This window comes from Falco peregrinus, chromosome 4 (genome assembly GCF_023634155.1).
Source record: "Falco peregrinus isolate bFalPer1 chromosome 4, bFalPer1.pri, whole genome shotgun sequence".
Taxonomy (NCBI): Eukaryota; Metazoa; Chordata; class Aves; order Falconiformes; family Falconidae; genus Falco; species Falco peregrinus.
The window spans coordinates 22,202,847-22,347,025 of record NC_073724.1 but is presented as its reverse complement, the minus strand read 5'-3'; the positions used below and the strand labels follow the sequence as shown (position 1 = coordinate 22,347,025).

Here is a 144,179-nt window from a genome sequence, read left to right as displayed (position 1 = left end):
AAGCTTTTGGACTTCACAACATCCTGTAGCAGTGAGTTCCATCAGTTAATTATCTGTCAAAAGGAAAATTACTTCCTTTGTTTGTGTTATATCTACAGCTTGATTAGTTAACTTTGTATTATAGTACTAATTCCTTCTCTGGGTACCAGAACAGCAAGTACCTCTCCTGTAATCAATCAGGAGAAAGACATCACAACTATTTTGCTTGCTTACACAACTTCTGACTCACAAATAGTTTTGCCACATTTGTTGACACTGGATATCAAACAGCAGATTCAAACCCATTTTCATTTTATTCATACCACATGATATATCATGTTGACCTGAATCATTTGATTCTAAGTAACCACTTAGCGCATAAAAACACAGAGATGATCAGCCCAGTTATAAGTTGGGAGCAGTTGCTTTTCTCTTTTTTTTTTTTTCCTTTTTTTTCTTTTTTTTTTTTACTTCCTGTGAAATATCTAGCATTAACTACTGAGAGAAAGAACATAGCAAAGTAGATGGCTTTTTTTCTGTTTCTCTGAACTGGTTCATATATTTCTGGGTGTTTTTTGTTGGGGTTTTTTTTTTTTGAAATTCAATACATTAAAAGTATGACTTGTCATGGACAAAACATATAATTGCCAGCATGAAGGATGCTATAGCTTTAATTAGCCATCACCTGCAGCCTCTTTCACTTACATGTTAGTATCAAAACAAAAGCAGTAAGAAAAGCAGTCTAAAAATGCAGCAACATGAAAAGATTAGTGGCTTTCAGACACTCTTCATTAATTTTTTAGTATTTCCCTACCATTACACAATTTTTATATTATGCCATGTAGTTCAGAGAACTTTCCCAGTCCCAACCCTTTCTGGTGTTGTTCCTTTCAGCACACCACCACTGTCACCACACCACCCACACAAAACTCCTCTCTCATCTTTTCTACTTCTGTAATTGCAGACAAAGCACTATTGTACTTTGTTACCAAAATAAAGAAGCTGTCTATACTTTAGAATTGCATCAAACTCTTGGCTGATCAAACAATATAACTGTACATTAACATTAGCTGATATTTCTCTGTAACTATTGTGCAGCACAGGTGAATCAAGGGCTAACATATTACAGATTACTTTGATAATTAACTCTCTGGAGAAACTTATTTTCATCTGGGGATAGTAACAATGGTTCTCAAAAAGGAATAAAAAAGTAAATTTTTCCTTTACAAATTCCCTGATGATGCAGGACAAACTTGCAATTAGTCCATGCAAAAAATAAACATGATTTTAAGGAAGGAGGTGTATCTCTTTGAGTTACATTGATTTCAAGGATTGCCAAAAAGGCAAATAAAATCTTCCAGGGTCTTTGACATTATTAAGAAAAGTAGCGTATTGATTTGTTTAGCCTGTAGCAGGGTTTGATGGGACAGAAACATTGCAGGATTTAATATGACAAGGCTATAGTTCCTGATTATGCAGGCTGGATTATGGGGAAAACCATGCAAATGTAAGGCCCTTGTTGTGAAACTCCAGGCAGTTCAGTTGGTGGGAGTTCTCCTGACAAAACAAGAGGTTATGTTCAGAGTTGTGAAACGTGGGTGGGGCTATAAATGGAATATTCAGCCAGATGATACACTTGGTAGTCAGTGGTTTAAATTATTCCAAGGAATTGAGTCTACACCAACTGAAAGAGGAAAATAATAGTTCCGTCTTGGCCTCCTACAAAAGGGGTATGCTGCCTGGGAAGTACGCTAGACGAGGGATTGAAAAGACTTCATGGGTTCATAGGGTTCATCTTTGCTTTCAGTTATCTTTACAGACTGTTGCTCAGCATTCTATAGCTCAGCAGGCTTTATTGCAGCTACAAGGGGGCAGGACTCTTGACACTGTACTCAACAGCCAGTGGAATGCCATTTCCCCATTCCCATGTGACAAGTTCCTCAAAATGAAAAACCACTGTAGCCTGTAGCAAAAACCTCTCCACAGCCAGCAGCTGAACACTCCCCAGAAAAATATATTATGATGACTTTCATCAGACCCCAGATGTTCTTCTGGATCCTTTTCTTGCTCTTTCTGGCCATCTGACATGCTTGGCCTTTTAAACCACTCAAACATCACACATCAAAACTGATACTGCTTCAGCATGTGCTGTCAGCAGTTTTGGAGCTAGCAACACACTCCTTCACTTATGGCTCAGTCATAGGGGCAGGGGGCCCACATGCATGGCCTGAATCCTCACTGATCACATGACTGGATTTAGCTTATTTCTGCCAAGATGAAGTTCTTAAATTGCCTGTAAGTCGGATCTTGGTCCTATAGGATGAAAAGGGAGACAACAGCTCTCGCCCTTCACCTAGTAGGTATCTCCTGCAGAGTCAGGTCATTCTGCTGCTTCACCACCATCCTCTTCCCACCCATAGTTGCTCTTTCCTTCCCATCCAAACCTCTGTCCTGCTCACCTGTCATTATTTTTTCTCTCTGTGAGAGCTGAGCTCGACTGTGCTTCAAACCTGATGACTTTCTTGCATGAAGAGCTGAAGTCTGGTGAGCTGAGAGAGGGTAGGAGTAGCTGAGAGTTGTGCTCTTTAGTGAATGTGGGGAGTGGGACAGGTCTCAGGTTATGCAATAAGGACTTTCTGTACAGCACACGATTCCTCCAATGCCTACCTGAGTAGAGGTTCCCAGGAGAAGGATTTCAGTTATCTGTGCATGTGAGTGTTGTTTGCAACTTTATAATTTTGTTACAAATCTTGCATGCGATTTATTTATCTAAAAAAAAAAAAAGATGGACTTGGACTCATTGAAATTATTATTCACAGATTTAGGACTACTACAGCAGAAGTGAAGGGGAATTTTGAGAAGCTGAAGCATTTCACTTGTATTTTTGTTACTTCAGTTCTTTTTAAAAACTATTTAAAAGAATTCAAGGCAAAATAAAATTTGGGCTAACTGAAAACATTTATTTTTGTTTTGGTTTGCTCTTTGAACCAAGGCTGTTCACTTGGCTTTGTATTGTCCATTTGACTTATAGTTGTAAAAGGTGATAGGCTTTTCAAAAACATGTTTCTTTGCACCATGTCAACACTGTATCACCAGTCTTCTCATTAGCTTTTTGATAGAACTAGCTGAATGATATTAATCAAATGTTGCATGAGAAAAATTGTTTTTAAAACCCCAAACTCTCTGATTTTTTTTCCTTCAGTTTCACACAGCTAGAAATCGAAATGGGAAACTGCAAAATATTGGTATAGTTTCTAATTAAATATTTTGTTTTGCTTTTGGACAAACTGCATGAGGATATTTTGTTTAAAAAGCAGAAAAAAGTGATTAAGTTTTGTCTATATATGCCAAAAGCCCTGCTAAATGTGCTAAATGTGATGCTTTTGGAGAATGTCACTTCTATTCACTGTAAAGATTCACTTTCAAAGCAATCCTTCTGGCAACAGAGAAGAAAATGCTATCATTGGTAGAGGAGCACTGTATCATATTACAAATGTTCACTCTTATTAAGCTTTTTACTGTTGAGAGCTAAAAACGCTCACAAATTGTCAGGAAAGATACAGAAACACATTTGATATACCTAGCAGAACTAACAAGCTAAGGCTACTTCATAACCAGCCATAAAAGCGTGTGGAAAGCCAATTCAATCTCCCTGCTTTGGGTGAGCTTCTGAGAGCATTCCATTTAAATTACCAGTATGCCTTTACTTTCATACATCTTGGTCCAATCAAATTCCTAGCGATTCTCCTGGGAGTCAAAAGACAAAGCTGGAATGCCTAATGAAAGCTCTGAGCTGGAAATGGCTATAAGATAACATAAAATAACTTCAAAATCAAAAGAAAGGGAAAAGGGAGAAGTGAAAAGGAAGAAGGAAAAAGGGGGGAAAAAAGTAGAAAGGGAAAAAGGGAAAGTAAAACAGGAAAAAGGGAAAGGGGAAAAGGAAAAGGGGAAAGGGAAGCCATTATGAAACAGAAGACAAACCGAAGATATAACATGTCTTTCTCCATCCTTTTTCAGAATCAACCCCATATGGACAGATTGGTGCTTAGCAAAGTCTACATCTACGTTTCTAAGGGCTTACCAAAGTAAGGTGTAATGGTTTGTTTCCAAAAGCAGAGAGGGAAATATGGTGGCCTGCAACCAAAGAGAGCACAGAAAGAGTAGAAGGCAGTGATGGTGGCTGCACAGGGTAAGTGAAAAAGACTTGAAAAAGCTTCGGCATTGCAAAAACTTGAGATGGGACACTAGCTCTAGAGGAAGGGGGCACCCTCAGAAAGAGGGACTTTGCTCAGGTAGGGATAGGAAGGAAATGTCACTGGCAGCAATTTGGAGAAAGTGGCTACATGTGAGCAGGGACATACGGCATAAGTAAGGGGTCTCTGGGTGGAAAGGTAAAGAGGATGGGAAGCAATTCTGGGATTGCAGGGCTTGCTGTGGAACAGAAGCAGCCATATTAATTCTCACAGAGATACACGTTTGGAGATGCACATAACCTCTCACCACCCTTGGTAGCAAGGATATTCTTTTGTGCTCAAAATGAACTGAACCCAGTGCTCTCACACACAGTGCCCCAGGCATCATCACCTCTTGGCCCACACATCACAGTAGGGCAGTCCCTACAAACATGCGTAATGAAAGGAAAGTAGTGGGAGAGTTGAAGACCACAGGGGGATACACAAAAAGCATAAAGGAACAAACACCAAATAGAGAATTAAAGGAAGTTGGATTTGTTTTCTTTTTTTTAAAAGACTAAGAAATGTGAATGGTTAAAGGAAACGTAGAAGAGAGAGAGGGGAGAAGGACATGTTTGGGAGGATGTATATACTTCAGTCATCAAAAGGAGGGAGTGGAGATACTGGCTGAAGACCACTTTTTCTCCTCACTTTTTCTTATCCAATTAGTCAGCCTATAGCCCTCACAGGTATTCCTTTTTATAGGAGCAAAGTAACTCCTCATACTCTTCACTTATACTCTAAGACACAGCTAACCTCACCATTGATGACACGGGATCTTGCGAATCTCTTCCTCCGCAGCACATGTGCCTCTTCTCTGCAATGTAAAGTTAGAGAAAGTAGAGATGGAAGAAAGAACAAGTGGAAAAATAGGGAAAATAATGCTGTCAGGCACAGGATTTAGGAGAAGAATTATTTTACATTCTGAACAAATTCTAGTTAATTGACTACCTGATAAAGAGAACCAATTCCTATCCATTACTCTTCCCATTTGGTGGGGAGGGGAAGCGGGGCTCAATTTATATCACTGTACTTTTATTTGAGTTAGAAAATAATGGTGTGATGTAACTTTCCAATTCCTTATAGAAGAAAAAAAATGCAAACACTTGAAACAGCATGGGGAAAGAATAATGTGACAGTATTTGTGTAAGACTTCAGCTTAAAGTTCAGTTATTTGCCATGCAAATTCTCTTAGACCAGAATCTCCCCTCAGGCACTCTGATTTGCATTTCTACACACATCCTTTAAAACACAAGATAATCTTTCAGATATGGGGTCCAAAACTTAAAGACAACTTGAATGGGTGAATGAGCAGGTATTTTTCCAGATGTATTTTAGTTTACTACATGTTGGGCTGTAGCCTAATTTGCTTGGGGAGGAAATGGGAAAGATATTTCGCTCAGTTGAGCTTCTTGAGATGTAACAGCTGAAAGCTGAAGTCCTTTCCACCTCAGCTAGCAAATGCACACCTCCTTTAAAAGTACAGTAATGTGAATTTAGCCCCACTAGATAACACCTGACAAATAGATTTTCTTTCTGAAACACAATGGTAAGAAAAATACATAGCAGAAGAAAAGCATTAATATAGATAATTCAAAAAAGATCTTTTTTTTAGGATGCAAATGATTATATTAGACCTTGGGTTGGTTTTGGTTTTCCCCTGCCTTCTGCCTTGCTATTAACAGAGGTTTAAAAATTAAAGCAGAACTCAGGTGTAAGAAGTTGGGAAACAAAACTAAAATTACTTTGCTTAAACACTATTGCCTTAAGCAGAGAGCAAAGGAACAAAAAAATTCCCTACTCATCCCATCTGGAGCTCAAGGCAGGCTCAGGCTAGAAGGAGCACCATCTTCAGGCACAGGCAGACAGACTAACTGGCAGAGATGCAGAAGAGCCGTGCCTCCTTGGCTGGCTTTTCTTGTGCTGGGATGTGGGAAGCGATGCTGGCCACTGTGTTGCTATGAGGAACCAAGGTTGTGACTCCTGCTGGGAGCACTGGCCCTGGAGGAGCACTCTTTGCTGGCACTGCTTCTCACTTTGCTGTGGCCAGAGTCCACCAGTCTGGTGTAGTTTCCATCCAGCTTGGCTCTTGCTCTCAGCCATCCTCACCTGATTGACATCTGGGATGACACAGTTCTCACAGCAGAGAATTACCCCTCAGCTTTGGTATTTCCCTTTGCCAGCAAGTGGGAGAAGGGGCAGAGACACACAGCATAGGAGAAACCCTGACCTGTTTGCTATGCAGAAATGCTTGCTAGACACAGAGGAAAAGCTGTAGCACTTCACAATGACTTTTTTCTCTTCTCTAGAAAACAGAGGGAGGAAAATTACTGTATGTTTCCACCTTTGTTTTGGTGGATTTTTACCTGGAACAACCATCCTAGATCTGTACATGCCGTACCTGACACATGCAGTTTTGAAACATGCTCCTTTGGTAACAGTGTAATTGGTGTTGATGTAGGCTTTGGTACAGAGTATGAAGAAAATACTGTCACCTAAATCTACTCCAGCCACTCACAGCACCATAACTGATGTTCATGGCATGACACGGTTGCCACAGATAATTGTTAAAGCACATTTAATATGGGGTAGCATTGGTCATCTTAAACTTCAATTTCTCAATAGTCTTTTTAGCTGTGATTCTATGTAAGACAAATACAAAAAATGTGGTGGAAAGTATAGAATTTGCTATAGAGTTGGACAGAAATACAATGAAGAGGTGAAATAAAGCTTTTACCTTTTAGACAGTCATCTTAGGTGTTTCTCACAATTATTGAGAAATAATTGGGATTAAATGTAGTTTAAAAAGGGTTACATAAAAACACTGACAGAACTGAGATGAAATTGATAATGCTTTTAAATACATTGAGCATTTTTTCTCTTTTTCTCAGCTTTTTATGAGCCAATGACCCTATCCTTTTTTACAGTTGTTGATATTTACAATGATTTTAATTTGGTCTGATTTCCAACTGCTATCACATCACATAGAAGCCGAAGAAGTATGGGTTTTTTTCACCAAAATATCAATGAGGTTTGGCCAGTTTCTTTACAATAAAGAATTTACAGCTGTAATTCATATACTTCACATTTCTAGACTGAGAACTGTAACTTCTTCTGTGGAACAACATTTGGACTGTTGGACTACATTTTATCTCCAAATGATATCTAAAAGCAGTGCAAATTTTAACACCTTGCCTTGTCATACTTTATGATAAGCATTTTATGCTATTATTTCTGACATGGCCTTTGGCTTTGCCTCTGGTTTTCTGAAAAACAAGTGGATTTTTAGGGATTTGTTTTGTCTTCTACAGTCCTGAACTTCCTAAGAGTGAGACTCACCTGAAACCACCCTGGCAGTTATAGTCACAAAGATGTTTCAGTTAGCCTAGTCTTTTGAAGTGTTTTTCAGCTTTTGCGGAGGTTTTCTTTCACCAGCCATCTCATCTGCATAATTGACTAAAGACTTAGCTGAGAAACTCCAAGGACTGCTGCAAGACCAGCAAGGTTTCCGTTAGTGGGCATGGATTATGATATAGATCTTGAATGCTTGTGGTTATTGGTGGTTCCTGTGGAATGAGGTTTGTATTTCACAGCTGTTTATTTAAGGATTGCCAAAGAAGAATGTAGAGCAGAGTTAAGATGGTTTTTTTTTGAGTAGATGGAACCTAAGTTAGTAAAGACAAACGAAGGAAAAATCTTCAGAGAAGTGTGGTTAGGTTATAAGCTCTAGCACTCAAAAGCTAAAGAATGGCTTTTGAGAGTGTATCCTGTGCAAATCTTGGACTACACTGTAGTTGTTACTTCCCTGGCCATATATGCTTTTTTCTCCCTCCAGTAAATGTTTGTATTTTCAGTGGACAGACTGAACTGTTGTATTTATTGTGCTCCTGCTCCTTTCTCTCCCCTGCCTTCCAAGCAGATGAGCCAGGATCCGCTTACCTGCCAAAATCAGGTGCAGCCAATATGTGCTATCTGATGCCACTGCTGATCTGTTCTCTTTCCACATCTTGTTTATTATTCATTGTCCAAAATGCAGTCCACACCCTGTATAATGCATGTGACTCAAAGCCTTCCCTAGATACAAAATTATTATTTTCCTCCTGGGCTTTCCTGTTGGCTCACCAACTCCTGTTGTAGTCACCAACTAATGCACAAACACCAATTAAGCTATTTTCACAACACACCAGTGAGACAGCATGGTATTATTATACCCAATTTAGATGTGGAGAACTAAGGTATGAGAAACTGTGGTGCCACGTGTAAGCTATCAGCATCTTTAACTATACAAGCTTGGACCATTCTTGGGACGGCGCTGACCTATTAACTAAATGAGTTAGAGTTACTGTGGAAAAATAGTATGCAATCATGTAATTAAAAACTAAGTCATACCACAAATGCCCGATAGGGTCAAAAGAATGTTACTCAATCAGCTGTAATTCTGGCATTTCTTAATCTTTCAAGCTAAATTTCGGGTCCTTAATTATGTTATTTCAATACAGCTAATATTTGCAAATTGTAGGATTAACCCCCACAAAATCAGAAAAAAGGAAATTTCATTAGCTCTTATTATCCCGGTTTTCAAGTGAGTCATCAGAAGGGTGTGAGCCTACAGCCTCACAGTATAGTCCTACAATACCCAGGCTATCACAGGCTGTGCCTTCGGTAGAGGTCCAGACCCACCTGCTGCTAGATAAAAGGCAAACTGAGAGAAAAACAACTACACAGTTTCTTTTCTGAATCAGTGACCATCCACAGTAGATAGGTGCTATGAAACCACAAACTAAAGTAGTAGCAGTTTTGGTTGTTGTTGTTGGGAGTGTGTGGGTTGTTTGGTTGTTGTTGTTGTTGGGGGGGGGGTGGGGTGGTTTGTTTTTGCTTGTTTGTGGTTTTGTATTGTTTTTGGGGTTTTTTTGTGGATGAGCATTAGTTCCAGAGATACTGTTTTATCAGCAGGTTCCATGGGATTTCTTATGACATCAGAGACTCAGATATGGTCAGTTTTAATCTCAGCTTTGAAGAGAAAGGTATTGATTTTCTCAGTCTCCCAGATATGACCCTTGATGTTTCACTTGCACCTTGGGCTCTGTTGATCATACACATTTTGAACTGCTTCTAATAAGTTCTTAATAAAACATTGCAAGTGTTTTCTCTGTAATTAATTGAACTGAAAAGCAGAATTCTCAGGTAATGCATATGAGAAGGAGAGTTAAGGTGGTTAGATTTGGATTTAATCTTCTGGCAATTTCACTGAGAAACAATTCATAAAGCCTTTTAATTTGAAGTCTTGGCTGGGTTTTTCTGCTGGAGTGCCTCACCAGGCTTTTAAAAGATTAAATGTCCTATTCAAAAGTTGCAGGATGTCTTAGAGGAATAGTCTCTTGTGGAAAGGTATAAAGCAGGAAATACCGAAACCCAAAATGAAGGTTTAGAGCTCCTATACATGTGGGGTCAACACACAGAAATTTAGTTATTGTAAAACATTTCCTACTTTGCTTATGTTTATAGTTAAGTTTTGTGAAAACAGTACTATATTGCCTGCAAACTCCTAAAAGAAAATACCTTTCACATTGTCAGATCTACTAGGCAATCAAAATGTAGAGTAGTGTACTCCAGAACCTGGCCTAAAAACAGGAGAACTGCAAGATCTCACTGTACAAGAAATAAAAGCATCAGAGGCAGGAGACTGAAGAAATAGAGTGAAAAGTACACTAGAAATTAAATATAAATGTAGTTATGTGCATATAATGTCCCATCACGCTCATGATTCCCCTAGCCTGTTTGCCACTCCGATGACCATTTTCCTTGACCTTTTCCCTCCCCCTACATATTTTTGTCCACCCAGTTCCAAGTGCTGACTTCTGTTAGCGGGACAGGCAGCCACACGCCTACATTTCTTCACCTCACTTGATTCCAGTCGTAGTTTTAGTCCCTGAACATCTTACCATTTCAGTTTCACCTAGCAAGTTCCCATTTTTCCTCTTACTGATATAGCTTTTCCTTCCCTACTGCCTCCATCCAGCTTTCAAGGTTTTTGCCTGGGTTTGATCATTTTCTTGAGTAATCAGCCCCAGTCTTCAACTCAATGCCTACTCCTTTCCCAACCCTTCTATTCTCGGGGATATCTTTCATATCCTTAACACTGATTGTTACCATCAGCTCCATCGTGCCCAACCTCTTCACCCACATCTTTCCTCATTCCACTTCAACAACTCAACCATTGACTAAAGAGGGTCTGGTTCCCATCCCAGCTTCATTCAGGTTACACTGTTTCTTCCTACACAGAACCTGCATCTACTTTAGAACTCAGGGGAAACAGATAAAACCCCTTCCCTCATTTCATGAATCCAGGTCAGGACAGCTGCTGAAGAAAAGCTATAGCTGCAGGAAGGTGGGTCCGAGCCCACACATTCACCACATATGGAACATCCAATGAAGTCCACAGGAAAACAGAAGAGATCTTTACTCCACAAACCACTTTTCTTTCTTAGGTTTTGAACATGGCCAAAAGGCTGCAAATTTTAACCTGGGTTTCAGAAGACATGATCATGGCAACACCATATACCCAGTTCTCATACTGAGTTCATTCTTCAAGCACAAGGAAGAAAGGTCAACAGCATTTATAGCTATGTCCATACATACATATATATATATATGTACAGCTACAATAACAATTTATTATACATAAGGCTTTTCAAGCACTATTATTATTTATAGACAGACTGGGGGACATATTTTGTTCCTTAGTTTTTGTCTCATTAATAGCCAAACTTTTGTGGCTTCAATTTAAAAAATAATGTCATTCAATCAAGCCAGCTTCAGAAATATGCACCCAAATGATTCATATTTAGCAAATTTAGAAGAAAATGAAAACACAGAAAAACAGAAGAGCGAGGCATGCCCAACAATTGCTAGGCTTGCCTTTAATAAAAGAGTTTAATAACATTAAAGAATCCTCTTGTAGAAACAAAGATTGTTTGCTTAAGTGAGTAATTTATAGGATTAATCTATTAGAGGGAAAACTAGAATGTTTGAGAAAAGAAGTCATTTGCATGTGTTGAATTATGGAAGGCTTTGCTCCACTTTGGGACAAATGGCACATTTCTCAAGGACTCAGTACCTGTTGTACACTTGGCAAAGCACACACCCACTGTTGTCTTCCTAGGGCTCAGCATTATATTCCCTGAAGAAAAGTCTGCCAGGAATACTTTTGAATAAACTTCTACAGGCAAAGAAATATTTGCTCTTGAGTAAGAAAAATAAGTGCTTGTCAGCAGTCTATTGATGCAAAATGAATTCAAAAAGTTAGGGTTACATGATCTGCAGTACTATTGTAGCATGTATTCTACTAGTAGTGCTTAACACAATCAGAATTAGTTGCTGTATTTTTATTTTTATTTTTTTTTATTACCAGACAATACGGGTCTAACAAAGCAACGATATAGGGCTAGCCTAAAATTGATTGCAATGAATATCTACCTGCATATAAAAACTATATGCACTGAATATATTCTATATTCTGTGCACTGAAATATATTTCATTTGTCTATAGATTCATAGTAGTCTTTTATAAAAAAACAGCATAAATTACAGTGGAAATAATAACCATATAAGAAAAAAAGAAGTTTTTGCTATGTCCGAGTTTATTCCTCACACAAAGTGCTTTATTCATTGTCACTGCTCTTGTTATCTTTAACAACTTCTATGATTTAATTGTGGTTTTAGTTTATCATTTGGACAGGTAACATGAGTCTAGTCTTCTGATATGAAGGAAATAATTTGCATTTTTATTTTGTCAAGAGACAATAAAAGCAGTGAGTTCTATCTAAATTAGAAGCTTTGGTTTATCTTTCAGTTTGAAACCTATAATCCACTCATTCCTCTTGGCAGCCAGGCACAAAGACGAATCAGGAGACTTTAATGATAAATAGATAAGTCATACACACAGCTTGTGCACATCAGCTTTGTGACTCAGTGAATCAGCCTAGCCTGTGGTTTGTGCCATGCTAGGATACATCCTGTTGATCCATTGGCTATGTTATGCAAGGCTGGCCCTGAAAAAGGAACTGGATGGTCTCTAAACACACAGGGGTATAGGAAAAATTAACATTTATTACTACTGTTTATGTATTATTTTTCTCCATGTAGAAAAGGATGTTTCCCTAGCTCTCTTTCACCTTCATGTTTTCTCTTACTCATATGGCTGAGAAAATCCAGGAAAATCTGCCAGCAGCTGGAGCTGTAGGTTTGTGCAGTAGCTTACACATTCAAAGCCCTGGAAATACATGTTGTCATTCATTTTATTCTAAAATTACTTTTGCAGAACTACCGTCTTACATGTTTTAAAAATAAATTGAGTAAAAGAGAAGTAACACAAAATCTTAAAGGGATTACTTTGAAACGGTTAGCTCGGAAGGATTTTCCACTTGAATTCACTTTGCAGACAGTGACTGTAAGTCTCATCCATGGCAATATTTGTCCTATGTGCATACAGTCCTCAGGGGTTTATCAAGACTGCTCCTTCTCTAGTGCTGATGCTGATGTGTGCACACCCTGGAGATAAAAGGGAAACACATCTGATGGCACACCAAAGGCGACATCTGATTATTTCAAATTCCTCCTCCCAAAGAATGACCACCTCTTTGCAATTCTGAGAAACCACCTCTTGCATAAGCACTATATGGGTTTGGTCTTTCCATGGTGCTGTGCATACCTTTAAAATGCTCAGTGCTCTTAAGTCCTGCTGAAGTCAGTGGGAACTGAACTGCACTTTGCTTCTAAGAGCGATCAAAGCCTGGCCAAAAGGAGCCCAGATTGATGGTCAGAGTCCTTATTAAGACTCAGGCATGAATAATATCTATGAAAACTAGAGGTGCAGCCAAAACACAGCTTCAGATACACAGTGTGTTTTTCTTCATCTACACTCTGTGATTGTTCTCAGTTATTCAAGACTGTCCTCACTTAGGTTCTAGCTTAGCAAAACAATTGTGGCAAGTGCTTTAGTTTAGGTGTGTGAAAATTCACACTCAAATCACACTGAAATACATAATATTACTGTCCTTTATTAGTAGTAGTTATTCTCTCCTCTATCCTTCCTTAGCTAAATTTTCCTTTCCCTCCCTGAGACCCACAGGACAAGCTTTGAAAACCCTTGGGAGCTTTCCCAGCCTGAGAATTCTCAGGAATATTTATCTGTATTTCTAGCTTTGTCCCTCCTGTAAACATTCTTACAAATAAAATCCTACTCACCTGATTCTTGTGGGGAAAAAGGGGTTAGTAAAGTGGCAAGATAGTTTCCCACTTTTTTGTTATTTTTTTTAATCTTATTTTTTCAAATAAATTCTTTTTGTACAACTATTCTACTCTATTTTTAGCAGAATATCCTACTGACTTTTTTTAACATATACTGCTTAATTTCAACTACAGGCTTCGCAATGCCATTAGGTTATTTAATACTATTTTTATTTAAATGTGTCAGTGTAAATCAATAACAAACTGGATATTTGACTCATTATTGCACTTAATTGTTACCCTAAGTCTTTCAGTTACCATATTTATAGATTTATATATTATTTTTTTTTAACGGGGAAACAAATCTTTGCTTTGTCTCTAGTAGGATTCTGCAGCTTGTCAATTAATTTACAAGTTACAAAGTTTGACTTCAAGCCCTTGGGGTACTCTGATCCCACACTGAACAGAGCAGAGCTTTCCAAAATAAGCTTGCTAACGTCAGAACCTCTTGTTGCTAAGAGAAGTGAGCGTAGCCTGGTAAAAGCGTGTTGTTCCAACAAATCCATTTGAACTGGCAGCCAACCTGTCAAAGACAATGGGAGTAGTTTTAAGCAATACATACCAGATTGTTACATCAGACTGTTTTACTAGAGCAAGAAAAAAAAATGCAAGGATATTGAGGAAAATAGCAGGGGGGAACTATATCCTCTGCTTACAGACTGCAGGATGTAAATGTGTTCTATCAGTCAGAAAACCAATGGAGGTGAGAGTGACCTACCCCAGGCTAATACTGTACAGAACATGCAAGTTCTCAAAAGAATTTCCAATTAAGATTCCTTTTATTACTACACTAACCAAAGGCTCCACTACTGCATGGTTCATTACTTTCAAGAATTTAACATTAATTTAGATCAGAGGTAAGTATTCCCATCCTGACTTAGGAGGAACGCTATGCAATATTGACCCTCCTCTCGGAACAGCATGTAAGTTCATAAAGCAATCCATGCCTCACAATATGTGCAATTCACAATCAGCTACTGACCACCTGGGTGGATCTCTGCACCATGGTCCTTTATTTTGCTCCAATTTCTAGTCCATTAAAAATGAAACACCCTACGGTCTTACATTCTGACCTTCTTAAAGACACATGCAAACATACACACACTCCTGAGAAGCTGAGAACAGAGAAAAATACAAGACGATCCTCAGCTTTCACAGATTATAAAATGGCACATGATACGGGTTGCATGAATGGGAATAAAAAATTTGTCACTTTTTGGAAGGCTCACAAGATCTACAAATAATTGGTAGCTGTCACATGTTTAACTAATGATAGTGGAATACAACTTGTCAATCCCCACTGGGTCATGGGAAAAAGCAGAATTGTGGCTCCACAGAATGAAAACTTCCAGTGAGTTTCAGCATGAGATTATCTACCTTAATAGTGAAACCACTACATATGTATGGTTGACTCCTTTATCACTTGTTTTATAGACATCACTTACATGTCAGTGGGACTGGCTTGATTTTTCTTCGCAAAATTACTGTATCTTAAAAATACTGAAAGTTCAAAAGCACAAGAACTGGTTCTGATGGTTTGTGTGTCCTACCTTTGCATCTTTTTTTTTCCTAACTATTGCATTTTAATTCCCTTTAAATCACTGCAGGATGAAATGTCATGTTTAATGACCAATTTTCATAGCCTTTGTGATTACACATTCATTTATACCAAAATAATTCAGTTTTAAATCCCTAAAGTAAGAAAACATCGGACACTGACTTCAGGGAAATTCTCTGAGTTCAGGGAAGCTCTGCCTTGCTTATATATGTGATTTTGGTAATTGCTAGGAGAAAAAGTCTTTTAAATAACATAAATAAAAAATAAGCATTATTGTTGTAATCTGTCAGACAGTAATGGAAGGAAAAATCACTTTTGCGTGACCCTGAACTAATTTCCCTGGGATTCCGCAGAAAGACTTGGAATTTCATGTCAGCCTTCCCACCAATTGCAATAGACATTCGAGTAGAACTTTCTGCTCTCTGGGCCACATTTGTGCTCCTGCTTTCTATATGGTTCTGTTGATTTTAACATCAGGCACCAAACTCTGCCTTGATTTTCTCAGAGTTATCATTAAGCTAATTAATTAGCATTAACTCTGAGAGGTCCTGGGGTGAAAAACTCCATGTTAGCATAACGTACGGCTAATGTTACTATTCTGTACAATTGGAAAATAATTGTCCCTTAAATGTGAGCTTACCTCAGCCATGATCTCTTGAGATTACTTGCAGTATATATATGAATCAGACTCTTAACTATATATACTTTTCATAGACAAAATTTTCACAGAGTTTTATTTCAAATTCTTATATGCAAGACTTTGAAGGTGAAATGTACACTTAACTCAATCACAAGGCAAAGATTTAATGTCTCTCTAATTAGAAACATGACCAGTTATGTTAATTTACCTGAAGAAGGAAAGGCTGTGCAATGGAGTGAGCATTAATCTGGGCCTCAGGAGACTGCCATTCAGTTCCTTGCTTTTCCAGGTACCTCCTCTCTGACTTTGTATGAATCACATATACCTAGATTCTGAAAGGTAATTCATTATCTACCATTAAAATCTCATTCAATCTCAGTCAGCTGCCTAAATCACAGAACTAAAAATAACCCTAAAAAATAACAAGGGATTTATGATATCTCAGAATATTCCCTACTCCACTTAAAAAGACCATCTATATCTATTGCATTACTTACAGATGTTTGCTTCATATTGCCACCTGTTTGACCAGCTTTTATACGTAGTTCATTAAGGAAATTCCTTGATTTGTCTCTAAAGTCTATTCCAGTACTTACTTATCCTTAAACAGATTTTTATGTATCAGAACTGAAATCATTCCATGCCTCATTTCTTCACTTAGAAAATGGGGTGACTTTTGTTATTTAAACTGAACTGTTGCAAGAATAAAAACACTTTCATCTAAGAAAGTTACACTAATCAAGTTTAATTGCTGAAATCAACATGCTCCACATTGGAACAGCATACTTGAATAACTAATCAAAACTAAGAACTGCAATTTGGCAAATTTACAAACAGTCCACAAAAAATAACTATCTGAAACATTCAAACATGGCCAGAATACACAGGTTTTTGACTAAATCAAATTCTGTTGACAGCAACAAATACATTTTTGCAAAATATGATGGATTATATTCCCCCATAGAAATTTTAAGAAAAGAAAAAAGGCTAAATAATTGGTTTCTTTCATTATGTTATCTTCACCAATTCCTGTTATAGAAGTTGAATGTGAAAATACTCCATGCAAAGAATATGCCCAAAAAGAAATACACTCTGCCTACTCATCAAAGCACAGTGATAGCATACTTTTCAAAACTGATGTCTATAAAAATACAGGATGCTGATGCACATGAAATTTCAAAAGAAGACATAATGCATGTTTCCACATTTTTTTAACTTTATAGTTCAGAATTCATATCTTCAATAAATAGTTTTCTTTTCTGATTCAGAATATGATTTAAAATTTAATTTTTATTTCTATGAAAGTAAATAAATAGCTATCAAAATTGGAATTGAGGATTTTCAATCAAAATTAAGTATTTGATTGGTCAATCACATTTTTCTGTTTGATTACTAGATCATGAAAAAGTTTGGAACTTTTATTATTGTCTTGGTGAAAACATTTATTTTACACTTGAATACTCAAGTATGGGAGCAAATTTCTTCCTATTTATCTTTCCTAATAACAGGTAAAGTTAATGCTTTTCTTTCCCAGGAAATACCAGGTTGGATTTGATTGGCAGCTGGCATTAAAATGACAGTTTAAGCTTAAACAGCCCACTGCACAAATTTTGGAAAAGTAATCTCTTTATGTTTGTCAGCATTCCCTTTCCCACAACAGATTTTAAAACCTAACACTCTTTCCCACATGTGAGTTAATGAGAAAGGGCTTTCTCTGTTTGTTGTCAGAATTTTATAATAGAGTAGGGATTGCTGGTTTCTAAGATCTATAATTGCACACATAGTCTGGACTCACTTTGCTCAGCTGTGGCTAACTAAGGTAAAACAGAGAAGAATCAGGACCCTTTTATCATTGTAAGTTACAAGACATTGAGTCTGCATTATACCTTCAATCCCAATCACCTCTATTAAGCACCATCTGTGCTCCTTATTTATGTTCACCTGCTTTCTAATTAGCACCTTGCAAAGCTGTACACCTGCAGCAACTCTGTTCTCACCTCATTGCACATTACCCATTAAGTCTCCACAGCACATCCTACACCAAAATAATTTTGTCACTACAACATTAAACCTCCTCTCCTTTCAGGGAATACAGGCCAAAATCCACTGCTTAGAATTACGTTATTCTTGGGGAAGAATCTCTATTCCTTTCCTTTTGCATCTTTACACATCTTCACGTAAAGTGAAAATCTCACATGTCTGATGTCAGTATTGCAATTAGTTCTTTTAAGACCAGGGTAAGGGGTAGAAAACAAAACAAAAACCAACCAAACAAACAACAACAAAAAACCAAAACAAAACAAGGAAAAAAATGCAGAAACACACTTTTCTCTTTGAATATCATCAACAAGTATGCGAAACCACAGCCAAATGTTTTTAAATGCTCTCGCTGTTGAAACATACACTTTTGCATTAGCTGCATTTCTTGTGAAGTTACACCTACCCTGTTCTGTTGGTCTGGTTGCTCTTGATAAGAGGGTATTTTATGTTTCTATGTTGCATCACATTTTGTGTAAATCACATGCACACACAAACACACACCGACAAGCCCAGCTGCTCATGAATAACTTAATTGTGAAGTAATTCAGCAAACCCTGAATACCATGTGGACAAAAAAAATCACTTCAGGGGACCCTGATGCTTGGTCAGATTTTGAACTGTAGTAAGCAACATTGTTTTCTCATGCATTCTCATGCAGTAGAACTGTGTTCCTCTGAGCCTTTGTTGTATGATCAGTAAACCCTGTCATAGCCTGTATTTTCCTTCGATTGCAGACAGGTGTGCACATGCGTGTTTCTGAGTGTATGTATGCAAGGAGTGCATAGAGTGATAATCTGCCCTAACACTGTTTAAATCACCATTGTACAATTGTGATTATTAGTAATAAATTGCATGTATGTTGGAACCTTTTTTTTAATGTTAAAGTGGCTTTATTTTTCCTGTCCACATATTAGGTATAACTCTTATTTAAGTAAAAAAAAAATTAATATTCTGTGATTTTCTTAGTCTCCTAGTGCCTGTAAGTCTTTTCCTATGTGATCACTTATGCCTCTTCGAAGCAGGTGGTATAGGATACTAAATGCTACCCAAGCAGAACTATCATGAATCACTCTTATTTTGTGGTCAAGTTGCAGAGTTGTAAATAACTTCACCAAAGCCAGTAAGCACCGCTTACACAGTCATATGATCTCTAAAAATCAGAGTATTGCAGCCTTCACAATACATAAAATTACAAAACACAATAATGCGAAATTATACCTGGGAAGAAACTGTGATCCGCATTACTAAAATTGGTATATTCACAAAAAAAGGAGTAGTAAATTGTATGTGGAATGACATTTTCGACCTAAGCCATGTCCTCTGCTTAGGAGGGTCTATCTGTGTCTTCAGTGTGGCAGATCACTGGCCTGTTAGCCAAGGACTGGTCTGAAAGCTCTGTCCTGTTTACTGGTATTTTTTAAAAAAAAAGACCATGCAACAAATCCTCATTGAAGAAAACAGTCATAATTCATTGATTTTAATAGCAAAACAGAATTAGGGCTAAGAATATATGCAACCAATTTAAAAGCAAAGACATTTCAAGGAAATCACAGGCAGTATTTCAGATTAGAACTTTCAGCATAAAAAATTATAAAGCATTTTAAGAGATTGAAATTTGCAGTACAATTTAACTACCATATGCTTATATGCAAAACCCACAGACATTTGCAATGTACAGATGATGCTGCACATTTGCAACCCAACAGTAACCAAACACTAGCTTCAGTGTGCCTCTTTTAATGACATTCCAATGGATTAGCATTAAAGTATTTCTGCCAATGAAGTACAATTAATGTAAAGCTCAAGCTGCTCATACAACACAAATATGCCTAAGAATTAAATGCAAAATATTTTTTAAGTATTGAATGAAAATAAATGTAGACTGAAAAATCTCATTAATTTGGAATCTACTGGTTGGAAAATCATTTCTCTGCCACACCTTCAGAAGGGGAAAACCCCATCCCGTTTCCTGTCCTAATCACTGTTCCAACTTGCACAGCATATTGAGTTACAATGATTGCGCTACTTAGCAGATACATTCCTGCCCCAAAAAAACCCCAGCCAAGTGTTGAGATTATATCTTTATTTAAATTGTAAGATAAAAATAGTGCCACATGCATATTTTGGGGTAGTACTTCTCCCTACGCCATGGTATTAAGAGCTAGATAGCAATCTCTATAACAATGATTCAGTGAAACAAGCCATAACTCTAAAATTCTGTTGAGAAAACACACATCATATGGTTACGCAATCACAGAATGGTTGAGGTTGGAAGGCACATCTTGTGGTATCTGGTCCAACCCCTCTGCTCAGGCAGGGCCACCTAGAGTCAGTTGCCCAGGACTGCGTCCAGACATCTTCTAAATTATCTCCAAGGACGGTGACTCTACAACCCCTGTGGGCAACCTGTGCCAGTGCTCAGTCACCATCACAGTAAAAAACTGTTTCCTGATGTTCAGAGAGAACATCTTGTGTTCCAGTTTGTGCCCATTGCCTCTTGTCCTGTCACTGGGCACCACTGAAAAGACCCTGGTTCTGCCTTCTTTATAACCTCCCTTCAGATATTTATACACATTGACGAGATCCCCAGAAGTCCCAGTTCAGCTTCATGTATCACATAGATTAGGTCAAACCTGTTTCAGTGTGGCCCAATGAATAAATGGCTGCACTAGGCAGCAGATGGCTATTGTAATACCTAAAACATGGACATCTGTCCTTAGCAAGGTGAGTCCTGATACCACTAAACATGCAGGACTTTTTGATTATTATTATTTTTTTAACATTACACATCATCCTGAGCACCCCTCTACTTGCTTTTTGAGTTAGTCAGCAGAAAAGCTGACTGCTAGTTTAGACGTGGGCCTGGTCTTGTGTTTCCCTCCAGAGAAGGGCCCAAGTAGCCTGAATATGTCTGTACCCATATAGTTAGGCTTCAAACATAGTTCGGTCACAATACATAGAAAAAGCTAAATATCTCTGATGGGATACTTCAGCATTTATGCACACTAACAAGGAAACTGCCTGAAGCTGCCTGATAGGACACATTAAGCCTATCCCCTGGGGGAATTCCAACCAGAGTCATCTCTTGGCCTTTGCTACTAAACTAGCAGGGGTCATGCTTTGTAAACAGATGGCAGATGTCATTTAGCCATGTATGTCACCATACAGATTTTCTAATACCCTAGTGGTTAACGTGTTCAGATGAGGTGTGAGATTCCTCTCTTTCATCAGTTGTATCTCCTTCTAGGAAAGTTTCCAGATACCAGAATACAGGATTGACTAAAAGGGAATACATTTCACCTCTGTGTTTTAGGTGGACCACTACATAGCCAAGAGATAAGGGTAGTAACTTTTCTTCACAAATATTTCTTCAAGATCACTCTATTATTATTTATAATAAAATTCTATTACATTTTAAGTGCACTAATCGTGAATAATTAACTAAATCTACTAGTCAATCTACCTCTATTCTTTGTTTTTTCTTTACCAGATGCATTCTGAAATGCCTCCATGAAGTCAGAGAAAAACTGCTTATCATGTCAAATAATGAGTTCTATAGATGATATAGTTTATAAAAAACATCTCATACACAAATAAAGTCTTAAATGAATGTGCTTGTTTTGCAGTACCAATGCAATTAAGTCCTGTCATTTTGTACACAGCCTTGGGAATCACAGCATAAGTTATCATTAATCAGAGGAAAGAATACAATAAATATAAATCCATATAAAGAAACATGATCTCTTCTGACCACTATCAAAATAAGGCACAGTGGAAACACAAGGCATTTATAAGAGTTATATGTTCACATATCCAGAGAATTTAGCATTTTAACTGGACTTTGACTGATTAAACATAATGTCCCAGTGATAAGCCAAGAACTGTACTCTGAAACATGGCATTGACAGAAAATATTTTAATAACACAACTGGGAGACTAACTCTTCATAAACTATTTCTCCAAAGAACTCTGCTGTTTACACGCCACATTCCCAAAATACATTTTTTCCTCAAATGTTTATTACCCTCTATCACTCCAGTTGGTGGGGGGTAGGGAGGGTGGGGATTAGATCTTGCTGATTCTTGGAGCTGACTATGAAAACTTCAGTGGAAGCAATCACTGTGCAATATGTGTTACTTCTTTTAGCCACGCAGAATGGTTTATGCATCATGAACGGAAGAGTTCATAGCCCCTTTTTGCTTGAATTCTTACACCTTCAGGTATAAAAAAAGTCTCCTTGAACAACAGTGCAAACAATTTTACCATTTATGGCAACCACAGCTGACTACATAAATATTCACACACACAATTAATGGAAGTTTTCTGTCAAATGCCCAGCAAATAGTTCTGCAGTATGGTAACATTTGCATCTATTAAGCAAAACCATAACTTAAAATTTCTTTCAAGTTTACTCTGGTATGTCTGAAAATTTGAGGCAGAAAATATGTCCAGCATCTGTGTTTTGTATCAAAAAATTGATAATTCTGATTTTTGAATGACCTTTTTGATACAACAAAGTACATTCTACAGAAGCTATGAATTACAAACATTTTTGCAGACACTTTTGCTTGTTACTTCAGCATCAGTATGGTTCCAGTTGGTCTTGAAATGTACTGTTATGTCCAGACTTCCTTTAAAAAGAAATATATTTTTGGCTGTACCAACTTTGAACACAATGTTTTACAGCTTCCCCATGAAGTCTTGTATGGATGTGCTTCATGCTTTAATTCTGCAGAGTCACAAACAGAGATGGGAAAATAAGCATGTAAAAATCCATGGATTATAGATACATTCCTATAAACATTGCGGTGGACAATGGCAAAGCTGACCCTGTTATTAGCAAAAAAATGGGCATGGTTCTCCTATGTCTCATCAATACAAAACGGTGCTCTTGCATGCCCTCTGCATGAATGTAGTTTTAAACCAGTTAACTTGGCCAAGGTAAAAAGGTATTTTACTTTCATGAACCTGGAGTTACACAGTAAAAAATAATCCACAAAAGTTTATATGTGACACTCCAATGTGTAAATAATTTATCTGTTAATCCCCTCAAAGACTGCTGATGGACAAGTGTGTTAACAAATATAAGAATTTCTATTGGTTTATAGTTTATCAGGCTGTCCCATTAATTTTTCAAGCTCTTCCAGTAACAAATGTTTAAATTATATAGATAAGACGAAAGGGTCAAACAAAAAAAAATATTGTTTCTATCTTCCTTATACTATTTCTTCATCTATAGAACTGTTGTAGCTAGCTTCTTATTCAAGTAGAACACGTTTTATCTCTCCTTGTTTAAATTCATGGTATTAATAGTTGTTTGATCAGTTATATATATAATTGCATAGTATCCACAGCTACCAGAAGTTTGGGGCTTTTTTGTTTAAGGAAATGAAATATATCATCACTACTACTCTAACGCTGTAGATTCATTTTCCCTATGCACCAGCCTATTGAGGAGGTATAAGCTGCATTGTGTCTACAGAAGTGCAAAGTATTTGCATATTTCAAATCTGTGAAGCTTCATGGATGAGCAAAAGAAAATAACCACTGCTGCATGTATTTGTGTCAGATGGCAGTATGGATAAATATTTCTGCTGCTGAAATCTTCATTTTTATGTGTCCAATTATTAAACTATTCACAAGGCAAAGTACTTGAATTAATATCTGGTTAGCCAAAATAAAGGTACTATAATTGCAACAGTTATTTCCTCTTAGAGGTTTTTTTGTGGGCTTTTAGAGTTCCTGAAATACAGCTCCTGCAATAAACAGGCCATATCAAATATTTTAAAGCATTTCTTAACAAAACGAATTTACATATTATCGCAAGAACAGCTAAACAGATTTAGAAGGTGTTATTTTCAGGAGCAGGTTAGTTGAAAAGTATTTTGAAATATGAAGGGCACTGTTTTGCTTCCATTAAAAACAAAAAACCACACAGGGTTCCACTGGAGCAGCACAGAGGCTGAAATAAGCTTTTTTACTCCAAAGCAAACAAATAAACAGAAAACCCAAACAATCATTTGCATGTCTCAGTTCAGAAATGCCTCACAGCTGCATATGTTTCTATGAGAGCTTCTTAGAACATGTGGAAGAGAATAATTAATCGATGTTTCATTTAGGTGTTTGTCTTAGACTTTATTATTTATAAATAAACCAGTATCTTTATTCCCTTGTGTACTGTGCCTTACAGCAAAACCTGAAAATATGTATTAGAAATTAAGTATATATGTTTCTATTAATATTAAAATATTTTGTAGCTGTTATTAAGTCAATTAAGATTTAGTAGATAACTGTCTCACACAGAAAATTTTGTGGGTTGGTTTAAGAATCCCATACTAAAGAATGTAAATTATGTAGAAAATGAACATAAGGAACAGAGTGCTAGCAGAATAGAATGAAAAATTTTTAAGAACATGAATAAAAATCCAAGAGCAAATTTTTTTGGTGTTTAAAGGAAACAACAGGATCACTGTGCAGAGATAATTTTTCATTAAAATGTTAGGCATGTTTATACCTACTGTACATGGCTTAGAGGTGCTCTTTTGTGTAAAGTAGATAAAATCCTATTGATTGAGGATTTTTGAAAAAAAGTGTCATGCATATAAGGCATAGATTATGGGTCCATAATAATATGCATTGCCATGAAAGTGCTGTAACAGCTGTGGGGAGTTGTTCTATCTGTTGTGCCAATGAAATGAAGAACAAAACCTATTTCAAAGCATGAAGACTGGAAAATAGAGCAGGCTCTGGCATGCACTATGCATCATATTGTATACTTGGATTGGTGAAATGGATTTGTACTGTTACTTCATACAGATTTCACTGAATGAAGATTTCTGAAGTAGTTAAAAGAAGAAGTCAAGTTAGAGGTAGATTCACAAGAAAGAATATTCAATATCCATTTCCTATGAAAATAAGTATTGAAAAGTGCATATGCCCGTTCCCAGCAGCAGGAAAGGTGCTGCACTTTTATTATCTCTTTTCCTCTGAAAAATTTCTTCAGACTAAGATGGAAAGTTATAGTCCTGCTTTGCCACTGACAACTTCATTTAACACCACAGTCACAGAGTATTGTCTCTTGGTCCCTTGGCAAGGGTCAAGTTTGTAAGTTGTCTCCATATCTATGCAATTAAAACTCGAACTTGTATGGCTAGCTGTTGCCAAAAGGCTACCACAAGGTTAGGGACAGACAGTCAAATTACCTGATCCATCACTTGATCCATACTCACATTACTTGTGAGTAGGTGATTCCTTTCTGAACAGCTCCAAACCCAATATTTTTTAATTTCTTTTTTTCTTTTTCTTCTTTTCTTGCTTTGTTTTTAACTGGACAGGACAGAACATCTCAATTCAGTCATAAGAATTGCAGAACTGAAAATTGTCTCATAACAGATTTTGCTGTATTTCATAATAAAGAGTACCAGTATGAAATTTTTATTTTAAATACTTTCAGAGAAAGATAAGGCAAGAATGCAGGAATAATGGCACCAAATGATCATTATCACTCTACCACTGTAACTGAACTGTCCTATTGGAATGTAACTGTCCTCTAAGGAATCCAACAATACATATAATTTCAGCTTAAATTTCAAGCAACATGGACATTCATCCCTAATATTAGACAGAAGCCATGGGTTTTTTTTATGCAACACCCAAAATAATGCAACATCATTTATGCAAGATTGGCCAATACCCATCCATGGAGGTTCAGATTGGTGATGAAGGACAGTAGCTACTTTCTGTTACCAATCAGACAGAATCAATTGTCCCAGTCTTAAATTTCATCTTTCATTTTATTAAAGAAGCTGGGATTTTAAGCTGCAATGCTGTTTTTCAGTGCCTTCAATTCAAAAGATTTAAGCCAAGTTTTTATTCAGTAGCTAGAAACTTTGATATATAATTACCTTTTCCCCACCCAGTCACTGCAAGTGGTAAATTGTGGAAATGCATCATTTTTCTAGCACTACTTATATAATAAAATTGAGAAAATTAATTAGTAGAATCAGTTTCCTTCCTCGACCATTTAACTAGTTACAGCAAGCACCAGGGAAAGGGGGTTATCCCAGCTCTGGCTGGGTGATGAGCCCTGCGCCACACGCTGCCACCCCGGCCTAACAGCCATCCCCAGGCCTCTGAACGTGCCAGGTGCGCACAGGGAACTAAATGTCCACCCACAGCCTGGCATGTCCTAAGGACATCCCACTGCCAGAATTGCTCCTGGCAAGTAATGGGGCTGGCAGGCAGGGAAGGCCCTGGCTGGAGGGCAAGGTGGAAGCCCACTGGGAGGCTGCTGGGGTGAGGGACACCAGCATGAGAGGTGGCCACTGTGACAGGCCATGCTACGAGGGAGGCACCATGGTGGGAGCAGCCAAGGTGGCCGGTGGGGGAGACCGGAGCCCACTGGGGGGGACAGGGTAGCCCCTCAGGGAGGCCACCAGAGGCTCGAGGAGCTCAGGAACAGCATCAGAGAGAGCAGCCCTGCAGGGAGGCAGCAAAGGTGGGTCCTGCATGGGGGAGGCGGAGGAGTGGGATGCAAAGGCCAAAGGAACGCCAGAGAAAGGGAGTGAGGGATATGACTCTGCATTAAACTTTGTAATAAAACAGAATTAAGATTTTTATTTCCCCTGTTAAGAAATACTGCTTTGTGTGTTATTTCATTAGAGAGTATTATATTGCACACACAGGCAGAAAATTGAAGTAACAGCCTACCTTCATCATAGCCTTTTCTACTTTTGTGCTTTATTTTCATCTCTTATTCCTTGTCAACAAATTTTTATTTCACAGTTGTTTTGCATCAACACGGAGTGCTGCATCCAATTTATTCTGTGCCAAAAGCGTTTTAAAGAAGTAGTATAAATCAATCATCATAAGAGGTGACAATAATAAAGCACTACTCTTCTACCCAAGGACTTCATATTATTATGTGAACATCAGTTCTTCCCCTTGAATATCTTTCTCTGTGATGGCCAAGTCAGCAGGCTAATACTTTGTCATCCAAAAAGCCAGTCATGCCTCTGCCATAACACCGGCACCTTTCATGGAAACAAAACTAGAACAAAGGGATAAATTACTAGCCTGGTGTAAGGCTGTATACAAAAGCTATTGAAGAGCTTGGGATTATTCCTGTTACATCCACAAGTTTTGGGTCAAACCACATATAAGGATGGTCCTTAAGGATCTTAAGGAAAACCTCTGCTACACAGTTAAGTCCCTAACTATAACTTCTTTGAAACAGTCTTTTGAACCGTATGGACAAAACATCCTTGTCTGTGTTTTTCCATGACTGAACATAGGCAGCACCCCCTTTAAAGCTGTAGGAATGGTTGGGAAGAATGGTCAGCAAAACCAGCATAGGATTATTTGTTAGCACAAACTTCTAGCTGGGCAGCAGTGAGGAGCAAATTGTGTGTGTGTGTGTGTGTGTGTGTGGGGGGGGGGGGGGGGCGTGGGGAGGGGCAAGGGTGAGAGAGAAAAGAAAGTGACCGCAAATGGTTCATACAAATTCTCAAATACTGCATTCATTACAAATCTCCAGACACCTGGCAGTCCTGGGTTAACAATTGGACTTGATGATCTCAAGGTCTTGTCCAAACTAAATGATTCTATGATTCTGTGATCATTGAAAAGAGGAAATATGAAAAGTCTGATCATTAGATTTCTGATTTTTCCAAGACTGACATCTAAGAAATACATATACATACATATATAGAAGCATAAATGTATGTAGGATGAAAGGGAACGAGGTCCCAAATCAGTGAACTTCCAAGGCAGGTGAGGTTGCTCTGGCTTTGTTCAGCCCAGGTTAGAACAGCTGCATGGGTGGAGACTCCAGAGCCTCTCTTGGCAGCTGGTCCACCTCACATTCTTACCCCTCTGAATCCAGTCATTTAATTATTATTTATCTGTTATTGAAGTATAACACCTTCATGGCAAAGAAACCCACTCACACTTGTTGGTATTCACTTTTTCCTTTTTTGTTTATTTATAAAGAGAGTACCTAACTCCCTGTGACACAAACTGAACAAACTGATAGATACTGTAAAGGAAAATCTTTATTTCTGGAGTTAGCAGTGGAAGAATTTGTCTACACAAGGCTATATTGATATTTTCCCAGCGTTATTGTTATATGAGTGAAAGCTCATAATCATCTCTTTTTATTAGCACTAGATAATATCATATTCATTGCAAGTTTGGTCTCTAATTTTACAAGGGCACCTTGAAATCCATGTACCTCTGGGGCAAAGAAGTCACTATTATTTTAATAGCTGTAATCTGCACCAATAGCTCAGATATATATAGGCAAAAAAAGTCTGGGATAATCTGACTCTCATTCACATTCACAGTTTAAATGGAGGCTATCTTTCATCAAACTGCCCATCTGTCTATTTGTGTGCATATAAAAAGAAAGCAGAAATAATTCAGAAGAAAAAATAAACAGTTATCTGAAAGGTAGTTTGGGGGATAAGATATGGTCTTGATTCAAGAGATAGAGGAAAATGGTTTTTGCATGGTCTTTTTGGAGCAGCAGAGGGGAAAATTATCTACAGACTATCAGTATGTAGGTGTCTGAAGATAATGATGAAAGGGAATTTATTTGTAAAACAACATGTTTGCAAAACATACCTATGCGATTTCATCAAAGATGGTTTAATTATAAACCCTTATGACATACATTAATACAAAAATATCCATTACAGTGATATTATCCCTTTCTTAATTCAGCAGGGTGGCAACAGTTTTTGCCTAAAACATTCTGAATAGCTTCCACTACAAAGTTAATCATGTTGATCCTGTAATTCTGATTTATCTGGATTTGTATTATATTGTAGTATAAATGTTTTCAAAATATTTCGGAAAGCATTTCAAAAGACAAACTTAATCCAATTCTGCCTGCCAGACCATCCACATGCTGAACCCTGAAAAATCACATTACTGCATGAGTCAAGTTTCTCTCACCCTTTCACCTAATTTTGTTCTCTGATTTTTATGCCAAAGATATATATTTAGAAATATTTAGTCAGTGCAATGTTGGATGGAAAATAAGTTTTCTATTCCTGTAAAATCAGTGATTTAGGTGTTTTATTTTATACACACATGGAGTAATTAAATTATTCACATAAACACACATTAGTTTTGATGCTATTTTTAGTGCAAGATCTAGTTAAAGACTTGGGTGACTTAAACACAGTCTGAATGTCCTATCACTGATTATTTTTTTCTCCTTGTGACTGAAGAAGGCATTCATAAGTGTCAAGACCAAATGGCTCTTTTTGCTTTTTCTCTCAAGCAGCTGCAGAATTACACAAGAAGAGAAAGAAAATTGAGAGTGTTATATTGAGAAATGGGCATGTTCATGCATGAAGTTCAAACAAAATGTGCTGGCAACATAGAACAAAGTTCACTGGGTAATTCCAAATACATTCTTTGGGTAATTTTTCAGAGGGCAGTGATCACAGAGTTAGCATAATAAAGGCTCTTTCAATAAGTAAAATTCTAAAGGATCCAAAAATGCCCTTCTTCTGACACAGTTCTCTTGAAGCATAGATGTAATGCCAAGACTGACTTTCTGTGTGCCTGCTATGTACTGTATGCCTGCTACTCTGCTCCATATGTTCTCCTGGCCTGCTTTTTTCTTTGTGTGTGTCTCCTGTGTAATTTTGCTTGTCTCCATGCTGTGCCTTGGAGAAAAGAGGGTCATCCATTCTGACAAGCTGCATCCCAAATGCTGTTAGAGCTCCTTTGAATAAAAAGGACACTCCTCATACCACACTTCTAAAGTACAAGTCATATGCAGGCAACCTTGAGCTGGTGGAGCATTGTCATTATAGTTCCAGGTCTACAGGTGTGGCCTGGGAAGTGAATGTATCTGGCACTGCCAGGATCAAGATATGTAATTTAGGTTAACCCACATGAAGACCACAGGTAAAGCTATACTAATGCAGAACTCCAAAAGGAGAAGGAAGCTTGGAGATGTTCTCAAATGTAAGCCAGTACCATAAAAATTATAAACGTAACTGATGCCATCAGGATGCAGTCCCCCTGGAAGTGCTGATGTTACAAAGGAATTCTAGAATTAGGCTGGTGTGAGGGGTATTAGAATATTAATAATATTATTAATAATACATGCTGATAGAGTTTGTTCTGGTACTAAACTGGAAGGAATAATGCATGGCAACCTGAACATAATTAAACAGTCACCCTCCTATCTTAACATGATGACCACGAATTGATCTAGTCTATCTTTGATGTGGGTTAGCCTATAACATACATTTATTTTCTAGATGGTAATCTACACAGCACCACGAATTCAACTTTTCTTCTGTTTTGTGAATACATAAGTATATTTTGCATAATATTTTACTTATTTTAAATACACAGTTTCTTAGCTCTTCCTGCCTTAAGCCATTCAATGATAGATCTAAAAAAGAGTATCTGGTGGTATAGCAGATCCACTGTAAATCTACAAAGAAAGCCTGAAGCCAAAACACATACACAAGAGATGGAGACTAGCTCTACAAAACGCTTCTCAGTAATTCTCCACTGAATAGCCATGAAAAAGCATTAGGCATAAAGATGGGTGAACACAGCTGTGGATTCCTCTGTGATCCTGTATCAAGAGCTGTTCTGTGGATAATCCATTTAAAAATGCTCTTTGGCCTGAGCGAGCATGTGCCAAGTTTCTGCATCAATCATGACATTCTGCCTTGCCCAGATAGAAGCCAGTCAACAACTAATACGATTACATGGACACGATACTTTTCAACAGGAAAATGGCTTAGAAACTTGCAATTGGATTGAACCGATAATCCTTTGAATGAAAGGTGGCTTTTCATGTACTGATGCTGAATGACTATTTATAGCAATGGAAACAAGAGACAAAAGTTCAAAACAAATTTGGGGTTTTCTTTTCTTTTTTAAGGCTTTAGTGCCTTAAAGTGTTTGTCACTTAGTTTGGAGGTCATACCCCAAACATTTCTCTGAGAAGAAAGAAAGATCCAGTTGGATACAGTGAACATATCCTGATTAGCAAAACACTTACTGTAAATGGGTTGTGTTTGCAATCTACATTGCAGGACATCACAGCTCTATTATAAGGCAGCAACAGCTAAAGATGTCCATGAGCATCATTTAATTCCTTTTGAATGTGTAATTATAGTATAGTGAAGTGTGCACTATTTGCAGCTGAAAATTATTAACTATATATAAAAATATAAAGTATTATATCCTAGCAGCACTGTTCTGTCATTTTAGCAGAACTACATTTTATTTCAGTTTAGCAAAACTAATTTTATCTAAATAGCCAAAATGTATTACTTTAGACTACAGGATGAACAAGACAAAATGAAAATCACGCTAGTGAAGCTAATTGTTCTGTTTTGTTTACGTGAACAGCAACACATGAAATATCAACTTGTTGCAATGATTTTCCTGTCACCTGTATGTTTTTCCTGAATTTACTATGGAAAGACAGGAAGCAGAGCACAAAACCTAGAAGTTTAGCCTTCTGAACACATAGGCCTGTTCCTGCAGCAGGTTTTAACTGCCGCAAGCACCCAGCCCAGTGTAAAAACACTGCTCTAGCCAGAGCAATCAGAAGGCACTGCAAATCCAGAATAAGATGCAGTATGATTACCTGAGCAAAAGCACAAAGAGCCTACATTTGCCTGCTTCCTTTTGTCTATCACAAACAGCATTTTTAATGGAAAATCTTGGAACTTTTCCTGGGCTATCTTACTGTAATTTAGTTGTTAGCAATTACTTGATAATTTTAATTAATCAATATTTAATGTTTTAAATCTCTCTGCAATTGTAAGCACTTGCATTTTCCCCCCATTTCTAGCCAGGAGAAGCTATCTTCAGGAGTTAGCTGGCTGCCTATAGTCCGAAGGGCTTTAGTGAAAGCAGGAGTCCTTATATGACCTTAGGCTGACCCTTGCTTGACTGTCAGTAAATCTAGGCTATGGTAGCACATTGTGGCTTCTCTGCAACATGATATACAGAGCACACCCCTCATACTAGGTTCCATTCCTGTCTAAGGCTGCATTTGCCTGCCAGTGTTTCATCACTGGAGAAAACTTGAGTTGTTTTTCTATGGTGACTTTCCATTCATTGGACATGTCCGCATTTTTTGCTCTACTACTGGCATTAATAGTTCTTCCTACAATGGGTTTCAGGGTGGGTATATTATATTTTATGTAGGTTTTTTCATAGTACTTATTAGGTTCTCCTTTTCTTAATGTAAGCCTTTAAAAAAAAGATTACAAGTGAGTTTATTGTTGGCAAAAGAGGCTGGATTTCTTGCATTAAAAACTGATGTGCTCATCATTCTTTATTTAGAATAATTTATTAGTCCAAACCCCACGAGTACCTTAGAAAACCCCAAAACCGTACCTCCTGTGAGCACACCACACCCACATCCACAAATGTTGATCAGATGAACACTCCCTACAAACTAATTAGTATATAAAAGCCATTTGCTTTTGTGCCAAAGTAATCTATGGCCAAAGATTCAGCCAAAAGCATGCCAACTCTAAGTGTTTTTGTTGCTTTGCATCTGAAGTTAAATTACTTTTCAAACCTCAGACTACATTCAAAAAAGACGGATAAAAATGTATTACCTCTTGTATGGTGGGGAAGTTAGCCGCTCTGTCTGAGCCTCTTCCCAGAAAGTTGCTGGATCTTGCCTCAAAATACAATGTGACCAATGTGGGCACAAAGTGAACTGGGTGGGTAATGTCTAAGGGTGGGATTCATCAGATTTAAACCTCAGCAAAAGTTTCAAAGGACTGGTTCACATCCAAAGACTTGACCATCAGTTTTGAACTGTGCCAAAACAAATCAGTGACCTAAAAAGACTTTGCATTGTCTACCATCTTCCTCCTTGTTCTATTTTTTCCCTAAATAAAAGAAAATTGCTGTGATACACTCCATCAGGAAACAGAAGGAAAATAAAGGAGTTCTTTAAACCACTTCCCAGTGAACAAAGAGATGATCCAAATGAGAAAGGGTAAAGCAGACAACTGGTTTACAGTCTACAGCCGACAAAGGAAGAAAGAAAGTAAGTCAAGTCCATCTATCCTTCTGGCTTTTATAACTCACTCATTAAAAAACAAAACAAAAAACCAAGCAAAGCCCAAAAACCTATTCTAATCAAATGAGGTTAAAAGACTACTGAGGCAGCCTGTTTCCTATTTCATCTTAATTATTTTTATTTTGTTAATTAATTTTGAGAATATTAACATTCACTTTAATGTTGAGGTTACTACTTCTTTGTAATCAGATTAAGTGATTCCAAGTCTTTCATGTGTTTTCTAGCTTTCCTTTCAACAGCTTTCATAACTGCCTGCTTCTATTTATACTTCTCCTACCGCAAAGTCAATGTCACTGAGATACTTCTGCTCTTGCTCATAAGAAATGTTAAATCTGCTATTTTTGGAAAAGGGCTCAGCATTATTTGTGCTGACTAATTAACTTCATTTCTTTCATCTTGTTTTCTGTTTTCCATCTCTTTTATTTTGCATTAACCCCTTACTGCTAACATTCTCCAGGCAGCAGTCTACTGGAGCCAGGCTACCATCACACTGACAGCTCCTTAACAATAGGCAGAGATGCTGGAGTATTTCTGTGTGACAGGCTGCAAAAAACATCCCCACTTTCCTGATATGGTCACACTCAGAGATAAGCTGTGATGGGTCACACATTTTCCTTCCACACTGCTTGTTCCTGCCCAATTGAGCAATGGCAGCAGGGAGACATTTTTCTCCTAGCACTCAACAAAATGTAATAACAGGGTTCCTACTGTTAGAGAGGCAAGCCTTGCTTTTGTTGGCATTGATAAGAGTTCTAATGTAAACATTGGCCTTGAAAGACAAAATACTTGTAGTTAAGAGAATATAAAAATGTCTAATAATAATGTATCTTCATTCTAAATTCTGACACGTGCTTCTGAGATCACCAGTCTTTCCTGTTAAAGGCATAAACCTAAGACCATAGCTTAAGTTATAGCAATCCTATAAAAGACATAAAGGTCAGAATACAAGGTGGTTTTCCCCCTCATAAAGCTTGTTTAAAGCTAATACTGAAAGCAGCCAGAGCCTTTTCACAGAGTAACAGATGTAAAAATACAGGTCAGGATCCTGGCTCTGCCTGTCTGCCTTTGCCAGAAGATCCAGCCCACCAAAGACATGGAACCAACTCTGTGCTCCTTCAAAGGTCCGGCAAGGGTGACACTGACATGCCGTATCCATCAAAACACAGTGCCTCCTCTTCTTTGGTATTAGCGATCAGACTTGATTTTACTTTGCTACAGGGCTGCAGGTGCACAAAACACTTCAGGAACTCCTAGTCCAAAATACCTTCCAGCTTGGTACACGCTGTCCCTACTCACAAGCAACAGATCTCAATACAAGTTTTAGCACAATTTATATCTAATTATTGAATAACCCACCTGTTAAATTTTCCTACAAACCAGATAATTTTAGGAGTACTCAGAGGTGATAATCAGCTTCAGTATATTGGCCTGTTCTCTCCTGGTTGCAGAAAATGACTGGAGTGAAAAAGTTACTTGGTATTTGGCCACTACTATAGTTCTGATCCACCAGAGCAAAACTATACCATAGTGAAATGCAAAATCAGGAGAAAAAAAAAGCAGCTGTAAAATGTCAAGCTTGTTCATCTAACACTAGTGATTTAAATCCACACTCAGACAGGTAACAAACCTTATCAACAGTTCCTGAGGTCACAGGACCTCCACTGTGCCAAGCACCTGATCTTGCAGATTTAGTTTCTGGTTGCCAGAGCACTGTCTAAATGTAAAGAAGTTTTTAAAAAGATTATATATTTTATTTTAAAAGTCTTCAGTGGCCTGACAATAATTAGCCACAAGGTCCACCATGTCATTAGGATCAGAGACACTGGTCATAATGGCATTAATTTTTCTATTGCACACATAAAGCCAAGGGTAATGACTGCCAGATATATCCCATCCACTTTGTCTGGGTCTTACTGCCAGGGAAAATGTATAAAATGATTACAGACCTGGGTGCACTGCTGTACTATGATGTCAGATGCTTTTTTAAACTGCTGTCTTCCAGATTCATAATTTATATTTACAAATCTGTATTCCCAGTGCTTTAAAACATAAAATGAGTGTGTAATCAATGCAGCAATGTCTCTCTGAGTTTACGGTCTGGAACAATGGCTTGAAATAACATAAATTGCCTCATATTTCCTGGTAGGATGTTATTGCTGAAGTCTGGTGACAATTCCCTTAACATCAACTATTTCACTACTGATTCTACTAGACCACTACTAGGTAACCACCCACGCTGCATGTACCTACAGCTTTTGACAAATGTTTGATGTGTGAGGCTGAAGACATTCACATCTATTCACTGCATATTTAAAGTAATTCCCTACCTGGCCAGCAAAAGTCACGGAATGAAGAAATACATCTTTTCTGAATTAAACTGGTCCCTCAATACTGAAAACCAAACATTGTCTTATGTCATTTTAGGTGCCTAAGGACCCAATTATCCTTTCTATAACTGCCAACTTTCAGGGGTATTTTTAGCTTCTCAAATGTCTTGTGTTGCTGAATTTCATTAAATAGCATTTAATATAAATGTAACACTAGAGGAATGGATACCTATTCAACAGGGCTGTGCAAGAAAGTGGAAAACAAGACAGTACACTGAGTGACCCAGCTACTTAATTTCACAGTGCCTACCTCCAATCCAATCTGTGCCAGAAGTCACTGTTTATCTATTGTATCTAAATTGTCTGTGATATCCATAAATAGATACTGCTCCAAGGAGGGGTTATTGCTAGGTCCACAGAGACATCATCTGAACCTTCCTCACCACCCCAGAAAACTTTCCAGTTTTCTAAACACAATGATTGCAGATGCAATGAATGTGCCACAGTCACTTTTCTGTTTTCTGACAAATTTATGACCACGCTTTCCTCAAGAACAGTTGAATAGGTTACTCCGTAATGTGCTACTATGCCTGTGGGAGAAAAAAGACAGAAACAGTTTTATTTTCTAGAAATATATTCTGCCTTTTTCTTGAAGATAATTTGGTTTCATTTGGTTAGCTAAGGGAAAGAGGGGGAAAAGGAAGGAGCAAGCAATGTAGAATAGAATAAACTATACCCTACCCTCCGAAAGCAGCATTTGGCACACAGACAACTCGCTAACAGTTTCTCAGTAGTGATAATTAGCAAGTCAGCTTCTGTCTGTCTATCTCCTGTTCAGCTGTGTTTTGCTATCACAGTAGTTCCAGTCATCTCCTTTCTTCCCACATAGCAAATCTACCAGTAGAGGAATTATCCTGGCACTATTTTATAATTAATTTGTATTATTTTCCACAGGGTTTATATGTAGTTACATTTGTATCATGAGTGAAATTGCATTACACACAGCATTTTTGAGCATTTGCCTGTCACATTCTTTGCAACTCTATATACTTGTGGAGGATGAGTAGAACAAAGTAGTTACAAGCTAGATATAGGCACCACTAAATGAAGGACTAGCTCAAGATGGGAGCAAACATCTGGGATTACAGTTACATTCCCAGGGCAGCAGCATTCCCAGAGGGCAGAGAGATGTTCAGATGAAAGAGAAGGGTGATGAGCCTTGGAGAAGATGGCTTTATAAATCTTACAGAGACCATTTCTTTTTGCTAGACTGTGTTTCTAATTTACCTGTACTGTCACAACAGTTCTAAGGACACATGACTGATTTTCCCCCACCTTATGTACAGAAGAAATGTTCAAGAAAAGGTAAAGTTGCATGCTGCAAATGATGAGGCCTCCAGGCATTGAGACAGTCTTTCAAACTTCTTTTCCCCTTCTTCTCCCTTCTTCATGAGACTTCTTCATCATTGCACCAGGTTTCTTCCATCTTTTCTTCATCTATACTCTTACTTTCGACTTGTTCTTACATTTCCAGGAAATTTTCATTCAATTGCTGCTACTTCTTCCTTCAATCAACTATTTTTTTCAAATTTTGAGGAGCAATCATGAGGGATTTTTTTCCCTAATTGTACAAATAAATTGCTTCTTACTTCCATGATGTTAAAAGGATGGCAGGTCAAGGAAAATATAAAGGCTAAAGAACACAATTGAATCAAAAATGTTACTTTGCATTCATGAACTGTTTGTAAGAATCAAATCTTGCCACTGATTGTCTAGTTACAATCAAGATGGACACCCCAAGTGTGACTAGTAAAAACTCTATGACTGCAACAATAAAGCTGCAAAATCAATACAAATCAGGGAGTAAGGCAAAATGACTCTGCCAGACAAAATCTTTATCATTTTCTTGAAAAACACTACTGTATAGGTTATTGTGGAATGGAGAGAATGGAAATAGCTAAAAATATCAAAAAATAAATAATAAAACCTTTTTTATTTGGAGAATAATGTTCTCATGTCACAGTATCACAGAGACAATGCACTGCAAAAGAAAACTGAAATCCTGACTGTAAAAATACATGTATCATAAAAATGGAACCGTCTAGAACCATCTAATATCAAGCAGGGAAGAACATAAACAGAAAAAGAAACAGTCACAAATAAATGAAAAATGCTGCTATAAAACTGCCTAGAAATGAGGATAAGTATAACAAGCATCAGTGAAACTTGGAAAAGAATGCAGCTTTTAAAAGTAAATTTTCCTTCACAGGATAAACAAAAAAACAGTTGGATTGCAGAGAGATATTTACCTGTGGTAATTCATACTTTTCACAGGCAATTTTATGCTGAATCTAAGGTCAAGGCAAAGAACAGCCCAGACTAGAAGCTCTCAATGGACAAAACTGGGCTCTCAGAAAAAATCAAGCTACTAAATTAAGGTCACCTATGCCACCTTGATTCAGGTTCCCACTATATCATCTGCATTAGCTTACACATTCATTATTCTTTTGTGACATTCAGACAATAATTGCTGCACGTAGAGTACATGGTGTTTGTTTAACAGAAAGTGAGACGCTAATTTCTCAAAGCCTCCAGCTGCAGTGAAAATGAAACTTAATGTGCTGTGATGACAATCACTTCCATTATAAGAAGAGACCCATGTGGCCAGGTCCTGTGATCATGTAAATAAAGGTAATACTAGAACGTAAGAGGTAAGCCTCTGTCTGGCATTTCCTAATTTTGAGTACTTGGAAACTTTGTATTTCCTTAATGTGTCTTTCTTTGTATGTATTTTCTAAAATGTAAACTGAAGTAAAACAAAATAAAACAGAAACTATTGTATCATGATGATAGTCTCTATAGGTCATCAGTAGTATCAGGAAGTAAAACAGAGGGTTGATGACACTCAAGGACTATCTACTTCAACCTTAATTTCTGAATAGGAACATATGACTGTGGCCACAGGGCCTTTTGCAGTCTTTATCCACTCTTTTCCATCTTTTCCAATTTGTTCCACACCAGCATTTTTGCCCATGGGTTATTTGGTTTTTTCCCTTTTTCATTCTTCTGGGCTGCACAATGATGATTTCCCTCTTTCAGCATCGCACTCCCACAGTTTGTCCATCTTGTCTCAATACTTCACTACGGGCCAGTTTTGTCCCTGAAGATCCCAGCCACCAAGCTTGGGTTCCTCCCTGCCCTGTCCCAATTCTGCTGAGCTGTGTACCACAGCCTCCTCCTTTGCTTCCAGCTGACAGACCAGGATTTTCTACTTCTGTATTTAAGGCAGGCACTCAGAGAGATTTTCATTAAATGATTCTCTGGTTCAGAAAAGAGGCCTAATTCAGAAGCTTCTCTCTCTTCACAAACTCTACAGGATTTTAAAGAAAAAAAATAGCTTTGTAATTTGCAAGCCTAATTTTACGTAGTGCATACATCATCTATAGTGCTGGGGTAGTGACAGCAGTGATGGGAGTTCCCTTATTTATCCTAGGATCTAATCTTATGTTTCTTACTAATGAAATCTAAGAAATCTACCCAGTGGTTGTATACAACAGTTCTTCAAAACCTAGAACGGTGGGATTTTGAAAGAGACAGCAAACGATGGGGGAAACAGCACAGTGGACTATGTCTATTTTCATGAGTATGTTCATGAATGTTCAAAAATGTTCAAAAAGAAGAGACATTCTGAATATTGCTATCATATCTGAACAATCAACAATACATATGGATTGAGTTGCCTGTAAGAAACACATTTTATAGCAATTTAAGGATACATCTTTTCTTACTCCAGTCATACCCTGGTACTAATGTGCGTGTTGATTTTGAAGAGACTCAGTCATGTTATAAAAATAAATATCCCTAATGTTTTCTTCTACATAACAGAAGTTAATGAGAAACCTATTCTAGATAGATCTTTTAGTGTGCTCATTCACAACTTATACAAGAAGAGTACATTATTGTATCACTACTTCCATAAAGGCTGCGACTATGTGGAACTATATATATTCAGAGCAAATCAACAGTTTGTGTAGCATTGCACTTCGCAGTTTTGTTTGCCATTAGCAATGCAATGTTTACTGTTGTTTTATGTTGCCTTTTTTTTTCGTAAGAAATGTCATAATTTGAAATGTGTCTGAGTGACACCTATTTTTCAGACACAAAGTTCTAAAATATCTTGTAGTCAGACACCAACGCTGACACTCAATCTCAGAACCATAAACACTGCTAATAGAAAATTCCTGGTTAGCAGATCTGACCCTCTCTAAAAGCAGGTGATGACCTGAATGGGCTATTAAAACATTGTATTAATTATAACACTGGTTATGTGCGGGTGGCTTCCATTGTACAAGGCTAGCTCTTGAGTGATGGCTTCTCTGTAATTCATGACTGACATTGATTTGATAGGAAGATGTAAGTAAAATTTTCTTTTTACACTGAAAAAAATTAAGATGAGGAAGGCTCTAGCATTCAGATTTTCCAAGCATTTTCTCAAAAGTCAGTCTCTTCAATATTTAAGGTAGATGAGAGGTGTTTTAATTCAGAACATTATCTGATTACAAAACGTATAGTTACATTTGGATTTACTCATTTATTTATGTTAATTACTGCGTTTGTTCCCAATGATTCAAATAAGTTTGATAACATATCACCCACAAGAATAAAAGCTTATTAGAATGAGACAATTATAATGAGAATTTATAATTTAAATCTGAAAGAAGGCACTCAAGTGGAAATTATTTTATTTTAAATTGTTAGCATCAATCTGAACTCCTATAATTACAAAAATTTACAAATACCATGATGTAGCTGAGTTATGCAATTTCATACTACACAGTGCATTTTGCATCTAATTACCCAGTTTCTGAGACTCACACCTCTAAATCCTGTGATCCAGTGATCCAGTATAAAAATAGGTAAACGGTAAGGAGGCATAAAGCTCACTCATGTATTCTCCCATTATAATTCTCATGTATTCAACCAAATCTCTACCTTCCTAGCTCCCGCAGGGTCCAGCTGTAGGATACCAGTTTTATACCAGTTTGCAGCCAGCTCCACTTTTAGCCACATCCAACTCATTCATAGGGCACAATCCTCTCCAAAGTCCAAGGTGTTAACTGCCATTAATTTAAAAGAACCCTGGAAATGTCAGAATGGCAGAAGAACAAAAACATTACTGAATCCATCTCTCTCTGCTGAGGCAGGCTAGACCATTCTTAATACGTGTTCACCTAGTCTCTCTTTCAAAGCCTTCAATAACAGAAGTACTATTTTTATGCTAGGCAGCTTGTTCCTGTTATTATCAATGTGTTTGGAATATTATCTTTTTCCATTTAACTTAAACCTTTCTTGTTGCAAATTCAGCCAATGTTATCCCTGTCCTCCAGTGGACATGGAAGATGACTGATAACAGCCTGTATATACCACAGGATATATCCTTTGACAATCTTATTTTTCTAGACTACGTTAACTCAATGTTTTCAAATTGTCCTCAGAGATCATATTGTCTAAATCTTTTATCATTTTTAGCTCTCCTCTGAACCCATTCTAAATAGCCTACAGCTTTCATAGAGAGTAATTCCTAAAATTAGACACATCATTTTAGCTGAGGCCTCACTAGATCTGGAAAAAGCAGATTAATTACTATCTGTGTTATGTATAACACAGCTGCTAATGCCCCCTAGAATGAAATTTGCGTATTTTTTTTACCACATCACACTGTTGATTTACATTTATTATGTTGTTGTATGCAATGTCTCAAAAATCCTTTTCTGTAATTCTTCTGGGAATGATTCCCCATTTTGTATTTGGTGTGGGTTTAGGTTTTTTGATGCCCAAGTGCCTTAATATGCATTTTTCTTTACTGAATTTCATCTTACTGACTTCAGATAATTTCTCTAATTTATTATATTCTTTAAGTTCTCACCTTCTTTGTATTGAGATATTTTGCTATTGCAAAATGTAATTAATCCTTTAAGTGAGTTATAGCTTTCTGCCCTGATGGTTATCCTTCTTTCATTCTGTCTTCCCAAGAATTCCTACCTAAAAGCACTCTGAATTGACTAAGTCTCCTTTGTCGAAATATACTTCTGTCAGTCTTTATGCTCCTCTTCCATCCATGCATTCTCTTCCTGGAATCCCAGATACATCATAATTACTTACATTAACATGTCTTCTGTGTTTGGATTTTCAAGTGGTATTGTCTGGCTAGTTAGAGTCACATCTAAATCTGCTAGTAAAAACCTTTTATTCAAATAAAAATATTTTGTCCATCTGACAAGTTGTTATTCCTTGTGTGGAAAGCAAAATTACTCTTTCAAAGATACAAACTTAATTAAAAACATCTACTTCAACCCTGCTATTTTGATGCATTACATAGCTACACAAAAATAGCCTCATCCACCTACTCTTTCTGTTCAGCAGTTTATAGTAAATCCTTACTATTAAATTAACCTTATTCTTTCCCCTTTCATCTTCACCCAAGTATCCAACCACACTGTCTCCTCCTGAACTTCAGAGCAGGTGTGTGTACATTCTTGATCCAGAGAGCAACAGTTCCATGTGTTTTTCCTTCAGCATGGGCAGGGTTTCACCCTATATTTAAACTAGACATTAGCATTGTAAGTATTTCACATAAACGTTGACTTATATCCTGAAGCCTCAAAACTTGTCTGGGTACTTTTCAGTGAAAACAAAGGATGACCTATTGTAGTGACCTGCATGCATACCAGTCCAAGAACAATGCAGGCTAGAAGTGTGTGTAAGATGCAGCTGGCTGTGTAGAGATTAAAATGGATGAACATAAAAAGGCAGTATTTTATTAACACAACAAAATGCCGCACAACGTAGCCAAGTGAGTAAACAAGAAAAATCTGTAACAGCCCTATAATTATCATGTAAATTGAGATTAATAATAGTAGAAGTACTCATCCCGTGCTCTTCTAATCAACAAATAGTAGATTACAGGGTAATTAGCAGGGAATTTATATATTATTATTAGGCTCTAGATTACATGGTGACTAATTATAGTAGCAATCTGAAGGCACACTAATAACCATGGAATCATCTGGCAAAAAGTACATAAATTAAAGGTGCAGCATGCCCTAGAATTCTATATATGATCAAACATGGAGATAAATATAGCAAAATATTTTTAATTATCTATCCATTTCTCCAAAATAATGAAAAATAAGCCATGTAAGTAATACTTTTGAAAAACCAGAAAGTAGATTATCAGCACAAGGTTTACTACAAAATATTATTCATAATTTATTGAATGACCATGACCATAAAAATACCTGTATCACTTTCACTAATTTGGAAAAAAGGACAATTCAGAGAGAATTTGAAAGCCTAGGTAGCAGGATGGACACATGGTATTTTGGTGACTGTCACTCCTAATTGATTCCAGTGAGCAATGTATAGAGCAATCTCTGTCCTTTCAAATGAGAGCACGTTCTTAAGAACTTAAAAATAATGTGAATGATTCCTGAAAATGTAAAAAGAAAATTTATGAGATTTTCTAATTCAACTAAATATTAAACTGGCTTCCTATGTGCCCATAGGGACACCAATAGTATGATTTTCTGATGTGGTAGGGTATTCAGCAACTGTCTTGGGAGAAATTAGCAGAGACTAAGCATAAACGAAACTCAGACCTTTAATTTACAAGCCAAAAGTGAACTTTCAGTCTTAAGTTTAGACAGCCTTATAAACAAACTTCAGAAGAAATTATCATAAAGTACTATTTTATTATGATTATTTTAAAACAATGATAATTTATTTCCTGGGAAAACCAGAAGAATGGGTAATTTCTGGGCAATAGAGAACATTTGTACAGCCACTGACATATTCACTCCATTTATCAATGTCTGCTTTCTACTGCAATCCAAAACAATAACAATGATCTTAGAAATCAACAGAGACTCTGTAACAGGCATGAAAAGACAGCAAGAGAGGTAATGGAACAGCTAACACTCAGCAGAATGTAATTAGAAAACCTGAAAAGTTAAACACTAGTAAAAAGAATAGTGTGGAGAAAAAACATGTAATGAGAAACAACATGGAACGAGTGTGGATCATATTCTTGTAGCTACTTAAACCAGCTTGACTTTTCAGTTCTCGCTAAAATTGCTAAACTCATCATAAAATAAAACAAGCTCAAAAGACTTGTTTTCAAGTGAACAATTTGACATAGCATGGTTCATTCTCATACTAATAAGGACCTGGGAATGTGCTACAGAACATTAAACTGGTCAGTGCTGCTTAGCCCTATGGAAGATGCTTCAGAAAGTCTCTTACACAAAGGCTGAATTCTGCTTATCAATTAGCAGTTCTCATAAACTGTTGAAAGCACTTACAGAATCAGGACATATATCATCTGATCTGTGAATCTTGCATTACTCAAGGCAGGAATTATTTCTGAAACTCCAGAACTGCCTGATTTCTGATTTTCTGAGTCAACTTGGGAAGAGACCTGGCACATACAGTTCTTCCCCCTGCAGTGCAGAAGACTGGTTTGGTTGCCCCTCTGGCATCATCCAGCCTCCTTAAGCTGGTACAGAAATGTCGCGGGCCAAGGAATCACACAGAGAAGAAGAAATGGTTATTGCACAGCCCATTTTCTGGAGTTAGTGATGCAGGGATCAAAACCAGGGCTGTCCTCAACTTTAACATGATTAGGAAGCTTGAAGCTATTTCTTTTTATTTTGTGCTAATATTTTACACCTTCTCTGCAGGGCTTTTCTCCAGGGCCTTTTACCAGACAAAGATTAGCAGTGAAGTGACTCCAGTATTGCTGTGAAGAGCACAGTGAGGCCAGAGGTGGAAACTGATATCTTGGGCTGTGAAATGCAGTTAAAGCAGCAGACTTATAAAGCTTTTATTATACTCTATCAGCATGTTTCTCCTCTTCAGCTGCATTTTTATTTCCATATGGTTCTCACCGATGCCTTCTTAAAAACATTCCCATGCTAAGGTCACAACCACAGGACCCAACAGCATTAATATATTCACCTGGTACAACACAGAAGCAGCATTGCTGCATTAGCCATCACTGCACCTGAGTTAAAAAGCCCTGTCCCTAGGTACCTCTATGACTTCACTGCTTCCAAAATCCTGAGTGAGGATAACTATGGATTCTGTTCCACCCTTCACTCCACAGTGAAAACAAATTCTAAATTTTTCCTGATTTGTTACTATTCCTAGGGAAATCCTGCTGCTGTATTTACCTCATGGTCATTTATCAGCAATTATAGCAACAATTAATCAACCCATTAATCACTCAAAGGGAATTTTTGCCAAACAGATTTTGAAAAAATGAAGGGTTCAGTTGATAAAATAAATATATGTGAAATGGATGAGAAGGACAATGATATAGGAAATCTGCTAAATATCTATATTCTTGCAAAATAAGTAAAGAAATTAATCATTGGGGTCAATACTTTTTTAAAGACATGTAAGCAAGACATAAACAGATAGAAATTCTGCTACAGAAGGTGAAATAAAACTAAACCAGCAGAAGTGCAGCCAGTTGTGAGTCAAAATGAGTAAAATATACCAGAAATTGTTACATATTTTACAGAAATGAGAATTAGATACAATGGCAGGTAAGTTTTTAGGCTACTGATCAACAAAAAGTAGCAAGAGCTCCAAAACTGACTGTTTGTATTCCAGAATGATGAAATAGTTTAAAGATAGGGAGACATATGGAGAAATAGAAATATTAAATATGTCATGAAGAAGAACAAAACTTAACACGGGTAAGTTAAGATGTATTTTACAGTAGCACAGAGTCTAGTCTTCAAACTAACAGTGATGACAGATTTTACATATTTTATATTGTAAATGGTAAGATGAAATTACATAAGAAAAGAGATTGTTAAAACCAGGAAAAACAGAGATGAGAAATAATAGGAAAAGGAATGAAAAAAATGTCAAAAATCGGAAAAGATAATAGCCCATTGATAATTACTGTTGAGAAATTTATATGGGGACCTGTCCAATATTTGTGGCCATGCATTTCAAAGGAAGGTAGTAAAGAACTATGAATGATAGAAAGAAGTTAAGATTGGCAAGATCTTGGGTTGCATTTGTCTGTGATGAGACGTTGCAGTAATAGGATTACAACAAAACAAAAAGACATTAGAATGTCAGATTTCTTTTTCAACTGCATATCTTCCCAAATACTTGTGAGGATAAGGCCAAAACACGAAAAAAAGATAACAAAAAGGTTGTCTATATTATAAAAGGTAGATAATGGACTATAGGAATGCAAAAGAAATACGAATACAAAAAAACTCACTTCACTTGGAATCAACTCGTGGAGTATATTGTCAAGTATATTGTCAAGGACTACAGTTTAAGATTCAACTTAATGAATGCAGTCCAAAGAAACCTAGAAATCACTAAAGGCAGTAAATAAGCAAATGTATGCTTTTTTTTTTTTTTTGCTTTTTTTTTTTTAATGAACAGCAGTCTTCTATAACAGCTTTAGATGATATCTAGATTCAGGAAGAAACAGGTGTGACTCCACTATGTTCTGTAGTGAGTCAATGGCAAGAAACAGTTTGACAAAAATATGTCTGTGAGGTGTGAGGTCATTATTTTATGTGGGTTTCTTTAGCTGCAGCACCGTTGCACATGGCTCACATACATCCTCTGCTCCTGATCACCTCTTCCATTTTTCTGGGAGAGCTATTTTTGCAGCTGTGTTGTGACCCAAACCAAGGAACTAGTGAGGTTGAAAAAAAAAGCCCTCTCTTTCTATGACATCAGTTTTCAGCCTGGTGAGTTTGCCAGGACTGTTCACTGGGTGGTTGTGCATCTGAGGGGACAAGTAGAAGGGGCTGGGGGGTGGAGAAACAGCTGAGGGCTGGTGAACTTGGCCTGACTCCCATTTTGCCCCAATGGCTGAGGTGATAAGCCACCTGCCTTTCCATCTTGATTTTGTATACTGTTACTGTGCATATCAAAGGTAAAGTCAGCTTTGCCCACACCCCACTTGCCCTTGCCTCCTCTTGCTACCACTCAGGGATGACTACTAATTCCTCACTCAGTGCACTGGGCTCTGCAACTCTGGTTTCAGTACCACAATAGTGTAGTTAGTAGTGTTCATTCTTTCTTCTTTTTATGGCACAGCAATAACCTAGTCCTTCAGGGGGAAACACGGAGAATTTTGCAAGTGAAATTAAAAATAAGTTAATTCCCCTGCCCTCACAGAGATGACATTTTGTTCAAGAAGCTATGCACTATCTTGAATAAATGTGCCTGGTTTGTTTCTTTTTATTTATTTTATTTCAACAGTGAAAAGATTCCATTTTAGATGAGATTTCTAGAAGAGAACCAAAGATACAGCATGGCATTTCACATTAATTATATGCTTTTGAGAAAGTGTGAAACATAACTGTCATAGAGGCACTCAAGTAATTATCTAGAAGAAAAATGTTAGACCCTTAAGCAATTTTTGGTTTAAATTTGAAACATTTTGTTTCAAACTAAAGTATGGCAACGTAAATTCTGATTTTAACCCAGTTTTAAAGTTCTCTGCATCAGGTAAATAAACAACTTCAGAAAATGTCTGATTTCATTAGCATAAACCTAGATGAAAACAGGGATACTAAAATAGACTGAAATAGGTAGTAAACTACTTTATGTTCATGCTTACATGTTAAAAAAGCAAAACCTAAAGAATTAAACAGTGAGTTATTGAGTTGTTTTTTGGAGGCAACATATAAAATCCTCATAAAAGCTTTGATATGAACACTTCCTTATTGTAATGATACAAAACTTTGTTAAGTAAGGACAAACAGATACCACCAGAAACCTTTCCGTGGTATAGCAAGAGGTCTTGAAAGGCTCCAGAGGTCGTATAGTTTTCCCAGTCTTAAAATAGTTCCCTACTCAGACTTTGCTAGGCTTCACTGCAGAAGTGTTCTCATGGCCTTGAACGATTGCCACAGCTTCCGCAGGAACACTTCTCAGAACAGAAGCAGACTGTCCTCTCATGCAAGGAATAATCTTTTCCATCATTGCAGTTTTATTTTGAGATGTCTAAGGCTTCTTATTCTTCTAATTATCTTCTAATGACAACTTATGGTATTTCTGTAATATGGGGCAAGCCTGTTCTTTAGATTATATTAGCACATGTGGACTAATAGAAAATAATTTAATTCTTTGGAAAGCCCTAGCACAGAGATTTACATGTGCCAATGATGTATCATTTGCTAGTCTTTTATTTCTGCACTGCACTGTAGGGTTCATTTGGTAAGAATTTATTTCATATTTTCAGTAAATGTATAAAACCACAGAAATGTACATTTTTAATGTCATATTTCCTTTGCATCAATAGTTCCACTTCTGATATTTCACTGCTTTGTGAAATTAAAATTTAGTTTGTCTTTGGAAAGGAATAAATTGGGGTGCTAAAGAAATACTTGAAAGTGAGTATTTTATTTCCTGGCAAACCTGTGTCATCAGCGCACCTTTTCCCTCTGTCAAACCATTACCCACTGTCAGAAACCATCAGCGTGGTACTTTATTTTTATGAGGTATTCCTTGCTCTGTGATCGTTTCATGCTTTTGGATTAGCAGAAAACAATTTCACACTCAGTGAAATTAGTGCTACATGTAATAAGAATATGTAGTTTGAAGCTTCATTCTGCTGAATTGGCCTGATTTGGTACAAACGGTTCCTAGAGAGCCATGCCTGTAATTTAAATGGTTCAGTGAAATCAAAGGTAATGTTTCCCTTCTTCTTTAACTCTACCCTCACCACAACTGGAGAAAACGTTTAAATTATAAGAGTTTCAATCCTGTAAAGCACTTACTGTTAAGTATGTGCTTATGTTTTGTTAGTCAACAAAGCACTTAAACGTTTCTTTCATTTCTACTGATGTCAAATCATATATATAAGCTTAAACCAAAACACACACATATTTGCTTTCATGAAACAAGGCCAAACTGAGAAATACATTTTAAATGGACTTATCTAAGAAAAGCTTCAAGCTGCCATCTGATTCCATTAAAATTCATTAAAGATTTTATCCTTCTCTAAATCCCTGAGTGTAGCTGGGGAGATTAAATTGTCCACCTTTGAAACCTTATCTGAATGAAAACCTTTCTGTCAAAAACTTTAAGTATCAAAGTTGTCATATTATGTCCAGCAAATAACTACTGACTTCTAAGAAATACAAATAATCTATAATGTAATGAGATTAAGATATGAAATATTTGTAATGTTGCCAAATAAATGCTAGCAGTACTTTTCAAATTAGCTAGTGATAACTGCTTCTCACTGAATTTCAGAAATATCACATCAGTTATTCTTGCATCTCTTCTCCAATGCGCAAATCATCTTTGTGCTGCCTTTTTTTCCCTCATCAAATATTATAAATGAAATAATTTGGGTAGAACAGCAGAGTACTCTGTTGAAGATCTTGAATACTTATAGCAAAAGGAATATCTATCAATGGTCAGGTAAAAGTTACTCCATCCCATATAACAGAGTAGAAGAGTACTGAATAAATGTGAAGAAACTTTTGATGTCTCAGTCTTCCAATTTATCCTTGTTACTCTACTGTCTGTAACACCATCATAATATGATTTTCACATATTCAGCTCTTGATTTCCTAACTTCTGAAAACCTGCTTGCATGTCCCTTTGTTAAAATCCCTGCTCATCCTACATGACACCTACGGGGTCATAGGTGGATGCCAGAAAAATCAGGTGGTCAACTGTCCAGCCTGAAGAGCTCATTCAGAAACACCTTCCCAGGTGTTCCCCTAGTCACCTGTAACCTAAAACTTGTATTTCTGCATTTTAGTTTCTTTGTGAAATCCCTATATTCCCTTACCTACATTTCTTTCTCAATTACAGTAATTTTCTTCTTTTCAATATTCCCCAAGTTCCATCTGTTCAAGTTTAGATACTGAAAACAACTGATGAACCCAGCTAACTCATCACTAAAGAACTTCATTCTTCCATTAATTTTAGAATCAGATTCCTATCTGCAGTGTAAATCAACCAAAGCTTACAGAAACTACAGGCAGCACAGATTCCTTGACACAAAGGAAAAAGTCATGTGCTACCATAAGTGTATTTATTGCCCATTCCACCTATGGGATTTGAAATGGCCAGAACTCACCAGGAAAGGCATGTTGTGAGCCATGGTATGTTCAAATCAAATGTATCTCTCCAGCAGTTCCTATAGACTGGGCTTCTCCATCCCCAGCAAAATGTAAATCTGCCGTTCCCCACTAGAAGTTCAGAAGGAAGCTGAAAAAGGAGACCCTGTCAATGCTTTCCTTCGAGAGGCTGTCTCCAGAGCTCAGAAATCCTCTGCAGCCCTCCTCCTCGGCAAGGACACCTTAAAGTGCTACCCTGATTCCCACTACCCTACCCACCCTGTATTTCAGTCTGTTTTCAAACAGGAATACTCTTTCTCCTTGGCCTGTATGTCTGCTCTTATTTATAGAATCACAGAATCATAAAATGATAGAATGGTTTGCGTTGGAAGGGTCCTTAAAGATCAGCTACTTCCAACCCCCCTGCCATGGGTAAGGACACCTTCCACTAGACTAGGTTGCTCAAAGCTCCCATGTACTATGCTTTTCTACAGTGAATTTGAGTATCCTTTTTTTAATGGAGAATGTGAAAAAGATGAAGCCATCTCATTTTTGAGTAGTAGCCTTCTCAGCTGTGTAAGTGTCATTGGGAGATATGAACCTTGTTCTGAGCAAGGAGACTGCTTGGCTGTATGATGAAAGGGTGTGTAAAAACAGAGGCAGATAAGAAACCCACAGTATATAAACATGAGAAGAAGAGTTTATAACATGAAAGCAGCAGCACTGATAAAGTGGTTAAGGCAGTAAAGTATCTGAAGAGCAACAGTCACAAAAAAGGAGTAGCCAAACAAAGATCAAAACCTTATCCCCATGCTACAGGACCTACCAAGTAGTTAAATGCAGCCAAAGTTAACAACAGAGTTAACAAAAAAAAAAAAAAAACAAAAAAACCCAACAACAAAAAAACAACCACCAACATTATTAATATATATATATAGTCAATGTTTTTTAGTAAAATACACATATAACATGCAGCAAAGAGAAAGAAGGAAAATAACTGTTCAAAATGAAAAATGAAAATAATTTTATTAAATTAAAAAAAAAAGCTTTCTGAAATAAGTGCAGAAAGAGCATTACTATGTTTTTTGTCCTCTCCTCCATCCCAAATCCTGTTTTCCCCCTTCTATTTCTAGTTAATTTGTTGCAGACACATGCAGGCACATCTGAGAACAGAACAGCAACAAGAACTAAACTTATATGTGGAAAAAATTTGCGCACAAATATATTGGATAAAATAAATTACAGATACATTATGTAAAATATATATAAAAATTAGTATATAATATTAAGGGTTCACAAATTGAACAAATGTCATACCTTATACCATACCTAAAAGAAAGGTCATTGCTTTATTCTTCTGTATCTATTTATGCATTGCAGTATCAGAGCAAACGGAATGCGGATTCCATAGGATAGCTGTGTCCCCTTCCAAGCATGGCTAGAAGTGGAGAAGCAGGATGTTCAACAGAGCCTGCAGATCCAAGTGCTTGCCTTGTAAAGCCCATCTGAAGCAGCTGGGGACTGTGAAGAGACAATCCATGCCTGAAAACAAAATCTCACAGTTCATTTCAATAGAAAACTGAGAGGTCTCTTGCTTTGTGGTGTGCTGATGAGCGTCAGCTCCATGCCCAGACAGAGAGCCCAGAGACATCAATGGCAAAACTCCTCTTGTTTTCAACATGAGCAGGATTGTCCATCACATTTATAAGGGACAGCAGCAGCTACAATGGGTTATCTACAGTTCCAGTTCTTCAAAACATCTTTTCTACCTGCAGTTTCCTTTACCTGTGAATATACTACAACAGGAAAAAAGCTAGTCAGAGCCAGTGAGAGCTTTCTGCACAAGAGGAATGTCCACATGCATGCAACAAGGCATCCACAGAATTTCAGACACACTTTAACTATTACAAGTATTGCCTATATCAATGCCAAGGAAAACACTTGGTATGCTTAAATGATAATGTTTAGAATTGGATTCCAAGCTACAATAATCAAACTAATTTTTATACAACTTAAAGTTGGCATATATTTCTTATATATCAATACATACATCATAGGAAATTTGAATGAGCATGATACATTTTCAGAAACTTACTAAAATGGAGAAAAGGAAACATCAGAACTAAAGATCCTTTTCCTGTAAGCTGAGGCTCCCAAAAATAATATCTTCTTTTAACAAATAGTACTATCTACTAATTTTGGACATCAGTAACTGCAAGATTCACATTAATTTCCACTAGGTTTGAAGCAGTTTCTAAACAACCATCTTTTAATACTTGAAATGTGTCATTATTAACTAACTACAGCAAACAAACCAACCAAACAACCAACCACCCCCAAGTGTATGCAGATTATACCTGATACAAATCCTCTGTCATCACAGAAATATCCCTGTGCCTATGAGGGGTGGATGAAGAAAAAGAACCATGGCAAAAAGAGATAACATGATGAGAAACTTTCCAAAACACTGAGTATAAGCCTTCATAAGGTGAGTGTGTTAATGATGAGAATAACTTCTCTGCCTCATGATGGACGTGATCTGATTCCTAGATATACTAAGCTCCAAGCTGGCAAAGAATGCTTCCATTTATTTTTAGCTGACTTAGAGCATCTTTTCTTGCAAAATTATTTTTTCCTCTGATTCAAGCCACTGCTTTACTCATTCTCCTTGGACTTGCAGGAAATTGTCTTGATAGTCCAGCAGTTGAATGCAGTTACCTATATCCTGACATGCTATTAGTTTGATTTCTAGCTGTTGGATTTTACATTTAATCAAATAATCCTAATTTCATCTGTATAAAGTTTGTAAAATTACCTCAGACTGAAACGTGGATAACAGAAATGCTGTGCACCAAACCTTGGCCTTCTAAAAGTTCTTATTCTTAACAGAACTTTGAACAAGTGATCTACTCCAGCTGTCCAGAGAAATGATCTGTTGCCTTCCAACAAACACAAAGAGTGGAAACAAGATCAGCTCAAAGGCCAGAGATCAGCTGCCAAGTACAGTAGGGGAATTATGAAATTAGGTATTTTGCAAGATCAATGAACTATTAGTCTACTCATTTGTTGCTAAACTCACCTACATTCATATTATACATTGCCCAGCATTCACTGCATTATATATTTATGTCAACAATTTTGCAGACTTTATAGTACACAAAAGCAACATACAAGGGAAAATCAATTAGTAAATCAAATTAGTAAAAAAAATTGAGAGCACTAAATGAATTCACATGTAAAGCCCTTGATGATAAATGGTCCTATTTCGAGAGTAAAAGTGACCAGCTCTGTAGTACATATGCTTGGACATAATCTAGGGTTTGCACAGATCTATAATGATCACAAATCCATGGGACCTGATGAGATGCATTCAAGGGTCCTGAGGCAGATGAGGTAGCTAAGCCACTATCCATCATATTTGAGAAGTCATGGCAGTCTGGTGAAGTTCCCACTGATTGAAAAAAAGGGAAACATAACCCCCATTTTTATAAAGGGCAAAAAGGAAGACCTACAGAACTACAGGTCAGTCTCACCTCTGTGGCCAGCAAGATCATGGAGATCCTCCTGGAAACTACGCTAAGGCACATGGGAAATAAGGAGGTGATCAGTGACAGCCAACATGGCTTTACTGAGGGCAAATCATGCCTGACAAATCTGGTAGCCTTCTGTGACAGGGTTTCTGTGTTGGTGGATGAGGGAAGAGCAACTGATGTCATCTACCTGGACTTTTGCAAAGCATTTGACACTGCCCTACCTGACATACTCGTCTCTAAACTGGAAAGACAGATTTGACAGATGGACCGCTCAGTGGATAAGAATTGGCTGGATGGTTGCACTCAGAGTTGTGGTCAACAGCTCAACGTCCAAGTGGAGACCAGTGACAAGTGGCATCCCTCAGGGGTCAGTACTGGGACCAGTGCTGTTTAACATCTCTGTCAGCGACATGGAAACTGGGATTGAGTGCACCCTCAGGAATTTTGCTGACAACACCAAGCTGAGCACTGCAGTCAACACACTGGAGGGAAGGGATGCCATCCAGAGGTACATTGACAGGATCGAGAGGGGTGCCCATGTGAACCTCATGAAGTTCAACAAAGCCAAGTGCAAGGTCCTGCATGTAGGTCAGGGAAATCCCAAGCGCAAATAAAGGCTGGTTGGAGAATGGATTTAGAGCATCCCTGAGGAGAAAGACTTGAGGGTGTTGGTGGATGAGAAGCTGAACATGGCCCAGCAACATGTGCTTGCAGTCCAGAAAGCCAATCGTATCCTGGGCTGCATCAAAAGAAGTGTGGCCAGCAGATCAAGGGAGGTGATTCTCCCCGTCTACTCTGCTCTTGTGAGACCCCACCTGGAGTGCTGCATCCAGCTCTGGGGCACTCAACATAAGAAGGACATGGAACTATTGGAGTGAGTCCAGAGGAGGCCATGAAGATGATCAGAGGGCTGGAGCATCTCTCTTACGAAGACAGGCTGAGAGAGTTGCAGTTGTTCAGCCTGGAGAAGAGAAGGCTCCAGGGAGACCTTATAGCAGCCTTCCAGTGCCTAAAGGGGGCCTACAAGAAAGCTGGAGAGTGACTTCACAAGGGCATGCAGTAACAGGACAAGGGGTACTGACTTTAAACTGAAAGAGGGTAGACTTAGATTAGATATAAGGAAGAAATTCTTCACTATGAGGGTGGTGAACAGGTTGCCCAGAGAAGTTGTGGATGCCCCATCCCTGGAAGTGTTCAAGGCCAGGCTGGATGGGGCTTTGAGCAACCTGGTCTAGTGGACAGTGACCCTGCCCATGGCACAGGGGGGTTGGAACTAGATGATCTTTAAGGTCCCTTCCAACCCAAACCATTCAGTGATTCTACGTTTCCACTAACTTAACTTTTTGAAAAAAACACGATGCTTTTTTTTTTTTTTTCTGAAGTTCATAGTTAAATGGGCAAGATAAATGGACAAGTTAAATGGGCTGAGTAAAATATATTTCCATTTTGTATTTGAAAATAGATTGATTCTCAGTTTCATTGCTTGAACAGTTTTATGTTTTTTGCTTTATGCTCCCATTCATAAAAACACATAAGTGCATGCACAGCTTTAAGTACACAAAGTACACATGTAAACTCAACCGTGACTAATTGTGACTAATGCCATTGGCTTTAACAGAATCTAGGCACTTGCTTAAAACTAACTGAAATTAACTAGGTGCTTAAATACTTTGCTTAATGAGTCTGCAATGACTCTTATGTACTGAACAGTTCATGAACAGAACTGTAAACAGAAAAATGAATCAGTTCTATCACTTTATATTTATTTGGCAAAAATATATTTGATTTTCAGAATCAAATTAGCAGAAAAAGAGTTCAAAAATCATATATAATTTTTATTTCATACATGAGTAAAAAAATGAATTCTAAGATATCTAAAATCTATTTCTTCATGTTCAGTAGTGATTAAATTGTAAGACTATCAGCAGAAATATCATGAAGGGTTTTCTATGCACTTTAGCTCACATTTCTAAAAGGCTAGTAACTGATAGTAAAAGATAAAATTATAAATCTTTCATACTTTTTTAATACTTTTTATATATCCAAGGCCAGCTTGGAGTCTTAAAGTGGTAAGTGTGCCATTACAGAATAAATTTACAGAATTGATAGTATTTAAATTAACGAATTACAGAACACCAGATAAAAGATTAAGAAAAGAATATATTACTTCACAGCAGAAGATAACATTTATGGATAATGAAGGCATACTTAGTGTTGCTGGATTGAGCTGATAAAGTCCTTTCACAATTCCATTCCATTTTTAAAGATGTAGCTATCATGCATGTAAGCATTTTACTTTAAAAAATAAGTAACAAGACTTGCTTACATTTAGCCATGAATATACATATTTATAAAATATCTTTGCATAGTATTGCCACTGTAATACTGTGAACTGTGGGACCATCTTCATTTTAGAGATAAACTGCAAAGATCTGTGGAATTTGCCAAAACTTGCAGTAAATAAGGGTCAGACTTTGCTTAGCTGATAGTATGCGCTACAGAAGTAAGAGGGAGAATGCCAGCCTCTTGCTTGGAGCTAACCTGGGTTAAATCTAACTGCATTATTTCCTGACAGAACTAGGTACATAGCTCCAGAATACAAGAACTCCTGACAATTTAAATGAGGTGTCCATCTCTTTCTTCTGGTTTTATGGCCAGACTCAATGCCACCGAAGAAGTGATTTATTCATCCAGAACACCAAATGAAGATCTCCTTAAAGACCGTTCGTGGGAAACACTGACCTCAGCTGCAGCCACATACTTCCACGGAGTATTCAAAATGCTGATTTTTGATTTTGAGGGGCAGTGGGAGGGACAGCAAAAGCCTAAGCAGAAGGAAGTGGTGGATAGAGCTGAACCAGCCTGGTGAAAACACAGCTTGCCTCAGGATTCCTCACAGCTGAGTGACTAGAGCACTGAATGCCCTTAAAACCTTGCGCATGGCAATGGTTTGGGGAACTGATCTGGCTAAAAACCCTAATAATTTTATGTTATAAATAAATCCCTGAACGTAATTCCTGAACTGGATCACCAGGGAACTACCTGAATGTCAAATATAAAAGCAATGGTGTGGGTGGGACAGCTGATGTGAGAGATGATGACAGAATTGTGGCAGCTTGGATTTGGATCAGCTTAAGATGAACCACACCTTTCTAAGCCTGAAGCCCACATAAACTGTGACACAGGGAAGACACTGACACTAAATCAATGAAGATACGATGGACACTTAAGCCTGGCATCTTTTAACTTTGATGCCTGTGCCTAAAAGAAGATTTTAGCTGTTTCTTTTTCCTTGTGCAAGTCCTTAGTCTTAGATATGAAGATGCCAACATGAAAGCAAACTGAATTTAGAAAGATGTTGAATTAGAAGATTTATTCTGTTCATGCATTAGATATATGTGCCTTAGAAAAGACATTATATGCAATTTCACTTTAAAAGTCCTTTATTCTACGTACAGGGGAAGAAATGGTTTAGCACAGAAATTTTACATTTATCTAATTTACTGCTTGATGACATAGCTTAGTTCCCTGAGGTTGGTAGCAGCAGATGGGGTTTATAATTCTGTTTGACTACCCTGAATGTTATGAAGTTCACATAATGCATGTCTTGCTACAAAAAACAAAAAAATATTGATAAAGCTCATTCCAATTTAATCATTTGTGGAATTCATTATTTTACAGTAATTTTTGCAGAACCTTGATAAAATTTGTAAAAACATGCCACAGTTACATACCATAAATTGTATAAATACATGTGACTTGTACTATATTTAATTTCTACAACTTTTGCAGCGTTCCACAGAGCAGTGACCCAAACACTCCATCTCATGGGCACAGTAAAAAAGGAGTGTTTGTTAAGTAGGAATGCACAATATGGGAGAATATGTCCTGCAGTTGCCTTTGGTAATTTAAAGAAAAGAGGCTGGAATGAGAATGCCTTTCATGCAATGAAGATTAAAAATGCTGGATATTCCATTTGCTGAGTGACTGCTACAACCAGCATGTTATCCTGGGTATTCAAAATGGGATGTGCTAGTATGAATATACATAACCAATTCTTTGGGGGAAAAGAATGAACAAAAGATGTCTTAGTGCATTGCTGCTCTATTCTGTCTTCCACTTGAAGAAAACATCACCATCTGCTTTTGAAGAGCTTATCCAGCACGCTGGTATTTCCGTGTCTCCTATTAGATAACACAGCATTCCTCCAACATTTTTTTCTAAAAAGGTGGCCACGACTTAATTTTGTGAGGAGAGCAGTTTTGCATATGTGAGATAGGCTTTCAGAATGCTTACCAGAACAAGTTCCTCAGCAAACCTAGGCAAAGCAACATCTTGTTTCTAGATCTCAATCTAGTTTTGGCAGAAGCTAGGCACAAACTTGCTCAGACTGGGCAGAAGTCTAGACACCTTAGTAACAGCATTTCCGTGTTTGAACTGGCTAAGTTGATGCACTTCTGAAGCAAGGCATCCACTCGGCAAAACTCAACAGAATCACAGTTTTGGATATAGGCATCTACATTCTATTCCTGGTGCTTAAAATCTCATTTGGACTCAGCCACTATACACGTAATCATTTAAACACTTCTAAAAAAAACCCACATTAAACATAATCATATTAAAATACAAGTGTGATAGTTGTGTTATGAATGTGTAGATACATTTGCATGATGTGATTGTTCATTATACGAATGGTCTTATTTCCATACTATGAAGGACTGACTTCAGATGGGTGGAACAATTTCCCCCTTCCCTTGTCAATGGCTGGGATTTCTTGCATGAAACGGTGCTTGTTTACTTCACAGAACTTGCCTGATCATGAGCTTCTTTAGCAAAACAAAACAAATGAAAAACACATACCAGTACTAATTATCTTTACTAGTTATTCTTCCTCCTCAGAGCAGTCCCACGTTTTTAGGCACTGTACATAATGTGACAAAAAGAGAAGATACAGAGCTATTTATTAGTAATAACCAACATTGAAGGACTCCTCCATTTCCTCCCTACAGGTTTGAACAGGTCTGTAGCAAACTTGTAGTAGTTTTACTATGACAGTGATGGTAAAGATACTCTTTAACAGGATTTGTAAGGAAAATTATACATTTGCAGGGAAGAAAAAGGCACGCTTTCAGGTAGACAAATGCAAACATGCTCAGACCACAGGAGAGACTCTTGTCTGCAGTCATGGAGACATTTAAATGACCAATTCCTTTCTCAGAGAACCAAAAGACCAAGAGTTAGGTGCTTAATTCTATTTCATTTGCATGATATGTGTATCACAATGTCCCCATGAAATGACAGAGAAACTCATAGATAGTCTGGTAGAAAGTTTATAATCCTTTCCATTAGTTTAAAATTGTTAACCAAAGGTTTCCTGGGGGTGGGTGGGTGGGGTGGTGGTGGATAAAAACATGCAAACAAAAAGAAAGGAATGGGAGGTAGGTTATTAATTTAGCACCCAAAGAATCACTGATCTACAGGTGTGGTGGTATGTGTGGCAAAGTCAAGTTTGGCAGCATCGAGTAACCAAACTGACACCTGGGATGCTTTTGGCCCCTCAGAATTCTGAACTTATAAAGGAATACAAGTACAGTGAAAACTTTTTGCAGCTGAAATGGAAGAAAAACAACACCTAAAATCATGAGTATTGAGAAAACTATTTAAACTACTGTTGTCTCTCTTTTTTTCTTTAATAAAACCTCTTTTAGTAAGGCATTCATTATCCCTGGAAAGAATCATCTGTAACAGCTGGTACTTTTAAGGGAAAATGAAAACAGAGGTAAACCTTGTTGTAACTACTTGCAAGGTAAAGGAATGGAAACATACAGCATCAAACTCTGCTTTAAGCTAAAGGAACCTGGCTTTAGACACCTATTGCATGCATGGGGAAAGTGAAAAAGATTAGAACTATGAACTATTGAGGGCAAGAGAAAGGCTAAGATTATTCAAAAAGTACCTATAACCAAATGTTCACATACTAAGTTAGAATAGTGGCAAAAATGAAAGAGAAAAGGAGAACAGGACTGCAGACTTTCCTACAAAGTGAGGCCAAATCAGCCAACAAACTAAGTTTCATATCCACTATGGCAACCCAGTGGCCAGCTCTATTTCCACATGCAGTTATGAAATTATGAGTTTTGATTCTCAATCTTCCTGTCTTTAGAAAGAATGACATTTGTTTTCCCTGAAATACTGCGAATAATATTCAGTATCTGCAAGATAAATTCTAAGTAGGTTATACAGAGGTGGTAAAGCACACTAATAATATGTTAACGTTCTAAATATAAACATTGCAATTATATTGCTACAACTAGTGAATGTTTTGGATGCCAGTCTGGCAAGGTAGGAAGCTAACTTTAATCATAAGAAAAGAGACGCTGCATTGAATGGAGTTAATCCTGTGCTTACAAGCCTTGCTGAATCACAGCCTTTTTGGATGTGTGCTGTCATACAGGCCACCAACTGCTGAAGCATGGCAGTAGGAGGTTTTCTTTAAAGAAAGTTTTACGTTCCTAAATGCAAGTAATTTAATCACTAATGAAGTTTGTAGCATAAATACCAGTTGAAAGTAATCAATACCTTCTGTGAAGTATTTTATGTCCTTTATAAAATCTGAACAGTCAATGATTTCTTAGTTTTTATGAGGGGAAAAAAAAAACTTTTGGGATTCTCCATTGAAAATTATGTTTACAATTAGCTTGTACCTCTTCCTAAAAAACACCTCAATTTGTAATTATTTGCCTAAAAATCAAAGTTATGTTTTTATATACACTGAGATTCCTTCAATGTATGAATGTTACCTTTCGAACTATTAACTTAAAATTTTCTGTTATTGTTAAGAAAGGTTTGTGGCTTTCTCATCTTTTAACCAAACAGGAACTAAATTTACAGCCTGACAGAACATTTCTGATTTGCAGTTTAAGGAATCTTTAAAATATTCCATTCAAGGCACGAATCACAATGATTTTTTTATACAATGTAGAAAACATAATATAAAAAGGAAATTAAGTAGTAAAGCAAAACAGAAATGCAAAACTTGCATTCCCAAGGGTACACAAATGAAATTAGAAATTTTGTAGCAAAAGTGACATCATCCTCCTTGACTGGTGATTCTTTTCACAGGCTGACAGGAAGCAGAGATGACCTAGCATTTTTCCGAGTTAGTCATAACCCTTCATGTCAACAAGCTAAAAGATAAAAATACATGTTATATACTCTGAGTATCATGACTGTAAATAAGACTATAAGTAACTCTTAAAATTCAGGAAAGATGTACATAAATGTGTAATTCTTATATATAATTTTTTATTACTGTATTTATACTAATTTTTTGTCTACACATGCATAATAATTTCTCATTATTGTTGAACCTACTCCACAATGGAACCAGTAGGCCTTATATTCCCATGTTTTCACAAAAAGGAGGTGCAAGATGCCACCCGTGTAACTTGATTCACACATCAGCTTTACAGATACCCTGTTTGCTGGAGCAGAGGGTAGGAGCTGCGAGCAGCGTAAAACAGGGCCAGAAGAACGCATGGAAAAAATTAGGATTTCCTTCCCCATTTTGACAGGACGCTTCTTAGTGACTTGGCTCACGCACCATTTTCCCCGTCTTTCAGCATAATTGTCAACAGTCTCTTGGCCGCCGTGGAAGGAGCTATATTCGGTACTCGTCCGCTGCCGCAGTAGGTGCCCTCTCAGCGCTGCTGGGTGCAGCTCTGTGCACCCACCGGCCAGCCCCAGGCACCGAAATAACATTTTGCAGGCTCGACCCGAGAACACGGAGGGGCTGTGGCCGTTGCAATATCCACACCTACTTGAAAACAGGGAGTAAAATAACTGGTGAGAAACGTTTTGCAACGTGCGGGCGAGGGACGCTCGCTAACCCTGCAGCAGCCGATTGCTGAAACAGGCGTGCGGCCGGCCGGACGCTCCGCAGAGCTGTCGGTGTGAAGCCAGGTGGGCCAGGAGGCCGTCATCGCCAACTTTCCGTGCGGAGCGGACGGGACCTGTCCCCGTCCCCCGGCAGCCACGGCACCGAGGGAGCGCGGGGGCAGGCGCGGCAGCCGGCAGCTCCCCCCCGCCCCGTTCCCCCCGCAGCCGCGCCGCCTCTCGGGCCGGGCGCGGGGAAGGACGAGCAAAGGGCACCGGCGCTACCAGAACCCCCCGGGCTGCGCCCGCGGCGGGGGGCGAGCTCCGCGCTCCCGCCGTGCGGCGGGGCCGCGCCTTCCCCCGCCCAGCCCGCCAGCCCTCTGCGGGACCGTGCCGCAGCGGCAGGCAGGCAGACCCCGCCCCTCCGCCCCGCGTGTGGCGCCGCGCGGCTCGGCACGGCTCGGCACGGCGCGGCGCGGCCGGGCTCACCCTCGCCATTGTCTGCCTGCGCGGCGCGGCCGTGCCTGCTGCGAGTGGCGGGAGGCGCGGCGGCCGGCCGCGATGCTGAAGGGTTCCGCGCCCCCTCAGAGGCGGCAGCGGGAACGGGATCCAGCCCCCGGGAGCAGCCACCCCGCCTGCTGAAGACTGAAACTTTGCGTCCCCGCCGTTCCCTCTCTTCCCCCTTCCCCTCGCCGGTCCGGCTCGCCCTTCTCCATGTGCTGAGCGGCTGCGGGGCGCCCGCTCGGCCCCATGGACGCCTTCAGCGCCGCCAAGGCCAAAATGGGGGCGAAGAGCGGCGGCGAGGCGGCGGCGGGGCTAGCCGCGCCTCAGCCCGCCGCGCTGGCCCCCAGCCCCGCCGGTGCCGGCGAGCCCGCCGCGCCCGAGCCCGCCGCCTACAAGCTGGAGGACCTGGAGACCCTGGCCACCGTGGGTGAGTGCGGAAGGGGCGAGGCGGCGGGACCGGGGAGGAACAAAGGAGCTGCCCAGGTGACTGCCTGCGGCCGTGCCCGGCGGGAGGAGGTAGTCAGCAGCCGGCTGCCTCCGTCCCTTCCCGGCGCCCTCCTTTTTGGGCGCCTCCGCTGCTTTCTTACCCCTGCCGCGCCCCAGAGCCGCGGCCGCTCGGGCGCTGTGGGCCCGTTCGGAGGCAGCAGGGTTGACCGGCGGCCGTTTAACAGGCGGCAGGTGCCGTTGGGGGCGATTCCGCTCCCCGCTCCCCGACACAGAGGGAACGGCGGCGCTGGGGAGGGGGCTGGCGGGCGGCCTCCGCGGCCGCTGGGCGCCGCAGGGCTGCCTGTGGTGGCGGTAGGCGGCTGAGGAGACGCGCCGCAGCCTTGGCGTAGCTGGGGAGCCGAGCTGTGAGCCGGGGGAGCTGCCGGCATTGTCTGTCCCCGGTGCGGGGCGAGGGCGAGCCCCCGCTGCTGCCGGTGTCGGCGGCCCCGGCTGCGAGATCGCGGCTTTGATCTGCAGCTGAACGAACCTGTAACCGCGTTTGGCCCGTCTGTGAGACGGGGGCAGCCGCTGGCTGAAGCCGAAAGACCTTTTGGTGTAAAACCTGATGTGTCTGGTTTAACTTCATTTACCTGCATCATGATAGAAGATTCATCATTTAAATGTAGTTGTCGGGCCAGTGAAGAGATCAAACAGGTTAACTGACTACAGCCAAGTACATTTCAAAATGCCAGCACGCCGTTGCCCTGAATGTAGATGCAAAGATGCTTTGCGTGTGTAGAATTTTTGGTAGAAGGCAAGGTTGTGTCTCACACCTACCACGCTTATTAAAAACTGCCTGTAGTCAGTGGCATTGCAGACTAAATGCATGTATTTAATGAATTGGCATTTCAGACGTCAGTGGTCATGTTCGTTGTGTTCATATCCACCGTATCTGTCTGCGCATTGTATTTGAGCTTACATACATATAGTTACATATATTTCTGCACCTGGTTTGAAGGCTTGTACCTTCAACTATACAGAAATTTTATTCTTTTTTTCTTTATAGGACAGTGAAATAATTTTGGATAGTTTTATTCCAGTAAGTGCTGTAAGTCTTAATTGCCCTTAAGCTTTCCATAGCCAAAAGGGTGCGATTTCAACCCTTTTCTTAGTGAAGTGATAGTTTTAATATGTCTTTAAAAATCGAGTTGGAAAGGCCTGAGAATGTTGTGTTTGGTGAAGACCATGTTATCTTCTCTTGAATTGTGTTGCTTTTTGAGATGATTTTTCCATTTTGAAATACGAACAGGCATTTCATTGAGAAATTGAGATTAATACAAGACTGCTTTAAAGGTTTGTGATGCTTTTTTTCCCCACCAGAAGTGGTTGATCTTTTTTGTTACGTCATGATTAGTTGCTGTGGATACAGTGGACACAGAGGATTATGACTTAAAGTGAAGCGCAGGCTGCAGAAAAATAGTAGTTTTTAAAGAAGTCATATAGTCATGGAAATGTTCCTGAGGCCAATGAAGAAATGTGGAAATGATCGATAGCCAATTTCAAATAGCGTATCTTTTTTAGAGTGTTCTTTAATGTGCTGTTTAGAGGTTAAGCAAGAGGAAAGTTCCTCAAGGCAGAAAGAGAGACTTAAAGTGGGGCTGCTTGATATGAAGACACAGAGAAGGGAATAAAATGTAAAAGGAGCAGACAGCTGCCTATCAGGGCACTGACAGAATACTCAAAGAAGAGTCTCCCTTCTCTGTTTTCCCCAGCTTGATATTTTTTCCCCCATTTCTTCTTTTCTCAACTAGCTCTGAGAAGATGACCGTTCTTTGCATCTCTTAGCAGCTGTGGCGTTGGTTGTTTTATAGGGAGAAGGAGGACAAAATGCAAAACTTCAAGGGTATAAAAATGTGCACAGATAAATAGATAAGGCCTTATTAAAGAAACTGAGCTGACTTACTGTAAGTTGGTTTTAAAATAAATGTGTGACATGCCTGTGCACCTCAGCAGAAGGCTGTGGGGAGGGAGAGGATCTAGCTCCTGACCAGGAAGCAGTACAGGGGCCTCAAAGTGATACTGAAACTGAGCACACTTGATGCCTGCCTCGGAGTGGCAGAGTTCATAAAAGATGCAGTGCTCTGCACTAATGTCTGTAGTGCTGCTGCGATCTGAGCTGGCAACGCTTGAGGTTGGGCTGCTCTGTGCGCACCCACTAACATGCTACGTAGCGTTCCTGAGTTAAATGGGCTGCAAGTTAAATCAGTGTAGAATACTGCAGAATAATATGTAGATGTGCAGTTTAGCTTGATAAAACTCATCTATGCTTGGCTTAAACCTTTTTTAATTAAGTTGGTTAAGTACAGTTTAGGTTTCTATCACATGTGCTGAAAGAGTAAATCTAAAATATTTTTATTAGCAGTGGTTTAAGTCAATACTGCCCTGTCCTCCATTTTGATCTCCCTGCACAAATAGATGAGATTAATGTACTGTCATCAATTTCAGTACAGCAAGTTAGGGTTGCATGCAGTTTGATTGCTGTCAAAGAATAAGAATGTCATAAGAATAGCCATTTTTTTCCCTGCTGATGTTCTGGAAAGCTATGTGCTCTATTTGGCATACTTGGAGATGTTTGTGGGGGGGGATGGGGATACCCAGAAATTGCAGGACAGGAAGCTCTGCTGTCTTCTCTACTAGAATGTTGTTGCTTATAAACACCCAGGCTTAGAAGCACTATGTCCTTGAAAACTATCAACTTGGGAAAGTAGCAAAATAAGGAGGAACTCCATGCACTTACAGCTGTTTATGTCTAATATTTACGGTAACAAAATGACGTTGGTGTCTGTAAGATTGTGGTTATCCCTGACTTTAGGCACCTTCTCTTGAAGGATGAAGTAAAGTTCATATAAAAATTAAAAAAAAATAAAAATGGAAGCAGTACCTGCTTTGACTATAACAACTACTCTTTTAAATAACCTTCACAGTCTAAGAGGATTAAAATCCGTTAACCTGACCACCATAATGCAGGCTGGTTTGCATGTGTTCTCTGATTTCTGTTGGATACTGTGCCTGGTTTAGCAAAGAACTTACCATGAGGGAAGAAGAGCAAAAGGGAGGAACAGCTTAGCATGATGGTTGGGAGGACATTTATCTCCCTCAAACATCCCATGACTCAACCTTTGTTTTCATTTTTGTGGGCCCTTTGGTAAAAGGCATTGGGAGCACAGACTAGAGTGTAGATATGCTTTTGGGGAAAGTGCCCTACTATTTAGTTGATAAAGTGAAGTTGCTGGGTTTGAGAGAGCACAGTAATGGGGTACATACTGATTTCTGGCACTAGGAGAGGTTGAACAGGAAGAATATTTGAGGGTGCTTCCTCAGAGGGTGAAGATGTGGCTTTGCATCTTTGAGGTGTATGGTTTTTTAAACAGTCCTCTTACATGAAAGGTGAGTGCTCTTGCTCTGGAGCTGTTGAAGGTGCCTGGTTGTCCAATTCTGGTTTTGAATTGATTTTCCCTTTCAAAGGATGCCGAAATACGAGTATTTGCTCAGCATACTCAGAAACTGCTGCACAGACCAGGCTGAAATATTCTGTGAATCTCGGTTGAGTTTACATACTCGGCTGTGCCAAGATTGAGGTAGTTCTGTGCCGCACAGAAGCGAGAATTTATATGCCACGACTACTATGTTCATTGAAACCTAACTGCTGAAAGTTCATGGTCCACCAATGCTTTTCTGAACCCATATCAAACTTTTTGTAGGTCTGGTCCATGGAAGAGAGAGACTATGAACACTAGCGGCATATTTTCTGAATCATACATGGTTTTGATGAGCATTTAACAAGAGCGACTTTCCAGTAGTCAGACAGGCTGCAGTCAGACACCTGACATATATCCTGTAACAGAGATATTAAATCTTTAATTATGCCATAATAACATAGTAATTTAGGTATACTAGAATAGTAAGTACAAGAAAACCAGAAGGTATTTCTTCACTTTTGGGTAGGTGAAGTTGGGAGAACAAATTTAATGTTCCTAAATGAAATATATGATCATAGGGAAGGGGGAAGGAAGAGAACTCCAGGAGGAGAAAGATGACAAACTTATTCTTGTCTTCTCTCCTGTGAGATGTTTCTTGCCCATTTTTCAAAGTGCAATGAATTCCATAGCAGGCTTTATAAATTTAAATGGAGTTTTGTAAATCTATTCAATTGATTGACATATTTTAATAATATTTTCATGCTAAAAGATTCTTTTCAAACAACTGTTCCCATGAAGTGCTTTATACTAAATAAATGCAGAATAAAAAATTGGGCAAACCAGTATTTTAATTTTTATGAGCATGGGAAAAGTTTAAGAAGTACATGGGAAAAATGAGGTGCAACATATTTTTAAATACTTAATTTCACACACAAATGTGCTAGCCAGATATATTTCTAATGGCATTATATCAGCAGGACTGTAGGTACAGAACTGTAGTACAATGCTCTAAGAAGGAATCTGCTCTTGTATAGGACCTTACAGTACTATTTTTCCTGTGTATAGTCTTAAGTAAAAAATTCTTCACCAGAATAGCTAAGTTGTTCTTTACTAATAAACCACGCTGCTGTTTCTTTGTTGTTTTTTTTTTTTGTTTGGTTGTGGGTTTTTTTTCTTCCTCATGGGGCTCAAATTAGTTTTGTTTCTTGCCAAGTGCTGTCTTTGGTTTCACTACTGAGGTCCTCACTTACTTTAAATATTGTATTCTAAGGGATGTGTGAGCATTGTTTTCCTGTTTTGTCACCTTTCCTTGATACTGAAGTGATAAGTAGTAATCCATGATTTTACTTGGCCATGTTCTTAAATACCACAAGTTTTGAAAGAAAACATGGTCTGAATGTTGTGACTGTGATGGTGACCTGAATTCACCATTACATTTATACATCTTTGAGACTTTAGGCATAAAGCTAAATGACTTGATTTTTTTTTTTTCACTCTGTGTTTCTTGCTTCATTTTCCCCTCCCACAAGATCATACTTGTCCCAAAATAAATCCTTAGTATTGTTATAGCTGATGTTCTAGAGAGAAAATGACCAGGTGTGACTCAACTTTCTTCTCTTGCTTTTCCTGTTATCCGCTGCTGAGGTGAATTTTGGTAGCATAATGTTTATTGTGGAGCAGGCAGCAACAGATCCTTTCCTATGAGGTTCTTGTTCTCATTAGGCTGGAAAAAGATGGATTGAAACAAATATTCTCTTTTATCTTCCAGAAAGGTCAAAAAAGTGAGAGTATATGGAAGAAGTTTTAACATGTGAAAATTGAAAGTTCACATTTCTGCTTTTCTGTCTTCAGTGTTTAAAGTCAGTGTTGAGGTAAATGGCCGGTGTTTGCCTGTAACTTGTTTCTTTTGCCTTAATCTTGGATATTGAGCTGATTGCAGAAAAAAAATGCAGTATTCTTTCTCTGATGTTATGAACTTGACAGTATGTTACGGAGTGAGTTTTGACACTCAAATATACTTCTTGAGGATAAACAATTTAAGTCCTATAAATAGCCCAGAGATGCCCAAAAGCGCCTGTTGCAATGCAAGTAATCAAATAATCTGGAACACAACTAGTGCTGATATTTCAGAAATAAGAAGCATGCAAAACTTCTCTCCCACAAAATCAAAAGCACCTAACACCACACCTTCCCACAGCCAAGTTGATACTTACAAAAAACTGATCTTCCAGGTGAAGATACTGTTGAAAAATTCTTCCACCAAGTGTTTTGTGTCAGCCAAACTGAAAAAGTTAGAAAACCTGAAAAGGAATAGAGATTTGAGTTGGGTGTTTGTGTTTTTTTTTTCATTCCCCTTCTTCAAAGGGAAGAAATAAGAACTTAAAATACTCGTGGTTGACAGCATGTAGGCTCTTAGGGCTTGACTCATCTTTTCTGTGTTTAGGTTCCTGAGTTTGCATGTCTGGACTGTTTGCAGTGGACAGGGAGAGCAGCCTTTTGAAGATGGATGTCTTGATATTTTGGCTGTTAAATCATGAAAATGTAGGGAGACATTTAAAGTGCATTTATTCCTAGTTTGGTCCGCTTTAAAGGTGATACGCAATATGCGTATCTTAGAAGAAGGAAAAGGGCAGTGGAATTTATGTGTCATTTTTGTTTGTTGTGAGAGGTACATGTGTATACAGCAACTAAGAGTGAGATTTTGTGAAGTAAAGATGGGAACTTCACGTTTACCTTGCAAGGGCTTGTCTGAGCCTAAGCTATTGGTAACCAAATTAATTTAGGTTAAACAATAAAATTCCCTTGCTGTTGATACTTCTCAGCATCAACATCTTCAGTATTAGCTTGTACAACTCGGGAGTAGTTTAACATGATGTCTTTACTAGGGAAAGCATCCTCCCGTTTCTGCACAGTGTTAGAGTTTTTTTGGCAGCCTCAAAGATGTTGTTAAGTAAAATTTTGCAGAGTACTGTGTGTTAATGTGCACCTGGGATATTCAGGTGATCAGGAAGCACAGTTCTCAAAATTAGACTGTTTCTGTTTTCCCACAGGAAGACTTATCTTTCAAATGAATGAACAAATGTGTCCTTTTTTTAAAAAAAAAAAAAAAAGTTGGGGGGATGTATATGGTACAACATTGTTTTAACCACTGTTTCCACTTCCCATTAGAGCAGTGGTTCAGTTTTTACTTGAAATTTATATTCCATAATGACGATGGTGACGATTATTATTCTTTAATATAGAAGGGGGATCAGAGATTTTTGCCTTAGTACAGACTCTTCTTTTCTATAGAGACTATAAATTTAGAGTGCTAAGGAAATTCATCTGGGAGACAGGTGAGTAAATTTTGAAAGTAGTTAACAAAACACATTATATTTGGAAAATGGGTGGAATGTTACAGAATGAGAAAAATACTCAAAAAACGCTTATGTCAGTCTTGTTACTGTATTTCTGTGCATAATTGTAGTCTTGCTTTGTTAATTTTGGTAAAAGAAATGTTCAAATTTTTGCCCCTTTTATTATATTTACCATTTTATTTTGTTTAAATAATATATTTCAAGAATATTGAAATAATTTCAGTTGTGCTAGTAAGACTGTAAGTTGGCAAATTAGACTTCTTTCTTGAGGAGTTTCAGAGGCTGCTGTTAGAAAAGTTGTTACTTCTAGAAGCAGTGCTTTGTTTTTCTTCTAAAGGTTGAGAGGTGTAGGGTGTAAAACAGTGTTTCTGTGACCAGTTTTTTTCTTGAACCATTGATACTCTTAAAAAAAAATATAAATCCTGAGAATAATACAGATTTATCATTTTGTAAAGCTTTGAACTTGAAGAAAACATCTTGTTCTACTCTGAAGAGCATTCTGAAAATGCTACAATAGTGATCTCATTATGAGAATTAACTTAAGCTTTTAGTTTTGCACAGTTTAAGGGCTACAGTCTTATTGAAATCTAACTTTTGTGGTTTTACAATTCAATTTAAGCAACTTAACTGTTCTATGTAACTAAGTAAGCTCTCACTGAAAGGCCAAAGATGACTGTAGCAGGGAAAATAGTGTTGAAACTGTAAGTTCTAGCATACTAGAAGTATTCAGAATGTGCTCTTCTAGACATGTGTTGTAGAACAGACAATTACAGTTTTCTTTTTTAGACATACCTAAACTAGATTTAAACAGTTCTCACGTCCTTTCAATACAACTGCTAGTTTTATTGCTAAAGTGCTTATGCTTTTGGGTTAATAAAATAAGCTTGCCTGAGCTGCTGTGTAATGATCATGCTGAAGGATTTGTATTAGTATCTATACCTATTTTAAGGTAGTTTGAGAATGTTTGCATTGCAGAATTGCTCTTCAAATGTGTGAATACTCAAATTTTCTTTTGGTGAATTCTGACAGCTGTCCTATCCAGTCTTATATTGTGGTGATCTACGGCATTTGTCATGAAAACTTACCACTCAGCTGCCTTTTCATCCCTGTCCCAGCTTGGAACAGTTGGTAACTGGTCTATTAATTGATTGACAGTAACTTTTGTGTAAATGTGTTGTCATTTTTTTTCCAGTGAATCAATTGGTCTGCTTCACCTCAGACAAATGGCTAGTGTGTGTGTTTTCTTTCTTTCTTTATAATTGAAACATTAAACTTAATAAAACTTAATAAAGGAAGCACCGTTTCTATGTGACTAAACTGCATGGTATAACATATTTTCTGTATAATACCAATAGCAATGTAATGTTAGACTTGTCTGTTGGGTTGATCTGGTCAGTGGAACAAACCATTTCCAAAGTCTTGCTTTGATCCTCAACTTTCTTAGTCTATTGAGGCAGCAGGGAAGTCCAGCTCAATTTGACCTACATTATATTAAGTAAATCTGAACTGTACCCTTCAGACAATTTGAATACTTTGTGAAGTATCTGGATTTCTAGTCTTGTGACTGTTTGTTGGGGAGTGTTTATTTAAAACCAAAGTAAAAGTAGATTGGTTACATGGTTTTATTTGGTTTGCAATGTGTTTCATAGCCCTTATGTGAACAGGTTATGGTATCTAAAACAGACTTAATTTTTATGTAAAATCATCTTTGTTCTTGTTGCTTTTCTGGATATTCAGTTTGAATATCACCTACAGCTTTCTCTATGGGATTATAATTTTTATATATTTATGCATATATATTTAAATTTATATAAACTCATAAAACAAGTTCTGCAATTCTACAGCTTAATGCAGGAAGAGTGAGAATATGGAAGAGTCTTTGCTCATTTTTTGTCAGCATATATAGGACTTCTTGATTGGCTATTTATTGCACTTAGATCTTTGTTTCTGCAAATGACTCATACAGTATTTACAGTATGTAGCAAATTTTTACTTTTTTTATTTTTTCTCTACCTAGGATATTTTTTTACTTCCTTAAAGGATTGATTCTGAGCTAATTTCTCATGAAAGTTCACGTCTGGTATTTGTTAATTTGATTCTGCCATGCAATTTGCAAGAATTCAGGTGTAATGATTATATTTTGTATTTATTGGAATACTCAAGGCAGAGGAGCTATATAATATAAACTGCTATTAGCAGTTTTAACCTGTGACTTAGCTGTGCATTTGTTTTTCTTATGTACACTTGGCATTGTCTTATGCATACTTTTAAAAAGCACTGAAGTTATCAATGCATACAGTATTCGGCCTGGAAAATGTGACTAAATTCTGACATTGTCTAATATGAAAGGGTAGCATGTGGAAAACCTGCCAGAGGTTTGGCTTTTATTTTTTTCCCCACATGATTCTTACAAAGGAGATAATGGTCTGTTACCAAAATCATGTAAAGTGACTATTTATGGTGCCCGCTATGCGGTATTTTCCATGAGTTTCAGTATGGTTCTTCATTCAAATGTGGTTTCTTACACAGCATTCGTGGCATTTGCTGAAGTGTTGTTCTGTTTGTATTGAGGAATATGGGGACTCTGAGCAATCTGAAATATTTATGGTAATGACACTGCCATTATTGTTGAAGGTGCACAGAGCTGTCTGGGTTAAAGCAAAATATCTAGTTAGTACTGGGGTTTATGCCTCTTGGGTATTGTTCCAGTCAGTAAATTAAATGCTCCAAAATTGTTCAGGTAGATGTTAAGAGAGCTATTGCTTCATAGACTCTTAAAAAACAGGCTAAACTGGGTGTAAGATTTTTACTTTGCTGATCTACTAATTAGGATGCACTGTAATAGCTACATGGATGGCAAATATAAAAAATAAGAGGCTGGGAGCTGCCTGTGTCTATGTGAAACTTCTGGGTGCTATAATAGCAGACTCTTCTAGCTGCCTGCCCCAAAACTGATGACAGACTCCTAGCCTCAGACCTCTTCCTCCCCCAGCTTGGTATTGGCTTCTTACAGCTCTTTGGGTGCAGGAGATGATAGCCTGTACGGTTTTAATTTGCATGGCCTGCTAAAAATAACTTCAGAGTATGCCTTGTAAAATTTTAGTTTGTTTTCAGGATTACTGGGTAACTCCTTTCCTGTCTCTAGAGAATGAACTATGAGGACAGCTGCTGGTCAGTCTGTTTCTAAATTGGGATTCTTGTCCCTTGTTTCATCAAAATGTTTTAGGTTGCATGTTGGCATGCTGAATTTGTGTTCTGAGGCCACCAAACTCTCCCTGACTTTTGTGACTTTCAAAGGCCCGTGAAGACTTCTGCAGTATGTCTTTATTTAACCCACCCAGTTGTCGCACTCAAAGTAGTGGATATAGAAGTTATACTGAATCAACAACATTGTTCTTTGTCCTTTTTAGTGGCTGACATAGTTCAATCCACATAAAATAAATCCAAGTTAGCAACCATAGATGTAGAAATTGCTCATTCATTAATATCTTTGGAAATAATACCATTTGGAATAGAAATTAAAAAATATTTCTAAAAGTTTCCCAGTATTGCAACTTAATTCAGCTTATTCTGTTTAAAAGCTTTCTGCATCTTTTACAGTGAGTAGCAATGATTCCTTGCATCTATTCATGGAAAATTTTCCTTGAATAAAGTTGGTTTCATTACTTTTTTTTTTTTTTTTCCCCTGCTAGAAAAGGCAGCTGGGAAGAAGCTGTAAGAAAGACAATGTGTCCTACAATACAGAACCATTAGAAGGAAAACAAAAGTATTGAGAAGAGATTGGGGAAAAATCTGAAAAAAAGAACTAACACCAAAGTTAATATAAAATATTTTAAAAGACATGGAAATATAGTTCTTTGGGGGAGGGGAGGGAAGGTGGTGTGTTGTTTTTGTTTTAAGTTAGTTTTTTGGATTTCACTTCTATACATTTCATCCTTCATCAGCTGAGAAGCAGAAACTAGTTGGGGCACATCCATTCTTCATGCAGTAAAGCTTATGAATGCTATCCTTTTTAACTGTTTTAGAACAAATGGTAGTTTATTTTATTAATGTCTAAGTGAAGAGAGTTTCTGGAATTCTCTCAGCTCTTTATCTGCGACACTTGACTTAGTGTAAGCTAAAAGATTTATTTTGTTGGCAGCAGAGATGATTTTTTGCTGCCTTTGTTGTTAGGCCTGCATTTTTTCAGTGCTCTTACTGCACTGTTGGTTGTGGGTTAGGCAGAGTACAGCCTTGTTGTCTTGGTTTGAGGGACTTCTGGAAAAACAGTGCTCTGGAAGTCTGTGATAGGACAGTTTGAGTGGGCCATGCATTTTGTGAAGTAACAGTATTTGACATCTGAAATCTAACAGATATTTGGGAATTATGCCTTTCCTTCCACCACCACCACCACCACCCACCCCAACAAAAAAAAAATAATAATTGTGCATGATTTAATTTTGTGAGCAGAAGTTAAGCATAAGATGTAGCTAGAGTGTAATTGCATAAATATTCAACCTATTTGATATCAGAGGCAGATTGAGAAATAGAATCTCAAAATCCTGTTTAGCAAAGATTTTTAATATTTTTTTAACATGATGTATGAATTGTACTATACTGCAGCTGGTGTTACTTGTCAGTGACTTCTTGATCTGTTGAGATGAGGTTGCAATACATGCTAGGAGTAAATAGAGAAGCAACATTGTGTACTGGGAAATGCAGGAGACAGCTGGCTTTATGTCTAATTAGCCAGTCCCTCTTGTTTTTTTCTGATGCATCTGCAGGTAAACCCATATAACTTAAAACTAAAGCAGGAGTTGGTTGCATAGTTACTGATTTCATAGCTTAGAGTCTGCCAGTTTTACATTGCTTTTCAGAGTTTCCTAGGAGTGTACTTTCGTGATAAAAGCCTGCAATATAAATAGTTTTGTCTTTGAATCTTGATCTTAAATGTTTAATTGCAAGTGAAATTCTTTGACACTGTGTATTTGCAGACAAGGGTTCACACTGCTGTGTTAATTTTAAATATTCTTTTTGAGTTTTACTGACTTTTTGCATGGTGGCTATTTGTATTTTAATAAAGAAGGTTCTTAGTGAAATGGCGACCGCCAAAGTGGATAAATAGTCAGAGAAGGCTGGCAGACGGTAACAGAGATGAATGCACAGGTGAGGCTATATCTTTGGTTCAGAATGTTGGAATTCCTACTAAAAAATGATGTTGGAAAAACAGAGTAGGATAAGGGGACTTAACGCTCTTTTGAGACACTCTTCTGCTTTGTATAGGTAGGTTTGTGATTTGTATTTCCTTGATACTACTTCTTTTCAGAGCAAAACAAATAGAGCAGAGTGTATGTCTAGCTAGGAACTTGGTTGGATATTCTAAATGATGACGTGTAAAGAAACAAATGTTACTAGTGCTTGGTTTGGTAGGTTTATCTGAACTTGTCAGTGTTGCTAGCTAATACTGAGTTTGCAATGTCAGCAACTTTATGTGGAAATAAGCCAGCTATGGATTCACTGATACCCTAAAGTTAGACACTCTTGCATGAAATATTGCCAGTTTATCTTCTGTAATAAAACACTTCAGTAAGCCTTTTTCTAATCGTCACATGTTTTGGCATCAAAAATATTTGTAGGAGGAAAAAAATTCTGCTGGCGATTGGATGTAACGGCTAGGGAGAGATTCAGAACTCCAGAGACTCACAGACTAGTTGTGATTTCTACCCTAATGGGCTTTCATTTTAGATAGAGATGTTAGGAGCTGCATTGTTGGAGAACAAACACAACTTTGTTGCTTGGCCTCCCTTGGTTCTCTGAAATGTGATTCTCGATATAAAATTAAACAGTGATTGTAGTAATAGAGGAAAAAAACACACCCCAAGCTACCTAGAATTGCTAGGACATTTGGGGGAGGGGGAAGGCAGAGAGAAGGCAGAGAGAAGGAAAGGAGCCGTATTCTTTGATCACTTTGCTTTGGAGATCCTTCCATAGCATAGTTGATTTAGTTTCAGAAGCAAGACAAATCCTTTATTTTTTTTATTTTTTTTTTTGGTGCGAACTATTGAATAATTTACCATAAAGTACAGTCATCCCTAAAGAGTTTTGCATGTCTTACACAGACCTCATTTTAAAGACAGGAACCCAGTAAACCTGACTAAAAAAGGCAGTACAGTGAATACTGGTGCTTAGGGAATCTTCAAACATGGATGGTACTTAACTGGTGTACTGGCAAATCCTATGAAGGATAACAATTTTTACATCAAGAAGTAAGATATTTGTATTGGCCATCGGCACAGTTTTCTTCTGGTACCATGCTCTTTTGCTGAGGACTTCCTACTAACATGGCATATTTTCATCTGTCAGTTTCCTATAGTTGCGATAGCATCATCTCCTCAGAGTGTTTGAGACACTGACGTTAATGCCATTAATGCACTCTGTCTCACTACCTGGTTTAAATGATTTGAAGAAAGCCTATATGTAAAATTTTATTCCTTAACAATATTTTTAGATGAAATGTGAAACTGCATTCACAAATGTGAACTGTGCCGATGGCCAATACAAATATCTTACTTCTTGATGTAAAAATTGTTATCCTTAATAGGATTTGCCAGTACACCAGTTAAGTACCATCCATGTTTGAAGATTCCCTAATATATTATAGGTATATTTTAGATAGTGCTCTTCTAGTTTCCTTTTCCATCAGTGATGTAGTAGGATCTCTTATATATGAAATAATAATTTCATCAGTTCTTGTCCTGTCTTCTGAGACTTCTTCCTAGGAAACATACAAGTATCTGAAACAAATTCCAGTTCACTTCATAGAACAGTAAATATCTAATATGCCCAGTAATTTCTCTTGTTTGGCATGTTTCATCTCCCTTCAGGGCAGAAGCATGCCTTTTATCTTGGCTGCTGAAAACTTAACATGCTTCACCTTCTGTAAAAGGTATTAATGGATTATAAACTAGTAACTATCAGATACCAGTAGCTTTCAGTTGCAGCTGATTTGGGTTATATATGAACCAATGACCTGGCCCAGACAGATTGGTTTTGTGTTCATTTCTGATCCTTGTATCTGGCCCTACCTTCACATTCTAGTACATTTGTGCTTGTGCACTTTTTTTTTTTTAAGAGCAAGTCCTGAAATGCTTATTCTTAAAAAATGAATAATTTAAAATACATTTCTATTGAAAGATGTGCTATGTCAACTATAATAGCAAGTGAACCAAGCAACGATATGCTACGGGTTTGGAGAAACATAGTCTACAAGGACATGTCAAGTACTCTTGGCGTGTAAGCTATAGCTCATTAATTCAATTAACTCTAATGTATTTATCAAAGTGGTGTTGGATTTTCTACTTATTACTCTCTTTACTGCAGACTGATCCTGTTCTTAAATATATCAGACTAAGTTCAGATAATTAATTCTGAGATTTTATAGGGTGAGAGAACAGGAGACAGTAGAAGTAGCTATGGCAGTAAACAACCTGTGTTGGGTAAATAGGTGTATGTCTATATGTATTATGTACCCATATATCTACGTTTAAGAGTATATGTTGCTGAGAAATTTAACATATGATGAAGATATACATTAGGATAGCAGAGTGAAGTAACTGAAAATCTAAAAGAAAATACTGCTTCTTAGAAGAGTACTTGGTTTTTCAAGATTTGAAATACTAATTACTAACTGCTTTCAGTGACTGGAAAGTGAGAACACTGGGGACGAAAAGGGCTCTGTATACCTGACTAGCTCATAACTCTTAACTGTGATATGGTGGCTTGGAAATTGTTTTTCTGTTCATAAGATCTATCTATCTAATAGTCTTCACTGTTATTACTACTATATAATATGTTTGATACTCTTTATGACCATACAGAGCATTATGAATTAAAATCAGGGAAATAACTCCGCATGGCCTGTCAAATAGAGCAGTTGATAAATCTTTTAATGCTGAGAATTGGTTTCTGTACATTATTCTATATACACTATATTTAAAAGTTAAACTCTTGTGTCAGGCTAGAGGTTTGTGAGGAATAGTGTAACCAAATAACACTAATTGTGGACGTACTCAAGGTTCTGATCTCCCAGTGCTTTTGACTGTGGCAGATAACTGAGAGGAGGGTTTGGGGTTTTTTGTTTTCTTTTGAATCTTTGTTTTCCATTTGAGACATTCTTTACATTAGGCAATCTGTTTATGATGGAGAGCTATTTTGAGTCCATGTGTATTGAGTCAGTGTATTGTCCAAACACTTGTCTTCAATTGACTTTTCTTGTGTACACAGCTTAAGTGATTTGCCACTGTACTACTTTGAGCTTAGTTACCATGAGGTTACTGGGTGAATCCAATGAATTGTTAGGCTGAGATCCTGCAATTTTAGGTGAGTCTTGAATACTGGATCATTTGTAAGGATGAGATTTTATCAGCCTAAACTCAGTACATATGAAGAGTTACATGGTCTTTCCAATGCATTTTAAAACTGAACTAAAATTTGTTTGACAGTGTTTTAAGGGCTTTCAGATTTTATGGCAAGTTCTCAGGTCTTATGGAAAGATTTGTGTAGGGTATGTGCTCATGTATATGCCTACTGTTTTCCTTCTTCCAGATTTATGTGGATTTTTGTCTATGGTATTGTCCAAATCTTAAAATATGAGGATGAGATTATTTTTTAATTTATTTTTTTTTCAATGGAGCCAATCCAGGAATTGACAGATAATATTTAAGAACGGCCTACTCATAAGCAATGCAGAAATCATAAATTTCAACACAATTACCATTAGAAATTACACTGAGATCTGTATTTTGAAAGATAATACACAATTTACTGATATACAAAATACACACAACATACTGTGCCAGTAATGGGACTTAGTATTTTACAATACAGGTTTAGATATTCTTAGATTTAAGCCTTCTCACACTACACATACTGTTTTATATTGGGCAAGTTGGTCATTCTGTAAAACTAGCTATCAAATATTATAAAATTAGTCTGAAATCACTTACCTGCATTTTGATATAAATATTCCAAGAAGTAACCAGCTTTGCTTTTCTCCAGTGTTTATGTTAGCTTGGAAAATTAGGAGTGAATATTGCAGCTTGTGTAAATTGAGTGTAATTTGAGGTAAGCTGAAAAATAAATAAATGCTCACCTGTCCAAAGAAAGCATTCTCTTAGGAATCTTGAAAACCTTGACCTATGTGTGATTGAAGTATATGTACTGTAGAACATTTTATTTCCCTGTGTCATTGATGTTTAATTTTGAACCTTATCCTTCTCTTTGCTCTTCATGCGACTGTATGAAGAATTCTCAGTTTCATATTGTGATTCATGAATAATTTCAAATCTGATCAGCAGCTAATGTTGCAAATGAGATTTATTTCCATAGCCTTGTGTGTCAATCTTGCTTTTGGATGGGGAAGAATTTACTGTTTAGGGGTTTCACCTATATCCTTGCCTGTTAGTGAGATATTGCATCTTTCCACCTGTGTTTTCATATGTATGAAATTAGCAACCTGTATTTAATGCAAGTGGTGTTAAAATAAATATTGTACTGTAGATGATATTATGCTTACAATAAAAAATTAAAAATGTACAGAAACAATGCCCAGCACAAAAATGCCTTTTGGTATCAGCCAAAAAAATCTACCCTTGCTGTTGCAAAATTAATCATATTGTTATGGTATATGCCATAGTCTCTGAAACTTACTTTAGTATTGACTGTAGCAACCCATTCACCTCTTGATTTCCATTTTCTTGTACAGTTTGTTTCTTCAGAGTCACTTGGAAGATCAAGGTTGTTTCATGAAAAGAATTTATTTGTGGGTTGTTTGGGTATACTCTCACAAATTCTCAAATGTTGTCATCCTGGTTCACTGTTGTCCATTTAAATATTTGTCAGTTATGTACAATGTTCTGTTTACAGTCTTATTTATTGGCTTGGATGGGTTTCTTGGGTATTTTACTCAGAGGTATAATAACGGAGACAGACTGGATCCCAGTTTGGAGATGGAAGGGAAAGGAAAGTATGTGTATAAAACTAAGAAGGGCAATTGGCTTCTAATTGTGGAAACTTGGTAGAATGGCTTTTCTTTCCTATTTTGAAACTGCATAGTAAAAACAGAAGAAGTAGCTAATCTATCTGTTCTGTGTTTCAGTCCCATAATAGGCTGAACAGAAGTTAGAAAACAGAGCAGAATTTTAATTGAGCTTATTTTTTTGCATTATAGAGAAAAAAAAAGTCATGGTCTACACAATCCTGAATAGCGTGAAAAATTTAAAGACCACAATCCTTCTTCTGCCAGAGTATTGAACTGTTTACATTAAACATAACTACTAAATTATCATTGGTATGTCTTCAGTAACATTAGGTATTAATACAAAGAATATTTTCAATCTTCTACAAGTAATTTAATTTCTGGGCACAATAAAGATTTTATTCTGAAATGTTTAATATTTTAGAATGGTATTTGAAGACTGGGATTTTAAATCTTAATGTTTGTGTTAGTGTATTTATTCCAGTTCCATATCAGATATAACTTTATTTGGATATTCTAGACTTATTCTTCTTTCTTGCATAATAGTTCTTTATGGGGAGAATGTTATGCCTATTCTAGTGCCAAAAACCAATGATTTCATCAACTTACCTTGGACAGTGTTATACTGTTTTGTGTGTGATATAGTATGGGAGAATTTGGAAAGGTAATGAGCACATGAGGTAAACTGCAGATATGTAGTGTGCCTTTACTCTGTCGTCTCTTAGGAATATCAATTGATACTGTCTTATGAATATAAACAAAGCCTTCCCTTTGAGGAATACTTTGTTCAAGTCATACATTCTCAGTGTATTAACCCTTAACCAAAAATAAGCCCATTTGCAGTACTTGTTCCAGATTGAAATAGTGTTTTAGGAGAAGATTCTTAGTGGCTTGTAGCTTGATTTTGCTTTGTAAAACTTGATTTCCAGAAGAGAGAATACAGGGTCTCAGTGGCCCAGTACAGTGTTCATGGCTTATAGATGCAAAGGAATTATTTGAGCCTTTCAGAAAGGTGTTAATTTTGCTGTGGTTACTCCACTAAGTCCATTGTACATATTATAATAAAATATCTAGTACTTGGTACAACCCATTCAAAACAAAGATCAAACTAAATAAAATTTTCAGAAAAGGGCTTAGTTTTATCAGGAATCATTTTTTCTGCATAACCACTGGAATGCAGGGTAAACATAACAATAGTTTTAAGTACCTTCTAAGACTCTTGTTCTGTCTGAACTCAAATAACATATGTAAAATAACATTATATGAGTAAGTGCGGGCTTGAAAATTGGGTGTAGTTTGAGCTGTGATTATTTGTAAAAAATATATCATTTCTTGGGTGTAATGTCTGTGTATTAACTATACCAGTATTTTAAAAAATGCTGGATGAGTGAGCTGACTTAATAGCATGTTTGTGATATTGTGCTAGTAAGTTTTATTTGGGTCACGGTGTTGAAGACTTTAAGTTCTATAGGTTGCATTTGGCATAGTTTGGTGACATGTAAGAATTTAGTGATTTGTTAATTCTTTTTTTAAACCTCACAAATGTATACTTCCTTATACAAATTAGCATCTTCTGTGTCAATAATTCCCATGTAATGAAACCTCACATGCACTTATCAGACCATATAACTTAAAGGTTAGTTTCTTCGGTACACCTAGTCATTTACGCTGCATATTAAACTCACATGTGTAGAATCACTTTATAATCAGCAGAGGGAAATAGGTACTTCTGGGTTCATAAATTGGATGTGTAAAACTGCTCAATTGAGTATAAAAGTGTTTTTTTCCCCTCTGTTGACTTGGAAAGGATTCCACCTGGCTGGTCCAAAGGTAAGCTCTATAGTAAGTGAGGAAGTTCCAAGTCAAGGTCTCTGGGGGAGACTATTGGTTGTTTGCCTGAAAGATCATGAAATTCTGTCTCTTAGCTTGTGTTTGGGGTACAAACAAGCTGATTGGTTACTGTTGGGCTGCAACTTTACTACTTCCATTTTTTTGCATTGTGAAAAGACTTTTTGTAAGTTCCCACCATAAATTGCAGGAGGCCAGGAACAATGGCAGCCTTTCAGGGCATACATTTATATTGTTTCTTTTAATGTCCAGCCATAATGTCCTCTATGGTAATCTTTTGAACAAGAAGAACTGCAGTTCGTAATTTTTCAGAATCACCAGTCTTAAGGTTTGAAGGTATAACGTGAAGAACAAACTTCTGATGCTTTGAGACCTTTTACTACTACTCAGTGGACAGTCTTTGTCTTCAAACTGTGAATGTCCAGAGGTTGTATTTTCTCTTTTGTCCTGAGTTAGCTCTAGGTCAGTGAAATTTTTAAAAATAGAAGTCAAAATTGAGACTGAAAAAAAGGTAGAAAAATCTGGATAGGTAGGTATTGGCTGCCACTGAACTTTTAATTTCATTGCTAATTTGATAGAATTTGCTTTCTGAATATTAGTGTATATGAATTTAAACTTCGCTGGTCTAGCTAAATCTCAATTTTTCTGGTGTATATATGTGTAAATATGCAAGTCTGTTTCCAGACTAGGACCTTCTGTGCCTAATTCTGTGGTAACACACAAAATAGCAGGGAATAGGTAATCTTGAACAATTTTCTACTGGTTTCCTATTTAGCTATTTCCTGAACCATACAAGAGAACTAAAATGTGCTGAGTGCATTTAATTTAAGTCAGAGTCTATGATCTGTCTTCATCCAGGGTCTCTTCAGCAGAATTTGCCGTTCAATCTTACACTTTAAAAGCATCGCAGAAATACCATACTAAATAGTGAATAAATAATCTGTTTCAAAAGTATTGAAAAATACAGGGGGTTTGCACTATGTGAAATGTCTGCCTCGATTTGTTTTTTCTTTTAGCACTACTTCAGATGAAGATGGAAGTAATTGAAAAGAATGTATTATAAGAGGTGCCAGTCCCTCAAAGGCTTCTGTCCAGCACTGGTGAAGGAGGAAATTGGTCAAGTACAAACAATGTGGCTTTTATTACATTCATTCAGTAATAATAAACCTTTGTACTTTAACAAGATTTTTTTGTTTGCTTTTTAAAAGGACATAGTCAAGGATATTAAGCCTCATACTTTCTTTGCCTTAATATGGAACTGACTTACATCAAGTAGTTCTTTTGGAGAAAACAAAGGAAGAATCTGCAAGATCTGAGTTTCAGGACAGCCAAAAATATGCTGATTATGTAAAAATCCTAGAAGTGTGTAGAAGCACATATTTCTGGGTTGAAAGTGGCTAATCAGGTATTACATACCTGTTAAGTACCCCTGCTTAGCCTCATGTAGTTCAGATGGGGCTGCAGGTACTTCTGGTCTTTATCAGACTCCATGTGACTGACTTCTGTGGAACAAAGTGACTTTTCAAATCCTTTGTGGATTATTGCACTTGTGTTTGTTTCTAAGTCATCAAAATATTGTATTTATTTCCTTTTCTTAGATGAGAATGTGACTTTTGGGCACAGCTGTATTTTGTAGTTGTTTGGCTGGTCAACTTTATTTGAAGGTTTTCTCTTTTCTTCCGGTATAATTGTAAGCTTTGTCCATACAGTAGTTTCACAGCATCATACGGGAACTAATGTGTTCAGTTGTAGCAACTGACAGAGAAAAAGCTACCGCAACAATCTATTAAGTACCTGAACTGTGGTGTATCTTCTACATAGGTGCTGTTTTAAACTTTTAAGACCTTAATGACTTGTTTCCTTTAGTTGAAGTTACTTGAAAAGGTTTTAAGTCTGTCCTTGGCTTTGTGACATTGCAAAATTTTTTATTTTTGTGTGTGTGTGTGGAAACCCAAACAAAGTATCTCCACGCTGAATATGAATTAAACAACTAGCCAAATAAGTTTTGTAAATGCTTCCTGTAAACAGGGAAACTGAAAGTGAAGACAGAAGTGCTAACAAACAGTGAGAGAGAAAGCTTTACTGGCTTGGCTAAAGATTTGATTGTGGGAATTAAACTTGGCAACAGAGCTGGTTTTCCCAATTTAGTATATCCCTGCATAGGTTTCACTCACCATCATTCTTCTTGCTTCCATTGGGAAGGGGGAAAAAAAAATAAAAAATCACTGTGAAGCACTTCTAGTTCATGACCAGAACAGTATAAGTAAAAAATGGTGTATTAATGACTTACTGGAATTGATTCTTTATGTGTTATATATACACATGTATATGTGTATGTGTAATGTATTATGTATTACTTAATGTAAACTACAAGTTACTCATATTCATAGAACATTAGAGGCCAGTCCCTTTTGGATTAGACTGCTTCTGGGACATGTAGCTCAAAATTTTGAATGTGGTACTAATGCCAACACCAGAAGCAGGAGCCACATATTCACAACAGCAGACTCAACATTAAAGAGTATCTGAAGAGAGATCAGGATTTGTCATTTTGGGTTGTAATATAAAATGTTTCTGTCATAGCATTTTTTTAATTTATTTTTATTTTTTTACAATCAGAAGGAATCTTGTAGTTCTAAAATCTGGCATTTGATGATACCTAGAATAATAATAAACTCTTTTTGGTTTTCCTTCTTTGTCTGGTTACTGTGTGATGCATTCATGTATTTTTGTTTGTGGTAAGTGCAAGTGTAACACACTCATTGAAAAAATAGTAACATGTAGCCTAAATGTTGGTCAATTTGGTTTTGGGTTAATGTTAAGGAGGTTATTTCAACACTTAAAGAAAAAAAGAATTAAAGCAATTATAAAAGATTAACTTTGAGCACAAATTGATTTAGATGGGAATTTTGAGCACCAGTTAAATGACAGGAGGTGGCTAGATATTGGCTTTTGTATGCCTAGCTTTCATTGTTAGGGTGAATTTTTTGGAAAAAAAGAACAACACAAAATAAATCCTGGTCTTTAATATTTGCATACCAAGAAGCTCTCACTTACTGTGCTTATTTTAATGGCTCTGTACCTGAAAGAAGCAATTCAGTGAATAGGATTTGGATGATGTTTTAGAACTTTAAAAAGTCCAAAGATGGCCTATCTTGCTAGTATACTTTCTAGTTTACAGATTCTTTTCCAACTTCTAAGAAGTGACACTTTTTGATCATGCTTTATTTACCTGAAATTCTTATCAGGTGAAATAGATAATTTAATGCTTTCTAGTGTTTTAACTTGAAATGAGTTGCTAGCCAGACAGGTACTCGAGCTTTAGCTTAACCATGCTTGTCTTTTAAAATGTGATAGACCAGGGTTTTTTTCAGATCTGGTCAATACACACTTCTGTCAGGGGGTTGTGTGTCATTTAAAATATGTTATTCCAACAAGCCTCCTAAATTTAGTTCAGCAAAAGCAGTGTAGAGCTTACTTTCTAGTTGACAGAGGAGAACATCTTATAAAGGTTTCTATTTGAACTGGTTTTATTTTAAAAAAAGCAGTTTTGCAGGTGAGGCCTATCAACACTTCATGTGCACTGTTTAGATAGGTAAAAGTAGGAGCAGTAATGACTTTGCAATGTTCTCTTTTCTGCAATGTCCTCTTTTCAGTATAGAGGAAAAGCTTTTCATCCACTCATCTGTTCATAGTATTGGTATCAGTGTCACTAATAATGTGTAATAGAAGGCATAGAAAGAGTTAAAAAAATTGAAGAATCAAGTGGGGAAATACCAGTTTCATGAGAGTAGTTCTGAAGGTTGTGGATGTTAAGGTTTTGTGAAGGAACACTGACGTGCGCTTAGAAGTTCAGTGTTCTAAGAGCTGTTCAGAAATGGGAAGGATTAAAGGTTATCTTACTACAAGCAGGCTGGTGACTTTCTGTTTTCATTTATTTATTAGTCCCTGGTTATTTCAAAATAAATAATAGAGAGGAAGAACTTCCAGTGATTCTACTTATTTAATTTAATGACACCCTGATATTTAAGTACTTTTATAGAGACCAAATAAGTTGTGAGCCAAAAAAAAAAACCTTAAAAAATTCTAGAATTAGAAAGGAACTCCCATCGTGAGCATTCTGTTGAATGGCGGTTCTTGGAAATCAGGAACTTGTCTTTGAACAGTGTGAAAAACAGGGAGCTTGACTGATGGGTATTAATTAGCCTGGTGATTCCTGTGTTCTTAAGAATTGCCATTCAGTAAGTTTTAAATGGGTGGATCAACAACAAGAGTTGTTGACACAATTGCTTGGTGTTCTCTGGCATATTGAATCTTGTTCAGAGTTGAAAAGAGATTATACCAAATTCCAGATTGGTAAATGTAGGTTTTAGTTGTGTGTTGTTGCAAGCAATTAAGAAAGAACCTGAAAATATGTCAGATCTTTGGAATCTGGAAGCAGCAAAGAGGTGAAATTTTTTTACAGCAATCAGCGTCTGCGTCTAAAGCTAAGCTGTACTTTGAACATGTATTGCTACTTTCTTTTCAACTTAACTGAGCTGGGATGAATTAACGATACTGAGTTTTCATTTGAGAAATGGGTTGACAAGGGGTGAGTCTAGAATCCAAAAGAGAAAACCACTGGTAATAAAATTTCTGGGACAGGTAGTCTGAAAAGTGATGATCTTGCTTGGAATGTAGCAGGCATGTCTTGCTGTGTAGTATCTCACATTATTGCTAAGTAGAAAAACATTTTCTCTATCCAAGGAGTTCCTAGTGCAAACTGAATCATAGTACAGTGGCTGAATGAACAAAGTCATAGAAGCAAGCTGCTTTGGCAACACTGCACATGGTGAGCACTACACAAGGCATCTGTGTTTTCTATGCTTTTAAGCTCTTATAATCAGACTGTCTCCTCAGATCATTGAAGGATATGCAAAAGCTTTGCAAAAACTGTTGTCTGACGTTTACTTCTTAGATTCAGTAGTAGGAGATAAGCAGTTCTAGACGGAACAATAGGCAGTTCTGTAAAACTTGCTCTGATTTTCTTTATTTCTCTGGTATCTGTAAAACTTGCTCTGATTTTCTTTATTTCTTTGGTATGTTTTTCAGGTTTAGATCAGAACCCTCTAGAGTGGTACAGAAGTACAAAAGCAGTGGTCTGAATACTAGAGTGAGCAGTCCACAGCTGGTTTGTGAAACAGTGTGAAGGCACGGAATTTGAGAAAGTTGAGTGGTATTCGCAAGGCATGTTCAGTTGATAGTGGTCTGTGGGTTTAAAAATAATAATAAAAAAAGTGAACTCTGCTACTGTGATGTCCAAAATCATCATCCTTGTTCTGTGTTGCCCTGTTCATGTGCCAGCCCCATCTGCTGTAGAAGCCCAAAGTTGCCTCTGTCAAGTGGTTTCCCTCTATCCTTCTCTCAAGTGCTACTCTTCTGATTACCAGTCTGCTTGGGCTGGCTGATTTCCTTTGCTGTACCACTTCTTCCCCTTCTTTGTCAAGAATTACTACAACCCCCACTTCCCCTTTTAGGACATGCATTGCTAGGCTCTTCGGTTTCCATCCCAAGATGACACAGAGATTAAACGGCAGTCAAATTTGAGATTCAGTAGTGAGTTTGTAATACAGTTCACTTAATTTATCTCTGATATTCAGCAGAATTAAGTCTGATGTGCTTGTGGCTACCGATAAAGACTAATATGTGGCACAGTAGGAAATGTTCTTCTAACTGTAAATAAAAGCATATACATCTGATGCTTTTTGTAGGCATCTGTGGAAGTCAGGATCAACCCCTTTGGGACTTAGAAAGCAGCCCTCAGGGTCATGGATCTCACATGACCTAGTTTATTCTTCATTAAAACAGATGGTATCTATCCGAGTGAGGCAAACTTGGTTTTAAGAAAGAGCTGGGGATTAAAAGGATGGGAAGCTGGAACAGCTGGGCCTAATTAATGAGAGTAAATAAAGAGCATTAAATTAGTCACCTACATCAATAGCAAAATAATCACTACATGACTACTCACTGAATTGTTTTAGCTGATCAAAAGTTGCAGGATTGGTTTTCCTCGCATCAAAAGTATCTTATATTGCATCAGAAATATTCCCACATTCTTTATTCTTTTCTACCAGGCTTCAAAGAGAGTAAAATCCTGGAAACCGGCTGTGGTATTCTGGCATGGCACTGGGGAGTCCAGCTTGTTTTGTGAGGCTCAGAATGCCTTTCCTTGTGTTTGATACCTAGGCCAAGCTGGTCCTCCACAGTTTTTGGCCTCCTCCCTTTGTGTGTGTTTAATATGAGAGGGTTACCTAACTGAGGAGATTGCTGGCATTCCTTCAAGTTCTCCAACCACATTACGTTTGCAAAGCGATCCAAAAATTTTATTGTTTCTGTTGTAAACAGATTATACTGGATTAGTGGTTAACATTTTGCATGTTTTATTCTGTTTGCCAGTTTAGTCCTGAAAATCTTGAATTGTGTTGAATAGTGTAAATAGCACAGGCATTCTTCACTCGCTTTTGGTACTGGTGGCCAGAAACCTGCTATATGCCTTTTGCTATATGCCTTAACAGGGAGGAGGGGACTGTGCAAATAAACTACAAATCTTCCTTCAGACCTTCTAGTAACAACTGTTTTCATGAGGTAGAATTTTCTGATGCAAGCACATTTTTGCTCTAGAACTCTGGCATTACATGCTGTGATAGAGACAGGTAGGGATAAGCCTGTGTGCATGTGTGTGTACAGCCACTGCTGTTCCTTCAGCAGGATAGTACTTGGTAGATCCCAGGACTCATCCAGAATGTCCCTGAAGTTCTCTTGGTTTGAAATAAATGTTAAATAAATATGAGTGGAATATTGTGCAAATCTGTAAACACTGTATTTCCTTCCATTATTATGTGCTAGCTGAGCAAGTACAGAATGTTTCTGTTTTAAGGTAATCCTAAGGAATGTTTACTTACCTGTCACAGAAGGTCAAATTTAGCTGGTTCATGTAACTGAGCTCTGAGGTGATCAGGGCAAAAAATGGAACAATTCTTTCCTGGGGATTAGCATGAACTGTTCCATGAGCTTAGTGTCTCCTTCCTGGAGGACAGAAGGCAGTGGAGCTCTGATAGAAGACTTAGTAACCCTGCTGCCTTCTGCTGCCAAAAACCTTCCCTCCAATTTCTGGAGCGGGGTCTCCATCTTTGTGGTGCCACTTCACTGCTTCAGTTTTTTAGTTTTCTTTCCATGAAGCTGAAGTGCAGAATTTCCACCTAGTCAACAACAATAAAACTTGTTCTTATAAAACAGTTAGATTTTCTTGACTGTGCTGAACAACTGTAACAACAGCTTGTTGCAGGCTTCCACCTTGACCATCATGTCCCATCCCATTCCTCCCCCCTCACCTCCATTTACAAAGAACAGAATTTTAAAAATCTGTGAAAAAAATGGTTAGAAACATGAGCAGGAGATCCAGACCAGAAGTTTGAAGTGAGTGCATCTCTGTATGCAAACTTTATCTGGTTGTCTGTAGACTAGGTAAGCATAAAAGAAAAAAAAAAAAAAAGCAGCTCAACAATTAGTCCTGTATGTGGCTGCGTAAAGACATAAATTAAACCCCATTTGCATACTTTATACAACTTTTTTTAAGTTTCAGCAAGTTCCTCTGCTCCCCCTTGTTAATAGCCCCACATGGTTTAAAGTCTTGTTTGAAAAAAATACATAGTACTCGCCATGTTTGCTGTTTGCTTCTCTTTGCAGTGACAGGAGTTTGATTGAACAGCTTAAGCTTAAATGGTGTAAGTAAATTCCAGAACATCACTATTATTTTTCCTTAGGGCTGTAAGAGAGCATTTTGTTTGTCAAAAGTGCTGGAAGGGTGGCGGTTGTGAGTCTGGGTACTGTCACTACCAACTGATTTAGGCTGGATTTTCTAAAAAGACTTGAATGAGAGAGAATTCATATTACAAGAAGAGGCATCTGAAAACAAATGTTACATGGTTTCTTTGTATTGTCTTCTTGATTTCCATACTTGCTTGAAATTGGGCTAAAGATGTTTGAAAAAAGACTGTCTGCAATCAGTTCAACAATAAAACTGGTTAGGGAGGTTGTGTGTTCACGCCTGTCTGTGTGGTCTTCTCGTTTTCCCGGAGGCTCTCTAGATTAGGTGCTTGCCACTATTCTGGAATAGCCTGCCAGGCTTTGCTGTTCCTCGCAGAGATGTTTTTAAAGAGGCCTCGTTTCCAAAGTTAGGACTATTACTAAATAAGTCGCCGACAGGTTCTTCTTTGAAAATGGATGGAACTTGTGATTGCGATTATTCTTACTGTTGTTATTTCTGAGCAGCACCATTTGTAAAGTTGGACCAATAGCATAAGGAAAAATTAATGCGTTCTAAAATAAAAATTTCTTGGACAAGTAGAACAAGTCATGAAACATGAGATCACTAGAGACCTGGGAACAATTAGGTATGTGTTCACTTCTGACTTCCCTGTTGAATATGTCTACGGAAGTACTTTGTTCATACAAGTATCAAAATGTATATAAAACCAGCATTTGCTTACGAGCTTGGTACTGTTAATTTCCCTGAGTCCACATTTGGAAGTCTTAAGAATTTAAGACAACTTTTAGTTTCGGTGTGCAATACAACTAAAATTATTCTTGACAGTGTTTTTACTTAGAACTTAAATTTCAGCTCCTAATTCTGAAATAACCTAAGTTGTTTTTTTTTTTTTGTCTGTATATCCAATATAGACGTAAATAATAAATATTTGGTATTTTAAGTAGCTTGAACAGATGGCTGTACTTGGAAGCTTTGGGACTTTTTTTTGGTTTGTTTTTTTTTTTTTACTGCAGAAGCCCATCCTTGTGCAAATAAGGTTGTTTACAGGTATAATCATGTAATGTGACTGCACTGTTAAAGGATTTAATTGCATGATAAATTTTCCAGGGTAACCTGATGGCTTGCTTCAGTATAACAGAAGGCTTTATCTGAGACCTGTTTACAGTTTTCATGGTTACAGAACTGTAACTCAGGACAGGTGGGAATGTAAAACTGCTTTGACAGAATCTTTTGTGCTTGGACAACTGTAATCCTTGGTGGGTTTGTGTAGTGAGAAGTTTTATCTCAAAAGCTGTTTTTGAAAGGTGTATTGGTAATGGAGCTCCAAGTTCTATAAAACTGGATTGCTGAAGTTGTTAGTTTCTAGTTTGTAATATGAGTATTTTGTTTTGTTTTTTAGTAAAGGCCATGTTCTTAAATAATATTACTGGTGACTGTAAGTGACTGGAAACAGTAACTGTTAAATAAAATGTAAATTTTCTAAAGATAATACAGATACAGAAAGCAAACTTGCAAACTCCACCCCCCCACCCCCCCCACCCCCCCCAAGAAAAAAAAATTCCCAAGTTTCTTGAGCCTAGTAGAGGCAAAACCTCCCTTGTTTTTAATCTCTTTCCTGAGTAATGCAGTTTTGGAAGGTCAGTTTTTGGTCTCTCCCTGTCATGCCCCTGTCAAAAATCATTTTCCTTTCATATACATACTCCTCTCCTTGTACCAACTACGTGTCATAGAAAATTGTCTTGTAGTATAGATTGATCGTAACTGGTCAACACAATCTGAAATCAATTGACATACCAATTAATAATACTGAAACAGATCTATGGGCTGCTTTCCTAGGGTATGTGCAAAGGAGGGGATGATTGTGAGCTTAAGTGCAAGATTTTTACTTTTTTGGAAGGCATTTCTAACAAGAGAGTAACCTTTTACAACTTAGGCAATTAGTTTGAATGCCAAGCATCCTTTATAGTGGCACATATTTCTGTCAGAGAATAGAAGTAAAAGTATCTGGTGTACTGTTCTAATGGAACCTACATGGCATTGTTTAATGAGAGGAGAAAAACGAGCAACCACCCAATGAACTAAAATTGGTGTTCATCTTCAAGTGTATAACAGTGTGCTGCAGTACAAATAGCAGCGTGGCTAAATCTGCGTGTTCAAACTTTCATTTTGAACTAAAAGAAATACTCAGTTCAGTTATGTATAATTGTCTTCAGTGCAATGCACTTAAAAGGAACTTTAATTTATACTACTGTATTGAATAGAGAAATGCATAATATGTTAAAGACTTATGGTTTTATTTTCCTTTTATATTTTTAAGAGTGAATTATAAAAATAATACATCAACTGCAAAAAAGGGTGCTTGAGAACTACTGTTTCCATGTGATATAACAATGTAGCACTATAAGCAATTTTTTTCTTGTTTTTAGAGGGGTCAGCAACTTTTAAATATTTTTTTTCCCCATCACTCCCTTATCCTACCAGATCACTTCACCTCTCTGTGCACATTAAAGGGAACAGTCTCCTTACCTGAATAATTGCAGGCATCTGTTCTCCATGACTGAACTTTGGTAGATGAATATTTTAATTTTTTTTTTGTTGCTGTCATCACTTTTGTATATTCTGGGCTCTTCCTGTTACGAATTCCAACATTTCAAACCCCAATTCATTTTTAGCTGTTTTGTTTTAATAACTGATATATGGAAGGGTAAGTAGTTTTTTGCATTGAGGAATTATTAAATCCATTACAACTGAACATTACTTTGTTGGTCAGTGATGATTTTTATTTTTTTTTATGCCGCACATTGTGGGTATAATAAGCTGAATAATACTTCTGAATGTATTCTACCCCTCCCTCTCCAATGTAAATTAAAACCGATCCCTAGAATTTTGGGAGTGTTTCCCAGCCTTTCTTCTGCACTTGAGAGCAGTTTTGCTTGTTTCATTTATATTGGTTACATTTTAGTCTTATATATAACATACTACTTTTATACATCTCCTTACCATTTCTCAGGGCCAGTTCTCTTCTTTGCAAAAAACGCTTCCAGTATCTATCCAAAGAATGGCAGTATCACAACAGTGTTATTCTTATTAAATCATTATCACTAAAAATTGAGAAATCCCAAGAAAAAAATTGTGTGAAAACAGGTAAAAAATGTAATACTGATATATTGATGGGATGGCAGGAACAAAAAAAGAAAAAAAAAGCAACAAACCAGGAATTGAGTTCCTGTAGGGTTTAGTTTAGTAAATTATCTTTGCTTTTTTTCTTTTTTACAAGAAGTTGACATTTCCTCTTCAACTTTTCAGGCACGGGTACCTTTGGGCGAGTTCATCTGGTGAAGGAAAAAATGGCCAAACGTTACTTTGCACTGAAAGTAATGAGCATTCCTGATGTCATTCGACTGAAGCAAGAGCAACATGTGCACAATGAAAAGTCAGTCTTGAAAGAAGTCAACCACCCCTTTTTGATCAGATTGTAAGTTGTTGCATTTTTTCAATTCATTTAACTTCTACATAAAGTGCAGTTAAAGTTTTCCACAGTCTCATTGCAAGTTATGTACTTAACCAACACCAAGCATTTAATTTCTATTTTGTAATCTAGACTAAAATAACTTGAGACTAAAATATTTACTATAAAAGAATCAAGAATGTAAAATCAGGAGGCTTAATTTAAACATTTAAGCAACAACTTATTTTAAGCTTCCTCTCTCATTTTCATACTGCAGAAGAGAATTTTCTTAAGTGAGGGGAAAATACCGATGAAGAAGTGTTAGGATTGGTTCATCAAAATGACTTCTAGAATAATTCTTGATGTTAAGATGGTGAGAAAAGAAGTATTTCTACATATATATGTCCTGTAGATATCTAAATAAAGATATAATTAGATTTAATTATCTGCTTTTTGAAAACTTAGGTGAACTCTATGTTTGCAGAATTTATTTTTGAAGAGTTTAAATATCTGCAGCACTTCTTGGGCTTTGTTATTCCCGTATTTGAGGTTAAGTGATGGAACCTATTGAGAAACATAATTTAAACACAGTTCTAGAAGACTATATTTTAGTGGGATTGTGATGATTCTGATGATACCAATGGTCCCTTTATTAAGGAGAGAAGGTATCATACCTTTCTGTTCACAGCACCACAGCACCTTTCGTGCATCTGAGTCCATATCTATTAACAGGATCACTAAACCTCTGGGTAATTGCACAGTTGATTTCCATTTGTGTTTTCTCATGCATGGATATTGATACAGGGCCAATGACCAAGATTTGTTTTGCATTTACCTGCCTTAGTCAGTTTTACATAAAATTAGACAAAATTAGCCTTAGTTAATATTTGGCTGCAGGACATGCAACCTCCTCCCAGGGATAAGAAAGTATCAGAGGGAAAAGAAGAGGCGAAAGCATGGTAGTCATCTGAAAGACTGAAAGAGCCCTGTAGGATGAGGCTTTTTCTCTGGTGTGTTGTTGCTTTTTCCAGCATCATGATGCTATTGGTTTCCAGCCAGTGTTCAGAAATCCTGTGTGTGGCATAGTATCAGTAAGATGAGTTCCTAGGGTATGTAGAGTTTGAGATGCAAGCAGGAAAGTGTGATGGACAGGCTGAGTATATCTGGTTTGACTGGTTAAAATATGGACGGAACAGGGTTTTACATGTATATCAATGTGCATACATAAATTCTTTGGGAAAAAAAACCCAAAGCAAACAAAACCCCAAAACGTACCAAACCCAATGAACAAACAAAACCCCCCAATCTGTCGGTGCACGTGGAACAGTGCAGCAAGGGTGGGAATAGAGAAACTTGGGTGAGAAGTCAGAGACAGGGATCTGAGGGTTTGTGCCCATACAGAAGTGATCAGAAATCCAAACTGATAAGTTTTCTTTGATGTCATTCATGGTTTATTCCCAAAATGTCAGATTTTTGAAATCGCCAAAAGCCACAGTTCAAATGGAAGTTCACTTGTGTGCAAGGCAAACATTCTTCATGTCTGCTAGCTCTCTGCCTTTTCTGTTGACATGTCCAAGGAGATGCTGCATCAGCTATGCTCAGGCAATTAATTGTCCATGTGATGCTTTTGTCCCTTGGCAAAGGTGACTCAAAGCAACCTAGCTGAATGTTAGTATTTGTGTACTTTAATTAAACAAGATTCATGGATGATTATAACTATGACAAATGAAACTCTGCAGCTTTTCGGGTGGCTAACAGCATCTTTTCAGTCACCTCTTCCTCTATCCAATGCATGGGTTTTTTTACATAAATTCTTTGACTACAGTTGATCAACAAAAAGGGGAAAAAATTTCTATGTAGTTCTGCTTAAATGCCTTTGAACTGTTATCTATGTGGTCTGGGTTTTGTGTTTTCAATTAGCATCACCATCTTAAACACAGATGGTATCTTCTTCTGGTTGCAAAACAAGGAATATGTGTCAGTGCAGCATAATACTGTATTTTTTTAGCACTTTATGTTGGAGAATTGTAAAGTAATGCTGCATGTAATTTATTTCTAATGTTCATCCTTCCTCTATTTTCCTATATATAAGAACTTTTTAATAATTTTTTTCTTTTTGCTGTTACTTTTGAGAAATGCCATTCCTGCATATAAGGAGACCCTGCTTTTCTGTAGATACTGAAGTTATTTATCTACTCAATTTAAACTTTTTTTGAAATGCTTGTTTGGTGCTCTTGCAACAGCTGGTCACTGAAGACTCCTAGGCAATTATCCTGGGTTTGGCTGGGATGGAGTTGATTTTCTTAGTAGCTGGTGCAGTGCTGTGCTTTGGTGTGGGAGCAATGTTGACAGCACATAGATGTCTTTGGTTCTTGCTGGGTAGTGTTATACTACATCAAGGACCTATCAGTTTCCTGGGCCCTGCCAGCGAGAGGGCTGGAGGGACATAAGAAATTGGGATGGGAAACAGCCAGGACAGGTGACCTAAACTAGCTAAAGGGATATTCCATACCATGTGACATCATGCTGAGTACATATATAAGCTGGGAGAAGAAGAAAGAGGTGGCATGTTTGGCATTATAACATTTGTCTTCCCAAGTAACCTTTACACATGATGGAGCCCGGCTTTCCTGGAGATGGCTGAACATCTGCCTGCCCATGGGAAGTGGTGAATGAATTCCTTGTTTTGCTTTGCCTATGTGCACTGTTGTTGCTTTACCTATTAAACTGTCTTTATCTCAACCCATGAGTTTTTCTCATTTTTATTCTTCCAATTCTCTCCCCAGTCCCACTGGAGGCGGGGGGGGGGGGGGGGGGGGGGGGGGGAAGGTGAGTGAGTGGCTGCATGGCACTTAGTTACTGGTGGAGGTTAAACCACAACAGCAATATTTAGTGCTATGTTTGAGAGACACACACATCTGTGGGTGCAGCAGTTCATATTGTGCTGTAATTTTCACATGTATCTTTATTTTGTTGTTTTTCATCTATACCAAGTAATGTATCCATTTTTCTGTGGATAGACAAACCTTTAAGAGTCAGTTCTTGAAGAAGTTAATTCCAGTAAAATTAGTGTGTTTTAATGGTCTAAGTCTTCTGTTTTTTCCTCTATATTCTTTGTCAGATTTTGCCCTTCTGCTCCCGTTCATGTTTTTTTGGGGGCTTTGTTTTGCCCATTCCTGTTCCTCTTTCTTTGTTTTCTGTAGGTGCAGCTTTGCCTAACTACTTAAAATAAATCTCAAGAGTGTTTTTACATAGTCAAGAAGGATACTCTGAGCATTAGTTATTGGTAACTAATTAATGATGCTGATGACTTTGTGATAGGGAAATGGTGCCATAAAAGCAAAAAAAAGCAAGCCTGAATGCTGCTTTCTTCATCACTTTGGAAGGAATGGAGGAGCTGTTGCTGATGTCTGATAGTCTCTCATGTTCTTGGTTGCCTCAGTGCCAGCATCAAGAAAGAAAATCTTACTGAGCAAAAGTCACTCGATTTTGGTAGCTCAGTTTGCTGTGCTTATCTTTCTTGAGACTGTATGCCTTGATTAGGAACCAGCTAATGAAGGGGAAAAAACCAAACCCCAGAGAGAAAGATATTTGATCTTTCCATTTTGGTAATACTGCAGAAGCAGTTACTAGAAGCTGAAGTAACTTCTGTTCTTGTATCAATAAAGTAAGTAGGGATACAGTGTTCTTTATCTGTTATTGTAGGAATAGGGATAGCTGTTCCTGTTAAAATGGCAAAATACTCTTCGAGACACTATTAGATACTTATTTTCTTCTTAACTGTTGAGTTATATTTCTGTGTGTGGTATGTGAATTTTTTTACATGGATAGAAAAAGAACACCTTACTTTTGGAGAATGTAAGAGGCGATTCCTGTAGTCGGTAATGAAGCATTTGAAAGCCTCATGAAATGATTTTTCTTCCTTATCGGCTCTTTACTGCCCTCTAGTAATGACTGTACCACAACAGCAGTTTTAAATTAAAGGCAACAGTCTGAGGAATGGAAGGTTCTTATCATCAGGTTAATTCAGAAGTACAGAAATGAATCTTGTTTTGTTGTCATATTTGCTTTTCAGTTGCTTTTGTTAAAGATAGATCACAGTGGTTTACACTGATGCTTTAGTTGGGGTTGTATATTTCCAGGGAGGAGGGGATAGGAAAGAGGAAGGAGAACTGTGGTGTCCTGTTTTTGAACATACTGTCATAAACATCCTTACAAAAGCAGATTCTGCTCATCCTCCATCAATTTGGCAATATTTGATTAAATAAAATAAACTGTAAAGTGTGTAAGAATTAACTGGTCTTAGCAGACTGGCAGTATACAAAGTCAGTTATTAAGTGCTTAACAGAAACCTGTTTTGTACAATGAAATTGAATCTTGTCAGCTAGATTTTCTTTCTTGGCTTGTGCCATGTGCATCCTGAACTATCTGTTTTACTTTTCAGGTTAAGTCAGCTACTCTGTTACATAATCCTGCTAGATTCTTGGGGGTTTTAGTATTTGCAGAATAGAAACCGTCAATTAATTATATAAATAGTTGGGACAACAGAGATAACTTTACAGAAATTTATTTCTAAAGCAAATCAGAGTGATTGTTTGTTTATTCAATAAAATTTTTATTACAGATTTTGGACCAACCACGATGAACGTTTTTTATATATGTTAATGGAGTATGTGCCAGGAGGAGAACTTTTTAGTTACCTGCGCAACATGGGGCGTTTCAACAACAGCACAGGACTGTTTTACTCTACGGAAATTATTTGTGCAATAGAATACCTGCACTCCAAAGAAATAGTTTACAGAGACTTAAAACCTGAAAATATATTACTAGACAAAGAAGGACATATCAAGCTTACTGATTTTGGATTTGCTAAAAAACTGGTGGATAGGTAAGTAGTTTTTTGTTACGATAATTAAGATTTGCATGTGAAATAGAAGAAAAAAAGTTTGATTTTAGAGCTCAGCAATTCACCTAACACTCCATGTGGTTCACACATCTGAAATCCCTTAATATGAAGGAAATTATCACCTTAAACCAGCATGGAAACCAATATTGCACCTCAGCTATAACTTGGAGCAATTTCATAGATAAGCTACTGTAGAAAAGTATTTTTATTTGAGTAGTTTTGTTTATTCAAGTTTCCAGCAGTCATCTTGTAAAAAGGGAGTTAGGAAGTAATATGAGCAAATATTGAGACACGTACGTCAGTATGTTAAATGGGACATTAATCCCTCATACATGTTGAATTGCTAAATGTTTTGTAACTCGTGTTTCCTTCTGCTTTACTTTTGGAGAGATTTTTGAAATGTGGGAATAACATTTTAAAACTGGAGACTATGTTTTTGCTAGCCTGTTGCTGAAATTAAACTGTAAAATCTGGACAGAAACACTAAGGCTAGCTTCAGCAGAAGTGGTCTGTTTAACTGTAACTTCTGCAACACTGTCAGCCTTACATCCGTTTTACTAGTGTATGTGAACTTTGATAATGCAGAGGTTTTTTTCCCCAGTGATTTCTCTGTTCTCTCCATTTGAACTACTCTTCCAAGGTTATAAAACCTGTTCTTAAAAGGAAGCAAGAGCTGTCATTGGGATTCAGAAAAAGGGAGGAAAAAACCTAGCCTGTCATATCAGAAAAGCAGTGTGACAAGGTTTGGTATTATGCCCTTGAGGGAGACTATTATCTGATTGTACTAGCTGCGGCAGCCTAGTAAGCAGGTTAGGCGTTAACATAGGTAGGTGCTCATACCCTGCACTCATCTGTTTACCTGTTTGATGCTGCTTTTGCAACAGTTCGCTGGGGGGGGGGGCGGGAAATGCTGCAAGATCAATTTGAAATGAAGGTGGATCTGAGAGAGCTACTTTTAATGGATCCCTTATGAAGTAAAAGTCAGAGGCGGCAAATCAAGTCGTGTTATGGAGGTCATGAAAGTTGCTTCCCTGTGGGTTACATGCTCACAGTGCTGGGTTGCCTCAGCACAGAAGAATGGTAGGCAACTGATAATTACGCTGGTTCTGTTCACCCTTGAGGTCTAAAAGTCTGTTTTAAACCCATAGTGTTTTGGTATCAATGTGTTTTATTGAATTCAGTTTCTACTGGGCAAGCAGGTAAGTCTACAAACATTGGCTTTATTATTTTCTACATTTTATTTTTAAATCAAAATAACCTTCTGCAGGAAGAGGAAGGTAAGGCTATTTCCATGTAAGAAAGTAGGACAATCTCTTTATAGGACACTTTCATACAAATTCTTATGTCTTCTTACATGTGGATACTGCCACATAGTGGTTATTCTTAATTTGGATTTCTGTGGGTTTAAGGCACAATTGAAATAAACCTTCAGTAAATAAGGTGATAGTTCACATTAAGAGTATATTTTTCAATTTAGAGTCTGTTTTTCAATCTGGAAGATGGATCTGTAAAAGTAAATTCATTCAGATACTTTTTAGGACATCAAAACAAGTTATCCCTGCTGCTTTTGATTGTTCTTTTGCATCCCGTATTGCAGGGGGGGCAGTGAAGTTGATCAGTTTGTATTGAATTGAATGGTGGAATTCTGCAGTAGTTTTTTGAATTCGTAGCTGATTTACCTGTAACTGTACAACAGGTAATATAAATACAGAACATAAAGCTGGAAGGACTTTATCAGTTCGAGCACAGGTAGTTACCTATGCAAGTCTGGTTTGGGTTTTTGTATTGGGTTGTCTGTTTGTTTGGGGGGGGGTTGGGTTTGGTTTGGGTTTTTTTTGCAACTACCTTGTATTCTCTCCACTAGCTGCAGTCATTTTCACAATGCTGTTTTTGTCACTGTAAAAATATGCAGTTGTCAGCAACTTATCCACTAATGCACTTTAGTAGGTTATTTTGTTTCATAGAGTATTTGATCAAGAGTACAAAGTTTGCTGTGCATAAAAATGACAAAAAAATCTGTACACCTGAACCTTATGTGTTTATATATATGCATATATATAGTGTATAGGAACTGCAAAAATAAAACAATTATATATGTTTTTCAAACAGCTGTGAGGAGTCCTGCCACTTAGGACCAACAAATGTATTCCTAGACAAGAAAAGACATAATATGTAAAATAAAACATGGTCTGCGGAAGACCTTAAATATAGTTACACATTCTTGATACATAATAACTTCCATGAATCTGTAGTTGCTTAATCGAGATTTTTCTGTGTGCATTTTACTTTCTCTCCATTACCATACGTGAAAGGGTAAAGTGTTCACCATGTTCATGTACAATAACCAGCTCTAGAGAGAGTGACCAGCTTGTAGCTTATGTTCCCGCTGTGGGAAGCAGCATGCGTATTTGCCTTCTTATCAGTAGATTTTCTGAACGGTTAGACACTAATTATTTTTTTTTTCAGAGAAAGAGGAAAGAGAGGAGGTTTTCTTGTCTCCTTCTGTTCCTTGTTGATACATTCTTCTGTTTATCCTTGTCCTCCCTTCTTGGTCATAGTGTTCTTTTAAAATTTGTAAATTTTTCTCCAAAACAGTGTGTCTTTGTCTCAACTGCTGTTTATTTCTTCTCTTTCGCGCCTTGGTGGTGTTTAACTGAAGACTTACTAACCTTTTCAGTTTCTTGGAAGTACACTCACATAAAATAGATGTGCCACTACCTTAAAAAAAGCTTATTGTCAAGAAAGAAGATGGGTAGGGGTTATTTATATATGATTGTTACCTGAAGGATGTACAAAGGATTTGCTTGGAACTTTACAGCTATTACAATTTTAGACTTTTCTTTTTCTGGAAAGCACATGCCACTTTTGGAGTATAGTATATACATTAAATATGTTTCTGATCTTTCTCACTTGTTTTTTGTGGTGGTTTTTTTGTTTGCTTTTTTTTTTAATTCCAGTGTTCTTTCAGAGAAGCACAAAAGTAAAGTTCCTAGAATTTTTTATTATTTTTTTTATGCACAGATTTCACTCAGAATGTTATGAAAGTTTTAGGTAGATAGGACTTTAAATGTTTGTTTGGGGTTGGGTTTTTTTTGGGTTTTTTTTTTTTTTTTGAGGAATGTTATTTGCTGTTAAATTTAGTTTATTCAGTTTACATTCCTAAAGAAACCCAAACAAACAAAACCCAACAATTTTAAACTATTAAAGTCTTCCTAGAAACTAGAGAAGTGATTAACCTTAAAGATACTGGGGATACTTCTGCACTGTTGCTTAAGCTGGATGTGCTTCATGACTGCTTTGCAGAGTGGATTGAAGAGAAAAAACAAGACACAGCAAGTCTTGTTTGCAAAGTGTATTGTTTGTCAATGTAGAAGCCAGAATGTCTTGCAGAACAAACTTGTGGGCAGGAAATAAAGCCATTTCCATTGAATACAATTATGGAGAAACTTGCAGAAGAGAACACCAAAAGGACGTTGTTATTATCTGGCTCATACACAAGAAGCCTGTCAGGGACTACAGAGGTGTATGCTGAATGGTATAGAACACTAAAATACGTTAACTATGGACACTTAATTTCTTCAAATAATGGTGTTAACAAGTCCTGCAAATATAATTTTATGGCTTACCTTTGTGACCAAAGTAGATTCTTTGCTTTATTTTCATGTTTTAAAATTGCATGTTCAGCTTTATCAACTATTGCTTGCCTGTATTTCAGCTTTTATATTTAAAACCCAGAGCAGTGGACTTTCTGAAGCAATTTAAAGGAAGCAGTCTATTCTTATTTTTCTACTTTATCATTTATCTTCAAAACGATGATCTGAATTTTGAGATGAATATGCAAAAGTCATGAAATAGTAAAGATTTTAAAAAATACTTAAGACAATTTGATCTTTTTATGGAATTTACTTGATGTGTTTTCCAAAATATTAAATAATTTGTTTCATGACCAACAAAAGAAATACAACTCATGATCTCATGGCACGAATACACAACTTGACAAAGAATTTGAGCTTCCTCCAAGTTTTTGTGTAGTTAGGAAACACACATTTCTTGATTGAAATTAAGAGAAGTAGGTGGTGACCTGGTGGTGGTAATAATTTTTTTCATAATGCAGATAGAGGACTCCAGGTTATGTTGGCTTTTCCTTAATCTGTGGTTTTCCTTTTTCTTGAATAAAAAAAATAAATATCTTGTTTATTGCCCTGTATGGTAATAGAGGGTCATTTTAGTTACATTGTCACCAGCAAATTATGTGGGTACTAGAAGTCATGGCCCAATGTTAGACTGATTTTTTCTTGCATGTAAGTGATGTTCATAAGGGATGAAGACTGTATCTTTGCTGAATTTATGCATTCATACTGTTGGCAATTTTCGGGAAGAAAAGAATAACCATTGTGGGGCATTGTCTTGCAAACAGTCTACCTTGTCCGTTAAAATCGGTGTGCCTGCCCTGTCTGCCTGATTTGTACAGCCCTTCTTCACAAATACAGTAGAACTGGCAGCTGCTTCATTTGCAGAGCTGGCTAAATCTGTATAAATAAAAATCCATATGATGGATTGAATACACCTTTTTAAATTTGCGGGAGAGGGGACTATTTTGTTGTAAAAGATACAAGGTTTGCTGGTTTTCTTAATTACCTAGTCCTGATCCAGGCAACTGCTAGATGGCAGTGGTGTGTAAAGCAGCACTGTATGTAAGAATTTTCTTGAGCGTGCTTGATTTGGAAAATGAGAATTTATATTTTCTAGCAATTAAAATTATGCCACCTTTTTATGAAAAAATTGAAGATGTAGCCTTTACACTAGTAATGAATGTAGTTTCAACTTTCAAGAACCATGGAGCACATGAATGCATAGTATGTCTAATGCATTCTAACAGTTTAGTTGGAGTAATTTAGTTTTTGCCATATTAAAATCAAGCTTGAAGGAATTCCACTCTATGCATCATAGATCTTCATTTAAAGTTGTGGCTGGCTGTACAGCTTCTCTTAAGTGTTTTTATGAATCAAGGCTAAGGCTTAAAAAATCCAACCAAACAAAAGGAAATAAAAAAACACCCAAAAGCTGTTTAAAATAATTCTGCAATCTCAGAAAAATGTATTATTTAATCGTTAAAGCAGTCTGAGATTCAATAAGGTGCATCTTGAATATCTGTTTACTGTTAGGAAAAAGAAGTTTTGTTAAGTTTAGCGGAACTGTGGTAGGAAAAACTGGAAGTTGAAAGGAGTATGTATTACTTCTAAAGGTGATTGCTATTCATCTTACTGCATTTGTTCAGGCCCATGTTACCAGTTTGTTTGGAGAAGATTCTTCTTGCACTCACAAATAAAGCGGTTTCTTTTGATGCAAGTTAGGAATTGTGTGCAGTGACCATTAATATAGTAACTGTATTCTTTGTCATATTTTATTAGAATTCTTCTTAAAATGCAGTGCACTTTTTTCTTTCTTATTCTGTGCTGCTACTTCACCCGCTTTTGAGTTGGTGAGCACTTCTTCAGTCTCATCTTCTGACTTGCTATCAGGGAAGTGTAGAATGAAAGAACACTTTTTTCTGTAATGCATATTTAAATATAAGTCAAGGTAGTGAAGCCAGGCAAATTCTACATGGGTATTTTTACAAAGAGTTCACATTTCTGAAAGAAACGGTTTCGAAACATTCCATAACATATTAATTTGGTCTTTGTAAACATTAACTACTTAGCTTCAGTTAGGTAGCAATGTAACACTTTTATATCCTGAGCTTATAGTAAGAAAGTTACAACTAAAAATGGCATTAAAATATATCAAAAATAGTATTATTTACATATCTCACCCTTGCTTAACTACAACTTGTACCTATTTTTAAGTAGTTAAAAATACAAAATATTTTTATTTTAATGAATATTGTGGATGTGGTGACAGGTTATATTTCAATACTATTTGAAAAACATCACTTGGATTACTTTTACAGTCTTAGTTATGTCTGCAGCTATTTACTGATTTAAACTACTGGTTTTTATCCCCCCTCTTCCCTTTGTTTTTTTCTAAGAATTTTTCCTTTTGCTGGCAAAGGCCAGTAAGCTTGCCTTTTGCTGGGCTTGTCAGAAACAGTCCATGAACTCCCAGGGGTTGCAGCTTACAGGACGAAAACCACTGTTAATAATTTCAAAGCCTTAATGGATAGACTACTACAACAGCAGTCAGGATACTCTTGTGCACAGATATGCCCTGCAGTCTAGAAGTATCTTAATTTCCGTATTTATCTGTTGTAGTAGAATTGGAGAGCATTGTCAAAGCAATCTTAGATCTTGTAGAAGTCTTTCTTTTTTCTCTTATTTCTCTGTACAATAAACACATAGATGTATGTTGGGTACTTTCTATGTGTGTGTGTGATTATTATTTTTTTTCTATTACTGTTATTTCAGTTTCACTTCAGTCTGGTATTGTTTGTTTTGTGGGTTTTTGGTTCTTTTTTCCTCCCAGGACATGGACGCTGTGTGGCACTCCCGAGTACCTTGCACCAGAAGTTATACAAAGCAAAGGCCATGGAAGAGCTGTGGATTGGTGGGCCCTAGGAATTCTTATATTTGAGATGTTGTCAGGGTAAGTGATAATGATTACTATATCACAGCAATATTATGTAATACAGTAATACAGGATGCTTTACCAGTTCTGTTTATGATATTCGGAATAGCAAATTTGGCCTAAATTTATTACTGATACACCAATCTCATCTTTGCCTCTGAAGGAACTGGAAGGCTATACAGAACAACGCTGTTGTTATGTGGATTGTTTTGTGTTTTGTTTGTTGGTTGTTTGATTTATTTTTTTTTTTTTTTACTTAACACTTTTAACAGCTGCTCTTTTCCTTATCTGTTTTGGAACGTCAGATTTTGTTGAAGTTTGGATTTTTGTACATAAAATCCTTTATATTTAAAGGGTAAAGAAGAGGACTACTAGTTATCTTTTGAAACCTCTGTAATTGATTTCTAGCATAGTGAAATAGTATTTGTGGTGAGACCTTTAGTCTGTAAAAATGCACAGTGGCAAGTAGGAAGACTTTTATTAGTACAGTTTGTATCACTACAGAACACTGGTTTTCTTTAAGCCAAAGAAAAAAGAACAGGGAAAATCTTAAAAGGTCTGTTGGGAAATCAGTTTGCTCTGATTGATGAAAACATCACTACTTCTGATGTTTTGGAATTTGCTTGATAAGCAATGTTTCCAAAAGATACAAATTCAAACTGAAGAGAGACTTTATTATTATAATATTAATTATTATTATTATATATTATAATTATATATATATTATTATATATATTATATATAATATTATTATAATATTAATTAAATAATAATATTAATATAATCACCTGTTTCTGACTTTAAGAATTAGGTATGTAGAAGCTTCATTTCATAAAATAAATACTCTTTGTAAAATAAATAGCTGTTTTAGAAAGAATGTGAAATTCTGCTTGTGTACTGAACAAGGCATCTGCATGGTTTTTGTATGGGCTGTATCGTTTGAAGGTACTTGGGGGAAAAAAGAAAAAGTGGGAACTTTGAATGAAATGAGTTTTGCCACGGTTGGTGCAGTAGAACAAATGCAGGTGAAAGCAAGGCTTTCATAGCTTTGGAAGAATCAGAGTATATTTCATCAGTTTGGTTTCATAGTCATTAGATCTTTCTGGTTCCAGGCCCAGGGTGCTCTGTACCTTCTCACTCCCTGAGTCTGCGTTGAGTTGCCTCTGTGGCCTTTCATTCTAGATCTGCAACTCCATAGAATGGTTGGAACAAAAACTTCCCTGTGTGGATTTCTTCTTCCTTTCCTCTTTACAGTACTGTCGGTTCAGGGTAACATTGATGACTGTTCTGGTGTTTGGACAAGCTCATCAGATTGTAGACAGTTCCAAATAGATGATTACTTCAGAGCTTCGATCCCTTGCATGTTTTCTTTCACCCAATAGCATCAAATCTTTATCCCAGGACTGCACTGCTGCTGCTGCTTACTTTTTTAATGTCCTGCAGGCTTACATATGCATTTACTTTTAAGGCAATTTCTGGACAGAAAGAGCATTAGAATATACTAATAGTTCCCTGCTGACCCAGACAGGCTTGGCTGACTGGTCTAATAAAAAGTCATTATTTATGTAGGCTGATCTGTGCAGCAGCCAGGCTTTACCTTTCTTCAACCATTCCCTGTAAGGGTGAGCGGCCCAGGTTGGTCAAGGGAATCCTTCTCAGAGGGATGAAAGGAGCAAGAGATTCCCAGCAGCCTTGTTGCCACTAATATTAGTCCTAGACAGCATGAAGACTGTAGATTAAAGTGTCTGGTGCTGTAACAGGTGCTGCAGTCTCCCAGCTGTAGTCTGAGTGATTTACCTTCCTGCCACAGGTTTCAGTGGGACCGCTGTCTTTGGTTTGTGTGGCCTCAGTGTAAATGGGGTTTGGGTGGTTTTCCTTTCAGTGCCTCACAGAGATGTTGATAGGATTCTCTTTACTTGAGCACTAACAGAAACATGGTTTCCAAAGTTAACATACTGACTACACGTGACAGTCAAGCAAGATCTCATCTCTGTGTTCAATGAGACCTCAAGAATGCAGGGTGCTGAAGTATGACTGCTATATATTCTGCTGCAATATGACAGGTATATATTTGTCATTAAAAAAAGGGAGCAGCTGCAATCATTTCTGTGTAGGATCTTCTATGGCCTGATAATATCTGACTCAAGTGATGGGATCTGGATTCCCCCAAGCTCAATATAAACACTTTGGCTATAGGGAGTCTTAACGCACAGAAAGAAATTACACATTTCTAAAAGGCAACTGAGATGTAGGCTGATTGACAGAGCAGCTGCCTGCTGCAAGTGATTTTTAACGGATTTAGTTACAGTGTTTGTGTAGACATGCTCTCCATAATGATTGAATGCTGCTTTTTACTTTCTAGTGTTCGGGTGAGTCCCTTTCCAAGGCTGGGGTAGGGACTCCACACATTTGTTTGTTTGGGTTCCTTTGTTTGAAGGGTTTAGTTTGGTTGGTTTTTATTGATGGGGGAGGTGGAGAGCATAGATTGATACTATTTGCTTAGTATTTTTAAGATTCTGAGGTTTTGGGGTTGAGTGGGGCAAGGATTGTGGCATGTGTGGGTTTTCTTCAGGAGGGCAGGTTGTTGCATAGGGCATATGCTATTAGCATTTTATCAGCTTTTTGCTGTTGTTGGCAATAGTGTTTTAAGATATGTTTCCTCAACTCAAAATGTGGTTTGATGTTTACTATTAAGGCTTTTAATGCAAAAACAGTCCTAGGTAACTTTATACCTTGAAATTCAAAGAAGATTTAAGAAATATAAAAATTATTTGAAAGTGAACAAAACCTGACTTCAAGACTTAGTTATTGTCTGCAAGTAAATTACTCAAGACATTTGGTAGTAATTTCCTGAAGTTGCTCTCTGTGAACCCCAAAAGCAATTGAGAAGAATTGGTAGATGTGTGCATAAGGAAATAGTCTCTCTAAAAACAAACAAACAAGTGTGGTTTCACTTTCCTGTTCTGCAGTGTCTTATTTCTCTGGCTTAATCTCTAGAGGCCCATGGAATTTTAGTTCTGCACACACTAGATTTAAGGCAAGGTCCCATTTAGGTTTAAGATAATAAAATAATAGGAAGGAGAAAGAACAGGGAAAACCAGGGGTGAGAAGATAGCTTTACAAAACATATTAGTAATATCAAGTTCACAGAGTTAATCTAAGCAAGATAAACAAACCGTCAATAAAAAGAGTTGAAAGATTTTATTTATTTTAATATATGTATTTTATATTTTACTTAGTTTCATTTTATTACTGTATTATTTATTTTGAATATGTGTTCTGTTACAATCTATGGTAGAGGAAAATATACTTGTTATTTAATGTTAGATGTCAGGTCATAATTGTACAGGTATAATTAGAGATGTGTAGCTAACTGAATTTTCTCCTTTAATGGGGACTTTGTGTTTCTCTTTCTTGCTTTGATGGTCATATGTGATGTGCTGGTCTATTGTTATAGGTAGCTAATGGTTCTTGTCTACGGTTTCATATTCTCAGACCTGTGTGTTTTCCCTTGAGGTTCTACAGTTTCTCTTCTGGAGTGCTAAAAATATCTGTTATCTTTGGGACCAATGTCAGCGCTGTTGTTATGCATCAGTTAGCAAAAGGAATGGTTTGCAGCTGTTGTCCCATACACAGATGTATATATATATATTAGTTTCTTTTCAGTTCTTGGAAACAAGGCAGATGTTTGTATTATGGTGTGAAGACAGTTTGAAACTCAAGGCAAGGGGGCTGCTGATTTATTAGGTAGCTTCCAGCAGAATACTTTGTTTTATCTATAATTTGTGGTGTGTTGAAGATTGACATTTACAAGTAATAGAAAAGTCAAGTTACTTGGTTTGTCCATAAGAAAACTATGCAGTTTTTCAAAGGTATTCTAATTTTGCATACAGTTCAAATACACTTTAAGCAGTGTTGCCATTAAATTATTATATAGCCAATTGTGATTTAAATTTCAAGAATTCTAAACATAGTAATTTCAGATTTTCAAAGTGGGAACACAAAGAGCATTTAAACACGTATAAGTATGTATAAATTTATACATGCTTCTTATTCTTGATGTGACACCTCAGTAGTGTACAGGATATTTGGAGATGGAAGAAAAAACCTTGCATTTCATTTGAGTCCACTTACTGCAGATTACCTTTGTCGTACATAGTTATAAAGTCTCATTCTAATTGTTTTCTGCATTTATAGGTGCTAATATCTAATAACAAATACAAAATTGGAAATTGAGTGTACCATTTGTCAACTTCAGAGGATGTGAAGGATACAATGTTGGCTGACTAAAAAAGAAACTTTATATGATAGTCTGTATGATGTGGAAAGTTTTTATGCATCTTAAATATCGATCACATTTTGCTTGTTTTTTAGTGTCAAAGCAAGAATTCATAAACCCACAAATATTTATTTTTTTCCCTGAGATTCTTACATTGTCCAGTTTCTTTCTAGCCAAGATTATTCAGTTTTTCATAATGAAACTGCTTTGGCCTTCTGAACAACACCAACAAATGTTCTTCAGTCTTTCTTTATCCAGATTTGTCATGCTTTTCTGTTGTTTGAAGTACTACCTTTTTTTACTTCATGCATACAGACAGTTTTACTTAACTATTCTGATGGAATTTGGTTTTGTCTGTGGCTGAATTTTACAGTATTTCAAAGGAAATGCTAATTCCCTTGACTGTCAGCTGATTAATGAAGAAATTAATACTTCTGACAGCACTTAGTGGAAATAATGTATAGTATTTGTTGAGGAATAAGCTAGTTTGAGTAGCATAAAATTAAGGAAAGAATGTGAAATGAGGAAATGTTGTTTTCGCCCTTTTTTGTGTTACCAATGATTTCCAAAGTCACTAGCACCGTATTTGTGTGTATACGTATGCAGTTAAGTTCTCTTAGAAAGTAATTATAAAACACTGGGGCGATATGAAAATGTCTTAGAACATTGGACTGCAATAGTGGTTGGACGTTATTAGTATGGTTAATGTGCAAAATCCCTTTTTTTCTATTCTGTAGAGAGGCTTGAGACAGAAGCATAGTAGAGGGATGCTTTGGTCATGTTACAGAAGTCAAGGTGGGACTGAGATTAGTAAATGAGTAGTTAGTTATTCCATTCCCCTAAAAGGTTTCCTGTGACAACTTCTAAAAAGGTGACTGCCACTCTGAAAGCCTGTGGGCACTTGGGCTAAGCTGCTTACAACAACTGTATGGACACACCTATACCCCTGAGCCTCTTGCAGTAATCAGGGTATGTATTACACTAGTGAAGGAAGCACAACGGAAAACATTCAGTTCTTCCTGTAGCTGTGGGACAAGTAGTCTCTGTTAGCTCATAACTGCATGAAGAACTTTCTAGAAAATATTGTAGAATTTTAATTGCATCTGGATTTACTGATCATCTGAGGAAGATTATGAAATAAGTACTTTATCTGTCCAGCACAGAAAGAAAGCTGCGCTTCAAGAGAATTTCAGCTTCTGAATAGTTGTCTGTTTCAAACCTTCTCATATACATGAATTCAAGTACAATAAATAACTGAACTGGACAATCTATTCATGTGAGGATCCTTTGAGACTTTAGATAGAAACTAGTGAATAAGGGTATGCCTGCAGTTACAGGACAAGGATCAAAAATGGTAATGCTGTTTTGGAAAGTATACCCTTGGGTTTTACAGAGAAGGGTAAAGCATTTTTTACTTTAACACTTAGAATTTGTTTCATAATTGGTATTTTTACTGTATTAATGTAACACAAATCTCTCCTGTATTACTTCGAGTTTATTTCTGTATTCAGTGTGTTGCATACAAAAATGTTTTCTGTTTTGAGGTTAGTATTTGTTTGACCTGTAGTATTTGAAGGAACGATATAATCAATGATTTCTGAGGGCAATTACTATAACATAATGGTGTTTATAAGATTTTTAGAAATTTGTTTTTCTAACCTCTAAAATTTGCTGTATTAAAATAGGTTTCCTCCATTTTTTGATGACAATCCATTTGGTATATATCAGAAGATTCTTGCTGGCAAAATAGATTTCCCGAGGCATTTGGATTTATATGTAAAGTAAGTCAATGACTCCTGATGCTGTCTTTTGTACTCTAAACACCTCCTGAGCACTGTTTCTGAAGGACCTTCATAGAAGACCAGATACCAGATTCTGATTTTTCTAAAACACCAATTTGGAAAATAATACAGATTACATTTACTCTTGCAGTCCAAGAAAAATTATGTGTTTAGTAGACTTCAGGCTGGAGCTAGGGTTGTAAGATAGTATCTGCTTCTCTTACTTTTCTGCATATTTTGGCATATTAAGTGCTTTTCCACCTTGTACAAAGCTCATTGGTAGCAGGTTGATGCCTGGAAGAAAGAAAGGAGGAGAAATATAAGGGGATAATTTAATGTGAAAAAAATTAGGAAAGCAGGAAGTAAACACTAAATATGTACTAGTTAAATCACTCTCAACATCACTGCTTGAATGAACCCTTGATACTTTAGAAGTTCCAGTGTAAAATCCACTTCCACTTCTGATACCAGGGCCCCAGTTCAATATGCAGTCTTATATATGCATGTGTGGGTTTTTATTCATTATATTTTGCAATCATTACAGCAGATGAAATGCTGTTTTCCCTATTTAAAAATCCCTAATTGAAATAATTGTTAGTAAACATTAGAACAGAGAAAGTGCAATTTTAAACATGAAGTTTCTCCTCAGAAGCAGAGATGATTCTGTGAGTGAGGACAAGATGTTATTCTTACATTCCCAGGTTAATTGTTCAAGGTGTTTTGAAGAAGTGGCCTTATAGATGGCACTTGCTTTCTGTCACCGCTAGGTAGATAACATGTTGTATGGCAGACCTAATGAAATCTGTCCAACTTTCTCTGAACTTTTATGAATTCTCTTGCAGAAATAATCATTTAGGGGAGGGTTTTTTAGGACTCCATTAAATCATCAGGTGCACTGAATCAAGTATGTCTGCATCACCTTAGGCTGATTTGTGTCTCATATTTGTGTCTGTTCTTAACAGAATTTTCCCTTACTATCTTGATGCTGTTTCCAGTTTAGTGTAGTCTCATTGTCAGATCTTCCTAACGCAGTCTGCCTTGGGAAGAAGACTGAGTGTCTCATATAGTTATTGTGTGTGCTAAAGTATGAGAGTGTGACCAGAAGATGAACAGCTCAAATTAGGTTATTATCACCAGCAACCTGTCTAACATGGTGAAAGCATTTAAAAGTAGAGACGCTGTTGGCTTCTGTTTGTGCTTGACATTCAAAGACCAACACTGATTTCTACTATCCAGATGTCTGATGCTGTGAAGTTTCCTAGTTATGGTAGTAAGCATGCATATGCAGGTTTTGCTTTTCAGTCTAGACATGACTGCCAATGAACTGTGGGATACATTAATCATCATAGTTGTTGATCCATCTTTTTCCCAGCTTTTCTTATCCAGATGTTCTTTTAGTGTGTGCTTGGCAACTCATTCCCATTACACTCCTGCCTTTAAGGGGCTCATGGGATTCTAGGTTGGGCTTTCCTCCTTTCACACCTTGGTTTTGGGTGACCTCATTCATTTGTGGGGCTTCACCTGCTTTCTGCAGTGAGTCGTTACCATAATGTATCTATTTCTGTCAACCTCTCTTCCTTTTTTTTTTTAAAACCACAATATGTATAACTGGATAGTCTTGTGAATCTCTGCACCGTTAGCTTAAAGCAAGTGCCAGGATTATTTTGTCCTAAGAAGATAGTCTGCTTGTTACTTTACTTGTATCACATTTTCTCTCTCTTCTTCCTATCAGTTGGTATCTCAGCAAGTATGAAGACTATCTTGGGTCCTGTCACATCCAGGCTTTCTGAAATACTATTGCTGTACGGTGTTTATAACAATCGAACTTTTAACTCTCTGCTCTCAGGCAGCAAAGCTATTTTCCTTTTTGAACTCTGAGAAAACTTTTCTACCTAGGTGTACTACATAAAATTACTGGTTGATGTTTTTCTGTCTGCCCCCTGTGACCTTCCCACACTTTTTATCTTTTGAATTTGCACCACTTTTGCTTTCTGTCTTACTGCATGGTGTTCGCTGTCTTACTGTGCTGTATAACTGTTGTGTGTCATGTGCGAGTGCTCTTCCTTCTGGCCTGAGCTAGCATCTCTTCACGTTGCTCTCTGTCCCTTTTGTTAGTCACTTTGCAGTTTAACTAGATGTTTTCTCCAAGTCCTTTGTCCTGTATACATGAAGTCCATGATATATGTGACCAGTAGTTCAGATCTCTTCTGAAGAGCTGCTGCCACGATAATGATAATAAATGAAACAACCAGAAATTCCAAAATAAGATTGTCGGCAGAGTTTTGTGTTACTTCATTTCTGATAAACCATAAGTATTAATTATGCTCCACCAATTTCTTTGGTCACTAATGAGTTCATAAGTTTTTTTGGTTTTGTTCTTGTTTTTTTGGGCTTTTGCAAAGACAGTTGTGGAAAATACCAAATGAAACATCAGTGCTACAGCAAATTAATGATTATTGGTCTGGGAAGACCTTGATGTAGAATTTCATTACCCAAATACGTACAGCAACGTATCTATTAGAAATGATCATGTTAAAGTGAACCCAAACTATTCTTCATAAATTATGTAATAAAGCAGCACTAAACTATTGTTTCAATTTAATGGATGTTTGTTCTATTGAATGCAGCAAATGTCTTCATCTTTAGTGACAACACAGTATCGCTGAGCAAGCTCATGCCTTGATTGTTCTTTTCTAAGATGAATTTTTGAAGCAAGCAAAGAAGGATCCACTGAATGTTTTCTGGTTATATAGAAATAGGAAACTCCATAATTTATCTTGGGTCATATAGCCTGTGAATCTAGTTTGGGGGTTCTGGATTTCTTTTCAGTTCTTTTTTTTAAAATCGGGTTATAACCATTCTTGTAGCCTTCTCCATAAGGAATGGTCTTCCCTGAAAAACTAGGAGGAGGTATTTCTGCAAAGGTGACTGTAAAAGGAGTCAGTCACATCGTTTGATCTAATCCTAACATTGGCTAGCTGGAATTATCATGGGAGTTTTAAAAATTGCTTTCTACCTTGACTTTTTTATGCTTCTTTTATCTGGCAATTGAGTATTTTTTCCAGTTGAATTTTGGAACTACATTCCTGCCAAATACTACAGCTTTTCAAAGAGTCTGGCACATTTACTCTTCATCTTTATACGTGTTTCTGTGCATACGTTTTTGTGGTTTCAAGGATAGGTGACAAAATACTGTCTTTGTTTTGGAATAGTAGGTGGTACAGTTAGGGAGGGAGAGAGGCAGGTGTGTCATTAATGTTTGCATTCTTCTCTGTAAATAAAGCTGAAGGTTTTTTTAAACCTTCTGCAAAGTTAAAAACTGGAATTAGCCATACCCTGTAGATGCCTAGCAATTCATACAGTATTGCATCTCAGGTCTATTTGAGGCTGTAGAAAAAAGGATGGCTAAACTTTTGTTCTGTCCTGTCATTAGTACTTTATGCATGAGACCACAATGCTGCTATTCTAAAAATAAATTGCAAAATAATCTTTGAGAAAAAGTAGCTGCTTATAGAAATGCGAAGCCAGATTTTTTCTCTCAACTTATAAGTAATCAAGCTACCTTGATAAATTGTGATACTAATTTTGATTTATGTTGGAGACTTTTGGTGCTTAATATTTTAAGTACTTCGCTATAAAAATGGCAGTCCTTTTATGTCTCTAATCTTATGTTCCTCTTTTAAAATGTTGATTTAGCTTTATGTAGAACTGTTCAGTGAACTAGAATCTCAAGGGAGGATTTTCATTTTCAATGAAATTAGTTTATAGTTATTACTGGGTTTAAGCAGATGGCCAGCTCTTCCATGGTTTCTCTGAATATTTAGCTGCCACAAAATTTAAATGTCAGTGTATAAAGTTGAGGCGGTGGCTTTATCTGGTTTTTTTATATTATATATTAGAATTGTGTTCTGCCAAATAGGTTTTGAGATCCAGTTTGAGATCTGGAAGGCCCAGCAAAATAAAAAATACAAAGAAAGAAAGATATGGTACTACTTGCTGGGGGGGGGGGGGGGGGGTGGGGTGGTGGGGTGGAGAGAGAGTTTTTCTCCTTTGTTCCTTGAAAAAGTCTAAAAGGAACTCGTAAGACTTCTGCAAGTTCCTTTTAGAACAGGATATTCCTTTTTATCATTCACTCATAAGTGTCCTAAAATATGAAGGACTTGAATGGGTAGATTATACACAGTATTAACTAGTCAAAGGGAAGTATGCTCATAATCTGTAACATAGCATAACAATCAAAAAGAAATTACTTTTGTTTAACAGAGGACATGTTTTCTTTACTGCAGAGACCTTATTAAGAAGCTGCTTGTGGTTGACAGGACAAGACGATTAGGAAATATGAAGGTCAGTATAAAATGTTAGATGTAATGCTGAACAAGACACAAGGTTGAAAGAATTCTTTAGGAAGAATGTAGGACAGCTTTTCTAAGTCTCTTGTTTTTGTAAGCTTGAAATAAAGATACATTGAGATACGTCTATTGAAATTTGTAACCAGAAGGTTGCTGCCATTCATCAAGACCCGGACAGGCTAGATGGTTGGTCGGAGAGGAGCTTAATGAATTTCAACAAAGGCAAGTGTAGGTTGTTGCACCTAGGAAGGAATAACCCCATTCACCAGTACAGGCTAGGTAGGGGTTGGCCTGCTGGAAGGCAGCTCTGGGGAGAAGGACCTGGGAGTTCTGGTGGGCAGCACGTTGCCCATGAGCCAGCAGGGTGCCCTTGGGGCCAAGAAGGCCACTGGGATCCTGGGGGGGCATTAGGAAGAACGTGGCCAGCAGGTCGAGGGAGGTGATCCTCCCCCTCTACTCCGCTCTGCCGAGGCCATATCTGGAGTGCTGTGTCCAGTGCTGGGCTCCCAGTTCAAAAAGAGACAGGGAACTGCTGGACAGGGTCCAGCAGAGGGCTATGAAGATGGCTGGGGGACTGGAGCATCTGCCTTATGAGGAAAGGCTGGGAGAGCTGGGCCTGTTTAACCTGGAGAAGACAAGACTGAGAGGGGATCTTATTGATGCATACAAATATCTTTAGGGCAAGTGTCAAAAAGATGGGGCCAGGCTCTTTTCAGTGGTGCCCAGTGACAGGACAAGGGGCAATGGGCCCAACTGCAACACAGGGAGTTCCATTTGAATATGAGGAAAGACTTCGTTACTTTGAAGGTGACAGAGCACTGGAACAGGCTGCCCAGAGAGTCTGTGGAGTCTCCTTCTCTGGAGACATTCAGAACCCACCTGGATGCTATTCTGTGCAACCTGCTCTAGGAGAACCTGCTTTAGCAGGCAGTTGGACTAGATGATCTCCAGAGGTCCCTTCAAACCTTGAACTGTTCTGATGCTGAGAGATACATTTTCCCATACATTGCTTTGGTTGTGCAATCCTAAATGGAAAGTTTAACTGTGTGTTTCTGGAAATTATGTTACTATTTCTCTGGATTAATGCTATCCTTCATGACAGTTTCCCTCTGTTCTCACATCTGCTCCCCCCTGCTCCCCCCCCCCCCCAATAACCAAAACAAAACCAAAAACCAAAACACAACCAACCAACCAAAAAAAAACCCCAACCGAAAAAAACAACCAACCCTACCTGTTTACTGATTAATTTGAAGACTTACATTAGACCCGAAACATGGTGCTAAGTCCTACTGTAGGACAGACAATGTGCCAGCTGATTTGGTTGTTTCTTTGGAACTGTTTAATTCCAGAAGGAGCACTAATCAATTTTGAAGCTTAAAAACTATTTTAAAGAGCATGAGGGCTGTTGTAGTACCATGATGTTTCGTCATTGTCCTGATTAAGGACAGTCAAATAGTCTTCCACCAAGAAAAATTATTCATCCTATTCTGAACAGACTTATGAAGGCAATAGCTTTCTAGACAAAAATATGCTCATGTGTCTCAGCTAGCATTCCAGCCTGCCTCAGAAGTACATCTGTATCTGTGATATGTCAAGCAGGAGCACAAAACAATCCCGTGACTTCTGTGAGATGTCCTGATGTGGTACTACTTGTAACACCAAGAAGATGACAGCTGTATTCCAAGTTGATTCTGCAGCTGTGCAGTAGCTGTGGTTGGTAGTGCAGTGAGAAGTTAGCTGCATGTGAACTAACTTGGGTACTTTAACAGGCTAGCCAAAGCACCACAGGAAGTTCGGTGTAGGTTCATTTACCCTTATGGCAGAGTAAATTAATCCTATACTCACTGACTTGTTACTGTTGTTACAGTGTTGCAGATACCTACATCAGCTTGTGTAATCTTTTAGTTTTTAGAGGCTGCAGAGAGATTTCCATTGCTCTGGGCAGGGGACGTTAGAGGTTTGCTTTTTTCGAAGCGCAGTATATGGTACTAATAAGTGAATAAGGTAAAAGATGCACAGTGATCCGGATTCTTTGACTATACTGATACAAGTATAGGTGCTCAAATTTGCTGTCCAAAGTTCCTTTTTAGAGCCTTTTATGGCACAAACTTGAAGAGTGGTGGGAAAAGCTGAGAAGTGAATGTTTGTCTTATCCTTCAGAATTCTTTGCATTTTTGGGCGGGGACGGACACAGCAGGAGGATTAAAACCAAATTTTCATAAGCTGGAAATTTTAGAAAGTTACTGATCAGTGAAAACTTATGTATCTTTTGACAGTCTTGAAGTAAAAAGCAAAAGCACTTGCTTTATTGAAATGTGGGTTTTGGGAAATGCGTTTGGCTGGCCTTTGGGTTTTTTTAGTCCATGGTTGTTTTGGTTTGTTTTGGGGTTTTCCCCTACAATTGGCTAAACTATCAAATTCAAAAATATTTCTAATTAGAAGCAGAATTTGGGGTGGGGATGGGAGGTGATTCTGAAATCTGATCCTTTTCCTTAATCCTACTTGGTTTAAAAATTCTTAAATTCCATAGGGCATTTTCTGGTGAAGCATTCAATAAGGTCTGCTTTTGAGGGAACTGGGTGATAAATTACTCTCCTTGTTGCCTCTTTGGATACGAGCATGGATAGTCCCACTCCATATAAATCTTTTTTTTTTTTTTAAAAAAAAAAAAAAAGTGGTATGCTTCATTCCATGGAGCTGCATGTGGTATGAGCTTGAGTGCTGTGCATTAAAACTGTGCTGTGATCAGGCTTCAGACAGAAAAGCAGCTGTTTTTCCCCAGTGCTTAATGCCTTGAGAATGAGTCTGTGCTTGAACCAAATTTCATCTGGGGTGGGGAGGGGAGGGGAAGAAGGCATTTTCATTCTTTGCATACATAATCAAAACAGTCAGCCCAGAAAGAATAATCTTTACAAGACAAATATGCCTTGTACTGTATATCTAAAATGAAAACAAATGTTTTTATGTAAATACACTTTTGTAATGGTACTGAGAATCTCTTGTTGTCGGCACTAAACGTCTGTAATATTTGATAGAACTACGTGCTTCCCACACACAATTTTTATTTAAGATACCATCGACCCTCAGTTATTTATTTTTTTACTAGTGTAGGAATTAGAAAATATACCTGAATAAGAGACACTCTAAAATGCTGGAGAAAACAGAAGTGAATGCAGTGAATGGTTTTGTGAGCATTTTTAAAGCCTATTCTTGATCTCCCTTGTGTCAAAAGAATGCTGTAAAAAAAAAAAAATCAGATCTTTTTGCTGGGACTCAGGATCTGCTAGGGATATAGTACTATGAATTTATTCTGTAGAATCTTATAATGATTATCACATAAGAAAAGAAAAAAAGGTAGACCTTTAGTCTGCCTTGATACCACAGTTCTTATGAAATACATGATTTGGCGTATGTAAAACTTGCTGAATACTTACTTTGATTTTTTTTTTCTTTAAAGAATGGAGCAGATGATGTGAAGAGACATCGATGGTTCAGGTCTATAGACTGGGATGCTGTACCTCAAAGGAGACTAAAGGTATATTCTGCAAAATACTTTATAGGACATTGCAACAAGAAGTCATTATTTAAGCTGATCTGTTGAGGTTTATTTGCCATATGAGTCTGTGTGTTCATATGTGTGTATGAGCACATGTGTATGTGCACATCAACGATTACATTCATATTTGTCCTTAAATACTGCAGAATTATATGAATATCTACTTGCATTTTTGTCTATATACAACATGTCTAAAAAAAATATCCCTGCTTTATTTTGCTGAAGTTGATTAGTTAGTACAACATTTAATTTTCAGGTTTAGAGTTGGGGGGGGGGGGGGGGGGGGGCAGGTTGTGGTGGTTTGGTTTTTTTCTTGCCCTTATATCTGTGGAAGTATTTTACACTGTGCTTCATATTTTTGTGCCAAGTTCAATTCAGGTAAATGCTTTAATAAAATGTAAAGCATATGGGAGTAAGAAGGAATAGGGAAGGTGAGAGAGAAGGATTTATGAATGTAATTTTAACATACTTTTTAACAGCACTGAATTAGAGTATTGTATGAGGGCAGATGTTTGCAAAAGTTATCAACACTGCAAAATGTTTTTCAGAGTCCTTTGGAAGTAGAATTGCCGCCTTCTTTCTTTCCTCAAAGTTCTAACCAGTACGATTTCTTACAGCAGTGATTTTTAGTAACAGGTTACCATATGCAGTCAGTGAAGTACCAATAAAATATTTGGTTTTCCTTTTCTTTGCATTAGGTTCTTATAATGAATTTCTGGCTAGATATCTTAAATCGAGTTCTTGCAAAATAGATAAGAGATGAAAATGTTCTTAATGTATTCTTGTAGACAACATCCTAATACAAAGCTGTAGCTGTTGGGGTTTTTTAATTAAAAAAAAGTATACATTGTTTTAAATGTGTGAGTTTTGTTTTATACTTAATAATTACTACAGCCAGTTGATGTTTTATGTAGATCTGTTGTAGCACAGTCAGTACTTCAAATTAGTTACTGTAAATTCTGGTCATGCAAATCTGCAAAGAACACAAAATGGATGATAACATGTTTTATAAGTATTTAAAGTCTGAAGTTTATGACAATGTACTGTTTTACCAAACAAATAACAAGCAAATAGTATTAAAAACTGAATGTTAGACGTACAAATCAAAAGTATCAGGTCCAGACATCCCTTGTGTTGCGTTTTTATTAAAAAAAAAAAAAAGTCACCGCGGCATTCAGATTATTATGAATCCAAAACTTATTTCTTAATGTTTGTGATGGTTATGTTAAGCTCTTTGAAGACATGATGCTGCTTAGTTATACTTCAGAGCAGGGATGTGAATTGGGTCAGAAATTTACTTTGTTATTTCTAGAGGGAGCTATATTCTGCAGAATTATTCTTCACAATCTCACTCCTCCATACTGATGAAGAGATTGAATATTTGAAAAAATGGATACAGTGCAGTGCTCTCTTTTCCCTGTAAAAAGTGTGAATTGGCCTATTGTACAAATGAAACATTGATTCAGTCCTGGTAAGATCTTAAATAGCAGTATTATATATATATAGAGAAAAAAAAATCTAAAATAGAGGATTTTCCTTTTCTCTTTTTTTGTGTGTCACTTCACAAAACTGGTTTTCCTGCTAAAATACTTACAGGGAGGTGGGGGTACAGGCATTTACCCCCAATGACACAGATGGTCCTCTGGAGCAGAGCAGTTTCTGCATGTTTTCTTACACACCTGGGCAGTATACTACGTCTGCCACATGCAAAAGAAGGACTTTGGTTTTGGCTGAAGCTTAGAAGTGCCATCCCTCAGGGACCCGTCCTCATTGAAAACCTGCTGATGGCATTGTTTCAAACTGAGAAGCCCAAAAGATCAGATAAGATCTCAGCTAACTGAAGCCAGACTTTATCTTTTTAAGGAGATGCAGAACAACATTTTGCTGTACTTCATACCTGTCTGAGGTATGACTTTTAGCCAGTTCCGTGGTTGTCTGAAAAATGTGCTCATCCTAAAGTGTTTTGTTAACTCATGATGATAGTTAAGCTGTTACTGAGAAGGGGATAAAGAGATCAATGTTTTTTGAGAGAAGAAGGGGGGGTTGCCCCGCATTAACCCCTGTGGTTAATTAAATGTTCCAGAAAGGAGCTTTATCTCCTAACATTTGGCCAGAAGGGCAGAGTAATCTTGATGGCAGATACATGACAAGGGAAAACTACAGGTACTATGAAGCTGGTGGGCAGTGCTAGAAATCCAAAGGATCCTCCAAAGAAAGCAACAGAAAACTGATCGTTCTCTTGGCACCTCCAAGTTTCCTTAAAAAGATCCATTTGAATTAAGATGCTTTTACAGGCAGCCTTGTGAAATTAGGTTTTACGGTGCAGTAATTTCTTTACTTGCTTGAATTTATGGTTATGCTAGGAGAAAGCATAGTAGGTAGTGTGTGGCATACACAAGGTAGTAATTTCAGCCTCTAAAAGCAGTCAATCTATTTGAAAGCAATGAAGAGATGAGGAGGCTTTTTTCCTTCAGTTAGAAAGCAGTTACCTAACTGCTTCTTAGTCTAAAGGAACCTAATGTGATTACACTCCTTTTCGGTCATAGGCCACAGAAGAGGGGAGGAGTGAGGAAGAAGAGTGGCAGATTATATTGTAACAGCACATGCATGGAAGTTTAGTTGTAGTAATCTTTTGCAGTATTTACCTTCAATCTGTAAAGCAGCTAGAGCTTGAGCGCTAAATGAAATAGGTATCTGTATTGTGTCTTTGAAATGCAGTATTTAACTGCAATATATACAAAACGTTGGAACATCTCTGTGTCACTGCAGGTTTCTCTTTCTCATGCCATTCATTATTAGTGAAAAAGGTGAACTTTTATAAATATGTAGCCTTTTTGTTTAATCAGTCTTTTACAGAATTTCTGCTTTAATATGATGGAGAGGTGCTTATTGAGAAAACTGTACTAACATTTTTGTTGTGCTTGTTCTGACTAGCCTCCCATAGTACCGAAAGTATCCAATGATGGGGATACTTCCAATTTTGAAGCTTATCCTGAAGATGACTGGAACAAGACACCTCCAGTACCCCCTAAAGATCTAGAAATCTTTAAGAACTTTTGAATGCCACATCTACACTGGACGAGGTATGTCCAAATGTCGGGAGTCCTCTTCACAACATAGCAGGTCTGTGAGTGAGAGCCGTATGCAGATACTACATTTTCTGATTGATTACAGTAGTTAATACTTCCATACAGCTCGTAAAACCAACATGAATCACAGTAATAGATATTATAAAGTAAATTGTTGAAATAGAATACTGTAAAGCAGGCTTACAGAATGACAAAGGTAATTTATCTCACAGGCTGTTCTAGAACAATGAGGAGTTATTTGCATACAGATATTTAAGGCCTTCTGTCCTTAAAACTTCTAAAACAGTGTGTTAAAAGCAAATATCTAGATTGATTTGACAGATAAGGCAATGGGATTGTTCTTGATTGCAAGACTTTCATATTAATAATGAAGACTTTAGTTAGAGGAGTAAGTAATTCTGTACCCTGGATTCTCTTTTATAACTGTGATAGGTTGATACTTGTTATTCAATTCACATGTTCCACACTGTATTTTGTGTTCCTTTTTCATTATTTGCCTTAGAAACTGGAAGGAAATTGAAGTGCTAAGAGCAGGTCTGAAGAAAAATGGAGTTCATGCATAAATGAAGACTGACTTTGTGGATAAGAATGATACTGCATTCAGATATGGGTCTTAGTCTATAGTAAATATCTAAAGAGTTGGAAGCAGGCAAGAATAATTTTTTTGTTGTAAACATTTGACAATAGTTTAGTAAATTGTAATATTGATAGTCTACTCTGAAGTAGACTCACTGAAATAGTATATTTTAGGATTTGTTTTTAACTTATGGTTTAGTTAAGTTTCCTGCTATTCCCAGATCCTTTTTGCATAGTTAACTCATAGACTTAATTTTATAAGTTTATACTAAACTTGTGTAATTAAAAGCACAAATTAGTATATATGTATATAATGAATACAGTACAACTAAAGCACAGGAACTGTGCAAAGATGTAAATTTTTGTACTTCGCAGAGTCTATGATTTTTATTTTTCAAGTAATGTTTTTCAAGAAGTTCTCTAGGAATAAAAATCTTAAAAGGATAAATGAGTTTTTCATCATCTTATATACATTTTATAATTCTTTGTAAAATATAAAAATAATTACGTTTTAAAAAAGATTTGTACCTAAAATTTCCAATGCCTCACACTTGCAACCATCGTACTTGAAAGCAGAAAGACAAGGGCATGTTTTATTGTTGTTTAAGATGCATCTTAATAGCTAATTCATGAATTTCTGTTACAGTGGTGTCTCTTTACAAACCAGGATATTGAGTGATTATACACTGTCTGAAATGAGATTACTCACATGAAGACTCTCTGTAAACATGCAGTTCAGTGCATACTGATCAAAAGGGCTCTGGCTTTTACAGGAGTTGTTTCTCTCAAGCTTGCTGTCTTCTCCAAATGTAAAACATGAGCCATAACAGACTTTTTTCATTATTGAAATAGTTGTTGAATGCTTGGCACTTCAGATTATCAGAGGGAAGACTGAATATATAGAAAGCCTGATTGTTCTGCTCCTGCTTTTGGAAATGTCCTAAAGTATCCGCTGCCAGGAATTTCATATATGTAGAGTTCAAACCTTAGGTGTAAGGAGTCTGTCTTTTCATCCTGTACTAACATCCTTCTAGCAGCTCAAGTACAGTGTATTTAGGAAGTATTTGCAGTACTGCTTCATTTTACGTAGCACCAAATATCAGTATGTGCATATGTACGTATTTATATATACGAATACTTACACACATGAAGGTAGATCATACACAAGTAAGGATCTGTTTTCAGGTTTTTTTCATGTTACATATTGTGATACTTGTGTTAATATAGGGGAATTGATTTTTAAGTGCTTTGATTTCAAAAAGTAATTACATTCCTTCAGATTTTGTGGGTTTAGATAACTTTCAGTGAATTCACAATACTTAGACCAAATTACATTATTTTTCAAAAGCACATCAGCTCACTGGAGTTCCACTACTATGACTGATGGCTCTACATAAAACTGTTTAAGTAGATCATACAGATAGTTTCGCCCACAAACTGCTGTCCACATTTTTTATCTGAAATGCCATAAGAAATGTAGGCCAAAGATTCATTTTTCTAAACTAAATCCTGAATGCTTACAAAGTAGACTATGGTAATCACTACTGAAATTACCATGTTTATAATTTCACAACAGATCTGCAGCTCCTTGTGCAAAATTGACCTCCATTTTCTTTTGTTTAGCTCTAAACAGTACAGAAGTGCTGCTGAGAACTTGCAGTTTCTAGGGTATTAGGTATATTTCTTCATAAAGGAAGTCTAAGAGATTGCATAACTCTGCAAAAATGCACAATGTGTAAGAAAATCAGGATTCTTCAAGGTGGTGATTCTAGAATATCACAAAATCTCCTTAATGTTATGCAAGTGCCACAAGTTGATGGCTGCAGCTGCCACTCAGTAAGTATTGTGTAGGATTGTATAATGAAGTACAGAAAAACCCATAGAAAATTATCATTTTAACCTGGAAAAATAACTTACTCTTATCTCTTGAAAAAATGAATCTGGTCCACTGTATTTGTATCTGTGGAATTAATTATTCCACATCAGTTGGAAAAACTGAAGCACATAAAAAACAGCTTACTTCATCTGAGGGGAGCAAGCACAGTTCAGGGTTTTTTTAATGTGTAAGCTTACAGTATTTTATGGAATCTGAATACTAAAAAACCAGTTTCTTATTTCAAAAGGTACATACTGCAAGAAGCAAGTGTGCTAAATGTAATTTTTTGTTGTTTAAAATGTAAAAGCTGCACTGTGTTGAAGTCTTCAAAGCTGAGGAAATAAAGTTGCATTGACTAATGTGCCCCACTGGTGCTTAGGAGTTTTGAATGCTTGAACAACAGGAGATAGTGGATTTTCTTTTATGTATCTTATCCATTGCTGGCAGTGGATGCACTGACGCTCGTTATGATAGAGACTAAAGAAACAAACAAAATCTTGCTAATAATGCTAATCCATTGACTTTACATTGTTTCCAGAGCCATGTGTACATATGCCTGACTACTGACCTCGTCAACATGCTTTCTAAGTACAAAACTGCTTTCAAAATTTTTTAATTAAAATGCTTAACCAAAACATTTTTTAAGCATTATTTTTAAGTGATCAGTTATTTTCTTTAGGGTCTTGAACTTAATAAGCTGTTGGTACCTGCCTATTTTATTTATTTGCACAAGTGAGTCTGTTTTATGTTAAGTTTTTGCTGGGACTTCATGGCCCACTAACATAGTTCTGTCTGAATGCTCACGCAGAAGTCCCCGGATACACACAGCACTAAGGACTCTGGATTTATGTTTTTTTTAAGGAGACTAGAACACTTTATTATTTTCTATTCGAGTATTGTATTCTCTGAAGTTCATTTTATTTTGGTTGCTTCTGTTAACATGTGTTTTTGCATATAGACTGTTGCATAAGGACTTTTCTTGCAAGAGCCCATAGGCCTTTGGTATTCTGCTTTGGTGAACAAGAATGTTAAACATTAAAAAACAACCTTTATTTTTGAGTTTTATATATATATATATTTTTAATTGCCCAATTTGAGGTTTTAAGTGATAAAACGTGCATTGTAAACTCAATTGCCTTGTAACCAAATGATATAAATGCTTCATGATTTCAATGGAGAACATGCTGTAGATTTTCCTGTAAATTAGCTTGATCAATGAATATGTGTGCTACTGAGCTTTAACTAATGTGATCTTCCACTGTAGAAAGTCATTGTTAATGGATCAAATATAGGTACTAAACTATGTTTAAATGGATGAACAGGGATTTTGCAGTTTTGAAAGCGATTAAGATATGGCTGTTCCTCAGCCCATCTGCTTGCCATTCAGAAGAGGTGTGATGCAGTGCTTCCTATGCTATAGAATTATTTTTCAGCTTTCAATAACTGTAGCATGATTCCTTTTCGTACTGTACTGTGTACAGACTTCCCATGTTTTGCACTTTTCTATGGCAAATCTTGACTGCTTTATAAATGCTCTGTTGTGTAGTAAGTAGTGATAGCGGTAGCAGGCGTTTGTGTACTGACTAATCAATTTGAACTGCTAGACTTGCAAGGTTAGCTTGGACTACGCTGTATGTTGCTGGTTGCTTGTTGTAGCTCACATGTATAAGTACTGTTCAAAGTTACAGTCAGCCCTCATTGCACAATGAAAATCACTGTGATCTGTACATAAACCCTAGTAAAATTTTATTGCTGTTTAATTTATGTAATATCTGTCAAATCTGGTTTCATTTAATAAACCTTTGTATCTTTTTAAATGTTTAAATCTAGTTTGCTTCCGTTTATGTTGGGAGGGTGTAGAGGTTCTTCGTCCAAAAAAATTATGAAGGGGAGAGGACTAGAAAAACAACTGTTCCTTCTTTTCAGGAGTTAAAGTCTTTCCAGAGCAAGACACAAGTGGTGGAACATATTTCAGTTGGTGTGGAAGAAACATCAAAAAGTATATTTTCAAATTCCCTTCAGGTAGTGCAGCAATACTGAAAAGTGTTAACTCAGACTTCTCATTAAATCTTGATTATAGGACCCTAATTGCTTTGACGTTTTCACAGCTTAATGACCTGAACACTGTCCGGAACACTAATTTCAATCAGTTCCTTTAAGCATCAAAAAATACTTTCATGATGTCAGGCACAACTAACTAAACCTTCGTTTCATCTTCCATCAAGAACCTCAAAAGTCCATTTTTACCAAAACTGGTTTAGCTGTTGGTCACTTGTATTTAATCTCTTACCCACCAGATAGCTTAATCTTGCAGAGACAATTACATGGTCATAGAACCAACTGGATAGAGTTTGGACTAGTTAAGGAGTGTTTTTTTTAACACAGAACTTCGTGCTTTCTTTCTGCCCACCTTAACTCTAAATTTTGTGCGTTGATGTTTTTCTCTTGTAAACCACTATGTCATGCACTTCAAGAAACTGCTAATGGAAAGTGAAGGAGCACTGCAGTGAGCCCTGGCAGGCCTTTTAGTCATGTCTTTGACGTGAATCAAAAGGACTGCTGAGTTAAAACATACCAAATCTTTAAATGTTAGCAAGTGCTCAGGGTGTTTGTAAAGAATTCGGTTTGGCATCTTGTTCTTACCCCAGGCTTTCGCCATGTGGTAGAGTATTTGTTCTAACCTGACTGCTGTATCTTTTTGACTACACGTGTAGCTCTGGATCTTATCCAACAAAGGCCATTTTAAATATGCTTTTTCACTCATGCAGGGCAGGTAAATTTTGATGGTGTGTAACTTTGGACCATACTCACATAGCATTACTCACTACTCCCAAACTTGTCTCGTTTCCATGGTTCATTAGTCCTTTTTACTGCAAAACACTTAAAACGGCATTTGACAAGATCCCACCCTTCTGTGACCTACTGTTAACCAGTAACAGTATGATATTATAAGAAATGGTTGAAAGCAGCTGGCAGTCTTGCAGCTCTGGATCTTGCCCAGTACTTTGTGCAGCAGTGTAATTCACATATCGAGCTCTTCCTTGTGCGAACTGCCTAGCTGCTATGATCTCAGCTTCAGAATTGAGACATTTCACAGGGAAAATAAAAGGTTCTTCTACTGTCCTCCATAGAACAGTCTTTCCTTTCTCTCTCTTCCCCTTTTCATCTGCCCTTCAAAAAAACACCACACATGAATGTATGTCAAGCTTCCTATTTATTCTTGAAACTAGGAATATTGTAAAATTATACCAAGCTGAATTGTAAGAATTTCTTTTAATGTACCCAGATATCTTTCTTGTCATGTGCAGGAATATTCCAAACTGTGACATCTGGAAATTTCAGCAGTAAATAGGGCTATTTTACCAGCTTTGACTTATGGTACACTTTTATCTGATTTGCTGCATTTATTTCAGTGCCGATAAGAATGGGTTGTGGGGGCAGTTGAGAGCTAAGCACCTTCTACTGCATCTGTAATTTAGGACCACTTGAAGGCTCCGAGGCAAATCCCAAAACTGATATGTTTATCAGAGTATATCATAGATACCTTGAAAAGCGTAGTCTCTTTCAGCTTAAGCAACTAACCAACTTGACATATTTTTAATTTATTTATTCCTTCTTGACTTCAGCATATTGTCCATATTCTGGAGTGTGGTAATAAAGGCAAATGGAAGAGAGAAAACTATTTTGAAAAAACAAAAGAGCTTGAATTGGACTTCAAGAAGTAACTTGGTATGCCTGAACAGTGCTTACTTGCTCTGTCACTAGAGGTTGTAAACTATGCCTATTCTAGCTTTATGCTGACTGCTAAACTGTAAACTGCTTTTCTTCCCAGTATTGTATAAAAAGAGAGTTGTAGGAGCCAGAGTTTATTTCAGCTTTAGTCAGTAATTAGTCTAGTTTAGAGAATCCTTGAGACTAAAACCCATTGGTTGGAGGAGAAAAGTGCTTTAAAGCCATTATCCTCTTAGTTTTGTTTTGCGCACATATAAGCTGTGCAAAGGAGGTTGTGCTTTGAATGCAGCTGCTGTTATAAATCCCATGAGACAACAGCTCACTTGAGCATGCGGTGTGTCAAGCTTCCTTCACCACCTAAACGTAAGTCTTCCCACCTCGAAGGACCAAGTCTTTTTTCTTTCAGCGGCTTTGTGAGAGTGTAACTGAGCAGCTTAGCAAATATTGAGACTGAGCCTTAGAAAAACTCTGAGCTTTTCAATGGCAGCTTTCTTCAGGTCCATGTTTCTTCAAGTTAAGCATTAGACAACTCAGTTTTTGTTTTAGGATACAAAAAAGAAAAGATTCTCAGCTATGTAGTGCTTCTGAAATTTTCGTGAACAAATGTGAAAATGGAGTAGAGAAAAAAAAACCAACAAGCCAAAAGCTATTGAGTGAGGAGGCATGAAGAGAGGAGGTGAAGCTGAGATACCTAGAGGGCATTTCTCAAAACTTCAGTCCAGGTCATGATGAACGCTCCACAGCTTGTCCTCTGTTTTGTATTAGATTTTACTGGGGTGCTTTCATTAAAAAATTAATGATATGAGACATGTTGGGAGTTGCCTCCTGAAAACAAATTGTTGGTTGTTGTCAGTCATTGATACTCTAAATACCTTTTGTATGACTTTAAAGTCTAAGTCTTTGATAGAAGTGTAAAATCTGGCTTATTGCCCCCCAAAACAACGTTTACCTGGATGGTAAAGGAGCCAGCTGAGTTAATACTGTTAACTGTGTCCTTTTGTTTGTTCGTTTTGGTTTTACATTCAAAATTACTAAGTATCTACATGAAACATTTAATGACTTGAAGTTCAACATGTGACGTCACATGTTTTAAGCAAATGAGGCACTGCCGCTTTAAAATATGGGGCTTTTTCACTGGTTTTGTTCCTGTATGTGTCTTAAGCAATACGTGTGGATGTCAAAGGAAAAGCAAAGTTGCCAATAGAAGCAAGTTTTCAGCTTCTGGGTTTTCTGCAGAGTAGATGTTGTTTAATAGGTAATAAGTTTACCAGAGGATGGGATTCATGGAGTGAAATAACCTATGTTAAGGATAGCTTTATTTGCTAGTGGTGACAGACAAGAGTTGCAAAAGTTTTTTTGAATTTCCAAGTACCAAATAAGATTTAATGACCAGACAGTGGAGTGCTTACTTTTGTTACAGGTATTAAAAATTTAAAACAAATAGACCTTCTTACCATGCCAGTGCCAAAATCATGGACAGTACTGGAACTTCACACTCTTTATCTTTGTTATGAGTCTGTGTTCTGGGTTTTTTTCTGATTTCACACTGTCAACAATGATAGTAATGAATACAATGAAAATGCAAATGAGGAGACATTTACCTTGTAATGTCTTTAAGCTTCTAGTGTGTTCTGTACACTGAGTGGAGATTTCATCCTACTTGAAATAATTCAGTCCATATGTGGTTTTTTCTCTCTAAATCTCTTTAGGTGATCTTAAATTGGCATAGCTTCAAGCAGCTAAAAAGAGAAAAGCTGCAAGAAGATTACAGAAACAGTCAATGACTTTTGGAACATATGTTGTCCAAAAGTTGGGGGCTGGGGTGAGGTGGTGTTCTTTCTCTGCATAGGGCCATAGCATGTGATGTATTGGAAGGAAAAATACAAATCACCTTGAAATCAGGTTTGAGTTACAGTGTAGTTTCATATGTTGCCAAAAAGTTGTTGCGTTTACTGGCTTCTTTTAGCGAGTTATCTGTAAAGACATCCATAGCTATATTTTCCTGTATTGGTTTGGAAGTGCTTGCTTCATGTTCGAGCTTGTTTCCCTGTTGCCCTGAGGGTGACGTTCAGTGCAGTTCTGTTCATTCTATTGAAATTCAAGCTCTGATCCAGTTTCTTCTCAAGGTGTTATTGGAAAAGCTCTGATCCTGTTTCTTCTCAAGGTATTATGGGAGGTAGCAGCAATAAATTATGGATTGAAACAATGCATTATTGTGAGTCACATTAAAGACTGTGAATGAGAAGCAGACAAACAAGAGAGGATGAAAAAGCCCTATCATGGCAGAGTCTTTGAAAGGATTTCCAGTAACACCATTAAGACGTTGTTTTAAAGAGTTTTAAGACAGCAAGCTTAAGGATCAAAGACAATTTCTCCTATTAATGTCACTTGTTCCATCTACGCAGTCTATCTCATTTTGCACATTTGGAATAGGGGGAAGTCACCAAGTAGGGGTGTATGCAATTGGCTGCAAAAAGAGAGGGTCGCTGTGTGAGGAAAGAAGCTTAAAAACCTAGTTTCTACAAACTGCTCTAATAGAAATTTAACACTGCATAACAAATGTTTAGCTGTGGCAAGAAGGGAAAGAAAAATTATCTGCATTGCACTCGTTTCCTGGTATCACCGTAGCACATTTAGGCAGTGTTCCTTTCTTTGGTCAGGGTTTTAATTTTTTTCAAATTGGAAAAGGGTCTGTGTGAAATAAAAATCTTCAACGCCTATTTCCTTTGATACTTTATCCTCTTACTTCTATAAGAATAAAACCAAAACCAGCTAAAAAAAACTCCACCACCCATGAAGTAGTTGATTTAAGGCAGATGCAGCTTCTAGGGGTGGAGAGAGTACTTGAAACTAAAGAGCAGCAACATCTCAGGAATGGTAGAGGAAGTGTTATTTCCTTGGTTTGAAAGTTTTCTACCTGAATTTCCTACTCCATGTCTTGTGTTACACCAGGTGGACTCAGGACTTCAAGGATCAAATTAGGTAAATTAATCCTGAGGGTGGGAAGGAAATACTTAAGAAAAGTTTTGACTATTACTTGACCGTTTCACAGAATCACGGGATGGTTGAGGTTGGAGGGGACCTCCAGAGATCTGGTCCAGCCACCCTGTTCATGCAGGGCCACCTAGAGCCAGAACAATAACACAGTGTTTTGTGTTTTGCGTTCATCCCAAATGACATTTTTGGAACTGTTCTCAAAAGTTAAGGAAGTTAAATACACAATGGGGTTTTTTTGTTGTTGTTGTTTGTTTCACTAAAAAATAAATCATTTTTAGATATTTTTTTTCATTTTAAAGTTTTCCAAACAGCCCCCAAACTAATGAATTAATTGTTTTCACAACTTTTAACTTCAGCAGCGTTCAAATAACAAGCTAAGGCATTTGTTCGGTTCCTTGTCTTCTCAAGTGCTGTGGAAGGATTGTTTAACTTCTCTGGACTTAAGGGAGGTCTGAAGTCATGAAATGGACTATGTGTTGATGTCAGCTGCTGCATGCTGGTTGCTCATGACAAGCAAGTTCTTGGAAGCATTTGAAGGTTGTGCTGAATTGCTGTCTCTATAGTCAACCTTGGATTTTTATTTGGAAGAAAACTGATTCTGTGTATCAACCATCTCATGGTTGAAAGAATGTTTCCTCATTGACTTCCATGTGTTGAACCAAGTTTCCAACAGGTCATAAACTTTTTTACCTCCCAGGTGTTTCAAATGGCCACGCCAGTCAACTTTGTTTCTCTCAAGTCTAGAAAGTTACGAGTGGCCTTTCTCTGGCTTGGGGGGCTCGGAGGGGTGGGCATAGTGAAATCAGTGCAGGACCAAGCTCTTTGCAAACTGAGGGACAGAAGACTGCTGTGCTTATGTGTTGCTGGGTGTGCGCTGAATCCAAAGAGTACAGGATGCTGCTTAAAGTACAGTTCTGTCAGATAAAGAAGTTTCACCAGAAACTCATATCCACCCAGTTCTTTCTACAGTGATGTGACAAGCTGGCAAAAAGTGAAGTCTTGTAACATTGTGCTTTCATTTCCACCAGACATGGTTGTCTGGATGAATCATAAACTCTGAGGAGCTCCCGTATGGCTAGCTGGAGTGTGGAAAGAGAATGCGTCACCACAAAAAAGCCCTTCCAGGAACCATGAGCCCAAGCCTGATCCCATTTGGCTTGCCAGCCAGTTCTTTCATCACAGGCAGATGGGAATGGAGCACAGCAAGACCCCTCAGAAAAGAAGTTACCTCAGGCAGGAAAGGCATTCAAGGCAAAGCCTGGCACAGCTTCATGTCTGTTCCTTGGGCTGCGTGACAACAGAGAGTTGTGCGATGGGTCTAAAGACATAGACCTGTCTGCACCCGTCCAACTTTGTTCAAGCACTCCAAATATATAACTACCATATTGCTCATGCAGGGTGCCTCATGTCAACAAAATAATTCCCTTTAATATTTTGGCTTTTACTAATACAGATCCTCCTCCAATGAAAACGGTGCCATGGGAATTGGTCTGCAATGCATGTAATTGAAAACAGAGGAAGATTGATGCCATTTCCAAGTAACGCCTTTCTTGTGATACACTCCTCGTTTACTTAGTAATCAGTTTATGTACATACAATAATAACAGTATCTATGTTTATAATCCCTCTCTTTTCAAATACCATATAATGAAAAACATTCCAGAAAAAGTTAAGAAACATTTTACCACTGTTAATTAACAGAACCTGAGTTGTTCTTGTCCTTTTGGTGACAGGAGGGTAGAGGAAGAACTGCTCGCTCTTTCTAAAAAAGGTTAAGGAATAAAATAACCACAGGAGTACTTTTATATTATACTCCCAAGGTCATTGTATTTATTTTTAAACAATAGTAAATCACTCAATTGTTTCAACTGGGCTTAGTTCCAAACAGTTCTAAATTTGGACTGTAAAGAACTGATCTTGAAAAGACGTGCAGGAAAACAAAACTCTTCCTCTCTCATTTCCTGTTTGAACTGATGAGAATTCGAGCTCCTCTTTAGTTAACTTGGCAAGCTTTACTCCCCCATGGACTGTCCTTTTAGTCAAGGATCACAGAATGTCCTCATGTGAAAAGCATGAATTTATAATCCACTGTGTGTTGTAAAAGAGCTTCTTTTTTTTCTTTAAAAATGAGCCACAGCACTATTAAAAGCATTTTAATGGTTTTATACTACTGTGTACAGAAGTGATTCCACTTTCAGCTGGCTGTGTTTTGCATACATTATGCATTGCCTTTTAATACTGCTGATCACAATCTTTAAGTTTAATACATAGCAATAAAACCACAGCAAGACACAGTGAGATAACAAGAACACAACTATCATGCACCAAGTGCTCTAGCTCCTCATGATGATCCTGATTCAGGGAGATGAATGAAGCTGGAGATGTAGACTTTGCCCCAGGAATTTAAGTAAATGGCCAAGGAGCTTCAAAATGTCCTTGGACGAAAGGAGATTGCACAGACCTTTGGGTGGGGGGAAGATGCTGTGTCTTCGCTTGTGTGGGACGTCGGGGAGTTCTTTGAGACATTAAGTGTGGACTTAAAAGAGTATAAGGAGGCTCAAGAGGGTTGAGACTTCAGTCAGAAGATACTATTTTTCTTGTGATACAATACTAGATATTTTATAACTGAAATAATATTTTTATGAAATCTGTATCTGCAAATAGTAGTGATTCTGAAAGTGACAGCATCACTGGGGTCAGTGAGTGAGGTAGACATCACTCACAAAATGTAGTAATTTGGAGGAATATAATGGGAGCATTGTCAAAAACAAGGGAAATTTTCTTTTTCTTTTGTTTTTTCTGATATGTTCTAAGAAGTTCTAACCTAGAGTGGCAGTTGTAGGTTTATTCAGAGGAAAACTATGCAGCTGTTTAACTGAGTAATCATTAAAGACTCCCTGTTCAGGTAAGTCAAGGTCATACAAGTAGCTCTGACATGCAATTTAAAAAGGCTCTGATGTTGATATGCTCTGCTATCCTTGCAGGTTGCCTTTACTCACTGAAAAATAGATTTGTCATCACATTATTGGCACTGGTAAATTTAGCTTACACTTGCACATGCTGATGAGATTGGAAAGGTTATTTCTTCTGCAATAGTTTTAGAGTTCCAAAGCACTTCACAAAAACAAGATAAATTTCTTCTCGTGTCTACAAGTCCATCTTCCTTAAAACAGTCATAGTGGGTTAACATCATAATGTTTCTGTTTCAACTGAACGAAACAACGATTGTTAACTTTGAATGTATAAATCAGGCGTTTTGAAGGGGAAAATTTATGGTACTTGGGCTAGTACCAGCATATTGTGAAGAAAATGAAAAATCTGAACCTGAATCAAAATTTCTGGTTTTCACTTTAAGTAGTCACCCAGAGAAGTAGCTGGGAGATGAATTAAGGACAAAGTGATGATTTGATTCTTAAGAATGCTTCAACACATGATTTCACAGACAAGAAGAACCTTTACTAGTACACGGAAATATTTTTGTATCCAGGTCCTATACATGATCATTTAAAAAGTGTGATTCAGCAGGCTGGAAATGCGTCATCCTCATGTGCAGTGACGGTGTTGTGATCCAATAAACAGCTTCTGCAGACCTTCTTCTAGCTGAGCTTTCCACAATATCCCAGATCCATCGAAATAGTGGGTAAAAATTCTCTTGAAGGCCAGCAGTATGCTGGATTTTTGCACAGTATCGGGCACTACTGAAGGGAGCCTGGCACCCTGAGTTATGTATTGCAACCTGAGTCAGGGCTTCATACCTTCCAGCTGGTTATCCAGCATCTGCCATGGGCAGTCGCTGTATCCTTCTGGAGTCAAATCAGTACTTAAAATTCTTTGATACTTGTACCTCTGCAAGTGTCTGCGGGTGTTAAGGAAGTGGAAGGAGATGGATGCTAGTGCTGGGGAGGGTAAAACCCTGCCGGTGGTGGCATGTCGTAGGAAGGACCAGAGGGACAGAGGGACCAGAGGGACAGAGGGACCTGCCAGCTGACACAGCAGCTGCCTCCACCTGTGGTGCCTGCTAACGGCAGGCACGCAGCCCAGAAGTGTGGGTGTAGTACGTACGTTTGTGATGGAGATGTCAAAGCGTCCCGCTGTGTGAAGTGCAGACCCAAACACTCGCACGTCTCCTCTGTCTTTCTGTAACAGTAGCATAAATACGGGAGCCAAAATAAGGAGTGGTCTTTTTCCATCATATTTTAGTAAGATGAGAGTCTGTAAGCACAGTCCAAGGGAAAGAACAAAGAAGGAAGGAAAAACCAAAACTTTTGTGAGGTAGAGCCTGTGGTCTGGGGTTTGCATAAAGATGTTAAATAGCAGCCAGAGAGAGAAAGCAGAGCTCTGACAGCTAGCTGGGGGAAGAGGGGAGAGCTGAGAGAGCAACGGGGTAGGGAAGGGAAGCTGTACCAAAGCCAACATGAATTAAAAAAGAATTAAGCTGAAAGGACTTGAATGGAGAGGTTTCATTTGCCTCTTCTTGGATGAAAAAGCAATCTCCTTAGAAAGGAGAAATATCTTTAAAGTGTTTGTAGCGTGTTGCTCCCCAGGTTGGTCTGCAGAGAAATCAAGGGCAGCTGGGGAGCGAGGACAGACCCATGTCACCCCACCCACTTCACAGCAGTGTAGTCCCCTTCAGTTCAGCAGGCAAGGCTCCTGCTTCTGGTGGCACCTGCTGTCACTTCAGCAAAGATAATTGCCCTGCTGGGAACCCCTGGCTGCTTTGGCTCTGGGAGACTATAAATACACACTTGTTTGTCTTCTCCTTGCAGTCTTTTCTCTTTTGCTTGCTTTCAACGAATACTCTTCTGTTATATTGTGGGTAACTTAAATAAACATTTATTACTGTAGTTACATATATAATAACATAGGCTTTTTTCCTTTACTCTCACATATTTCCCTCGAAGAAACGAGCCCACTTATTAGGTATCAGTTAGCCATTGTGTGGCACCAGAACTGTAGATTGCAGTTTGTTTCCTAGATAAGTAGATAGCTTAATCTCATTAGCTGTAGTAATTTTTTATAGTGAGACCCTATATTATTGCAACCTGTGCTATATCTCCTATGGGTAAATGTGTCTGCCTGGTACCTTTGCCTAGCAGCACATTCATGTAGTTAAAAGTTTTGATTGCCGTGGGAGAATTTATGTTTTTCAGTACTCTAGGGATAAAATTATGTACAAATACTGCAGTGGGAGGGAGGAGAAAATCATTTAAAGTCAGGGATACTGAATCTTTTTCTGCATCCAGAGATGCAGAAAACACCAGAAAAAATTACAGTACGGAGTAAGCAGGGACCTGTTTTTGCAGGCTGATTACTAATAACTAATTATCAGTTATTAGCTGAACAAAACACCTCTGGGAGTCCTAAGACTGTTTTTGCTGTTTCTGACTTTGCTCTGCCTCTCTATCCCTTTTCTGGCCTTCCTACAGAGGAACTGCTGTGCCCGCTTGTTTGCAGAATCATAGTCTGGTGGCAAAACTACAGGTCAGTGAGGCAAAGATTAGCATAGATTTTAGGGCAATTATTTGAAAGATGTAAAAATCCAGTGGGGTAAGCTTAGAAAGAGAATGATCTAAATTCTTACTGTGTAAATGGACCTTGGACTTGCTCTGCATAGAGGTCTTTTTTTTGCAAGCCTAAAATGTCATATCCTGTAGAGGAATTATAGAGGAATGAAGCTGGGTTAATTAGCATTGATAATACACAGCTGTGGGCTGGCTTCAGGGGTGTCGGGTTGGCTGATACGGATAATGTGCAGCTGTGGCTGGTTTCTGCTATGTAGTTAAATAGCTCTAAGGGGTATGGAAGGGGAGGACTGGATGAAGAGATACCAAGAAGAAGCAGAGGGAGGAGTGATAGCGCCCCAGATGCAGGAGAGACAAGGAGAGGCCCCAGGAGAAGAAGGGGGCCCAGATGAGGAGAGGATGGCTGGAAGAGGAGCCCGGAGAAGGGAGACTCTGGACGCAGCAGAGGCAAGAAGCAGGGTGGCCTGGCCTGAAGAGGATGAAGAAACAGCACAGACGGTAGATGAACTTCTGAAACCTTGTCGGGATTGGTGGCCGTGCTTGGGGCAAGGCATGGGAGCTACTTACTGAAGTTAACCTGGTTATGGGATGGTAAAAGCCTTGTTGCAGCCAGCTAGTTTGAATAGGGCTGACTGTATCCTACCTAGAGCTATAGCCAGATCCTGTCTGATCCTGGCAAAAAGAAAGATTGGGTGTTTTTTAGGACCCTGCAAGATCAAGAAAGATCCCACTGGTGTGAGGTGTGTGATTCCTAAGACGGTAACTCTGGTTGGAGTCTCAACCTGCAGGCATGGAGCTGTGAATTTCCTAGAGATTTCTGTGACTGAGGAAGGAGTCTCAGTTCTCTAAAATGCCACTCTGCCCGCTCACTGGGCCACCACAGTTAAAACTTCGCGTCTTGGCCTTTAGGAGAAGTGTCAAAATGGGGAACGTGGTTGCCATCATAGTAAGAATTACTGGAGGATTGGCAACATGGCAAAAATTAGGTGTGTGTCTGAAAAAGCAAGTGATCTTGCTAGAAATAATAGGCATACTGCTGTCTTGGGGCTGAACTTCCTCTTCTTCCTTGAGGTTAGGGAGGCACACGCAGACACACTCACAACATGTCTTGGTCCGAGTGAGTAAACACTTCAAATCCTCTATTGCAGGTTGGCACAGGTCACCATGAAAGCACAGTCTCCCAAGGAAATGGTACTACTGTCAGCTTTTGTGAAATAGTGATGACTTCCCCCAAAAAATGGGAGGTTTTGCTCAGTGTTTTGCAGCCTGGTCGGGAGTCTTGGGCTCCATCCCTGCACCAGAGATCATTTCTATACAATGTAAGCCAGTCTAACAGAGAAATACATATCCCTGCTTTCTCAGCATCCAAACTACTTTTGTAGTAGTTGTGGTTTGTAATTGTACACTTGGGAACTTACTGTCTTTCTGGTCCTGAGCCTGTAGGACAGAAGTCCTTGGAAATGCTTCAGGTTCCTTCCTTTGCTTCTTTTGTTCCTTCCTTTCCTGAGGAAATAGAAAGGATAAGGAATAAATAATGAAAAACAGATCACTTACATAATCATATATCAAGAAAATAAACAAAATGCAAACAGCTGGAATAATTACAGCTGTGTTGCCAAGACTTGGCAGCCTGGCTTACTGAGTTTCACTGTCCCCGTCCACCTAAGATCCCACTGAATCTGCAGAGAGCTAGTGCTTATGGAAGGGGAGCTTGCTGCCTCTCTGCTCTCCTGCACTTAAGTTTCCAAGGGGGAGGGCCACGGACTAGCAGGGTATCCAGCATGGAGCCCCTTTCCTTGCTCTTTGTGTATTTTTAGTCTTCTTCCAAAGTAGGGACGAACAGCAGTGAGGTCAGTGCAAACCATTTACTCTAGGTCATAAGTCAAAGCATTCCTGTGCCCTTTCATGGTTGTGAGCACAGTGATGATCTATTAGCATTTACATGTAATACAGTTGTGGTACAGCTGCAAGTTATAGCAGTGCTTCAAATGATGTAAATGAGGCTGGCCAAAGCTCCTTCTATCACTATGTGTTCTCCAGCTCTGGGGTTTGCACTTGCATTGTGTTACAAAAGCTTTGGCCAAACTCCTTTCTTCCCCAGGGAAGCTCCACGCAGCTCCCTCACCCATCGCAAAGTACCAAATGCAGCACATTTCTGGACAATGAGCTGCACTCCTGGCCCCAGGCCCAGCTGCTGTGTCTGGCTGGGGAAGTATATAACGGCCTCGAAAACTGCCCTGAACATCCTGTGGAGTAAAGCAGAGAGGAAAACGGGTTTTGCTGATCCTAGACACTCACAGCAGTAAGGGGAGGTGGACGTGCCAGAGCTGGCTGGGGCTCTGGCTGGTGCCTAGGTTAAAGGAAATGTAGCTCTCCTCCCACTCCTCAAATATCTGCTCCATTGATTCGGTCTGGTTTTCCCCTAGCATGAGAAATTTAGGGGGTGGAAGCTGAGATCATTTTCTTATAAAGCAAAAACATCTGTTAACCTTGAGTGCTGTCATGTCTGCATCCAGCAGCCAAGAAACCTCCATTTCTGCTCCACGTTATCACTGGGTGATACTTTGATCAGCAGGAAATGTCTAGGGAAATAAGATTTATGGAGAACAGAGCTTTGCTAGTGTGAATCAGAAGGGTGGCTGCTCTCGCTCGGCAGCGAGGTCCCCTGGAATGCAGGTCCTCTGCTTCACTTGCTTAGTGAAATAGTTGTGCGTGGTCAGTCCTGCATGGAGGACGGAATTTCTGGTAAATCAGTAGCCAGGAAACAGTCCTGCAGAGGCTGCAGATGGCAAACCAGTCTCCTCAGAGTTATTTTAAATTACTATATTTGGGGGGGGAGGGGGGGGGGGATATGTATGATGATCCCTGCTGTCACTGCATGGAAGTTCTGCATTGTGAAAGAGAACATCTGAGTAAACAGAAACCTTTTTTTTTCAGTTCAGAATTGTCTATGCAATCCTATACATACAGGAGTTCAAACTGAGAGTTGGTTATCTTGAAAAAATAGCAAAAAGAAAAAATCTTCCTTTGGGATGTCTGTGACTAATACCAGGTGGTACTCTCAGATGTGAAGGGTGGTCTCTCCCAGGACCCAAGCAATCAGTACCCTGCTTCCTTTCCTTGTGTGAGAATGACAGACAGTCCTAAAACCTGCTTTGATACTTAATTTTTCATATATCTGTTCCTAAATCTTAGCTCTAAATAGCCTGAGATGGTATTAATTTTCCTGAAACTCGTGGTCTAGGGCATTGGTACTTCCCTGAGTATTTCTGATCTGAAACATTTATAATTGTTATCTATTTATGTACATTTGATTACTGCGAAAGTAGAGCAGAGAGACAAGATTAGTAAATTATTTTGATTAAATCCTAGATACTGTTATGAATGGAAAATCAATCATTTTGCAGTGAAGTCTCCAATATCTTAACAAATCTCTCATGATGTAAGTAGGATTTTCTACCTAGTATTGCTATGGGTGTAGAGCTGTTACTCTTGCAAGGTTTTTTAAATACACCTCAACAGCAATGCTAACAGCTATGGGTTCAGGAATGCAGAATTCAGTTATTCAGGGGATCTGACTGAATTTGGACACTTTCCTTGCAATTTACTGTAATTATGTCACTGCAAGAGGTGCTGTTAAACATTTTAAGGGTCAGTGAAGGAGAATTAAATTATATCGTGCTGACAGTTCTTTTGCTTTGTGTGCATAAAGTATTAAGTACTAAAGCCCTTGGACTGATTAGTAGAAAATCAAGATTAATGTCTTATCATACTGTAAAGAGAAGGAAATGTGGGCACTCTTAGCAAAAAAAATGAAACCTGATAAACTAAACAGCTATAATCCTTCTCTGGGAAGGGCTAGGATAATAAAATATGACGCTTGGCTTTGTTAATGAAAAAAGCCTTATGAAATAAAACAGAACTTGGATGTTTGATTGCTTCCGGCTGACATCATATAGGCACTAGCTGCTTCCATGTATCCTCGCCATACGTCTTCTATGCAGAGCTCAGTGTGGAGCAGGGTGGCTGGAAACAGCTGCTTTGCCTCAGATATTCCAGATAGCAGCTTGTCAAAGCAATCCGCTGGTGAGCAGGGAACTTGTTGTGACTAACTCATTTTTAGTGGATGTTTCATCTATTTGTCTCATTTTCAAAGCTCCGCTTCCTTCAGGATTTTCTATTGCAAGAGACATGAAAGACAGCTAATGTTAATGTTGTTTGCATTATAGATTATTGTTAATTTGTCCCTAACACAAGATTTTACATCTGTATATATGTGTTCATCAGTTTTGTACTGTGTTCAACGCAGATGAGTTGACTCTGTGACCAGGGCTCTTGGATGTGAGTCATGCAAATAATTAATAACAGTGCCACGCACCCAGAAAACTCAGTGTCCTGGATATTGCAAGTGACAGACATGGGGGAAAACTGATGTGCAGAATGAAATTACTTGTTGTGGGTCACTCAATTAAATTCAGCCCGTCATCCAAGACTCCTGACCTCCAAAGTCTGTTTCTTCTCTAACGGATCCCTTGGTGATACCACATGACACAGAAGGAGAACAGAAAAAAAGGCACCATGTAGCTTCTGTTCATATACATCTATGCTAAAATGAAAAGCAAGAAATATGATGGAGTTGAGCTACCAGAGTTCAAGACAGCTGAGATAACTCTGGACAACGTTCTGAGAACATGTTCCACAGCACTTAGGTGACAGGACACGAAATGGATTCCCCTTATGTCAAAGGCCATATCTGGCCATCCCTCAGATGGGGAAAAGAGTTTCAAATTGTGTGGAAGTTAAGACACATTCATTGCACTTAACAGGCCAACTAAAAACATAACTCAAAAGAATGAGGTAAATACACATTGGTCTTTTCTTTCACTTACAGAAGAGCAAACACAAAGTTGTAGCATTTCTTGAATTTATTTTGGCCGCGTATGCATTTGAGTAGAAGTATTATCAAGAACAACAATGTTTGAGTTTAATGCAAGTATTATTGGTTTTTTTCAACAATGGTGAAGTTGCACAGCTTCAGAATTCTTTAGACCATTTTCTGATTTTTTATAGCATCCATCTCATTTGGATATAGTGATTAGTAAGCACTCCATCAAGTCCCCACATTTTACTTACAATATTTTCTGCAAACCACGTGATGACAATGTATATCTTTTGGATGAAATAATGAAACTGATGAAACTTACTTGATTTCTGTGTGTAATGCTGCCAAAGTCTGTAACAGTAACAATTATAAACATAAACTCAGAATTTCTTAGCCAAGATTTTGTACTGAAAAAGCATCAAATTCCACAAATGTTATATTCAGCCATGTAATTGCTTTGTAGGGAGGGATAGAGCAGGTGGTTGGGAACAAAAATGGTTCAGTTTGCCTCATTTGGGTATGTGTTTACACAGTGAAATACTCTTGATTTGTGCATAAAAACTGTAAAAGAGGACAAAGACACCCCCAGCCTCCATATATAAGGGTGTAAACCTGCAGCATAGCATAAAACAGAGCAAGAGATACATTTTTTTATTCAGAAATATAAATCTCTAGTCCTAAAACCAGAATGCCCTCCAAAAATACCAAGCTGCAATAATAGCTTTAGCCTTTTCCATGTTTATGTCCTAAAAAAAGCACTATTCAGTCATTAAAATCAATATGCTGATTAATATAGCCACACAAACCTCTGCTTTTTCCTAGTATTTGTGTGCCAGACACTTAAACCTGATTTAACTGCCATTTGAGACTGTCTGCAGAGAAAGAAAACAGCAGTTGCAGGAAGCAACCCACCAGTGACCTATCGGGTTTCGGTGAAACTGCTGTGTGGGATTAGGCAGAGAGATTGCAGTAAAGGAGAACGGAAAAAGCTATGCATCTTTGTGTCCTGAGGCAATGTCTTACAGTTAATTCAAGGCTTCTTAGACCCATGCATGCACTGTCATATCAGCTGAGAACCAAGATTTTGCTGCCTAGCTGGAGCTGCAGAATCGCCTGGCTGCTGGGAGGACATGGGAATTGCTGATATTCCCAGCTGGTCTGGTGACAGCAGCACTGGTGCCTTCTGCTATTGCCTTGGTTTCACAATAAATATGTAGGTGGTGGGCGGGTATTTCCAGTCGGCGGTGTCTACATGCTGTGTTTAGTAATAGTCGTGTAGCTGTAAAAATAACCAAGCCAGACTTCCCCGACAGCTCTCTTCCCCATATGCTGAAAGCAAGAAAGACAAAATGTATTGCTTCTACTTCCTACACCCTGGGCTTGATTTTAAGAACTTTCTTTTTTAATCACACACGTCTTAGTTTCCTTTCACCCCCCTCTCCATCCAGAAAATACAAATGCATAATAAAATCTTTAGACAAAGCTGCAGGTGATGGCAAGTCTAAAGACAACTTTTAAAAATAAGGTGCTGTTTGACTTTTATCAGTGCAAAGACGTCCTCATTTCCCTTGTTTCTTTTCCCCGCCTTCTCTGTGACTTTCAGCTCAGCTCGTTTCCAGTAGCTCAGAACATATATTAAAAAGATAACATTTTTCTCCTGATCATAGCAGAGTCGGCATGAAGCCTCAAAACGTGGAGTCTGAGTCTGTTGTGATTGGGCCTCTTTTCAGATCTGGGAGTGCTAGGGGCAGAGAAAAGATTTACTCCTTCAGACTCGCATCTCCTTGCCAGGGCAGGCGTGTCCCCCACAGCACATACTCTAGTGTTAAGTCTGATTTTAAATGTGGTTTCTACTACTTCCTTACACTAGCCTTTCATACTTAAGAGTTGATCTCATTGTCAGGCAATTTTTCCATATGTTCAAGTGCTTGCTTTCTCAGTTCCATCCTATTACTCCTAATAAACTCCCTCATACCATGTTCAAGAACTTCTCTTCTTACTACCTCCAACTATATGCAGACGATTGTGTTTCCCTGGAGTCAGAATTTAATCAGCTTGCACATGCTGAACACATTAGGACTTTCCAAGGTTTTGTGTGCAGAACGGCTGGCCCTGTGTCACTGGGTTTTTCTGAAAGACACCAGTCCCTCACACATGCTGGTGACCTGGGAGCATCAGTCAGAGCTGCTGAAGGATGCTCCAGTGGGAGCATGGCCGGGGGATGTCTGTCCGGGGAGGAAGGGAAGCAAGGAGAAAGAGGGACTTTGTTCCCTTCTAGCACCTAGAGGAGAGCTGGGAACGGGTGGCAGGTAAGGGAAATTAAGCTCTCCATTTGTCAGATACCTGTTTCCAGCAATACAAGGGCTGAGCGCCTTGCATTGAATAAGAAACCTTCCTGAGCATCTCTCCTTCCTGACAGCCAGGAGAGGAACAGAGGGAATAACCTCTCAGCTCAGTATTTCATGACAGACTTCCTCCCTCTCACCCGCCTTCCTGGTGCCTGATCTTTATTTACCCATATATTTTAGGCTTCTGGCACCTCTTAAGATACATGTGTTCAGCGCGAATTGGCATGAGGGGCACTGACCGAGTGCAGTGTGACCTGGTGGACCGTCCTGTGGGACCAAGGGGGGCTTCCTCCCAATTGTGTAGAAGAAACAGGCAATACAGAAGGAAACAGTGAGAGGAAAGAGGATGTTTGGATAAGGTAACTATTAATCCACCAAATAAAAACAATAAGGATTCCTCATGTTAAATTTAGATGGAGATAGACAATGCTTTACTATATTATTCTTCTGGAGAGATTAGGATAGCAGATCTTGTTCATCCCATTATGTACAGATTCTCCCAGCCAACTTGCATCTCCTTACCATGAAGGAATTTACATCGGCATCCTGTGCTCATGAAAAGCACAAAACTCTCCTTCAGCTGTCACCTCATCTCCAAGGTATGTAACTTCCACTGCCAAACCAGTGCAGGTACATTTAGTCCATCACTGTCACAGCAGGACAGAGTAATAAGTACTTTCTTGGTAATGTTGTTCGAAGGACTTGTCTTACAGGTATGTTCTGATTATCTAGACTAAATAAGAAAATGCCCAAAGTAGTGGCCCCGCCTTTCCCAGTATTTTAGCGGAGACAAAATCCAATTTGTGCAGAATCCAGTTGAGTTTCTTCTTTGCTTGTCAACATCACCTCCTCTCCAGTGGATGTACCACTGAGGAAAGTCCTTTCTGCTCACTGATTAATGCTACTTATAAAATGTATAAAAATCTTTAATACCTAAGCAAATGGATAATGGAAGCCAACTCATCTGCTTTTGTGGAAGAAAGCTGGTCCACAAGATTATCCTTCTTTATGACTTCCAATGTAAATGCTGAATAACTAGACCATTACATATCAGAGATACTAGTTGTTTCATTTTGTGTTAAAAGGGGTTATTTCAAGCAACTAATTAAAAAAAAAAAAAGAAACTCAGAGATTGCTGGGATAGATGCTCTCTTTGTCAGATCAAACATAGATGATTTGGGACAATATTGTATCCCTTGACATGAGACAACTCCTTAGTGCTGGCCTTTACTATTAGGTAGCTCAAGTAGCTCACCACAGGGCTGTATGGATCTCCTGCTTAGGTGTCTCTGCATTTCACGGGAGTGCTCTTTGCTGGGGATATGGATTTAATTTCGCAACCTGACACAAAAAATAAATCAGTAACTACTCTCCTGCTTCCCAGTTGCATGTCTTAATCAGTGCGCTGTGGATTCACACTTTTGATGTATCTCTCCATGCTTCCTCTTAAAGTGAGCTTTAAGAGATTTTTATGCACAGCTTCACTGGGGTGTCTGAGACATGCTTCTGCCCCAGCTTCATGGGAACTTTGGGTGTGAATCCCTCCACATGGAAGGAGACTTTCAATGCTCCCACACTGAGGGATTAATTCTGTCCAGGAGTGTGCTCAACAGAAGCTTGCTTTCGTTATATCTTCCACGGGCCATGCTTAATGAAAAACTGCCTGCACTCACCTTAGCAGAGGCTTCTGTTTTTAAGGACATTTTCCTCATAGTAAAAGACACTTAAGCACCAGAAGGCAAGACTGAAGATGCCCTTCTACTTAGCATTTTCCCATAAATACTTTCCTACTTACAGGATTGCATTTTGTAAATAATTGTATTTGAGTCTGTCTAATTTTTCCCTTGTGCTGTTGAGCAAGGCCTCAGTGCTTTGCTCTCTGTTTTAATGGGAAGCAAAATATCAAAGTCTGTTTGACCTTTCCATGAATATTGGGTATTTCCATCTCTGCTGGTTCACTGCAGAGGACCCAGTTTGGGATTTTTTATATGTATCAAATCTAAATTTATATGAAGAAACATAAATAATCTATATCCCTAATTTTCTTTTCCTAATATAAATGTGTCAAAAAATGAAAGCAGCTGGTAGAACACACCTTTTCTTTTTTAATATATATATATATATATGTATTGGCAGATGTTTGTTTTATAGCT

The 144,179-nt window shown here is 37.7% G+C and overlaps 1 protein-coding gene across 1 annotated transcript; it reads left to right on the top strand.

Annotated features, from left to right (window-relative positions):
- The first annotated feature begins 61,149 nt into the window (after nt 1-61,149).
- On the top strand, nt 61,150-124,370 carry PRKX (protein kinase cAMP-dependent X-linked catalytic subunit). The gene is made up of 9 exons (XM_055802379.1): nt 61,150-61,617; nt 91,428-91,596; nt 96,194-96,457; nt 102,938-103,057; nt 109,004-109,099; nt 113,386-113,443; nt 116,906-116,983; nt 119,939-120,087; nt 120,596-124,370. Exons 1-8 carry the CDS (start codon nt 61,437-61,439, stop codon nt 120,062-120,064), a joined length of 1,092 nt encoding a protein of 363 aa, XP_055658354.1. The 5' UTR covers nt 61,150-61,436; the 3' UTR covers nt 120,065-120,087; nt 120,596-124,370.
- Nucleotides 124,371-144,179: the final 19,809 nt, after the last annotated feature.

Coding starts and splice junctions, on each gene's coding strand:
- PRKX (XM_055802379.1), top strand. CDS start 61,437: ATGGACGCCTTCAGCGCCGCCAAGGCCAAAATGGGGGCGAAGAGCGGC. Junction 103,058..109,003: donor ATATTTGAGATGTTGTCAGG/GTAAGTGATAAT, acceptor GTATTAAAATAG/GTTTCCTCCATTTTTTGATG. Junction 113,444..116,905: donor GACGATTAGGAAATATGAAG/GTCAGTATAAAA, acceptor TTTTCTTTAAAG/AATGGAGCAGATGATGTGAA.